Below are 116,261 nucleotides of genomic sequence, written 5' to 3'. Positions count from 1 at the left end.
ACACAAATCAGCACTCCGAAGTGCAGTCACTATAAGAGCTACATTAGCACTTCATTTTTTTAGAGTGTACTAGTGCTGATTTTCTAGTTTAAATTTAAACGAAAAAAATCAGCACTCGTAGTGCAGTCACTATACAAATTAGCACTTCATTTGTTTTACAGCGTACAATTTACTTCATTAAAATTGAATTTCTCTGTTTGCTCCACGATGCACGGCGGAGTCTACAACAAAGAAAAGCTATTGTATGATGCTCTTCATGAGAGTGAACAACCAAGATTTTTTTATAGAAAATTTGTGAATCCAAACAGGAGTTTCGTCCTGGACTTTGGACAAACAAACATATTTGCATTTTTTCGTCAGCTCCGAAACTTAGGACGAAACTGCTGTTCAGGTTCAAATATTTTCGACAAAGCAAGACAAAGCTGTATTTTGTCATTATTATCATTATGATAATCATTATCATTATGAATACTGCTATTATCATTATACATATCAGCAATTTGTATTGTTTTTAATTATTACAGTTTTGTTATTAGTTTTTTCATCATCATAATTATCATTTCGACTATAATCATTATTATATCATGAGGGGTTCACATTCTACAAGCTTTGCTTTTCAGTGGACCCCTCCATTCTTCTTGTGATATATAATTGCATTGATTTAATTATATTCAATGATATTGATTGTATTGATTTAAACTTGACATGTATGTTAATTTATATTTAAATCACTTTCGAATATGTATTTTTTTTTTCAATATTGAATTTTCATTGTTTATGCTATTCAAATTGAATCAATCTATCTTGTACTTATTTCTATTATTTTGAAGAATGAAAATAAATTGAATTGAATTATGACCATCATTATAATGATTATTGCTATTATCAGGATTGTGACAATGATTATGATTATAATCGTTGATATCATTTTCCCCCTCCTTGTTTTATCACACTCCCTATACTGATCAGTAACATATTCCATTTTCCAAATCATCTCCAAAAGTACATAATGAAAAAAGATGCAATATTGTTGGTGACACTGTTTACGAACAAAATGATTTATGGATACATTTAATTCGATTGGCTGGAAGTCTTGATTGAGATATGAAATCCAAGTTTCGCCTCCATCGGAGCTTGTGTTTTTATATACTCACACAATTTACAAGTCTGCAAAGTTCTTCGTAACCCTCAGGTAACGAAAGTACGTGGATCATGTAAATGAAAACCTAATGACATAATCACTCTAATATCCTCTGAGGTTTCTGGGTGAGAAACTACAACTGTAGGGGGTTTTTCTTGTAAGTCAGGTGGGTCTCAGTCCCATTGTGTTGGTTTATTTTGGCGATCTTATTAGGAAGGACTTCATTTTCATTTGACCAGAGGCATGGAAATCCATATTTTATCGCAAATCGAGTACGTGAGTGTGTGTGTGGGGGGGGGGGTCTGAAAAGTATGATGAACCAATGAGCCCGGACCTCCATCTATATCCTTTTAGAAGTTTGGCAACATCTTGTCTCTATATCAAGGTTGTCGTAATACAAAGTATATTATTGAAGCTCAAATCTCGAAATGGTTTTGAAATACAGGATTATGTACTTTTTTAAAATTTCATTTGTAAGACGAAAACGCCCATCCCCTAGTTTTTTGGAAGTAGATACTTTAAAAAAATCCATGAAATGTCCAAGAAAAACAAGAGCCCGCAACATAAAAGATTGCCTGTCGGCAATGTTAGGCCTTTATTGACACTCTATAATGCTAACTTTCAAATCTTTTTTTTTTCCTCAATCTCATTCTCTTTACATGTTTTCTTACATCATCGAGATAATAAAATAGATCAGGTAACAATAATAATTTTTATTTTGATAATCAGATTTCCATCATAATACGTTGGAGTATGCAATGTCGTTTATCTCAAGACAGACATATGGATTTTTTCTTAGAGATCAGACCAAGTTAATATGTTCATCTCTTCTTTCTCTCTATTTTTAGATCAATACTCTTTGTTAATTCACCATTCTCTCACCACACACTGAATCATATCCACAGCCAATAAAATTGGTATATCCAGACGTTATTGTCACGGATGTTTGGGGGAAGTTTCGGTTTAAGAGGGTGTCCTTGTGTTACCGTTATTCTCTCTATAAAAGAAAATATTAATAATATTAATATGACGATTCAAAAGAATATTGAATACTTGTTATATAGCTTTATTATTTATTCTCCACTTTCATAATAATAATGACAATATAATTTTACGCGCATGAGTTTCATTCCGCCGTGTAACATTATTTACTTTATTTACGCTTTCCAAGGATATAAGCTGTCCTGTTCATTCATTTCTGTGTTCAAGGAGCCACAACAAGTAGAAACAACTCGACGAGATCGAGATGGCAATGCACCTTGAAGTGGTAGCGATATCTTGAAGTAGTTTTCTGTGGTCGCGGCTTTTCCACGATGTTCTTGCGATGTTCAAACCTCCTAAGCCAGAATAACAGTGGATATGGAACAAATCTGTTTTCCTTGGACCCCAGAAATCTCCAAATAGTGGAGGGATCAGCTACACTCTAAAAAATGAAGTGCCAATTCAGGTCTTAAAGAGCGTGTCTAGTGACTGCACTTCGGAGTGCTGATTTTTCTCGTTCAAATTTGAACTAGACAAATCAGCACTCCGAAGTGCAGTCACTATACACGCTCTTTAAGAGCTGAATTAGCACTTCATTTTTTAGAGTGTAAAAAAAGATGTTTCTATTTTTTTTATTTCCAACAGAATGTAAAAATCAACCCTGCGACTCGTCACAGAAACATGTATAAATTCAGGTTCAAGTGCGAGTTCAAGTTCTTTTAATTTTCTTCAAAACTTCAAGGGGTAAAATTAACATAAACAAGAAAATGACTATAATAAATAGCCCTACATATATATGAAATATTATTGAAAAGTGGCCGAAAATGTATGGATCCTTGCATCTCCGCAACCATGAGGGGACTCGATAAGTCGCCAACAAGCGGTAACCAGGGGCCGATTGCACGAAAGGGTCTTTCCAAGGACCGTCTTTCGTGTCGCCCATCTTTTATGATGCGCTGTATGCGGGATATTCCTGAAATGTATGATAAACAAATAAAATTTGTTAGCTAGCATTTAAACTAATTTGTATGCAATTTCATGATATATCACATCATTTTATAAACAAAGATTTTGTTTTCTTTAACGGATGAATAAAATATGTTTGCAGGTAATTTATTTAAAATGCGTTTCACATGGCGCATCATAATAAAGGGGCGAAACGAAAGATGGTTCTTGCAAAGACCCTTTCGTGCAATCGGCCCCTGGTTATAGTTACCTCTGGTCTCCAGGTTAGTGGATCTCCATGACACAAACTCCGATAAACTAAGTAAGTTAAAAGAGTTGAAAGTCACTTTTCAGTGGGAATAGATGGGATTAATATTCTTCCTTGTTAACCTCAATGTGCTATTAATTTATTTACATTTCTGTCACAGGTGTATAGCTCCACCACTTCAACTAAAGTCTTCGTCAGTTCGTACCGCATCCGCATATTACTCGCTAGATCATCGGACGAATCTTCATCTCCACGTACGGGAAGAACGCCTGGCCTCCGTCGCGGTTCCACACAACCCCCGCGGTTCGCCTTTTCGGTCCAATCCCCACGAAGCGGTAGCGCATGTTTAGATTAGACGTGAAACAGTCGTTTCCGTGATACCACCAGCCACCGCCGTTTTGCCGTGCACAGTTCGTAGCAAGCATGCCGTCGTTATCACGGTCGTATGTCGAGAAGGGGATGTTGTTGTGCTCACTGAGGCCGTCACCTATTTATCAGGATTTAAAATGACATGTATTTTTATGGTATTTGAAAAAGATATTTGGTAAAATAAAATTTGAAAATAGTTTTTTAAAAATCGCCAATACAGAATGCAGCGAGAGGAAGAGCAACAAACGACTCGAGAAAAAAAAAAAAAAAAAAAATGCCTGTCAGATATTTTACTCGACAAAGTATTTTCTCACAACAGTCACCATAGGAACTAGGCTTCTCGGCCAATCAGAATATTCAGATCTGACAACATATCAGACGAAAAAGATATTGATGAAATGCCCCTCCCACCCCCCCCCCCCTCCCCGCATTCTGATTGATTGTTAGAAGATTGAACAGTATATTTATGGTCAAATAAATCATTCGTACGTATATAATAATATCAATCTGATATAAATTTTAAAAATGACATATGATATTGAATATTTGGACCCCTCCTTTACAGCCCTACCCAACCCTCTCTACTTACCTCCAAATCCATTTTCCGTTTTCTTCTCTCAGGTATTATGCGTTTTATTTCAGTAAACCAATTAATGACAATAATCAACATCGTGAAAAAAAAAGTTAATAGAAGATTGAAATAAGTTACCTCCGTTCGAATTCGGATCCATGTCGCTGATTTTCATCGTATAATTCCCGATCTCATCGCTGAGCGTGAAAGTCCAATATCTATACAAAAACCAAATATGGAGGTGGCTATAATCATAATTACTAAACAAAATATTGCATGTTTGAAGAAAATAAACAATGGACTAAGAAAACATCAAAGTATAGTTTTTTTTATTTGTAATGGTCCTTTGTTAAATGGGATTTTTTTTTTACTTTTAGAAGGAGGAGCGGTGGGGTTTGAGTGATAATGATGTCATGTCAGTAATAATGAAATACCGACATAGCACCACATCTGACCCGTTGCAATGAATCACCCATTTATTTTTTAATGACCCGCCCCCTTTTATACCGAAAATAATTTAAGCAATGTTCCGCTTTTATAGCGAATATTGAATTTATATAACTGTGCGATAACAAAACTAAATGTTGATGATAGCATCATGCTGAAAAGAAAAAAAAACAACTTCAGAACACACAACTCTTCCAAAATTACGGAGGGTGTGTCAGTCCCCGTATACATTTGTAATTCCGAAGCTTCGTTATTCCAAAGGTTCGGATATTCCGAAGGTTCGTTCATCCGAAAGCGAAATAAGGTTCATTGTTCCGAAGGTTCGACAATCCGAAAACGAAATGAGATTCGTTGTTCCGAAGTTTCGTTAATCCGAAAACGAAATAAGGTTCGTTGTTCCGAAGGTTCGTTAATCCGAAAACGAAATGAGGTTCGTTGTTCATTTGGTTTTCTGATGAACGAACCATCGGAATTACGCCACAAATGTTCGGATTAACGAACCCCTTTTCGTTTTCGGATTAATTAACATCGAGGTATAGGCAATTCACGTGTTTCGAAATAACGAACCTTCGGAATAAAGAACCTTCAGAATTGCGAACCTTCGGAATTACGAAGTGTAACCTCAGTCCCTAACCTCCCCACCAGTACATATCATATCCTCTGGGCTACTTACTTTGTGAATATTTCTGTCCACTGTGAGTCCCTCAGTTCGATCCTCATTTCGTGTCTCCGCTGCATTGAGATCCGGTATATCCAATCCAATCCCAAGAAGAACTCTCCCTGAAGATTGCCAAAGCCCTTGACGTAATCGACCCATGGTCGATTGAAGTTCTCTCGTCCACCCCACCTCCTCTGGACTACCTGCGTATTTAATTGTCAAACCATTATTATACCCCTTGAAAGACTGAATATTCTTATTTTATCATATTATGTACAATTGTGAAACGGAAATCAATAAATCAAATCAAATCAAATTTTGTTAATCATTAATTGAATATTTGAAACATTTTGTTAGGCTTGTGTATGAATTATTTTGAATATTTATATTTTTGTTATACCTGTATATACAATTTTTTAGAATTTAAATCTATGTTATTGCATGCGGAGAACGAATACTTATGGTCTTAAAGAGGCAAAGATATCTAAAATCTTTATTTTTTTATAATTCACTAGTGATTAAAAAGGCAGTGCCATAAGAGCAATGACGGATGTGCACCCCTTTTCTTTTAATGTGAATATGTCTTTCAACTGGGCGCTGTGGCGTGCGCCTGTAATCCAAGCTGTGGGGAAGTTACAAATTGATGCAGAGGTTCGAGCCCTGATCACGTCTTTCGGATGGTGACGTTAAAGGTCGGTACCAGACGTAAATAATCATACCTGATTGATACACGTCTGACAAAACTCAAATACACACACACATACACAAGTCTGCCCCCCCCCCTGAGAGTCACAGAAAATATTTTAGTGGGAATATGCCGTTCACATACAAGTGATGACGTTTCTTTCTTTTTTCTTTTTTACTTGTCAAATTTTCCTAGGGAAAATGTGCCCCCTTTTTGAAAAATCCTGGATCTGCCCCAGACCAATAGTCACTTCAATGAAGGAAAATGGAAAAGGTAAATATGACAGTTTCAATGTGTGTAACAATATATTTTTCTTTTATATCGAGTTATACACGATTTATACACGGTCAAAATGGAATTATGACAAAACAGACAAAGAAAATAAAGGAAAACAAATAAATACAAACAATTTTGATTTGTATTTTCTTACCGTCCATCCACCCCCCTCTTGCTGTTGTTCACAGAAGACATCTTTTCTCCCACACTTGTTGATATCAGATACGAATATGGTGTAGACCGCGTCTTGCCCGCCGCCGAATTCTCGAATATCAAAACAGGTCTTGGGAAGGGGCAAAGGAGCTTCAAATAGAGAATAGAAGAGAGGAGTAGTTGAAGCACATCAATTGATTTTAGTAGTGAGAATCTTTTTAAGCGAGAAAATTTATATCTATTTATTTATCAAAACATCATTTTAAGGTTACACTTTACATTCCATTTTTTTTTTTGGGAGGGGGGTAGTATCATAACGTTTAGTGTATTGGTAAACCTTGTATTCATTGAATTGCTATATAACCCCCCCCCCCTCCATCAATCAAATTACATACTGTATACGTACCGGAGCTCGGTTTATAAATTAAAGTTATTTCCACAATTCTAGCAACTCTTTTTTGTAGTCTTAACAAAATATTCCTATTATTTATATTATGCTTCTTGCTGGTACATCGAAAGAGTTAAGAAATATGCAATTCTTGGAAATATCAAAAAAGGGTGTCTAATTCTAATAACACAGATGCAAAATAATGCCTGAGCATCGCATCACTGACTCGTCACGAATATTATTTGTTTGATTGAATAAGATCACTTACTTGTGCCCGAGACACCTCCGAAGCCACTGGTTCCGCAGCACGGATCATCAACGGGCGACCCTACCAACTCATCGCCCAGTAGCCACACTCCTTCGCAACTTGTCCAAAACAGAACCAGAAAAACACAAACAACATTCCAAACAAACATTTTCCAAACAAACATTGCTACTTCATACGATGGGTGCGCAAGATAGAGTGGCGAGCAAGTGTATGGTGACGTGAAAATGTCTGATCAAAAGCAGAAACTTTCCCGGCGCACATGAACTTGTGGAAGAATGCACAGTTCATAATATTCGTACCATTAAGAGGGGGAAGGGGGTAATTAGAGTGCGCGTTAGTCTTTGCAATATTAAACATCCTCATATTCGATGCGTTACGTGGTCTATCTGATAGATTGTATAACCCAAGTCTCAGGGGCGGCGGAACGTATTTTCGTTTGGGGGGGGCGCACTGAGCCAAGAAAAGGCATTTATATTTCAAAATTGGCATTTTGGTGCAAACAGATATTTTCACCATGAGATTATCATCTGCGTGAAGTTGTTGTGTGTTCTGTAGTGATTAAGTTGAGCAAAGCCTTTTTGAAGTGATTTCTGATTGATTAGATATATATATATATATATATATATATATATATATATATAAGCTTTTTTTCCGCAAGCGAGTGTAGCGAGCCAGTGGTTTGGAAAATTTTTCAAATCTGTGAAATTCGCTTTTGTCAATTATGGCGCTAATTGCTGTTAATAGGACATCCTCGCGAGATGTTGCGAGCGCGAATCGTAAGCTCAAAGTTTTGGACATTTCATTTAATACGACATTAAAATTAAACATTCCAAGTAGTATTTGTTATCATGAACAGTTGTGTATCTAACTAAAGAATTGACGCGAGCGCACTAGCGTACCTATACGGGGGGTGGCAGGGGGCAGACTGCCCTCTGATGAGTCACAACCCATGCAAGGGACCTATCCCTGCCCCCCTTTTTTGTCAATTTTGCCCCCCTCCCCCTGTGGAAAATCCTAGGTGCGCTACTGCGCGAGGCGCGAGCTGAAATTTTGTGGTTTTCCAACCTGAAAACTGGACATTCTAAGCACCTTTTGTAACCAAGAACAAAAAAAAATGTACTTTGTTAAACAATGATTGATGCGAGCGCAAAACGCAAGCAAAAAAATGTGATTTTCTAACCTAAAATGTATTATGTTGTGCTTCAAAAAGGGTTTTTCATTTTGAAAAAGGCACATTCCATTTTGAAAGAGGGCGCTTTCCATTTGGGGGGGAGCCACCCTCCCGGTTCCGCCGCCCTTGACAAGTTTGACACAGAACCGATAAAATTCGAGGGTGGGGAACCTAAACCCTTAAATTGTCATGACCCACAGACAACAGCAACAACAACAAAAGAAGGAGTAGGGAATGAAAAAGTGTGACTATATTTTTTTTAATAATGCCCCATATACTCTTATATGTTCTGCTCCTCGATCATTTACGGGTATAAGTCGAAACACAAACTGGACATGGGGTAGGGAGTTCATATGTGTGTATATATATATATATATATATATATAGTGTGACAGAAATGGATGAAGAGAACAATGGTAGGCGTAGCTTAAATCAAAGTTGCCCAGAGCTATATACCCTTTGGAAAAATTGGTAATGCCGAAAAATGTCCCTGCCGGGAATCGAACCCGGGCCCCCAGCTTTGAACGCCGGTGCCTTAACCACTAGACCACAGAGACGGGTTAGTGGCTAGGGCGACCCCGATCCGATTGACCGTCAGATAAACAGATTTTCGACATTAAACCAATTACATAAGAAAGAAAGAATCGGCGTAAATTAAGAAAAGGATATAAAGTAGCATTATCAGAGGACTTGACGAAAAGGAATGCCAGTTTGCTTACACAAACAGCTCGCAATTAAAAAGTAGACTCGTCCTCGACAATGGAAAACAACTAATGGCAAAGAAATACATAAACTCATTACATCCCACACCGCTCTGTCAGTCTCGTAGTCACGGGACTTTAGAATTTTGTAGTCCCAACTTGCTGACACTAATAATCATTTACATGTAATATGATCTATCTATAATCTACGTCAATATTCTGCGTCTGAAGGTTATTTTTACTTTGAACAACTACATCCATGTATTGTTTGTATACATGTGTGCTTGGAGGTTTGATATTAAGGGTTTGTATTTACATTTATCTACATATATATCAATTAACATCAATATCCACATGTACTTCAATATCCACATCTATCAACGTCAATATTTTTTCATATGCTGCGTGACTTTTGAGGTATGATGTGTTTACATCTGTATATGAACAGCAATGTACATCAATATCTACATCTATCTATATCAATATTTTTGCATATATTAAAAGTCTGTTTGACCTAGATCCAGTACATCATTGTATTGTTTTTGTTTGTACTTACAGTTTATGCCTTTGAGGTATGATATTTATTGATAGTTTTGTATTTAAATTTATCTACGTATATATACATCAATTAACATTAATATCCACATGTACTTCAATATCTACATCTATCAATATTTTTTCATAGGTTGTGTGACCTTGATTGATCCACCACATTCTTGAAATTGTTTGTTTGTACTTATATGCCTTTGAGGTATGATATATCAACATCAATGTACATCAATATCTACATCTATCTATATCAATAGTTTTGCATATATTAAAAGTCTGTTTGACCTTGATCCAGTACATCCTTGTATTGTTTTTGTTTGTGCTTACAGTTTATGCCTTTGAGGTATGATATTTATTGATAGTATTGTATCAATAGTAATAGTAATGTTTATATTATGTATAGCACATAAAACAAATATTCTCTATGCGCTTGGGAAAACTAAGGAGAGGATTAAGAGAAGTGTTGGTGAGTTCTTTTTGATGAGGTAGGTACAATTTGAATAAGTATGTTTTAAGACCTGTTTTGACTTTGTTAACTGAATTGATTGTTTCGAGGAAATTTTGAAGTTTGTTCCATGAAACAGGGGCTGCATGAGCAAACGAACGTTCGCCATATGATTTTGTTGATATTTGAGGTACGACTCATAAAGTCACGCTTTGTGAACGTAAATTGCGTGTTGGCTTATACACATTAATCTACATTAATATCTACATCAATATCTACATGTATATCAACACCAATATCCATGCACATCAATATCTATATATGGACATTCTTGCATAATATTTTAAAAGGCGGTTTTACCTTCATCCAGACAGTACATCCTTTTATTTATCTACATCAACATCTACAATATCCACTTTTATCTATATCAAGATTTTTGCATCTAGTACATACTACTATTGGTTGTTTATGCTTTATGCATTAGATATATGATATTTATCGATAGTATTGTATTTACATTTATCTACATTAATATATACATCATAATACATGTATATACAACACCAATGGATATCCATGTACACCAATATCTACATAAATCTATATCAATCTTTTTTGTGTACATCTACTGGATGTTTGACCTTGATCAAGTACATCCTTGTATTGTTTGTTTGCGCTTGCGCTCTATAAATTTTGTATCTTTTATTAATGTTTTGCATGACATTTTGTCTGGCTACTAGTATGAGTGTGATTTTCCTAGGTGATATGGTAATTAAGTCCCGAGGACTTTAGGATCAAGAATGACCAAGAATATTTGCACAAATGGCGGGAAAGGCAATTATCAGCGGATACCGGGTAACGGAGACATTGAATTGAATTGAATTTATTTCCGTTAAAAAACCAATAACAATACATATAAAATGAAACATGTGAATTGATAAATGAAAAACGGGAGGATGGCCCTACTCAGCAGCATCAATCATGGTGCTGCTTGTCTACCCAGGACATTTAGAAACTGGGTGAAGCTGCCGTCTTAGTCTTATCCTTACCTTACTTTATAGGTCTATGTACTTGTTAAATTATTGATGATAATTTTGGAATATATTTTTGTTAATATTAGTGTACTCTACCTTTTGAACATTAGGAAAGAACAATTCCCAAACAAAAATCAAAAGTTGAACAAAAATTACAATGTCTGTACTACCTTATATACTATTACCTCATTTAGGCTATTTCATTGTTCAATTAATCTATTTCATTTCAAAATAGCGACAACTGCTGTCAGGCAAATCAGATATTGGTATATCATCCAATACATCCTCTTGTATCTCATCATTCAACTCGCAGAGGCCACCATCGGGGTGAAAGTTGAACGATATGCAGTCGTTGATGCCTGCGCACATCATCGCGCACTGAATCGAAGTCTTCACACGCGCGGTGGAAATCACGTGATTCCTCACACAGACGTTGACACCGAGTGCGAAGCGCTTTGAGTTCTTAATCTTTATCAATGGGTCCGTGATCGGTTCATCAGTGGTTATCGATTGAGTAGTGGTTATTGAGTTCATGAGAGATGTTGATGATGATGATGGTGGTGATGATGTTGATTTTGTTGATGATGATGATGAAAACTCTGTGATTGATTCTGCAGTGGTTGTGGACTGAGTGGTTGTTATTGAGTTTTCAGTCAGCGTCGTTGGCGATGCCGTGGTCAAATGATCAACGGTTGATGATGTAGTGATTATGGACGTGGTTGTTGCGGAATCTGGGTTTTATTGAAAATAAAAGAAAGAAATGAAAGAAATCCGTGCCTTACCCGAAACGCGAAAGATGGAATTTGGCAAAATGAACAAATTTACACGTATCTTTAAAAGAAACTGTAGAATATAAATATTCTTTCAATAATTTTTACGTTTTTTATCATGCCATTAAGAAAAAATACAATCGCTTTAATTTGGAAACCGCCTACAGATAATATCTATTGTTATTTTTTATAGTTTCAGTATAGACTCGTGAAATATGTCACATTTTATATCTTACCTTCAATTGGTATGTTCACCACTTCATTTTGGAAGGAAATCAACATGTCCATCTCGTTATGCGATCTCATTCATCTTTTGCAACAATAAAACAGTCCTAATTCTTCCGCCAGTAAATGGGTTAAAAAATATACGTGACATTTTCTTCACCACTTATATCGCGGGCAAAGGAGGTTCAGTGATTACCCTTCCTACATTCAATATTACTTTGTTAGAGGGAGAATTATATGCATGCACATTTTGCCAGTCAGCTGTGTGAAAATACAAATCTTGGAAATGGGTTGGGTGGAATGATTACCTTTGTACACTGTAAAGACTGTGGTGTTAAAACTGACACCATTTGGTGTTAAAAGAGGACCACACCCTGAGGTGTTAAAATTACACCCTAAAGATTGAACATAACACCAAAGAGTGTAAATGTAACAACCAAAGGTAATAATAACAATAACTTAAACTTATATAGCGCTTTTCATGAAATTATATCAAAGCGCTTTACAATGTAAAACATTCAAAATATACAAATTAGAAATCATTAAACTAAGAGAGAGAAAAAAAATCAAGGACACTGTAAATGGAGCGATGTTGAATATGCTTTCTTCATGAGGTACGTTTTTAAATTTGATCGAAATGAAGTGATATTTGAGATGCAACGAAGGGAAGTTTGAAGAGTGTTCCAACAAGGAGCTTAGAAGCTCCTTGGTTCCAAAGACGTGGGGCAGAGCTTGAAAAGGACCTATCACCAAAAATTTTAGTTTTTGCTTTTTTGAATGTTAAGAAATTTTGATTTGCAGAACGAAGGGACCTACTGGGAGTATATGCCTGGGCCAATTCGGAGAGATATTTTGGAGCATGTCCATGAATAGATTTGAATGTTAGGAGTAGAATTTTGAATTGTATAAAGAATTTAATGAGGAGCCAGTGCAATTGTTTAAGAGTAGGGGTTACATGGTCATGTTTTTTAGTGAGGGAAACTAGACGGGCTGCAGAGTTTTAAATTCTCTGAAGCTTAGAAATATCCTTTTCTGGAATTTCATGGAGCAGGCTATTGCAACTGTCAAGAAGTGAACTAATAAATGCATGAATGAGGATTTTAGTAGATGACTTTGAGAGATATTTTCGAATTTTACAAATTTTTCTTAGGGCGAAGGATGCTTTATACGACAGATGCTGTTGACATGGGGACGCAATGAAAAGATTTTATCAAACAAAACACCTAAGTTAGTAACCGTTTTAGAGGGATGTATATGAACATTTGCAATTTGAATTGGAGGAAGCTCAGGGGTACGTGTTGTAATAACACCTATAGGTGTAAAACTAACACCACCAATTTAACACCGGTGTAAAATAACTGGTGTGGTCCTCGATCTATGTACACCGGTTAACACCACAGTTTTTGCTGTGTATTCTTGTTGATTTAAGGTGTGTGTAGAATTGTGTTTTGGCTAGAAATAACTTGGTGGGTACCTCAAAGAGCTGTCCGTAGGTTATGAGCGACTTTATACGAACGGCAGGTGATCCTTTCTTGAAGTAATATTATGCGCACCCAATTTCATTAGTTTGGATTTTGCTCATAAGAAAGTCGCTCGTAAATCGTAACTTACGAACAGGTTTGTGAAACACCAACCTGGAACGAGCGTTTCCTAGGATAATTATTTTGTTTCTACCTCTATACCTGAAATAAACAAGATCATTCTAGGTGCATCTGGTAGCGGGGACGACGTGGATGTCTTAACTTGTGTAGCCATCGGTTCTGTAGCACTCGGTTTCAACCGGTATAGTAACCCCGTTGAAAAATCCGTGAAGTGAATCGCATCCTGTTCTCCTCGTAGGGCTATTCCATACGGATCAAATGAATTTAGATCTTTGACATGGGTCACGTGAATGCGGCGATCAGATCCATCAAGATACACCGATTCAATCCGCTGAAGAGCCCTGTCGCCCCAGTAAACACGCTCCTCTGTGAGTGAAAATGAACAATTGTAATCGACAAAGATTTTTTTTCGGAATACATCAAGCCAGTGATTGCGTTCATGAAATCAAACATACCCTTATATTACGGGAGCCAGCAGCTTCTGCCTAGCTGAGAAAGTTACAACATTTTTTCAGTGGTGGACCGTGATCCGGAGGATACAAAGCATTGGAGGGGCACTGTATTGTTTGTGAACAATGCTGTGCCCATCCAATGCTTTGTCTCCTCCGGGTCAAGGTCCGCCACTGATGCCCCTCAGTAAGGAAATGCGCTTCTGGCTTGTCGTAAGTGATGGGTGTGGCCAGGAGAGGCTTGAAAAGGACCCACAAAATTAGGCTATCCTATAGCTGAAAAAGAAACCTCATGAAATCGGTGGGATATTGTCTTGCTTGGCGTCATTGAAAAAAAAATAGTCCCAGACATTTTTGGTGGTGGGGACCAAGCCGCCAGACGAAACAAAAGAATTAATCATGTCATCCCGTCTCCCTTGCTCCTGAAAAAACCTTTATTTTCAATATCAATAGACTTTTAAAAAAAGTGATCGAGCACAAAAAAATAAATAAATCAGTGAACCAAATTTTGAAGGGGCCAGACTTTGGATTTGGTCAAGTTTTTCGAAAGGGCTATGGTTGAGCGAAGCGAGCGATTAAATTTTTGACCCTATTGTATTTCATTTATTTGTTTTTTTACGGCAACGACATCCTCCATTAATAAATATTTGGAAAAGTGGTGACCGAGGAGTAAATTTTCGAAGTGAAACCCACCATTTGAAGGACTTTATGAACTTTCAAATTAATGTAGACCTACAGCATTTTCCAATTTTTGAATGAAATACTCTCTCCTCTCAATCTCTCTCTCTGTTGTATTTTTCTTCCGCTAAGCTCGGACATCATCGGCACCGTCGGGAAGGCCCCATAAATTGCAGTGAAGGTGACAAGTACTAAATAGGTTTTGGCGAGAAGATGTCAGACTCAATGCGTAAGAAGTAAAGACTTATTTTCAACCAATACTTTAATGATCGAGTTCTTGACGGATTGGTGCCAGGGCTAGGTAGGTAGCAACCAGGTGTTCCACATCTTCAGGGGTGGACATGCATAAACGAAACCAGTAATTTGGTCAGATGGACTTGGCAAGAAATCTGGGCACGGATAGTGATGGTATTTGCAGACTTGAACTTGCAATGTATCTAGGGTACGAATCATTGGCCTTGGACTTAGGAAATCGAGTCCATAAGGACAAAGAAGTCATATTGGCAATTGCATCCTGCTGTCTGCTATCAGATGTCTGCCTCACTGCCGACAGAACCATTTACTTCCAAAGGTGGTAGCTTGGGGGTTTCCTGTGGGGAAGGTTGAGTTCCTGAAGAGCAACACACCACTGTTATGTGGAGTATGTATTGGCACAGATGCCATGTAGAAGCATCCTTCCGCTCGATCCTGTTCAAGTCCGTGCTTCAGATCTGTCCCAAGAGTTGAATCTTTCCCTGTGTGATCATGGGGTTTACTTGAAAGATGTCTGTTAGAAGATACCCCGCTTCATCGGCAGATGCTATTAGTGATCCTGAATCTGCTTAAATATGTGGATATGAGCTTTATCCAAGCATTTCAACATTGCTTTGGAGAAAGATATTCTGGAACAACAAAAATCATCCTTGGAACACAAAGGTTTTTGAGGCGACATGAGGTATAAACATGTACCCTTGCTCCTAGCGGAGAGGTTCCAACGATGGCATAGAATGCCCCGTATCCCTTGTTGATGGCATCAGCAGCATAGACGTACTGGAGATTTTAAGTCCTGACAATGCCAAGGTTCTTATGAGAGGAAACATGTGCAATTGGTTCACCGTTGATCTGCCATTATTTACCATTGCTTTGAAGATGTTGATTAAGCACAATGATGGCACTCTTTGTGGGGTTGATCTCGTACGTCATTCCTGTGTATATTCAAATGTTTACAATATCTGCTGAAGTTCCATGGGCTTGTTCCAAAGGAATGTGACTGATCGACAAAGGTTAGGACATAGATTAGGTTGGTAACATGCATGTTACTGATCTTACAGCCACTATAATGACCCCTTAGTTATTGATGTTCAGTGTATACATCATGATGGAAGGTACTCCTCTTTGCCTAACTCCTTGAAGAATTGGGGAAGGAGGGACATACTTCATGCTCCCAGAGCACCTTACTTGAGCAGCTGGTGTAGAAATTGGTAATGGTCTGTGACAGCACTGGGATGGACGAGTCGCTGCCATCTTGGACAGGAGACCATCTTGCCAAACCCTGCCGAATGCTTTCTGGGCATCCAGCAGAGGTATGTAAAGAGGTTGGTTGGTTGACTTGTACAATTCAATGACCAGGTCTATAGTGCTTTCTAGTGCTAGTATAGATACATTATCTGGACCACTAGCTTTTCCAGGCTTTAAAGTAAAAATGACTGAAGACAGCTCCAAGGTAAAGAGATCAGATGATCAAGCCCGTGAGGATGGTATTGCTCATGTGAGGGCAGGTTCTCAGGATGAGCCGGACTCAGAGCTTCCGCATATCCATAGTCAGATCCTCGAAATGTTTATTCCAGGCCAGGAATAGGAGAGAGCACCAAGATTGGGTTGGTGCACACAAGTGCGAGAATCTCGTTCTTTTACTAGTGAATACAACAGTTGATCGTTCTGCTCATGGGCTTCCTAACTTCTTGATAAGAGAGCATCCTGCAGGTTGCTCTTGCCTGCCTATGTTTGGCTCGGGACACCAATTAGTTTTCTCATTTCCAAGTAGTATGCACATCGCTAGATCGATCGGTCGATACGATCACTTGCATAATATTGAAGCAAAAAGCAAATAGGTTTTTTTATATCAGGGGACGGGGGAGACGAGATGATAATATCCATTCCTATCTGCATGATCAGTACAGTACCCCCTGCTGCCCAAGATATAGGTCATTTCAACTGTATTGAAATGACCAACGTAGAAAATTATCAAGCCCCCGGAAGAAGGCCACCTCCCCTCAAATTAATTCTAGTCTAAAACTACGCTTAGGGCTATGCATGCATTTTTTAGGGGTTTAGTTTCCTAATGGTGACGATCTTTCAGCCCTTTCTCTGTTTTTTGGTTTTGCTTTTGTCATTCTTAAGGACCCCGGTCCCTCCCTCCCCAAGCTAGATAAAAAAAATCCCTTGTGTTCTTCCTCTCCCACCCCTTCCCCCCTCAACCATCCCCTTCACTACCCCATCCCAACCCCACCCAACCATTAGCCCTTTTCTGCGTCTGTATGCAGTCGTTTCTATGCATCAGGTTTTCAGCACAAACATAATATCACGGTTCTGAAGTGCGAGATTAAACATATGGATTATTATATTGAAAATTCCCCCATCGATTTCATGAGGTTTCTTTTTGAGCTAGGCTAGCCTCATTTTGGGGGTCCTATTCAAGCCCCTCCTGACCACACCCTCCGCTTACGACAAGCCAGACGCGCATTTCCTTATACTTAGGGGCATGCATACTATATTGCTATGAAGGTGAAGATTGGTAACCTTCTCCTCTAGGCAGATGCCCCTGGCTCCCGTATACCCAGTTGTTGTGTGCCCGGATAGGTTATGTGTCCGGACGATCAATTTTAGAAAGTCATTTGGGATAATTTACAAGCGAAGTTTCATCAAATTTTAGTACAAATTGTCAGGGAACATTATAGACAACAAAATAGAAGATGATTACAACTATTGAATCTATATTTTTAGTGTAATCCAAAGAAAAAAAAGGAAGGCTTCAAAAATATAAAGTGTTCGGACACCCGACCCCCCCCCCCATTTTACTATTAAACAGGGGTCGTTTCGATGATGAAACTACTGACAAATTTTCTATTTAACATGTTTAATATTTACTATAGTCAGATACATATGCTTCTCAGCCACTCAAAACTTTTCATATCATGGCAACTTGCCAGACGATCACGTGTCCCATGTTCTGACCAATGCGGTGATGCGTTACTTTCCTCAATGTAACAGAGAATTTCAATGCGATATTCTAAAGTTACACTTATTTATTTCCGTTTTCTTTAGGCAGGGTGGTCTCTTTCGTGCATAAAAACTGCTTTTGGAGAGATCCCTGTAAATCTGAAATGGCAAAATTACTAATTGCATTCGCATTTGAATATCGAAATATGACGGTATTTTGACTAGAGCTTTGTCTGAAGGACTGTATTTATCCATAGTAAAATAAATGTATATTGTTAAATCTTTGTTAAGTTTGATTTCGGTTATCATCTGAACCGGGTTAAGCAAAATACGACATTAACTACTATTCGGTTTGAATAATTTGCTTCCAACCCATGCTTTTAAAAGGAATAGGTTCTTAAATAGAATTTGTCAAAATTGGTTATGGGTCGCTGAATACGTATCCGACGAAAAATTAGGCTCAAACTTACATTAAAATAGTGTTATGCTGATCAAACTTGATCAATGTTTTGTTCGGACGCATTTTCATCAGCAAACGTCATGGCCGTATAGTGGGTGTGGTTGGGTCTGCAGACAAGACTACACATTAATGGAAACGATCACTCATTGCTCATCATAAAGATTTCAACTCACCGTGCTATAGTTAAAACCCCCCCCCCCCCCCCCCACTCCGGGGTCAGAAGGACCGAATGCGTCTTCCCAAAATGTCCGGTAAAGGTAAAAAGTGGTGCATTTGTATTTTCACCCGGAGATTTCCTAAAAGGGGGTGTTTTTATCTCTCTCTTTGGACTCCTGAGAAATTTTAAAAGGGGCCTAAAATACCTTAAATAACATAGAAAATTGATCAAATCCCAGGATCAAATTCCTGAAATTCCTGAAAATTTTGAAAGCTCATTCAGGATTATTTCATTTTGAAAAGTAAAGTACGGACCTTTTGTTGGAATGAGAGCTCACTTGGGATGGGGGGGGGGGTACATTGAGCAGTGATCCGGATTTAGGGGGGTCTCCAATGCAGAAAAAGCCCTCGAAAGGGGGATTCAGAAATTTTGGCAGACCTTCGATAGGGTATGCTTTCAAAGGGAGTGAACGAGCATAGGCGTACCCTAAATAACACTGAGTGGGGGGAGGGGGTCGGGAGTTAAAACATCGACCTGTTGTAGGTCCATGGTTAAAACAAATGAATGTTTACCCTTGTAGTCGAGCGCTAAACTGATCATGTTGGCGATACCACTCACGATGACGACACGTCCTGTCCCGTTTAAATATGACCGTTCAATCGTTTTCATGCCGGTATCACACCAAATGACAACGCTATATGCATGAAGGAAAGCCAAAGAATGGATATCAATACATTTTAGTGCAATTGGTTCCATTTTCCGACCAGGTGGGTGTTTCATAGAGCTGTTCGTAAAGTTACGAACGACTTTACGCGCGACTGGACCCTGTCCTTGGAATGGGTCATAATTCAATCACATAGGGATATCACATAGCACAAGAAAGGATCACCAGTCGTGCTTAAAGTCATTCGTATCTTACGAACAGCTTTATGAAACACCCACCTGATCTGCGTGATCAAGCCCGATCGATTGGTTTGAACGGTGACACGACAATTGCTCCGGGCATAGGGTTAGGGTTTCTGTAGGGTTTTGTGTATAGGTTTAGGGTAACGGTTAGGGCAGGCTATTGTGGTAAGCACAGGGTTGAAGTTCTGTGGGGTTGTGGGTTGGTGTGTGGAATTTAGAACGGAGCAATTATGCCATTCGACCATTTCGACCCGCTCGGTATAGCTCGGCAAAGAAATCGGCTTCATTCGGCAATCTTCGGCATCAGTCGACCTTAATCGACATAGCTCTGGTTATCGTTTCTGATATTTTGAATACATGTACAAACTATGCGAGAAGAGAACCAGTGGCCATTACCCTGAGTAATCCTCAATCAAAGCAGATTGACCCTTATGACGTCATCATTGGGCCCATGGTTGCCCCATCTTGGCACCACCCCTGGAAAAGATTGACCTAAGTACATGTTTAATTCTTGCAGTATCTCAATAAACGGTGGAATCTAAATTTAAAATGACATGAATGGCGTCATGATATGGAAAGCGTTGTTCTTACATGGTCTTAATCATCTGATTTATGTAGATAATGTTAATGCAAGATGCGAAATTAAAGAAACTGTCATTCTTTTGCGGTAAAAGTGATGTTTGTACGTAGGACCCCGTTTTTCAAAGGACATTGCTTTGGATTAATTGATTACGCCACCACGAGATGAGATCAGGACTCCGTAACACAAAAATTAGCGACCAATCGCTAAATGAACTGACCAATCAATTCCAGTGTTACGCGCGCATATGGTTTAAAATACTGACCAGGGACCAATAAGTGCTCTTCTTTCATTATTTGCAATTCATCGTAAACATTTGTGTTACGGAGCCCAGATTGGTAAGAAAGCGGCCGTGAGAAATGAGTATCTGAATGTAAAAAATGGCCCATGTCAATTTTGGGTGAACTTGAGTTAAACATGGGAAATTGTTCCTCATATAATGACTCATCTTGTGTAATCTCAGAAATGCCTTCAATAAAGGGGGAAAATCTGTCATGAGCGTAAGAAAAGCCCAAGTCCAGGACTTGGGCTTTTCTCACATTAATATGATATCGCCCTCTCTCTCTAAAAAAAAAAGGATTGGTCAAAATGACCAATCTGTTGGTTAATATGTGTCCGACCGAAAAAAATTGGTCAAAAGCAACCAAATTATTAGTTCAAATCGACCAGAATTTTGGTTGATATTGACCAATTTTATCGGTCGGACACACATTAACCAACAGATTGGTCATTTTGACCAATCCGTTTTAAGTATAAGTCTACCATATGTATGCATGTAAAAACGACCCAAGTCCAACAGACAAAAGGCCCCGCCCACAAGTAACATGAATATTAGTGTTCATAAAAATGGACACTTAAATTTGTTTTATGATGATCTCTGATGTCCTTTGGCCAAATATACTTTAATTGCCCAAATTAAAAAAAAATATACAGTATATCCATGGGGGGTTCTCGAAATGACCTCGTATGGACTTGGACTTTTTTGTATTCATATACTCAAATATTAATAATATATGAATCAGAAAGGAGAATGGATGCACTTGATTTAATTACCCATTTTTGTTGGACACAACGACATCATTTGGTATCTCGAGACCGGTGCCAACCAACACCCCTCGGCTTGTACCATCGAAGTCGACGAATTCTATCTCCTGTTTCCCTCTATCACACCACAAGACTCGGTTGTTTACGGTATCGACAGCGATCCCTCGTGGAGCTGAAATTAAGTTATAAGGATAATGGTGATGATGATGATAATAATAATGATATAATGATAGTGAGAATGATAAATGTAATACACTGTAAACTTACTACTTAATATTCTGTATGTCAGCTGAAATAAAGTTATAATACACTCTTAAAAAGGATTGGTCAAAATGACCAATCTGTTGGTTAATATGTGTCCGACCGATAAAATTCGTCAATATCAACCAAAATTTTGGTCGATTTGAACCAATAATTTGGTTGCTTTTGACCAATTTTATCGGTCGAACACATATTAACCAACAGATTGGTCATTTGACCAATCCTTTTTTAGAGTGTAACAATGGTGATGATGATGTATACTAAGTAAGTATACTAAGTAAGTAAACAGGACCAGCTAGCTGGTAGAACAGTTCTCAGAACTTAAGTGGCTACCCTGGGAAAATATGACGCTATTAGAAAGTTCCCCTTCCAACAAACACCCCCCCCCACCATGTTTTCATGTGCATTCTATATCTCTTTCCATTTTTGAGTTCTCTCCCGAACCCGTCAGTCATGTCAGTGGACAGTAAAAGTCATTGGATGACGTCATATTTATTTTTGGTTTGAAACGGATCCGATGTGTATTGCACAATGTTGCAATGCATAACCGGCTGCATGTCGGCGCGTGCCAGGAAAATCAATATTTAAGATGAAATTCTGTTTCTTTGTTGTAAATGTGCATCGCTATGTTCAAAAGAAAATTATGCATTATTTTTTCATCATCAAATAGCAAAAAAATATATATATACATATAATTAATATGAACACCATGAATGTGTTAATGGCAAGAAACATGCTCCGATGTACATACTGTATAGCTTAAAGGACAAGTCCACCCCAACAAAAAGTTGATTTGAAAAAAGGAGAAAAATCCAACGCGCAAAACACTGAAAATTTCATCAAAATCGGATGTAAAATAAGAAAGTTATGACATTTTAAAGTTTCGCTTAATTTCACAAAACAGTTATATGCACATCCTGGTCGGTATGCAAATTGGCAGACTGATGACGTCACCCACTCACTATTTCTTTTGTATTTTATTATATGAAATATTCTAATTTTCTCCTCCTTGTCAAGTGAAATAAAGTTTTATTTCTCCCTGAACATGTGGAATTACCATTATTTTAACAGTTTATGGTGTAGTCAAGTTGGTCCTTAATGTCAATTCTGTAAAAATTGAAATATTGTATTATTCAAACAATAAAAAACAAAAGAAATAGTGAGTGGTGGACATCATCGACTCTCTCATTTGCATATCGCTGAGTTGTGCATTAAGTGTTTTGTGAAAAATAAGCGAAACTTAAAAATGTCAACTTTTTTATTTTGCATCTGATTTCGATGAAATTTGCAGCGTTATGTTTGTGTGATTTTTTTTCTATCGATTAAATCAACAATTTTCTGGGGTGGACTTGACCTTTAAGAATAAACCTTGGTTAAGCCTTTTAAATCATTTCGCACAAAACCATGCAGGTAAGACATTCAGCAAGTTATACAGGCTCCTAGGTAAAAGACCAGCCAATACCATGAATACGTAATACAAATCGAGTGAACTCACAAGTTATCCTATAGAAACAAACGGAGAAACTCAAATTAATTGATAACAAACTTAAGGTAAATGTTTAGAAACAATGTGTCATTATAATACTTTAAAAGTATTTTTTACTCTTTCTTTTTCTGATGTCAAAATATTTTTTAGAACGTGTTTTAAATGATTAATATATTTTGAATCTACATCTCAATAAAAATCTATTACTACCATTTTTTTCATCTGGAATCGAATCTTTTCACATTTTGACTCTTTATCGAATTTACATCTCACTAAAATGCATGAATCTTTTACTATCATTCCATTTCGAATCAAATCTATTCAATGTTTTACTCTTTATCATCGAGCTTTACAACTCACCAAATGGTTATTTTTTCATACACCTTTTGGCTTTCTACAATCAAGGGTTTAAATACCCTAATGGAAACCAGCCATGTAACTACGTGTAATAGGAATTTTTAAAATCATGTTTAAACGAATATCAGTCAATAAATATAAATGGATGTGTGCGTTTATTTCTCTTGCTATATATAAATTGGGGCATGGGCGGAAATCCCGGGGGGGGGGTCAGGGGGACGTGTCCCCCATTCTCAAAATAGTAGGGGTGACACAATATCAAATGTCCCCCTACTATTTGTGGTCTTTCATGATGGTAAGAAATACATCATTCAAAATCGAAATAAAACATGGATTCTAGGACGAGATATGACCTTACTTTTGGGATGATAACCTTTTTTTTTTTGCTTGTTAAAGTTTTTTTCGTCGAAATTACCTTAAATTTGTGGTGATAACCTTCTTTTTTTTTGCTTGTCAAATTTTTCAGCCTCTTGTCCCCCCTACCTTTTGGGAGATATGAGTCCGCCCCTGAATTGGGGTGAAACCATCGCATCATGGAAGTTTTTCCTGCCCTTCTTTTTGCGAAAATGTAATGGCAAGAGAGTAGCTTTCACCGTTAAACCAAAAGATGTGTTATAGTGTGTACTTTATCGTTCAGAATGATCAATATCCATAGACACAATCCATGATCACTATCTTGAAAGCAATTCAGTATTGATTTTACTCGCTATTGTGCAGAGAAACCAGCAAATATACAAGATGAGAAGATGACCTGAATAGCTTCATGCATTCTATGTATCACTCCTCAAAGTAGGGTATATGACATCATCCCCCCTGCACCCAAGGGGACTTTCCAGTTTTGCAAACTTGTAATTTCTGACAAAATGCAATCCTTGTTAGAGACCGAGTAAAATAATCACTAATAATGCCCGGTCATGTTAACTCTTCATGCATAGCAACCTTAAACACGAATTCAGTAAATTGTTGCTAAACATATTTTTTTTTCGGATACTTCTCAGGGTGATCACTATGCAAATATATTTTTTTCTTCCTTGGTTAGTTGATCTCATCGCAAACAAAGAAAACATGCGAAAAGACCGTCTTCTTATTGATCTTCATCAGTGTACTCCTCACCTATTGTTTGGCATGTCCCTCTTCATTGTTCTCGGGGGATTATTCTATTGTTTTTCCCGCGATATAATTGCTCCTCAAACGGACTCTCAGCGTGAATCATATGCTACTACTACTACTACAACTACTACTACACTCTAAAAAACGAAGTGCTAATTCAGCTCTTAAAGAGCGTGTATAGTGACTGCACTTCGGAGTGCTGATTTTTCTCATTCAAATTTGAACTAGACAAATCAGCACTCCGAAGTGCAGTCACTATACACGCTCTTTAAGAGCTGAATTAGCACTTCATTTTTAGAGTGTATATACTACTACTACTACTACTACTGCTGCTGCTGATATGCTACTACTGCTGCTACTGCTACACTAAAAATAACAATAATGATTGTAATACTAATAAAAGCAATAAATGATAATAATAATAATAATGATAATACACAAAGTTTGGAAAACGCCTTTTTTATACATTTATTTTCAAAGCCCATTAAAGAAATAAAAATAGGATTTGAGATAGTAAAAAAAAATCATTCATTGATGCGATAAACTTACCACTCGAACCTTCATTAATTAGTACGCTGTGTTCTGACCCATCCAACTTGGACCGGCTAACTTCCAATGCTATTCGATCAGTCCAGTATAAGAATCCGAATCGATAATCAAATGCCATGGCAAACGGATAAGAGGTAAAGGGTATCGGCGTTAGGGTAAACGTTGCATCGTGGTATCCGGTTGCACTCGGTTCCGCCTGGTAAATGCCATTGCTCGGCTTTGCGGTCATCAATAGTAATTCTTAAACGGGCGAAAGGAAAACATGTAAATTCTAATGAAATATAAATATTGTCAAAGTTTTTCTTTCTTTCTCCCTCTCTTGGCGGCGAGGGGCTCTATGGATTCATACAGGATTGACATGGGCCTCGTATCAAAAAGGTTAGTAATTAATTGCTAATATAAAAGAACAATTTTGATTGGTTCCTCGTTAGTCTGATCAGCAAAATGCGCACGCAACGATGTTCTTGATTGGCAGTTTCACATAGCGATTAATCGCTAATCTTTGTGTTACGGGGCCAAGGCGGGTGACTTTACGCACGACTCGTGATCCTTTCTTGTGCTATGTGATATCCCTAATTTATAATTGATTTCTAATAACATGTTCCATTCGTGCGTAAAGTCATGCGTAACTTTACATACAGCCTTATGAAACACCCACCAGAAGAGAGAGGGGCCACTTGGAAAAAAAATAGAAGCAAGAAAGAAAGTCAGCCCCTTGGATCCGCGCCAGGTAATGACACAGTCATATTTCTCCTATGGCGGCCGTACAGCGAGTCGACAACAGTCGTTTTATTCCTTTTTACTATATTCAAACCACCTGTATTTGGTACCCCAAAATATTAAAACGGCTGTTTTCGACTCGCCTTACGGTCGCCGACGGGGAAATGTGACGGCGCCACAAATGGCTCGTTACGATCATCTGCGTTCGCGGAGCGGGGATGGAGCGAGGGTGGCCGCACCCTTTCGAGAAAACCGGGGGAGCTTTTCTCGAAAGGGTGGGTGAGGGAGGGGAGTCCAACTAACGCACCTTTTCGAGACAACTTGGGGAGTTTTTCACGAAAGGCTATGTTTAATAGTTTTCTGAACCAGTCGTTTCTATAACATTATTCATCAAATAAATAAATAAGGTACACAGATGGGGAGGGCACTTGTGGCACTTCCCCAAGTTCCCCAACCAAAAAAAAAATCACGACCAAGAAAAGAAAATAAAGGGAAAGAGAGAAGGGAGAAATATATTTTTCTTAATGTTTATGCCATACACAATTAGATGTTTTAAAGATTTTTATTCATTTATTTTTTTTATTTTCCCGATACGCTATATCTAGTATCTTCATTATCTTTGCTTTGGCTCATTAGGCCACTTATTTGCAAATGCTAATTTATTCAGAATAGAATACGCTATTTCTCCTAAAATTCCATTGTTTTATATGGGTTTGTGGAATTGTTGGGATCTGGAATTACTAGAATTACTGCATTAAAACTGCAAGAACTCTTCTTTTTCTTCTAATTATCAGTGGCGTAATGAGCCCAAAATCTTGAGGGGGCCAGATATGTGGTATCGGGCAAAATGTGCTGAAAGGTGTAAGCGAGCAAAAAAAATCGCCGTTTTCATTTTAAAAAATAATCAAATTTTGTATCAGATTTTGACATAAAAACATGCAGAAAATGATTTCACATTCACCTTTCTCTCTCTTATTTTCCATTCTTTCCTTTTTAGTCGTAATTTTTTTATTCATTTATTTATTTTATTTATTATCATTAGTATTTTTTTTTTGGGGGGGGGGTTGGGGAAGCCCCCCCCCCCATCTGTGCACCTCTACCAATAGTACATTAATATTATATTGTTGTTATTATTTGATGAATAATCATAGAAACGACTGGTTCGGAAAACTATTAAACACAGCCTTTCGTGAAAAGCTCCCCCTGTTGTCCCAAAATTGTGCATTATTTGAGTTCCCTCCCTCACCCACCTTTTCGAGAAAACCGGCCGGCCCCGCTCCGCGACCCCGGGGGCCACTTCCATTGACGAGTGGATACCATGCGCGACCATGGGGTATCGAACAGCACCCTAAACCCGTAATTTCCATATTCTGAAAATGCAACCCTTAACAAGTATTGACGTGTGAAACCATACCCTTAACAAGTATTTTTTGTTTTGTAGTAATATTTATTGATCATTCAGTTCAATACAATTCATCGTAAAAATGCTCATGGTATTAACATAATCATATACAGTGGATAAATTCAGTAACAAAAATTAACCACTTATAACCAATATAAATTCACAAAATCATACAATAGTAATGTAGACAATTTATTACTCAACATTGAATAAACTGAATGAAATTTACAATAAAAAAAAGGGTTCGAGGGCACCCCCCCCCCTTCCATTGGAAACAAAAGGATACTATCGGCAAGTATTCCCTGAATTGCCCCCCTAAACAATTAAGTACAGCGAAATTTCAATTGTTATGTCACGGACGTCGGTCGTCGGTTTTACCTTTACCTACAATGGGATTAGTACACCCCCACCTCCCACACCTCGCGCAAATTGTACTCTAAAGTGTCGACTCTTAGGGCAAAAAGTACATCCTTTATAAAATATGTCAGTCTTCATTTTTTTATACATTCGCAAATTTGACCCTAAACACGTAGCTTTCCTAGCGAAAAAAGATACCGTTTTCATTGTGCTTTGACACCCTTATTACGTTACGTACGTAACGTGCCCTATCTTAAAAAGACATCCTTTTTACGTTTTTTTTTGGTCGCGCATGGTCATGATGGTATCCACTCGTCTAAGTAAGTAGGCCCCCCGGGCTCCGCGAACGCAGACGATCGTAACAAGCCATCAAACATAATATTATTCAGCACCTTCAAAGAACACGCACAACCAATTAGTGTAAAACATAACTGTAGAAAGGTAAAACCTCACCTCCAAGAGCAGGAGAAAAGATGATCAGGAAGATGAACTGTAATCCTTCTGCTACGAGATTCATCACTGGTTATTTTGGTATAGAGGTTCATTCATTAGACACCTATTCTAAGGTTACACGGTTCGATTCGCAATTTGACGGTACCGTACCGTTACTGCTACTTGCATGAAATAACTGATAGAAACAGTTTACATGCCGATTTCTGGGGGCATCTGAATTCCGGTGTTAAGACGTTTCCTGGAGGACAAAAATGAAATAGGTTTTAACTTTCATCGTTAGGCCTATTATCATCACCGTTGTCGTCATTACCATCAATGGCTAGTAACGAAGATAACAGAATCACAAGATATATACATGTACATGTCTGTTGTAAACATACAAGTTTAAATGAAAGAAAATTTACTAAGTTGCTCCGAATTTCTCATCGGACGAGAAAGATGTTTTTATCAGAATTGGAGGTAAATCTGCTTGTTTTACTCCTGCTATCCCGTGGATCCCAGGATGCCTTTAGTGAAAAACGGCCTTTTTCTCATGTCATCACATTATGACCTGAATTACCAACATTGATTCTCTCATGACCGAAGTCAGTCAGTTATTTATAAAATGCATAAATTTCTCCTTTTTTAATGGCCCATGATGGCCTAAATTTGTTTTCTTTTAAGGGATCGGATGTGAAATAATTTGCATAGGCCTACTGAAGGTAGGCCTCTTTAATTTTCTAAAGAAAATGACAATTATTATTATAATATTTTTTTTATTTATTATACAATATTTGATTACCTGCGAAGACGACTTTAATAAACTATAAACATATCAAACTGAATGTAAACAAATGAAGAGGAAATACATGCATCAATCAAACACTTCCAACTGAATCATACACATGGGAAATGCATTATTTGAATGTACCCTGGTGGACTCCTATATGTCGACTGCTATTGAACTGATTCTGAACTTTTTTCACACTTCCATATATTTTTCACGAGATTGCTCTGTTATTACAATGATGGATTTTATATGTTGTGATATGCTTTTTATAATGTTGTATCTTTCTTCATTTCCTCTCTTTTCTCAAGTTCTTCTTACCTGTCTTTCCTCAATTCTATAATACTTGGCTTGTTTCAAAACTATGTCTCTGTCAGTTATTAACTGTGATTCCTCTCCAGTGAATCTTGATAATCGTCGGGTAAAATGTTCAATTTGTAGCATTACAGAAAACATTTATTATTTGAAACAGGATCTGCTTAGCTTCATACATGATGTAACAAACATAACTTTATTATGTAATAAATGCTTAAGTGAAATTTTTCCTTTTAATAATATTAATGATGAACAATTCTATGATACTTGCCATATGTCTCTTAATGACCGTGGAAATACGTTTTCAGATTCATTCCTACATGAAATGATTAATAATGGCACACCAAAGTTATCATGGAATAATGATGAGCCTTTTGATCCTATTAATTTTTCAGAACAGTATTTTACTGTAAAAAAATTAATGAAAAGAACAGATCATTGGGTAAAACATATTCTATCATACATCTCAATTGCAGAAGTCTTAATAAAAATTTTGAAAATTTAGACATATTTTTAAATGAAATTGAACATCACTTTGATATTATAGGAATATCAGAGACTTGGCTAAATGATTCATCTCCTTTATCAATGCTTCAATTAGAAGATTATTTATTTGAACATAAACACCGAGTTGGCAAAAAAGGTGGTGGAATTGGAATGTATATCAATAAGTCTGTGCATTACAAAATTAATGATTTAGCTACACAATACAGTACTTTTGAATCGTTATTCATTGAAATTCCAGAAAAGGGTAAAAACAAATTGATTGGTGTCATTTATCGTCCTCCTGACAAATCCGTTGATGGTTTTTTAGAAGATTTCACAAATGTTTTTCAATACAATATTATGAATGCTACATCATGGGTGATTTCAACTTAGATAATTATGTTAAAAGTTTCACAAAATATTAAAATCGATGCTTTTTTCGATTTGATGCTTAGTTATTCTTTTCAGCCGCTTATTGGTGCACCAAGTCGTGTTACAGCTTCATCTGCCACTTTGTTGGATAATATTTTTGTTAACTCAGATTTATTAATAAATGCTGGTATTCTCATATCTGATATAAGCGACGATTTACCTGTTTTTGCAATTACTGGCTCTCTAACAATTGTGCCACATGAATCTATTTATACTATACGCTGTATCAACGATGATACAATTAATATGCTTTATAGTGAAGTTCAAAATCTGTCATTTTGTTTAACTGATGATGTAAATAGTTCGTACAATTCATTTCTCCCAAATCTTACCAATTTATATAATAAATGCTTTATGAAAAAAGAACGTTAACAGAAAAAGATATGTAATAAAAGAGTATGGATGACGCACGATTTAAAAAAGCTCTGCCAGAAAAAAATCAGAACTTTATAAAAAGTTTTTACAATATCCTATACAGTATCGTGAGAAAGCATATAAAAGATTCAGAAATTATGTAACCTTAAAGCTTAGACAAGCTAAGAGTAATTTTTATTTCAAGAAATTCAATGATTTCAAAGACAATACAAGAAAGACTTGGCAATGTATTAATACAATTTTGGGAAAAAACAATAGCTCATCTTCAAGTATTAATGCTATAAAACTGAATGGTAAAATTGTAACTAATAAAAAACAATTGCAAATGCCTTTAATGATTTTTTGCTACAATTGGTACTAAATTGTCTGATCAACACATTAATAATTCTAATACTAATTTTACTTCTTATCTAGATGACCCCAATTTGCAATCGTTATATCTCAAACCAATAAAACCAAGTGAAATAATTGATATAGTTTTAAAAATGAAAAGCAATACAAGTTCTGGTCATGATTCTATATAGGTATCAAAGTTGTCAAGAAAATAATTCGTTTACCAGTCATTTGTGAAAATCTTAGTCATATTTTTAACTGTAGTATATCTACTGGCAAATATCCTGACTTAATGAAAATAGTCAGAGTAATCCCAATTTACAAAAAAGGTGATACGAGTGAACTTAATAATTATAGACCAATCTCTGTACTCTCAATATTTGCTAAAATACTCGAAAGATGTATGTTCTTTATTTGATAAACTCCAAGTTCTTTTCTGTACTCAGTTTGGTTATAGATGTGGGCACTCCACATCTTCTGCAATATTGGAATTGATTCATAAAATTACGCAAGCAATAGAAAGGAAAGAATATGCATTAACAGTTTTTATTGATTTGTCAAAAGCTTTTGACATTATAGATCACTCAATTTTATTTCATAAATTGCAAAACTATGGGATCAGAGGTATTGTTTTAAACTGGTTTCTAAGTTATTTGAATGAACGACAACAGTATACAGTTATAGATGGTATGGAATCAAAATACAATACAGTAAGATGTGGAGTGCCCCAGGGCTCTATACTTGGTCCCCTTCTGTTTTTGATTTACATAAATGACTTGCCAAAATGTTCAACCTTATTAAATTACATATTATTTGCAGACGATACCAGTATTTTTCTTTCCAATCCTGACCCAACTCAACTTATCAATACCATGAACACCCAATTATTAAAATTACATCAATGGATGTGTGCCAATAAGCTGATTTTAAATGTAGATAAAACTAACTATGTAATATTTGGTACACGTAAAATTAGTAATAACATCCCAAATATTTATTATAATAGAGTGTCAAGTACTAAGTTCTTAGGTGTTATTTTTGATGATAAGTTGTCTTAGAATAATCATATAAGTCATCTATGTGGTACCATATCTAGAAATATCGGAATTCTTAGAAAATTGTCATTTTTGCCCAGAAATTTTCTCAAATTATTGTATCATTCTTTAATATCTTCTCATTCAAGTTATTGTTCCACAGTGTGGGGCTTCTCATCAAAATATAATCTTAATCGTATATTTCGTCTACAGAAAAGGGCACTAAGAGTTATAACTCATTCTCATCATTTACATCCTTCTTCCCCTCTATTTTCCAAAATGAATATTCTTTCAATCCATAGTATTATTTCTTTACAAACGGGTTCTTTCATGAATAACTGTTATCATGGTAGTATACCACCCTCACTTTTAAATTATTTTATATTGAATCGATCCATTCATTCCCATAATACACGAAATAGATGTAAATTTCATCCTCCTCTGTGTCGAACTGAGCTAGCCAAATCAACCATTTTTTATCAGGGCCCTATACTGTGGAACAATCTCTCTTAAACTTCAGACAGCAAAGACATGTAAACTTTTCAATTTTAATTACAAACGACACTTACTTTACACTGAGCAACCCTTTCTCTTGACAAATAATCATAGCCTCTCTGTTTCTTTCTTCCTTCTTTCCTATCCTGTATACGGATGTATTTTTATGATTATGTATGTATTATATTTTATGTATTATGTATTACCTACTAGTATGTGCGCTTATGAATGTTATATTGGGCCATCCAAACAAGCCTGATGAGCTTTCATTTGGTCCACAACTATTTTAAAATGTATTTGTATATTGCTTTGTATATATCTTAATTTTGTGGAAATAAATGAAATGAAATATGCAGGAAAGCTGCTCGCATATGGCTTCACAAATTAATTAAAATTCGAATAACTTTTAAACCCTTTGATGGATTTTCTGAAACCTTCGGCAATATTATTTATCATTTTTCTGCTATTTTTACAATTAACTTTTTGTCAGGGTGAAGTTCCCCTTAAGCACATACAATTAACTCACCCTGAATATTCCAATCGGTACGGGATCGGTATACATATTTTATAGTAATCGACACATGATTGAACTTTGTGATAGCTACCCCGTTTCCCGCATGACGAAACAAGTTGGAACATTGAACATGTACGGAATAATACTTTGATCTGTGATCTACACAGTACAGAATACATATGATAGGCTGCTGACACCTGGTTCTACTCTGTGTTACTAGGTAAGTGATGTCATGATTTATACTGAAACAGCGTTGAAAAGTATACATAGTATATGAAATGTTGTTACCATAGTTACTAAATGATAACTGTTTATTTCATGTGCTCATGTGCGTAGTAAATCGCACACAGCAGTACCCAGAAAGGAATAACAATCCATGTTTGTAATAATAAAGTGAAGCTATTTCTTTGGTGCAAGTAATTTTTGCACTCGCTTAAAAATAATGTATAGATAATATAGGGTATTTATATTGCGCACATAATTTTTTATCCACCTTGTTAGGTGCTCAAGGCGCTCCTATATTTTCCCGGCTAAGCTAGGCGTTCATAGCGCATACAGCTTTTAAGGAATTACTTCCTATACCGGTACCCATTTACCTCACCTGGGTTGAGTGCAGCACATTGTGGATCAGTTTCTTGCTGAAGGAAATTACGCCATGGCTGGGATTCGAACCGGCCACGACCCTCTTTTTCAAAGTCCGAAGACTAATCAACTGGACCACAACGCTCCACACATGTCGAAATGGGAATCAAAATAACACCAGAATGGTCTAGGATAAAAACCAGTCTTATTATGAATGATATGTTTTTAGATGTTTTTCAGTGATATGCAATACACTGCAATCACGTTTTACTCACATATTATGATATCATTTGCTCTTGCCACGCAACGTTTACCATTTCGTTTTTCACTGTTCGTTCGAAAAGTAATTTTATACTTTTAATGCATTGAGTTATGCTTTTGGCCGTTCTGCGTGCCATTGTTATGTTTTTCCACCAAATTCTCATTTAATGTCAGTGATGGGATCAAAGTTCAAGTATTACCCAAGAGTAGCAATAAGGGAAACGTTTTATTATTACATGAAAGGATGTTTGCGTATTTATAAACAACGGTATGGCCTGTTTTACCATGTTTACACACTGTAAAAAAATGAAGTGCTACACAGCAAAAACTGTGGTGTTAACCGGTGTACATAGAGGACCACACCAGTTATTTTACATCGGTGTTAAATTGGTGGTGTTAATTTTACACCTATAGGTGTTATTACAACATCTATGGTTGTTACATTTACACTCTTTGGTGTTATGTTCAATCTCTAGGATGTAATTTTAACACCTCAGTGTGTGGTCCTCTATTTACACCAATTGGTGTCAGTTTTAACACCACAGTTTTTACAGTGTACTTTAGCACCTAAAGTGCTTGTATAGTGACTGCACTACGAGTGCTGATTTTCTAGTTTAAATTTAAACTAAAATATCAGCACTCGTGTAGTGCAGTCACTATACAAGCACTTTAAGTGCTAAAATAGCACTTCATTTTTTACAGTGCACAGTAATTGTTGAAATGTCTTCTCGCAAAATGGAGAATTCGCGTATTTACCAAAGATTGTTTACCATTTCGTTTTTTTTTCTTTCTTAAAATAGCAATTTTTCTTTTGTCTGGTTCTCCTTAGCAAAACAATCATCCAGGGCTGAATAACAAAAACTTTTTGACCAACCCGTTCTCCCCAGCTACTAAGCCCCCCCCCCTTCCATTTCAGCCGTCAGTCTCGGAGACCCCTATTTCATAATATAAAATTCCAGTTCATAAGCACTCCAATTTATTTTATAGCAACTATTAAGGTACGGTTTCAGATTTTGGTCCCGCACACCCCTATACTTTGTCAAATCCAAGTGCTCCCCCACCCACCTACCCACATTATTGCAACCCGTGACTCCATAGGATATGTCACATTCAGTGTATCAGAGAGGGGAATTAAAGTCATTGGTTTCATTGTCGAGAATTTCAAACAATAACACCTGTTCTACACTATTCATTCGTTACCCGAAACCGTTCAAGTAATATCTTTCAGTCAGATCCCATACAGCCAGAAGCGTAATTATACCCCCCAAAAAAAAAAAATAGTAAAATAAAAAAATGAGGGCAGGCGCGGATCCAGGAGGGGGCGAGCCGGCCCCGCCCCCCCCCCTATTTTTTGACAACCTGCAGAAAAAAGTTTACTCTTTACCTTGATAGAAACTACGAAAAACAGAAAGAAAAGTAAGAAAGAGGTATTTTACCCATGATGTGTAATTAAAGCCTAGTAACGACCGGCCTGACCCCGAAAGGAAACAAAAAAGGTGAGGGGAAGAATTGGAAAAAAGACTTTATATAAAATTTTTCGCTCGCGCTTCGCGCTCGCATTGCCTGTGTAATGAATCCCATTCAAGAGGGTTAAATGACACTAATATATAACCAGTACATATACAATATATCCAATTCTGATATAAATTTGCACACAATTCTCTAGCACATCAAGCATTTATTATTTTGTTTGATTTACACAAATTGTTAATGTGTATCAAAATGTTCGGCTCGCGCTGCGCGCTCGCATTGTTTAATTTGTGAGATACCTCTTTGGAAATTCTTACCAAAGTTTGTCAAAATGCTCCTTTATCATGTCAGTATATCAAAAAATTAAGCTCATGCTTCGCGCTCGCATTTAATTGTTTGAGACGCACAGCTTGTTTATTTAAATAAAAACGCGCTTAGACTGTTCATTTTTTTCAGGTCGGAATATCAGAAATTTTGAGCTCGTGCTTCGCACTATCATTATTTATTTGGTGATACTTGTATCCTCTTCAATAATCACTTAAAACAGTCCTAATTGGTCACTTTTCACGTTACTATATGATAAAATTTCGGCTCGCGCTTCGCGCTCGCATTGTTTAGTTGGATACTTATCTTTGTTCATGATTATAAAGACTGCTCTGAATCTTCAGTTCTAAGGACATAAAATATCAAAGATTTTTAGCTCGCGCTTCGCGCTCGCATTATATATTAAGACCACATGAGATACCTAATATTGTTTATAGCAATAAAAACTAACATATGCTTAAAACTTCAGTCTTTAGTTAGGATTACCCCGTGAAAAACAAAAAAAAAGCCAGATTGTAGCGGCCAATCGAGAAAAATGTTGATCAAAATATTTTTCGGCCCCCCCTATTGGCGAAAGCTGGATCCGCCCCTGGAGGGTGTCAGACGTATGGGGCAATTTTTGATACAAATATAAAAAAATCTAATTAGATTTTAACATAATCAGTAATAGTACTCAGAAAATAGTACAGGTCTGTATAAGCTAGTTCGTAGTTCATTTCTGCGCATGATCAAAAGATTCTATGCATGATCAGAGGAAGGTTGTAGTAATACGATGGTTTAAAATCTAATGAGATATGCACCAACTTTGATGTCTTGATTATTCATATATTCTTTTGAATTGTGGTTTTCATTTACATCCACAACAACAACAATGCGTCCACGAACGACTGGTATTTCACAGTTTGCCAAGTACAGTGTGCAACATGCTATGATATGCATTCAAAGTAGAAATGCAACAAATACCTTCATAAAATTAGCGTTCATTGGTGTGCTATTCTAGTCACCTGGTCTATTCAATTTCTTAATCCTGCTATGTAAGACAAGCTTACGTAATATCTTGCTTTGAAATCTGCCTATCATAATGAAAGAAATGAAAGGTCATTTGACCAAAATTGTCCATGAAGTAACTACGAATTGCGTTATATTTCACCCCTTTCCTTCTTTGTGGTAAAATTTTTGGGGAGTCCACGGCCCCAAGCACCCAATCTGTACGCAAGTATACCACGGGAACTCAATCTTCTGATGCTCATGTTCAGAATGCTTCATACCAAGTATTCGTGTGTGTTTTTATTAATCTGGTCTTGATCATTTTTGTTGTTATAGGCCTATTCATTTTACAGCCGATGAAGTAAATGATGGAAGGGGAAGAAAAAGAATTCTACAACATCTTGGACTATGAGCAAGAAGCAGCGAAGATTCTTCCTCCAGAATTCACTGTGTACTATAACTTCGCCAGAGAGAGGGGCTGGTGCTACCAAGATTCCATGAAAGCATTTTCAAGGTAGGGACACTTCTTATTTAAGCGGACGAAAATCCAGTAGACGGTTGCTGTCGGTTGAATGACTATCGGTCGAATTAACCGTTTGATTATCGCGCTTTCGGCACGGTAATGTAAATACCCTAATAAGGCCAGTGAGCGGATTTTTTTTTTAAAATAGGTGAACCATTAATCCAATGACTGAATGTATGCTCAAAGAAGATTCATGAAGTTTTTCATGTTTGTGTACGACGGATGGACGCATGGAGATCATTGATCAATAATGTGGTCGGTTTTCACCCGACAACCCTATTTCAGTTCTGGTGCAGAGTGTATTCGAATCACTCCAATCCGTTGTTTGTCCATCAGATATAGAATTAGGGCGCGGAACTTGGAGGATGTATCGCAACGATCTTTGTCCACCACCATCCTAGGGGAACCCATCCCTCATCCTATTGGGGTTGCACCTACTGCCTGGCATGCCGCGGCACACCCACAAGCGGAAACGGAAACAGCAAAAGGTCAGAACAAATCGAGAGAGAGGAGAAGGGGTGTTCAAAAGCAAGGGGGGGTCTAATGGCCGGTCTACATTTCATTTACCATATTGATAGTCGTTTTTACATTGTGGCTGTCTTTTTACCATTTTGACACAATGAAAATCGAATGTACGTTCCAATCACAATCTTATCTTATTCACCGTTGATCTATATGCCCTATCACCAACATAAAACTTCCTGCCTAATCAATCAACCTGAATATTGTATATTGTCAGTAACTTCTTTCAGCCTCTCGGATTATATTTTTCGTTTCATGCCTAATTCTTCCAGGGTTTGGTCTGAACATGTTAGGAGAAAATCTTTACATTAATTATTGCAATTATTTCATAGGTGTGGCTGAGGCCGGCGCCCTTTTTATCCTCTCGATGAATTCTACTTCCTCCATTGCCGAAGTTGCCGAGGCAACATCGAATAGCTTAAAATGGATGCAAATCTATCTTTGTACCGATCGCCTCCTGACCCAACATGTGGTTCGTGAAGCAGAGAGGGCGGGCTTCAAGGCCCTAGTGATAACTGTGGACTCACCACGCTCGGGGAGGGACAAGAAATGCTATGACATCTTGGGAAGAAGTACCAAGGCAAACTCATCATCTTTCTGGTATATGCAACTCTTTATATTAAATCTGTATCGTAGGACCACAGGTTAGTTCAACGAATGTAGAGGGTGCCAATATCTAAAGAGTCGACACCCTCTACGTTCGTTGGATAACATTAAAGAAACTAGTGGACAATATTCGCGGAGGCAACAAAAGCCAACGGACCATTTCGTGAGGGTGGTCAGTTATTTAAAATAGGAAGTATTCGCACCTCCACGCAGAACGCTTTCAAAAACATAGAGAATGAATTGTCAAATGCCCTTCATGAGCAACCAAGTAGTCTTTGTCGAAAATTGGTGACTCAAAACAGCTGCAGTTTCGTCCTGGAATCTGGATCGTTTTCCGTCAGCTCCGAAACGTATAAGGACGAAACTGCTGTTCCGGTCCATCACTTTTCGAAAAAGACCTCTCAGCTGCTCATTGTTAATTGACGGGCATTTTCAATACATTTACTGTGCGAAACTCCCTATTGTCATTATCCAATGAATAGGCCCTCATAGAGTAGTAGAGACGTGTGCTTTTCAGCCAATCAAAACAAAGAAAAGTTGACCGATACCTTGTTGGGAGACTAAAATGTAGACGAATTAGCTTTTGTAAATTGTGTTCGAATTAGCCTAAAAATGCTTGTGTCCACTGAAGAAATCGTGTCGTATTCTAATCGTTCTGCCTTTTGTCTTACCTTTCACAGCATGAAAAACTTTGATGCCGATATACCGTCTGCCAGGGAAGCCAAAGAGTCGGGGGACATCAATTTCAATAATTACAGTTCACGTGTGCAATTCAATAATAAAGCCACGTGGGACGATGTAAGATGGGTGAAATCGATCACATCTCTGCCTATCGTTTGTAAAGGCATCCTTTCAGGTATAAGTCGCTTGTTAGATTTTAAATATTTTCCGTCAACCAAATGCAAACAAATATTCCAAAGTCAAAATTTTAACAGAAATTTCAATCAAACATAAAGATACAATAATAAACATGATTATTCAGTAATTAAATCAGTGACCGATTAACTTAAAACGTAGGTTAATTAGAACCAACTTGACTAATTTGAGAAAAAGAATCAAGTAACAAAACGGAGGAGGCTTGCCTAAAAAGCAGTGCTCATCTAGCGCCTGCACCGTGTTCCGACATTCGGCCACAATAAACACATCAGAGCATCCTTCCGGATCAGTATGAGTTCATATATATGATCATCATTATACTCCCCAAGGAATTGATGATTTTCGATATAACTTTTGCATGTCGTTCAGGGTAATTTTTCAGGTATGACTCCTGAGGAAATGGACAATGCATTTTTTATCTGTTATTACCGCAACTATTATTTCTTCATCATTGTAATTTTCATCATAATGCCTTCAGCTGAATCGGCACAGGAAGCTGCTAACGCTGGGGTTGATGGGATACTGGTGTCAGCTCATGGTGGAAGACAGATGGATGGTGCTCCTGCTCCGGTAAGAACCCCATCCCCATTCACCCTTGATAACCCCCCCCCCAAAAAAAAAATAGATTAATAGATGAACTATAAATATTATGATTAATCAGTTGATAAAAAGATGGGTATCCCCCAACAAATAAACACGACAAAAGCTGCTAATAGATTGCAAACAGTTGTAACAAGCATTGTAACTAGATTGTGTAACTAGATTTTTAACTAGATTTTTAATTGGTATGATAATACGTAGCTATATTTAGGATATCAGTCCCTAGATTCGGTCGTCATATTTTTTATTGGTTTATATCTTGATTCGTAACTATATGCTCTAAAACTATAGGTCTTTTCACACGTGATTCTTGAAACATCATTGTAATGATGATTGCTATTGTAATCATGACTGTGCTTAGCGCTCGTGATTCTAATCATGTTCTAGTTTAGTTTCAAGTGTGATAAATATTCGTCATTGGCCTTATTTTTCACTGGAATCATTCAAATTACTTGAGATGGCGGTATGCTTGTACTGCACCGCAAAAACTGTGGTGTTAACCGGTGTACCTAGAGGACCACACCAGTTATTTTACACCGGTGTTAAATTGGTGGTGTTAGTTTTACACCTATAGGTGTGTTGCATTTACACTCTTTGGTGTTATGTTCAATCTCTAGGGTGTAATTTTAACACCTCAGGGTGTGGTCCTCTATTAACACCAATTGGTGTCAGTTTTAACACCACAGTTTTTACAGTGTGGAAAGAACACATTGTCCCACAGTATATGCCACAGCGTGATCACCAATGTGAAATCCCCTTCACACTCACTGTTAATTTTGATAATTTCAACAGTGTGAATCACATATTCACATAGTCGACCGTGTGAACACACTGTGAACAATCAGATTGTCGAGATGTCCAAAGTGTAACAAAATATCTCCACACTGTTGAATGTGAGCATTTAAACAGTGTAAATTATAATTATATTCACATATCCAGTATGTGAACACACTGTGATCACACTTTCCAGCAGGAACTATATTTTGATCTGAATTTATGGCTGCACTTCCAACTGCATTTGTAACAAGCTAGTAACTTTATTTGTAATTATTCCCCCTTACTTTTCAGATCGATGCCTTGCCTGAGGTAGTCGAAGCAGTACGCGGTCGTGGCGTAGAGGTATATATGGACGGAGGAGTAAGGACTGGGACGGATGTCTTCAAAGCCCTTGGAATGGGGGCAAGAGCGGTATTTGTAGGGAGACCTATTCTGTGGGGACTAGCTTGCAAGGTACTATCGCTTTCTCGCACAAAAGCCGTTTGCGCGTAGTGTTCACTGCACGATAACGGCCCTTCCGTGGGAAGGTGACGCGCAGTGCGCGCTAACGGCCTTTGTGCGGGAAGGCAACATTATACAGATATTGACTGATGGGGTGTGTAATATAAACATTCTTTGGACCGCCGGATTTGTATTTTCCCGAGGGGTTATATTTTCCCGAGGGAAATATTAATCCTTTAGGTGGTCCAAAGAATGTTTTTGTTTACACATCCCATCAGTCAATATCTGTTATATTAGATAGCCTCTAATGATGAAGATAAAGTTAGGTCTTACGATGCGTGCAGCATCATTTTTATGATATTCACAGTGATTGATTGAACTGGTATGGATCTAACCTTAGATCTTGATCTATAGATATCTAAGTAACGTTAGTCTAACGCAGTGAATGACCCTTGAGTAATCAAATCAACTTTGTTTAGGCCTAGCCCTAGATCTAACTCTAAAAGTTCAAGCCCAGTCCAGGTCCAGGACCAAGGCCGGCCGATAATGCATGGTAACATCTAATCCACAAGAGGGCGCCATACACGTATAAAAATATATTCATGGACCGGTTGGTCAATATATTCATCGAAGGTGGACCGGCTGGGAAAATACATTGATTTTGATCATATCACGTGACGCGCTATGGACCAATCGCGCTTGGCTATCTGTCTTGGCTATCTAATATTAAATATTGTGATATCCCATAATTGAAAAGTTAATAGAAATTGGAACCCTCCGGTCTGAGTTTAATATATTTTTTTAGACAAGGCAAAGGTCAGGATAAAATATTTTCTTTTAGCATACTAATTTCAATATCCAAAGAAAAAAGAGTAATATTGGATTAATAATAATGAAAATAATAATAATAATGATAATAACACGACGTTGCTTGTATAGCGCGCATCACTGTACATGGGCCATAGAGTTATATAAACATGATAAACCTAAACGTAGTATACGTATTTAACTCTATGACATGGGCGTCCATATGCGCTTAATAGAAAATAGATTGGGTTGTTCCCCAAGGCTCCATACTTTTCTTTTCATCTCAAATCCTTTCAATCATAAAATACATAATATCATGAATGGGATCATTTCTTCTCAGTTAATTTTCCTTTTATGCTGATCTTTATTTGTGTGTGTTTGTATTTCCAGGGGGCAACGGGCGTTACTCACGTTTTGGAAATTCTGCGAAGTGAGTTAGAGTCAGTCTTTGACAATAGCGGTAAGTAGACCTACAATGGTTTTTGTTATTGTAATAATCATTATCATTATTTCAGTTTTGTACAATCATAATGATAATGAATGTGGAAAATGGGATGATAACAATGATTACAATAGAATAATATAATGATGATGATAATGATAATGATAATACTACTACTGATGATGATAATATCAATAACAATGATAATAACAACAACAATAATAATAATAATAGTAAATTATAGTAATAATGATAATAATGAAGCCGGGGTAATAATAGCAAGCACTTTGTATTCTCAGGCAAAAAGTGCTATATAAACCCAGCTATGATGATGATAATAATGATAATAACAATAATAGTAAATGATACGGTAATAATGATGATGATAATGAAGCCGGGGTAATAATATCAAGCGCTTTGTATCCTTATGCAAAAAGTGCTACATAAACCCAGCTATAATAATAATAATAATACTAATAATGATAATAATGATAATGGTAATAATGATAACAAAATAGCAATGATGATGAGGAGGAGGAAGAGGAGGATGATGGTCATGATGATGATAATGATGGTGACGGCAATAACATTGATAATAATTGTATTGCAATATTAATGATTATTGCAATATTAATGATAAATAAGCACAATATTACGTTCTTTTTGTTCATTACAGGTTGTACACGTCCTGATATGATCCCACCCGGTATGGTCGTTCATGAATCATACTACCATCATCCATTACAAAGCAAAATATGAAATAGATAGGCCTAAAGTAAACAAATACTTGCCATCTTCAGACTGTAGATCTTCTGACTGGAGTGTAACGTTATGGTTATGTTCCGCCCACCACAATCAGCAATCGCCTTTTTTCGAGTCAAACATATACAATTCTTCACATGCTCTTTGTTTTTCTTTCCATTTGCGCATCAGACGCTGGTGAGTGCAATCGTTAGCTTTATGCTGAAGTCAGCCAGTCACATTTCCCTACGTCGGCCATATATACGGCGAGTTGAAAAAGTGGCTTTATTCATTTTTATTCAAAATAAACACGGTTGTATTCGACTGGCCGTACGGCCGATGTATATAGGGGAAACGTGATGACTGCGTCATTGTGATTACGTTAGTATTCAGTGCTTTTGCAGAAATTTGATTTTTTTTTCATATTTCTATATATACATATTATAAATAATGAATACGATTCATACACAGATGAAAAAAATTGTTGGTTAACAGGAGCCCTCCCACGAAGTGTCAATCGCTCATTCGATATACTTTCAATTTAACTACAGATGATCAATATGGATGATCAATATACTGCATTAATTGTTCCGGACACAGTCTCATGTTATTCATTATTTATGTGAGAGAGACCTTGCCATTAGATAAAAAGCAAGATCTTAAATGGTCATAAGGAACAAGATATATATATATATATATATATATATATATATATATATATATATATATATATATACATAACGATATTACATTCCGCGTGTTGGACACAGAGTAGACAAAGAAGAGTGTGAGCTTTGCATGTATCCCTGACGAAGACGTGAGGTTTGCGTTGAAATTTGGAGAATACTTGGAAATAAACTTTGTTGGAACTGCAATGCATTAATTCTTTATATATATATATATATATATTATATACATTATGTTTCGATGCAACCTCGGTTCTTCGTCAGGCATACGAAACTTACAGTGACTTTAGAATAATAAATGCATTCATGACCGAGATTCATGATTATGGTGGTCATGGAAACGCGCAGGTTAAAAAGCATAACACTAATGACATAAATGATAAGCATATACTGTAAGCATAATTATATTCATCTTGGAATAATGTGTGCAAAGAACACCATTCAACACTATATCAAAGCTATTCTATTATCAGTTTCATTTCCATACCCTTGTATTAACTTTCATGAACTGTGTTTGAAAAAAAAAACAATGAATGAATCATTCATTGTATGAAAATAAGTGCATAATTTATCATTACTTTAAAACAGTCATCATGGTCATCTAGAGCTAAGTCCCCTTATACTGAAATGTACTGCGCACCATCAACAACTAAACACTCTTTCCAAATTTAATTTTTCTTCACATAACGTTTGCTTATAATTCTGTACTCACAATAGTGACGGATTCAGGTGCCCCCCCCCCCCCGCCTTCTTGAAAGCCATAAAAATAAATGTGGATTCATGCTGGTAACCAATATATGTATGCTATTATTTTGACATCTAATCTGCAACTAATAATACTAATAGGCATTTGTATAGCACCATATCTAGAAACGATCTATTCAGAGGCGCATTGTTATTATTACCCCGGCTTTAGCTCGAGCTGCCTTTCAGCGTTCGTGCATTCAAGGAATTAATCCTGCCCGGTACCCATTCATCTCACCTGGGTTGAGTGCAGCACAATGTGGATAAATTTCTTGCTGAAGGAAAACACGCCATGGCTAGGATTTGAACCCACGACCCTCTGTTTGAAAGGTGAGAGTCAGAACCACTCGACTACGACGCGCCCAACTGAATAAACATCGTATGATGTAATATTTACTAAAAATTTCAAATAATGGAAACTATTTCTATTACGATATACTCAGCGGAAGAAGGGATGCATAAAAGAAAACCACCTTCGATGCTTTTGACATAAATTTACATTTCTTTGGGTGAAAAGAGTATTTTTTTTTTCGTTTGGACAATCATAATGAATAATGGTGATGGTGATAATGACGATGAAAATGTTGATAGAATGTCGTTCAAACTTTATCACGTGTAGTTCAGAGATAATCACGACTATCACGTAAGCCACTTAATTGCTATTGCACATCTATAGAGATAATTTTACCAGGGACCCCTCCCCTTATGTGTAATGAACATATACAACCAGCTATGGGGAGGGGTTATTAGCCGTTGCCATACGAAGTACATCTTTTGCGTTGGACCATGATATCAATTATGCAAAATTAGTGAATAGTTCCATTTCCAGTGGCATCCTAAAAACGTCTTCAACTCTACACACACTGACATCCATCAAGTACGCATTCATGTTGTCACGACCCCGAGCAGTTCAGTCGATAATTTCAAACGTGCTTCTGCCAGTTCAGAGTTCCATTCTGCGCATGATCAGAAGATGGTCATTCGGACTAAAAGTGGCATGGTGGTTTAATATCTAATAAGATTCATGAGCACCAATTTTGATGTCTTAATGTTCATATGTTCATTTGAATTACGTTTTTTCATTTATCCATAAAAAACAACAATGCAACCACTACCGACTGGCCGGGCCGACTGGTATATAGTTCAAAGTTGGCTAAGTACATTGTTATAGCAAATGTTAATGCATTAAAGGTAAAAATGCACCAAACACTTTCATAGAGTGTTCATCGGTGTGATATTCTAGTCACCTGGGCTCCGTAACACAAAGAATAGCGATCAATCGCTAAATGAAATAACCAATCAATATCTACGATACATGAACAATTGGTTTAAAATACTGACCAGGGACCAATCAGTGCGGTTCTTTCATATTTGCAATCCATCGCAAACCTTTGTGTTACGGAGCCCTGGTCTATACAATTTCTGCATCCTGCTATGTAAGGCATGCTTACATAATATCTTGCTTTGAAATCTGTATATCATAATGTAAAAAAATGTAAGGTCATTTGACCAAAATTGCCCATGAGATAATACTGAATTAGTGGTATTCGTTTTTTACGCGTATCCTCTGCACCATGGACCTATGAAGAGATGGACGATTAACGCGAGCATTTCTTTGATCCAATGATAGTCACCGTCATCTGGTTATGTTCATCTTAAAGGGATACTCCGGGATGAAAATATTTATATCTAAATAAAAAGAGTGAAAATCACAAAGCAAAATGCTGGAAATTCCATCAAAATTTGATAAAAAATAACGAAGTTATCGAAATTTAAATTTTATCAATTTAAAAAAAAAACATATATGCACTTGATCATGAATATTCATTAGGTGGGCTGATGATGTCACATCCCCACTTTCCTTTTTCTTATGTTACATGAAATCATAAAATGTTTAATTTTTTTCATACACGTGTAAATGATGTGTCCGGCTGCATCATGTCCATTATAATAAGTTACAGCAATAATTAACTAATGCAGTTAATCATGCAGTTGTCGATCCAATTATTTTAGTTCTTGGTAAAAAAAAATGAAAAAAAAAAATAATTTCATATAATAAAATACAAAAGAAAAAGTGGGAATATGACATTAGTTTGCTCATTAGATATTCGTGAAAACATGCCAAGAACTTTTTCACCGGCATAATGCAAGTCCCCTTTCCTTTTGAGGCCTTCATCAATTTCAAGCTCTAAGCTTCAGATGAAGGTCTCCCACATTTCAAAATGTATTATTTTGATATATGTATATATATGATTTTTTCTGCTATTTTTGGCAACAATTTAAAAAAGGAAATTTATCAGGTATAAATATATCTAAATTAGATTATTAGATTATATATATGTATATGTTATTAATTATATCATTTGCTTATTATGTTATGCTAAGAAAAAAAATGATTACGCTTGTATATGCTTTTGTTATTGGAATGTGTAAATAAATAAATCAAATAAAAATTCTTTAAAACTCAATAACTTCGGTATTTGTTATCCGATTTTGATCAAAAAGTTTTAGCATTTTGCTTTGTGAATTTTACTCTATTTATTGAGATATGAATACCTTTAGCCTGGAGTATCCCTTTGATAAGAGTGTTGTGAAAATAACAATTACCATGACTACTAAGAGTAAGACGTATCTGAACACTTATAGACGGATCAGTTGTTGGCTGATACCCTGTTTCAGCATGTGCCTTTCAATCAACATGCTTCATATTTGGAGCAGCAAACTCTTTTTTTAAGAAGCAGACGATTTCCGTGATATATCATGTATATAGTATGATATTATTCGATCCAGACACTTCCGGATGCACGTAAGGACCTCATTAACATTGAGGGATGCACGATCTATACACATTCGGTGCCACGTATGTCTCGAATATTATGGAGTTACTTGGAAAAATAGAATTTTAAATGGTCAACGATCAATGATAAATTTGCCTATATTAAAATATGCAGACATTTTCCCAAATAAAACACGTGGAACTATGATTACAAATGATAAACAAGAACTGCCATTTTCCATGATTTACGTAATTTGTTATCAACTGCATATACAATCTGTGAAATCTGTGAGAACATAAGACCAAAGTAGACAAAAAAATTATTATTTAAGCGATGAATGTCCATCTCTCCATAGTTCCATGCTTCTACAAAGTTTTCATCACGTGACATGTAGATCACGTGTTATCCACCAGCTGTCCCAGCTAGTGTACCACCCGTGATGCCCCTCCCCCCTACAAACAAATGAATTTATTGTCAAATATACCTGGGTTTTCAGTTGTTGTTTGATATGAAAAAAAATGTTATACATAGAAAATAATAAACATGTTAAACTCATTAACAGATCAAGACGTACATGTAGTTTCTCTTATATTGCATTTTGGGTAATTTTTCTGATTCTATGCTTGAGTGAATACTGTGGATTGTGTCAGATTAACAGGGGGGGGCAGTGGAGGATCCAGGCCAGATCTGGCCCGTGCCCCCCTTTTTTTTAGAGCATATTTTTTTACAGAAATGATGTCGTGCATACGCAATTAAGAACTTATTATTTTTTTTGGGGGGGTTGTCAAATTTATCATGACATAAATCACTATTAATTGGGAGCGAAGATCTCTCTTTTTTTTGGGGGGGGGCTTGTTTATGTATTTTTTCTGTACGAAAAGGCCCCATCCCCCCCCCCCCGTTCGTAAAATCCTGGATCCGCCCCTGATGAGAGGCACAATAAAATCAACAATGACTGTATTGAATATTACCAATCAATGATTTGCTCTTTGCATAGAGGTATAATTTTGTTTGATTAGATGTCATTTTGTGTAGATTCTGTAAAAGGATTGTTTGCATTTGTTTTGTGCGTGATTGAGGAATGAGTGTAGTAATGTTTAACAACTCATTTCGGAAGTTAGAAAGAATTTTGCAAGACATTTTATTCAAACAAAGTCACACAAAATATATCTTTTCCCGTTCATTTCTTTCCCATTCTACCATTTTAGAACGCAGAGACTTATCTGGAGTTTGTGTAATATAAAGATGATATTATTATTACTATTATATATTTTGTGAATGTAGTAGTAATTTGAGACACATCAAATCAATATGCTACACTTCCAGTCAAGAAGAAAATGCCAAACTGGTTGTTTATAATTCCTGGGGAGCACAACTTTATCGTTCGACAACATAATTATCTGAGAGGCATCTTTCCTTGCTTTTGATTGGCTGAGAGGCACTGTTCCTATCGGATAAAATAGGACATGCCGGATAAAACGTCCGACTAGTCCTTTCATGAAACGGTTTTCAGATATGCCGTGATGTAACACATTCAAACAAATTATCAATTCTCTGATTTTTGTTTTTAAAGCCATAATCGGCAGAAGACTCACTAAAAAGCTGCTAATTTAGGCAAATCCGAATTAATTGTGCCCATTGTCTGTATTCCTTTTCATGTGTGTGCCCAGCAAGTTCGTGAAGTTAAGTAGGGGAAGGCGGGGTAAGTTGAGCATAGGTAGGGGCAAGTTGAGCCACCAGCCCCAGCCAATAATGAATGAGTTAGACATTATTGTGGTGTTATGTATTGATGACCCAGTACATAACCCCTAACACCACCACATTGTTTTCATCTTTAAAACAAAAGTACTTATTTAAAGGGGAAAATACAAATTTCAGCAAAAAAAGTAAAAAAAAGTGTGAAATAGATAAGTGCTTTTTACTCACACACGTCTTTAAATATAATAAAGAAATAAGAACAATATTGTTAGTCCAGGTATGGATCCTCATTCTTGTCATAGTCTTTTACATGAAGGATGCATAAGAAATGTGTGGATGTAAAAATATTGCATGAAGTTAGGACTGGGGTAAGTTGAGCCAGCCAACATGGGGCAAGTTGAGCCATGGTAATTCATATGGTAATGTATAATAAAAAAAAAAACAATCTTTAAAAAGCCATTGATATGCAGGCAGAAAGGAGCAAAACCATGTGACAGTTCTTTTGCTTTTAGAGGATGTTAATATTTAAAGAGAATTAGCAAGTGAAAAGACTTAAAATAAAAATGGCATACTGGTTCTTCCCGCATACATTTTGTACATAGTTTTTGTGGCTCAAATTACCCCCAGAAGGAGGCACAACTTACCCCACATATGGGGCAAGTTGAGCCATTTGACATCTTTTTTTCAAAGGTCACAATGAATATTTGTGTGGGGGTGGAAAGTTATATATAGGTGAAAAATATTTCCCAAGAATCAAATTTAAAGGCAAGGTACTTATTTCTGCATTATTATTGTTCATATCAATTCTAACATGCAAAATGCAAAAAGTGTCACAACTTACCTCGCCTTCCCCTACACACTAATAACTTCTTCGGTAAACCACGCAGAAGGCAAATTGAATTTTAAATCATGATTGTAAATTGACAGATACTTCTCACATAAATGAATGCAATATGTAAGCCAATTGCTTGGTAACATTCAAAGTGCTTCATTGTGCATGCTTTCAATTCATATTCAGTGGCGCAAAGCATTTTGGACAACCGCGGCAAGAACAAATTTAAGCATCAATAAAATATTTGTCTGATGGTGTCGTCTGAATGTATAGCTTTGAGTATCTTACGATACAAATAGGTCAATTTCATTTTTTGAATATTTAATTAGACGGACATTTACCCTAAAACGTGTGTTTTTACGAACCCTGTATACATTGGTGGTACTCGGGGTGGGGGCAGGGTCAACGAGCACCCAACCCTGGAGGAGAAAATGTAAGAATTCTGGAAAAAGTCATTAGACAAGTGTGTAAAAAAAAGGCCACCCCATGGAAGCTTAAAAGTGCCACCGAGATGTTGATATAATTATCTAGGAAAGTCGACATCATGATAGCAAAAGATCAGATGACGAGATCCCGGATCTCATCATGTCGACATCTTTTAGAAGAGATGATCAGATGACAAGATCCCGGATCTCGTCATGTCGACATCATTTAGAAGAGATGATCAGATGACAAGATCCCAGATCTCATCATGTCGACATCTTCTAGAAGAGATGATCAGATGACAAGATCCCGGATCTCGTCATGTCGTCATCTTTTGGAAGAGATGATCAGATGACAAGATCTTCTATCTCGTCATGTCTACATCCAGTGGAAGAGATGATCAGATGTCATGATCTCGTAACTCGTCATGTCGACATCCTTTATAAGAGATGATCAGATGACAAGATCTTTGATCCATGATCATGTTATCTGATCATCACTTCTAAAAGATGTAGACATGACGAGAGCTGGGATCTTGTCATCTGATCATGATGTCGACATGACGAGATCTGGGATCTTGTAATCTGATCATCTCTTCTAAAAGATGTCGACATGAGATCCGGGATCTTGTCATCTGATCATCTATTCTAAAAGATGTCGACATGATGAGATCCGGGATCTCGTCATCTGATCTTTTGCTATCATGATGTCGACTTCCGAAGATAACTATCTCAACATCTTGGTGGCACTTTTATGCTTCCATACACCCCTCCTGCCTGTCGCTATTCGAGTGATAACCCTTTTTTCTACCACAGTATGTTTTTAAAGTATACCCTCTTATTCAATCCTGCATGGGTCCATTGCCGATATATTAAAACGTATATAAAAAGGTGCTGACATTTCGCTCCTTTCACCCACCCACCCCCTTCACCACTCCCTCCACCCCCCCCCCCCCACCATCGCGATAACACGTTCTGCAGCTCTATTTACAAACAATAATTTGAGTAGTTTGACACGCGCAAGCTTTACATGGTATAACCAATACTTCTCTCACGTTTTACCGCATTTATCATTATTTCATCATTCAATCAATACTTCATCATTTCAGACAAATATGGACTATATTGAATTACACATGAACCTATGAAAACCGATGGCATGCTGTTCACATGCAATGAACATGATCAACGAGGAAATGCAACCGATTCAAAGTGAAATAAATTGTTCTACTTTCATTGTTGTTGTTGCTGCTGCTTTGTTCTGTTTTGTTTTGTTTTTGCATTTTGGTTTAGTTTCTGCATATTTAATGTACCAACTTCATGTATTATGAACTGGACAATAAATACTGAATTGAAAACGTTGGTCAGCAACACAACAAGCCCCCTCGAAACGAGACAAAAGCAAAAGGAAAATAGCGGGAAAATATTGGTTGACTGCAATATTGTAAACGTATATAAAACACCTATGTGGAATACCAGGACTATTATTTAGTTTGATACGAATTATTGTCCTGGGGAAGAGTCCCAACATGCAAAAATGTCCAAATTTCGCTCCTTCTCTCTCTATTTGTTGATATCTCTATGTCTGCATGCGCCTCTCTCTTTATATGTATTTCTATCCAACTTTTACTTGGAATATGTACCGTAAAAAAGAAGTATCGATTTTTTTTGTAAGTACTTGCGATTCACATTTAAAAACGGGGGTTGCGCAAACTTTAACTTTCGAGTACGCGCTTTACAAAATGGGATATGAAATAATTTTCTATTCTACCATTATCTTCAATCATTAATAAAGAAAAAAAACTAACTCTGATCTTACCTCATAAAGAGAAAATGAATAAGAGCGGTGAAGTGGGATTTTCCTTCTTTACTTGCTGAAAATCGTCATTTATACGCGCTTTGGCCAGCAGAACATCACCCCAAGAACTTTGATTTATTATAGAAGATTGAAGAACTTCGGCATTCCGCTCTCGCGATTGATAATCAGAATGATGAACTTTGATGTTGTATCATGAATGTTTGATATTCATTTCAATTACGTATCCCTTTCGGCGCAGTAGGCGATGCGTGAGAGCAGGAACGGACTTATCCCCCCCCCCCACACACACAGGCTGCACGGACCTATTAGCATTGGGAAAGCAAGAGATATTCATTCGAGCCAACCCATTGCTATTTTTTTTATTTTGATATGGCTGATTGGCAAAGTGTAATGCATATGATTGTCCATCTAACACTGATTCTATTTTTGGTAATTACTGAACTTCCTTTTCCCAAATTGAGAAGAAATATCACCAATTTTGGACTATATTTTGACTGGCGGAAGGATTAGGGCTATTTTGCTGTTTGAGGTGATGAATCTGCTCCCCCCGACGATGTAGTCTTCAAACACGCCAATTTATTTTTAAAATGAGCCGGTCGAGGGACCCTTTTCTAGTCAGATATGGATTATACACTGGTAGTAAACATTCGACCCCCGAATTTCATCCTTATTTTTTGTGAATTTTTTAAAATGCCAATTTAACACACGAGTCTATATGGGAAATGAATTAGGCCTGTGATACCCACACACCACCACCACCGATAGATGGCGGAGTTGAAAGAATTCCTCGCGTGAACCACTGATCTGTTAGTGTAGAGATCAGTGGCGTTACGTGAACAAAGAATGCACATCAAGATTATAAGGTGGATATTTTAAACCCATCTCGCTCCAGCACCCCCCCCCCCGGAAGAAATAATATACAATGAACTTTGTAAACTCTTACAAAAAACTAGTCAAATTGACTAGACCAGTAGTCAACTACACAGTAAAAACTGTGGTGTTAACCGGTGTACATAGAGGACCACACCAGTTATTTTACACTGGTGTTAAATTGGTGTTAGTTTTACACCTATAGGTTTTATTATAACACATATGGTTGTTACATTTACACTCTTTGGTGTTATGTTCAATCTCTAGGGTATTATTCAAACACCTCAGGGTGTGGTCCTCTATTAACACCAATTGGTGTCAGTTTTAACACCACAGTTTTTACAGTGTAGGAGCAACTTATATGGCAATCACTGATATTCACATGTCTGACATATATTCTAGTCAGAAATAACTCTGTTCTAGTAAAATATGACTAGAAAATAGTCAAATATGACTAGAATAACAGTTGCTCCCAGCTGACCCTATATTAACCAGTCATTTTTGACTGATTTGTTTTTTTTATTTTAGTAGTAGTTGTAGTAGTAGTAGTAGTAGTAGTAGTAGTAGTAGTAATAGTAGTATAGTAGTAGTAGTAGTAGTAGTAGTAGTAGTAGTAGTAGTAGTAGTAGTAGTAGTAGTAGTAGTAGTAGTAGTAGTAGTAGTAGTAGTAGTAGTAGAAGAATATTAGTAAAGTGGTAGTAGTTGTAGTAGTAGTAGTAGTAGTAGTAGTAGTAGTAGTAGAAGAAGAAGAATATAAGTGGTAGTAGTTGTAGTAGTAGTAGCAGTTGTTGTTGTAGTAGCAGTAGTAGTAGTAGTAGTAGAAGTAGTAGTAGTAGTAGTAGTAGTAGTAGTAGTAGTAGTAGTAGTAGTAGTAGCAGTAGTAGTAGTAGTAGTAGTAGTAGTAGTAGTAGTAGTAGTAGTAGTAGTAGTAGTAGTAGTAGTAGTAGTAGATAGTAGTAGTAGTAGTAGTAGCAGTAGTAGTAGTAGTAGTAGTAGTAGTAGTAGTAGTAGTAGTAGTAGTAGTAGTAGTAGTAGTAGTAGTAGTAGTAGTAGTAGTAGTAGTAGAAGTAGTAGTACGTAGTAGTAGAAGAAGAATATTAGTAAAGTGGTAGTAGTTGTAGTAGTAGTAGCAGTTGTTGTTGTTGTAGTAGCAGTAGTAGTAGTAGTAGTAGTAGTAGTAGTAGTAGTAGTAGTAGTAGTAGTAGTAGTAGTAGTAGTAGTAGCAGTAGTAGCAGTAGTAGCAGTAGTAGCAGTAGTAGCAGTAGTAGCAGTAGTAGCAGTAGTAGCAGTAGTAGCAGTAGTAGTAGTAGTAGTAGTAGTAGTAGTAGTAGTAGTAGTAGTAGTAGTAGTAGTAGTAGTAGTAGTAGTAGTAGTAGTAGTAGATGTAGTAGTAGTTGTTGTATAGGAGGAGGAGTAAGAGTAGCAGGACTATCGACACTGATGTTTCGATTCACTGGCCGACGATCGACGCTTCGCGACGCCTTGATTGTGATTTGACTTGAAGTTTCAATGTTATTTTCTGCGCTGGATTCATTCTGCGCCGCTGTGCAAAAACTCTATGCTTCTTACGAGGTGTAGTTTTCTGAAACTCTCACGGGATCTATCATCAACTATTAAATTTAATTTGTTTACTTTTAAATCCATTAAATGTAATGAAATATCATCGATTATTGATAACCGTTCTCGGTAATGGATTGATAAATTGTGGTGCAAATTATTGAAAGCATGGCAGCTAGCTCAAACAGCGCAGCATGATAAATCGGCGATGGGAAAGACGGTTCTTGCAAGTTACAGAGTCAATTAATTCATTAGGTTGTTAGAAATAGAGGGCAGTCTTCATATTTTATTCATAGAGGCGTTTGAACATGCATTGCTGACAGATTAATTAGGTACCCGGGGTACCCTACTTATTCCAACAACCATTCCTTCCCAGCATCCTGGCGTCAAATTCCGGAAGGTATGCACAAAACACTCTTGCTATTGGACAATCGAGCCAATTTATGAAACACAAGGACATGGGGTTTCATCGATCAGTTTCCAATATTACCCTCTTTCCTGAAGCACATAATTGACAAACGCAAGGAATTCCAGCATTTTGCATTAGTTCAATCAAATGAAGAAAAACCAATTTGAGAAGCGAAATTTGATTTGTTGGTTCAATATTATCCATGCATGTCCGGACTTTTGTGTATACCTTCTGATTAATTTTTTTTCATGATGATGATGATGTCAGCGATGATAATCAAGAAACTACCAGAGGCGGGGAAGGCGTGATAATAATACACCTGTCCAATCGGTGGACTGTACTTTATCAGAAGAAAACGAAGAAGGCGTAAGTGATTCGAACTTTTTGTTTAGTTACAGCGTCACGAAATGTTTCTTTCTTTAAAACTTCTGCTTTCTCTAAGTCACTACACATCATTGTGTATAATTTTATCATTTAGGCCTATTTTGATTGTATTATTTATGAAAAATAATCGCAATATGCGAATGAATGAACAAAATAATAAATGAATATGCAACCTAGCTCAGTCAGATAAAAAAGTCGGTTCTCTGGTCGAGTGTCAACAAGCATTCCCGTTTTCTTAACAGGTAAAATAACTACCAACAAACCTAATTTTTTAAACGTGAAACCCACCGGTCTTCCAGTCTAGACTACAGAGACAGAAAATGTTAAAATGTCAAATTTCAACAACTTAACATCACGATGGTAGAATCAACAAAGAAAGCATGTTTAATTTACATACCAATTCTGTTGAAGTTTTTTTCGGGATGTTTCGCCTTTTGGAAAAACGGGTTCTCGACTCTCCTTGATATGGGGTGCGTTTATTCGACACTTTTTTACCCTAGAATCATGATTAGAATCATGATTCAAATCACGATTCTGCAGAATCACGATTGCGTTTAGTCGAAATTGAATATAATCATGATTAGAATCACAAACATGAAACACGAAAAAAGGGGCGTTTGGAAAGACGTTTCTGTAGAATCACGAACGAAAAAGGTCGTATAAACGATATCGTGATTTGAATCATGATTCTATGACGTCATTGTGTCGTGCTTCTTCCCGGGTTCGACTCAAAGGCGCGCGCTGTGTTTCGTGCAGGTTAATTTTCGTGAAGCAGTATTGCCAGCATTTAGGAATTATCATTCTGTGTATTGTACCCCCGGGGTTGTACTGTAGCGTCATTTGTATATTTCATTGTTTTCATCAATCATTTCTTCAAGTTCCAAAGGCACAAATTGGACTGATCGACGATGAATTAACTCAGGGCTCTGCTTGTGCTTTGGGCTCAGCCTGAAGCACAAGCATCCCTTACCGGGATTCACAGAAATAAGACGATCCCTTTCAGCGGCGCTTGCGAGGGAGGGATTTCGACGGAGATGTGGCACCGCCTGTCGAGACAAAATTAACAGAATTCATGCCCAGTACAGGACCATCATAGACAAGAAAAATCGATAGGGAGGTGGGAGGGAGGATAATGACCCCTTCTGGTTCCCGATCAAAAACAATATGAGGTACAATACACGGAATTCTTGGAGTAAAAGATTTATTTTTCGGAAGCCGAGTAAGCGTTGCACTTGCACAAACGTTTGCTCGTTAGCTCCGGCGGCAGCAAAAATCTAGCAGCCGACGTGAAGTTAGAAACACGTGCGAAAATGTTGACCTATACTTCCTGGGTCAAACTGCGCACTGTGATGGGCACTGGATCGGCCCGAATTAAGGGAGAAACAGCGTTAGAAAGATGGTCGTATAAACGCTGATTCTGTCGGATCGTGATTCATGCTGCTGTTTTGAATCATGATTCAAATTGTGATTCAAATCATGATTCTGGGTCGAGGTCGCATAAACGCAGCCATGGTCGACGTTGGAGCGAGAATGTGTGGACATTCGCCTCCTCGTCCTAGTACATCTGACAAGTAAAACAGAATTTGATATAGAAAACTTTCATCGGTTGGGGATAGTAATTAAAGAATGTCTAAACCCCAATCTTACCATATTCATGGCGAATTCGTATTTGAACTTTGAATCAGATCATACCCTCAACGCAAAGACAGGAGTTGCAGAAGAAAGGTCATGGATTGTTTACGTGATCATCTGCATAGATTATGCCAGTTGTTACGTTGATAAAACGGGTAGAACTTTGAATGAAAAACTGAGTGAACGTAAAAGAGCCCTTGATTGAACATTCATCCCATTCAGCTGTAGAAGAACACGCCCTCAAGACATGTCACTTTTCATTGGATGGGATAATGCCCAAATAATGACTTTGTAATTAACTTCTGGAAAGGAAAGGTGAAATAATCACTGTGGATAAAAGGATTAATCCATGCTTAATAGACCTAAATAGAGACTCTGAATATATATTGTCACTAATCTTTGGTCCAGTGATTAAAGACACAATTGCCGTTTCTATGCAGATTATCGACCGCTAATACCTTGGTCACATTTGTTCTACGGCGGACGTACGGCGAGTCGAAAACAGCCCTTTTAACATTTTTTGTACCAGCTGAATAAAACGACTTTTTTCGACTCGCCGTATACGGCCGCCGTAGAGCAAGTGTGACCAAGGTAAGGCCCGTTCCCACTGCAATTACGGATTTAGAAAAGATGTAAAACGGAATAGAATCTTGTTATCCGTTGGAAGACGTTATGTATCCGTTGTTTATTCTTTGCATACGTGTTTCATACGCTCTATATCCATAGAGCATTAGTCCACTGTGATTTCATTGTTCGCCCATTTTGTTCATTGTCTGGAGCGGAGGAAAACGGATGAAGCCATCCCAAAATTGTCCGCTGTATCCGTTATGAATTCGTTTTGTGTCCAAATTTCATGAGAATTTGTTGGAAACTGATGAAGTACTAGTGTCAAAAACCGCAAGATTTTTAACCAATTTTAACCATATAATTCGTTGTCACCGCGGCAAAACGTTTTCCGACACACGCAAAGAATGTGTTTTACACAGTCATCTTTACCGCAAGACCAGCATGACCAATGTGTGTGCCAAATTTCATAAGATTGGCTAAATTGAGGAAGTTCGAATCGCATGATTTCACCTAATATTTGACAGTATAAACCGTTACCATGGCAACACAATTTCCAACACATGCGGAAATATGTCTTTGCACTTCTTTACCCAAGATCAATGTGTGTGCCAAGTTTCATGAGAATCGGTTAATATTGAGGAAGTATAGCTCGAAGCGCATGATTTGTAACAGACCGACCGTATGCTGATTTTTAGATCCCCTTCATACCTCTTTTTTGCGGGAGATTATGCTCCCTACAAATTTTTTGACTTATTACGTCCCAGTTTGTTATTCAAAGTTGCACATTTTTTTGACAGTGACATCATGGACATAGGAAGCTTTTATGGTCAGACAAAAGATTGGACGGGTGAACCAATAATCACAATAAAGCCTATACCTATATACTTGTATCCCCTTGTATCTTGGTTGAGCCATGTAATAGGTCCATGGTTGAGCAGAACGATCCAGCTTTAGGCCTGCTATTCTGGCCAATTGCGTGTTGTACTTCAAATATCGTCGGCCTTATGCCAAAAGGGCCTTAACCCGATTTTAGGGGTTCTGAATATTTTATAATAAATTTAACACATTTCATGTAAAACTTAATAACTTAACACGTTTATCGAAATTGGCTTCAAAAGCCAAAAAACGACCACAAACTTTTGATTATTAGAGAGGCCAAAACCTTTAAACGCCATTATCTCGGAATGGCCAAAAGCAGTTAAGGCCCTTTTGGCATAAGGCCGACGATATGCACGATTTAATGTTTCACTTGTATGATTTTTTTTATTTGCTTTGTTTATTAATTCACCAGGGATGGGCTCGTGACAAAGTACCTCTCAATGTGGCAAGAGTGTTTCGTCTTCTCCTAACTGCTTCAAAATGTTGAGGGTGCTTAATAACCCGAGTCATTGGTCTTAGGATGCGTCTCCATACCAATCCAACCACCCGGTTCAATCCCTTGTAATAAGATGATCCTTTTCCTGTGGGAGGGACGCCGAACAAATGCAGCATTTCGTCACCCACCCGAACTAACAACAAGACAGATTTCCACGCCAATTTAACAATGAACAGCACCACCGACAGGCCTACGTCTGATTCCAACGATGGAGCCATCATATCTCAAAATATACCAGGAGCTGCTATCCTCGTCGTCATTAGCATCGTCGGCATCGTTGGGAACATCTTCGTGATCGTCGCCGTCCAGCTAACCCGTCGTCTTCAGACGTCAACAAACAGCTTTGTCGTTGCCCTCAGTTGCATTGATTTTCTGACCGCGCTGACGCTACCTTTCCAGGCCGGTGCGCTTCTTGGGCTTACGCACACATCTCCGTCTTTCGCCGTCGTCTGCGAAGTAATTGGCGCGCTTTCGTTTATATTCAACGGTTGGAGCATTATCACATTGATCACGATCGCGTTCAACCGGTATATCCTGATTACTCAAAAATCACATACGTATCGCCGGATATTCCGCAAGAGAAGCATCGCCATCATGCTCATATGTATCTTCTCGTATCCTCTATGCTCCGTTATGGTTTTTGCATTAACTGGTTGGGCCGTGTTTGGGGAAAAATACAATGCGTGCGCTGTAGCAGATGGTAGAGCATTCAACCTCTTATCCGGTGTTTCCATGCTTACGCTGATGGCCGCCATCTTGTATTTTTACCTGAAGATCTACCTCCATGTGCGGAACCACGTCCGGAATGTCCATGTCAATCTGGAAAATCAAAATCGACAATTCGTTTCTGCACAACAACCAGAGCAATGTCACAAAACAGAGCCAAATAAAAAAGAGTCGAATAAAAAGGAAATGCTTTACCGAAATAGCACTGAAGCAAAAATCACAAAGAATATGCTATTTGTCGTCTTGTGTTTTTTCATCTGCATGACGCCAATAACAATTCATTTATTTGCGACTGAACTTGATGCGACAATGGTCGCTTACTTTGTCGTCATTCTGTCAGTGAACTGTTCCCTGAACCCGATCATCTATGCCTGGAAACACCCAGTGTTTCACCAGGTATTCAGATGTATTCTAAGCCGTCGTCTTCAAGACGTGGAAGAGCCTTCGCGCTGGCTTCGCGACCACTTATCAAATCTATCATAATGAGGGACATAAAGCCTCTATATATGCCCTAGATCTAGATTCTAGACCTTAACTTTATCCGAAATCGCCTCGATTTTGCAGCCGGGTCGAATAGTTGTCTCTTTATTCTTTGTGATTCTTGATACCTTATTCTGACAACCACATCTCTCTTGAGACTATGAATACGTAGGTTAAACACTTGAAGCGAAAACGTCCTGATCAGGTATAAGTGTTGCCACTCCCAATAGCTGTGAGACCAAAGTTACTTGCTCCTAAGTCAACTGCTCATATTACAGGAAACATGGGATATCTTTACGCATCTCGACAAATGGATGCAAGTATATCACTTCCGTCCTTCACTAAATTTGAGCATGGTTGTTTAGCTTGCTCCGGCCTTCCTACGTATCTAAATGACACCCAACATTCATAAGGAGCCACTTCTTGGATGCCAAGGTTCTCAACAAACGTCTGCCAATTAACATGTTCAAAAAGACTCAGACATTAAAACTTCATTCACTGTTGTATGATGACGTCATCGTGGTTTTGTAAAAGAGTTTGTTTTGAAGTTGCAGATTATGTTAGTACAATTCTCTTATACATTTTGAATATCAATCGCCAGATGCGGCCCGTGAGATGTTCTGATCAGGCAAAGACATAACGGCATGCTCCTCCCATCTCTTGTTTGATTAGAGAACGTTTTTGCACCTATGATTTCAGAAGCCTGGTCGTTTGTTGGCCAAGAAGACAACGGTGGGGCACTTCATGAGGCTTGTTCTTAATACCAATCAGATACATGGATTTCAGTAGTTAAAATAGCTACCCCTAACGTTTACTGACAAAAATGTGTCATGGAACCTTTGACAATTCTCCAGACTTGAGAGTCTTACAATTATCTATTGACGCTCAGGGGGGCGTTTCATGAAAGGACTCGTCGGACGTTTTATCCGACAGTTACCATAGGAACAGTGCCTCTCAGCCAATCAAAATCATGGAAAGATGTCAGATCTGACAACTTGTCGGATGAAAATATTGATGAAATGCTCCCCTGATGCACATGTAGTTCTTGAAAGTGGTGTGATCAGATGATGAAGATGGCAATTGTAGAAAGAAATTCGCAAAGAGTAAATAAATATATAAATAGTCGAGATTTAGAAAACCTCAATTATTTGCTCATTTCTTTCAATATAGGACAGTAATACGAATACCAAACTAATTATTGAGTGGTTTACTTGCTATTTATAAAGGATATCTAGTTTTATTTAGCCGTGTCATGAGCGTTGTGTTATGAGTAATAGTGAGTTAAAAGTTCTGTAAACATAAATGTGATTGAAATCTAAAAAAAAGAAACGTGCACTGCAAAATCTCCGGTGTTGATTTAACACCAGCCCGGAATATTATGTCCACACCAGAGAAGTATTGAAACAACACCAGGTTGGAATCAAACCGACGCTGTTTTAATACTAATTGGTGTTTTAAAAACACCTTTTTGGTGTTATAAAAACGAAACTGATGTTGTTTAACACTTCTCTGGTATGGACATATAGAATCCGGGCTGGTGTTAAATCAACACCGGAGTTTTTGCAGTGTGGGTATATTTATTCATTATTTGGTTCCGTTCTCCATATAGGTGGAGCAACCGTACCCACAACGCTCACACACCCTGAACAATTACTCTTTGCGATTAAAATGGTGTGCTTGGATAGAAGATTTAGGAACTTGTGAACTAGTGAATGTCAAAAATCCATAACTTCATCTGCATAAGTCAATTATTTTTCAGTCCATTTTGGAGCCATTGCCTCGTTTCTATTTCATATATTTTTTTTATTCCCGACATCTACGTGTAGAGGTAAGCTATATAGATACCTTTTTGTTCGCCAACATCTGAACAGTTCTTTTGTAAGTTTCAAAAATGGGGGAAAGATCCTAGATAAGCATGCTCCTTTTTGTGGAACAGCCTTCCTGAAGACATCAAACTTGTATTTCTGTTGTCTATTTTAAACATCTGGGCCCTGTTGTACAAAGAGTTACGATTGATTCGATCAATCGTACCTCTATGGAAATCCATTAGTGTCATAATTTTTTCTACAAAAAAATTTGCACAATGTCCTTTTTATGCAAAGAGAAGCGTAGTGAATTTTCAAGAAAACAATGAATGCATGAATATACATCACAGCTAGAAAATATTTTGAACAAACATGCATAAATAGATGTTGACGATGCTGCTGGCCGTCCATAGTTGTGATTGATCGGATCAATCGTAACTCTTTGTACAACAGGGCCCTGCTCAATAGCTTTCCAACCAGTTAACTCTCTGTGAGCCTTTGGCACAATATGGGCAAATGGCGGTTTTTAGGGTACATTTTGCCCTATATTATACAATTCTTCATTATTATATTTGCAAGTGGATGAGACGCGACTAATGGCATATTTGTCTAAGCTTTTCATTTTCAGCAAACGAATTGGTATAGGCCTACAACCGTGACAACAAAAGCAAATTAACGTTGTCTTGGTGACGGAGATCGACCCATTTTAATTCGAGTGTACGGCTGAATAATTCTAGCGATATATTAATTTCATTTTTTATTGGAAACATAGAAAAATTACTTTCATGTAATTAACCTTGAATGTGTTTAATTACGCAAATTGTTGGGAAGAGAAAGTGGAGGTTTCTGTTTCTTCTTGAAAGTGAGGCAATTAGGGTCAATAACGACCATCCTCTCCCCCATTCTCTCTCTCCCTCTCTCTCTCTCTCTTTCTCTCCCTCTCTCTCTCTCTCTCTCCCTCTCTGAGCCACACAAAGCAAGTTGAATACGAATTAAAGGAACTCTGAGTTACTGACATCATCAAGTGTAATTCGAAGAAAGACAATTAAGGTATGAAAATATTTCAGAGAAAAAAATCAGAATCATTGTTATTTTGAGAAAATGAGCATCGAGGGTACTTAAAGGGATGGTCCAGGCTGGAAATATTTATATCTCAATGAATAGAGTAAAATTTACAGAGCAAAATGCTTAAAATTGTATCAAAATATCGGAAAACAAATAAAGTTATTGAATTTCCAAGATTTCCGGTGAAATAGTTCTAGGCATGTCTTTATGAATATTCATGATGTCATATCCCCACTTGTTCTTTAGTATTTTATTATATTAAATGAAGTTTATTCAAAATTTTGCTATCAAGAAAAAAAAATGGGTTGACAACTGATTAAGTGCATTAGTTATTTATTGCCGCAACTTATTTCATCATAATGGAGACATATCTTTTACACATGTATGAAAAATATAACATTTGCGATTTCATTTAATAACATAAGAAAAGGGAAAGTGGGAATGTGATATCATCAGCCCTTCTTATGAATATTCATGGGATGTGCATATATTTTTTCACAAAATATTGATAAAGTTTAAAATTCAATAACTTCGTTATCTGTTATCCGATTTTGATGAAATGGTTAGCATTTCGCTCTGTGAATTTTACTCTATTTATCTAGATATAAATATATTCAGCCCGAACCAGCCCGGAAAGTCCACCCCAACTAAAAGTCGATTAGAATAAGACAAAAACCAAACATGCATAACCATGATAACGCCGAGGATTTCATGACCAAAATGAATCTTTGAAAAAGTTATGACATTTTGAAATGAAATTTATTTTGCACAGAACATTTATATGCACAACGGGGCAATAAGCAACACTTGGTGAACAGTAATTATATACCGACTCAAAGATGCTTTTGTATTTTATTGTTTGAATTAAACCTTTTTTATTGTATTTATTTCATGAAATTGTCTGGGTTAAACTACTTTGATATTTCCATTTTAATCCAAATTATTATTAGGGTGGATTTGCCCATCAATGATCAAAGCAGGTCACATGCACATTTCAATCTGAATTTGTATTATTTGCCATTGCTGGTAAAAAAGAAATGAGGCCTTACAACATCAGAAAAACATCAAAACACATTGTAAATTAATTGCAAAACAAATAATCACAAATATAGGCACTGATCTGAGACACAAACACGTATATGCACACATAACCCCAATACCAACCTTATATATACATAATCTTACTAACAGATATTTCCTTTCAGTATATTACTCTGTCTTACATACTTTGTTTCCCATTTTTTCCCTTCCACAGGGTTCTTTATTTTCAAAAAGCATAGTTACACTGTATAAACATTTACAATTTTTTTCAGACAAACGGTAAATAAACATGGTATATACATAATTCATAATACATATAGACATAGTAAAACTAACTTATTATACAATCAAGTTGTCACAGCCAAAGAATATTGATATGTTGAAAGTAACGAATATTGAAAACGAAATTATTGTTAAAAATAGTAACATAAAGTACAAAAAAGATGTATTATATTTTCCTAACTGGATAGAAAAACAATATTTTGAAAGTTAAACAAATCCTAACTGGTGGTGAATGGAAGAAGATTGATTCAATATGCACTATTTAAAAAAAAAGATAATTACTTTCTACCTTTGAATTGGTGAAAAAAAATGCGTTCCCGAAGTTCTAGCTTAACAAGTGCACGAAATGTAAATAGCATGTCATCGAAATCCAGCACTATTGACATATCAACAGGTGACTGTAATCAATGAAATGAAATCAAAACATTTTTATCATTTTGATGATCGAAAAGGAGAAAAGAGACATCCCTTGTATTCATTTTTGAAACGATTTCTTTAGCTTGCCTCTTGAATTTAATTGGAAACGATTATCAGAGTTTAAACTTGATTTTATAAATGACATCAGGACTAAACAATTTGATTTTAAATCATATCATAGAATACCAAGTAAAGACAATCTTTGCAAAATTAATGGAAAATGAAAAATGATATTTTATGTAATATTTGTAAAGTTCCAGAAACCAGTATTCATATTCTTTTTACCTGTCAAGTGGTAACAGTAATTTGGATTTTTTTTATTAATAAATTCTTTGTTCGATGTAAAGATTGTTTAGAACAAAAAAATATCGTGATAGGTCATGAAATAGTGCTTTAGTGCCTATTAACATGGCGGCTCAGCTACAGCCGCGTGGTAATAATATGATACCAAGTATCAAAGCGCAGTTGAGTATATGCACATAGTAACTGCGCTATATGGACATATTATTATTGTTATGATTCTAATGATCATCTCATCATGACATTGAATTTTCTATTGAATTCTCAAAACCATTGTCATTATGCTTTCTATTTTACATTTTCTTTGTCCATGAGGCCTATTATGTTTGCGTTTTGCAATCGATGACAATAAGGCAAATAAATAATCTTATTTGCCTTATATGAAAATACCATGATCTCAGGATTGGGTACAAAATATCGTTTATATCAACTTGATTAGGAAAATTAATCAAATCGAGAAATGATATTGTATCCATGCAAGTGTGATGATCAAGGACAAATACAGTGATTGAAAACATTTTTTAATGAGATCAAGTCATACTCTAAACAGCCGGAGTGCTTCGATTGAGAATTACACGTGCATTGTGCTGTATATATACAATAATCTTATGCATGTTGCTCCGTTGTAAATTTTCGAAGAGAACATTGTTATAAAAGATGAAACATACCGCAATGTATTAATGTGAACATGCTCGTTTGGTACGGGGTAATCTACTTGTGAATTACTTAGAAGATGTATTTGGCCGGGAGTATATAAAGGATAAAGGAATAACTTATTAACCTCTTTGTACATTTCTAAAGGAATGGAAAGGAGTTATTAATTATTTGTGAAAAAATTAAACATATTTTTTAAAGAGAAAATGCTGGCCTTTGAGCTCTGGCGGATCCAGGGATGGGGGCACATCTGGCTCGTGCCCCCCTTGAGAATCAGAGGAAATGACCTTGGATTTTAGGTGATACCCATTTTTTTTGCTCGTTAAATTTTTATCGGGAAAATGTGCCCCACCCTTTTTGGAAAATCCTGGATCCGCCCCTGCCTTTGAGATTTTTTTTTTTCGTTTAAGGAAATGGGGAAATCTAATCGAAGGAAATCCATAGGGGGCGCTTATAGAGGTAAGAAAAAAAGGAGGTATTTGGGGCATTTTTACAAGCAAAGGCCGCATTATTACCAAATTTGTTTCTCCTGTGCGTGAAGGGTGTGGAATAGAATAGGGTGTACTTCTATTTGGCGAGTAGAAGGCAGTGGCAAATTTAAGGGGGGTTAGGGGATTTAAGCCCCAAACTCTTTGGGCTGCCACTGAGTAAAGAAAAATAATAAACTACATTTTGGAGCCAACGCCAATACCTTAATTGCTTTAAAAAAATCTTTGTATACCGAAATGATCTTCTTCAAATTTCTCGGTCAAACCCCTCCTAGGAAAAAGCTAGATCCGCCCCTGGAAGGTTTGCAAAATAATGGTGGGTTGCTGGCGGGTTGGGGCTGGTTGGTGCATGCATGGTCACACGGCCCTCTTTACCGCTTGCCTTTTCCCCCTTTTTTGTCGTCCTATTGTGTTCCCGGGGGGCGTTTCATCAATATTTTCGTACGACAAGTTGTCAGATCTGACAACTTTCCTGGATTCTGATTGGTTGAGAAGCACTGTTACCATAGTAACTGTCGGATAAAACAGGACTTGTCGGATAAAACGTCTGACAAGTCCTTTCATGAAACGCTCCCCTGATTTAATTATTTCAACTTCTCCAGGGGCTGCGGAGCCGAAAGTTGAAAGTGGGGGGGGGGGGGGTGACACAGGGGAAAATGGCACCTTTTCTTTACTATCTACATGGCCGCATGCAGAAATTTTTCGCTGGGGAGGGCACAACGCGTAAACTTTTTGGGAAAATTACTCAAAGGTGAGATGGCAAAGCGACCGAGCTTATCATTGAGGCGCTAAATTGCATTTTTTTAAGCGAAATCGATGGATTTTGTGCACTTTTAGTGAAAATCTGCAGTAAAGAAATGTTAGTTTTCAAAATTTCGGGGACGGTGGCAACTGCCCCCCCCCTCCCCGCTGCGTACGGTCATGATCTTAAAAATTAATAAGAAATTACTTATCTACCCCACTCACATGACTCATGAAACTATTATCCACTTGCAGAAGGAAGCAGAACAGCGCTAAATTATAAATAATCCGGGCGCTAATCGGGCACGAAGAGAATTTTTTTTTTCAGGGGGGGTATTCTGAAAAGTCTCGTAAGTTTCCACTTAAATATCCTTTTAAGTTACCCATTTAATGGAGCGCTAATGTACCTCCAAATTCGTATTCTGAAAACTCTATTAGCGCTCAATTAAGTCCCTTTAGGCCACTCCCCTACTGAGCCGAATTAGCCAATCAAATGCGCTCTTACAACGTAAAATTTTCTCCTAGCGCGCAGTGTCACTTCACTTTGCTGCCTTGCAGCGCAGCGCCCGGCTGCTGCAGGTGCACTGCACCACGATCTTGATAAAAAGATTTTTTGCTGAAATGCTAAAGCATTTGCATCTGAGATTAGAGGTTTGTTATGTTGTTGAAATTAATTGTTGTCTTTTCCCTTTCTCTCTCATTTAATGTACCTTTGTGCTTTTCTCTTTTTTTCGAACGCGTTCTGATTTTCAAAACTCTCTATTTGAATCCATTTGTAGCTTTTTTTCTTTTTCTTGTTTTTTTACAATAATTTTTATTTGCCTCTGTCTCGGGGCCATGGTAGAGGGGGTTCTTCTTTAACTTAATTCCTACTTATTTTAAAAACTACATACTTTTCATTTATATGAGAAATATTCTCCAACAAAATTTGAATAAACATATTTTAAATATAAAAAAAGCATAATTAAAAAAAGCCGAAATTTTATTGATATTTGATGTTGAAACGTTATGACATTTATAGGTTTTTAAAGGTGGGGAAAACGATGGCAGCACTCACTATTTTTTCTTTTGTATTTTATTCTATATATTCGTTTAAATACTAAAGGGTTCTATGCTTATTTTTCATTGTCAGAAACAAGGTTTAATTCAACCATGCACATTGCTGCATCTATCGTAATTTGGCAATTTCATTATTGTCAAAAAAAAGTGTGCAAAACAAAATAGTTTACGATGCTAATAATTAAAGAAAATATAGAAAAAATAATAGTCATATTTTCCCTATAAGTACACAAATATTTCTGTCTCCTTTTTCCCCCTTTTCTAATTTATTTATTACCAAATATAGTCCCATTTAAGACAATCAACTGAGGTGACGTGGCCGAGTGGTCAAGGTGGAGCCTGACTGGGCACATGAAAGTATGGGGTTCAATCAAAGACCCTATTCCTTATTTTACTTGTTTCTATACATCACCTTTTCCCCTTTATTCTTTTCCCTTTTTAGCTATCTCCTTTATTCTCTTCCTTCCTCCTTCCTTCCTCCTAGTATTAAACCGATTTGATGATATTTATACGAAATGAAAGCCACATTTATCAAGATATGATGAGACTTAATGGACCTCTTATCACCATTATCTCCCCCCACTGGAAAGTCCGCTAATTGAGCGCTATGAGACTTTTCAGAATACCAAAAGTCTCGTAACTACTCAAGTCTTCGCGCGGTCAAAACGCGTACTATTGCAAGTGCGCGCGACGCAACCCTGCCAAATAAGGAAAGGGCACTTAAGTGACTTTTCAGAATACCAAAATGCTAATTGAGCGCTAATTGACCGCTAATTGAGCTTTCAGAATACCGCCCCACAACAAAAAAGAACAAGCACATATGAGAAGAGGCACTCGTTTATAGGTCCTTCTCAGGTGAATTGGGTTAAAAGGGGCATGCACTGATTCAAGAAGTCAAGGGGGCACTTGCTCAAACACGAAACGGGTCTTTTTCAGGTGAAAGGAGCGGAGAACACGTTCCCGAGGGGCAAAAAGGGGGCACTGATACAAGAAAAGGCACCTATAAGATGGCAAAAGGGCACTTGCTAACAGCATAAAACAGATCCTTCTCAGGTGAAAGGGGTATATAGGTCATGTTCATGAGGGAACATTTTTCTTGCGTATAAAAGGGCACCTTTTCAGTGCTTCAAAAGGGATCGCCGCCCCTGAACTTCTTTTCTTCACGTTCGTTAGGGGGAATTTGGGGGTAATGTTTGGCACTGATACGAGATTGTTAACACATAAAACGGGCCCTTCTGAGGTGATCGAAAGGGCACAGAACACGTCCGTGAGGGGGCATTTTTCTTGCTTAAAAAAGGGCTCCTTTTCAGTGCTTCAAAAAGGATCGCCGCTCCTGTACTTCACTCTTGTAACTATGAATACCATACAGGAGAAATACGTTTATTCGCATGGTATACATGGTATAGTGTTTTATAAACTGCACTCTAGCAAACAACCCTATAACAAGAGAATGATAGAGGGTTCTTGGTGCGAAAATGTGGCTGAACAAGTTGACAAGCAAGAAAGAGTCATCAGTCAAAACTGAAAACTGTTGTCCATTTCTCCTCGAATGATTTTACAACCAAAAAAAGAAAGAAAGGAGGGAAAAGGGTCATCAGCAAAAAAATGGCCATGTCGGAAAATGGCACATTTTTTCCTTCTCTGTTTTACTTGTTTTTTAACATTTAGGGTGTTCGATCGAACGCCTCTGGCTACGGGACTGAACAAAATCTGAAATATATATAAAATTATGTGATCTGCTTATTATTAATATCATTATGTTATGAATTAATCCTGTGAGTGTGAGGGAATGACAATGAACGTTTGAAAAAAAATATGTGTTAACAATGTTATTATCATGTTTGGAAAATCGATCATATTCGTCTTTGTTCTTTATAGTTGTAAATTAATCTGCTTCTAAAACGGAAATTTCAGTTTGAATTCTTTTTTCCATGGGTATATTCATGTTATAAAAAAGTTTATGAGAGAAAAAAAATGAACAAGACAAAACAAAATAGAAAATCACCCACACACGATAGATTGCTTGTCTTCATGCTTGCTTGCTTGATTGATTGATTGATTAATTAATATTGATGGATGGAGGGATGTATGGATTGATTGATTAGTGGATTGATTGATTGATTGACTGATTGACTGATTGATTGATTGATTGATTAGTGGATTGATTGATTGATTGATTGATTAATTGATTGATTGACTGATTGACTGATTGACTGATTGATTGATTGATTGATTGATTGATTGATTGATGGATGGATGGATGGATGGATTGATTGATTGATCGACTGATTGATTGATTGATGGATAGATGGATGGATGGATGGATGGATGGATGCAGAGGCCGCGGAACGGTTTCCAAAGTGGGGGGGGGCTGACCATGCAAAAAATCACAATCATATGGTCATTTTTACGTTTTTGTACATGGTTTTGGAAAAAAAAGTAGGGGCTGAAGCCCCCCCCCCCCCGCTTTCGCGGCCCCTGGGCTAACAAGCTGGAGGGAGGGAGGGAGGGAGGGAAGATTGGATGGATGGATGGATTGATTAGTGGATGGATTAATTATTGATTGATTGGAGGCTTTATATACGGCTTTATGGACAGGATCGAGGCAGCATTTTTTTAAATATGCATGATCTATCTAGTTAACTATTCCTAGGCGAAAACAAACAAACGAACAATCTAAGTTTGCAAATAATATTAATCAAGGTAGCACTATATTTGAAAGCAATTATAAGTGCCTATATATTACGAAAAAGGCATTGTGCACCCGTCTGAAATTACTGAAAATTTGCTCGCTCGATCACTTCGTTCCCTGACACATACGTTAATAGTTACGGTCATCAAACCTATACTAAAACAGCCATTGATTGACATATAGGCCCTATGTCTTGATAGGCCTTTTTGTATGTCAACTTCGCCGAAATCGAGATATTATTGTATCATACGTGTGTAATTTTTAGGTATAGGCCTACCCTTTCAGACTGTCTTCCCCCGAAAAAAAATCAGATCAAAAGGGAAATATTATTTGATCGACTATGACCTCCTGATCACCAATCTCCGTTAGTTAATCTTACTACATTTTTTTTCAACTAAAAAAAGATGAATAAAATAATACTGAACCGGTATCCAAATCGGTTGCCATCTATGCGCACTTGCGATCGATGTGGTGCTGTATAAGTGTTTTCCTCAAGCAATATTGCAATTATTGGAGAAAAAATAAGACGATAGTACTCGAGAGAGGAAATCTTTTTAGGCTGAAGAAGGGCCTACACGGCAGAATGATTGAAAATTAAAGGCAGAAATTTACAGTATATTATCTTCTAGCTTCCTTATCGAGCATCTCGTTGCTTTCTACAGTACTCAATTCTTTGAATTTTCTTTTCTTCTCGCTTTTTTGTTTTTCTCATTCCCTTCCCTCCTCTTTCGGGGGTAGGGGGGGGGGGGTTCGATCTTCGAAAGAAGCAATAACAAAGATAAAGCTTATCAGGCGCGGATCCATTTTGGTTGCTGTCTATTAAAAAGTTTCCTCTAGCAGCCTACTGGCACGAAGGCAATAAATGAAGGCACACTTTCGCAAAATGGTTCCCTTTCCTGTGTCCAATTAGCCCCCCCCCCCCCAACCCCATGAATGTTTGCATTTTTCCATGCATAATCCCGGCCGGCATAGCGCATCCATAAATTTATATTCAGAAATGTTCCCATTTTTTTGGAAGGGATGTATACCGCATCGGATTACTCGCCCTTTCGAAATTATAGTCAGCTTACTTTATTTGAAATACAATATAAAAGTCGCCTTACGGGCTGCTGAATTTACCGACCATATTATTATTTCAGCCAAACTATGTGCAAGCGAAGCAGTGTCACGTCAGAATATACGGAAAACAAGGAGACGTCTGATACATTCAATGGTTGTACCAACTCGTTTCTTCTCTGTACAAGATTCCACTAAAGTTGGTGAGTTTATGATTATGTACTCTATTTTAGAAAGTAATTTTGCTATCCAATTCGAGAATTTGGCCTGTTATTTTATAGAGTTTACTGTTGTCTGAGCTGATTGAAATCGAGTGACCAGAGACAAGACTCGAGTGGAAGAGCCCGAGAAGCTCCGCCGCGCCCCCCGCTAGCTGTTCTGGCGCGCCGCTTACTTCCCCTACGCTGAGCTGTGGCCTGAGTGAATTCTCTTGCTTTCTTTTCATTTGTTCTAAGTCATGTTAGTTGAAGGTTCAAGCTGTAAAAATAAATTCAACTGCAAAATACTCCACTTGGTCCTTTCTCATAATCATATTTTTTTTCTTTTAATTGGGGCGGGAATTAGCCTTGAAATTGATATTATAAGATGGCTAAATAATTTGCAGCTTGCTGATTGGTCAAAGCGTACCACGTGATCATTCGCGAAAAGTGTCTATCCCTGCACGCCCGTGCAAATTTCGCGCACCCAAATTGTCTAACCCACGGTAAGTGCAATTTCAAAATTTTTTATATTTGATTTAGATCTATTTCATTATTTCTTTCTCATATAAGGTGCTTAAAATTGCGTTCGAAATTACTTAGCCATCTTATAAATGGAATAACGCATTTACCCGTCGTTTTTCAGCGATATGCAGTGCACTCGAGGTTTCTTCTTCGCATGCACACTCCACACTCGCCTTCGGCTCGTGTGGAGTGCGCATGCTCAGAAGAAACCTCTCGTGCACTGCATACTCGCTAAACAACTCCGCAGAATGCGTTATTCCTATAGTGATTGACACCGACACTGACACTCAGTCAATGACTCACTGACTGAGGTCCATGATGATGATGTTTTTTATTAATATTTTGACATAGGGATTAGGGCCTATAGATGAACTTCTTCACTTCAGGCCAAGTAAAAAAAAAGAAAGTAATTGATCGTTCTCGTGCGCATCTATTTTGGCCGCCGCCGCATGAAATTTTTTGGGGGTAAAAAAAAGATAAAAAAGTTGTTTCTTGTCCGCGCCCGCTTCCCTTTTCATGATTGCCTCATCAATTTTCTTGATATTTGCTATTTTTATGGCCGCTGAAAAGCGAAAAAAATTCACAAGATTGGCGAGCGATTTGCTTCATAAAGCGACTTCATAAAGCAATTGCAAAGTCTGATATTGCTGTAACTGCGAGAAAGAAAAAATTCTGATTTGGTTTTTTATTGGTAATTTTGAAGATACGATCATAAATTAGCGAGAAAATAAAGTTTGCAAACTCGGAAGAGATCACAGATTTCTTCATGTTTAGTGCTTTTTCAGGGACCCTGCTTCCTGAATCTGGACTAATCCGTCGCGTGCTTTGGAAATATGGCGCAGATAAATAAATTCTAATGACATTTATTTGTATTTCAGAAGGGGTTTTTTGGTGAATGATAGCGCCTGTACTTCAATGTGTGTTGCGGTGATTGACTGTGCTTGTGACTGTGTTGGGTGATGTGCATGTGTGCTGCAGTGATGTGATTGACTGCTGGCACGACATGTGAATTTGTGAAATGAATCGAATTTTCTGGTGAGTTTTCTAATGTTAGCTATCCAGCAGGCAATGCATTAGACAGGTATAACCATCGTTTCTGGGGATTTATTCAAAAATTTCTGACATTTTACTATCATCCCCATTCACCGACGGTAGAGTGTTAGTGTGAGCTCACATGTGTTATCACGCCCTCCCTTTTGTCGATTGACTGTCCAGATTTCGATGTGCTTTTTTTACATCAAATTTACACTCTAAGGATTTATCAACTACAAGATATCAATTTATAATATCTAATCAATGAAAAAATGTCAAAGATACATTTATATATTAAAAGGTATGAAAATGGTACTTTACCAATGTTGTCTTGCAACTTGGACGCAAGAATCACTTCCAAAATAGCAGCCAAAATTACAAACGAACGGAGAGTGCATTGACAATTTACGAATGTGATATCAATATTGCTTTCGATATTGATTATAATGCAATCTGCTCCACATGCGAGCTAAACCGCTACGATCACAGGTAGCAGACAACATTCGATATATATCGAGACATTAACGATAATGACGTCATTCAAGATGGCAACTTGCGAGAAAAACCGTTAGCTCAGGTGAAAATGTCTTAGATGAAAGGTTTCTGGATCATCCAGAGGATTTTTATCTATAACTCCGGTCCAAGGTACGCAATTACTTATATTTCCCTGATAATGGAAACCATGAAACTGTAAATTTCGCTAATAAAAACAGTTTTAAATCGCGACCTATAAAACGTTAGTTCACTTTACGTTGGCTGTACGTACGGGCCTCCAAGCTCTTCAGTCTATGTACTGGTGAGTGAGCCAACGTAGTTCAGTGGAACAACCAAAATACAGAGACTGAAGCTTTTGGTCTAGCAATGCATTGAATATTCAAAATATAATTTCAATTTTCAAGTGAGTTATTCATTATCAAGAAATTGAAAATCATTAATGGGATTCCAGTAAGTGCCAATTCTGTTCAAATTTGATAAACTTCATTCTTCCTTGAGCTATTCAATTTGATGGACATTTGTAACATGTAAGCAGGCACGTAGCCAGGGGGGGGCGGTGGGGGCGGTCGCCCCCCCAAAACGTCCCAAAAAAGAAAAAAAAGAAGGGAAAAAAGAAAGGAGAAAAGAAAAAGGGAAGGGAGGAAAGGGGAGAAAGGTAGCTTTGTTTTTTTTTTCTTTTTATTCCTTTTTTTTCTTAAAAGAGAAACTCCATCACTCTTGCTCTAAATTTATATATGAATTTTTCTTCCGCGCTGCGCGCGGTTAAATGACAATATATTGCAATTCTCCATTGTTTTCCCCACCCTTTCTCTAACCCTGTTTTTCCACCTCAGGTATATATGTTTCTTACCGGTTAAAGTTCAAATGTATCCATTAGGGCATGGAATTAGAGTAAGGCTACGCCAAAGTATATGAAGTTATCTTTTTTTTAAATTGATCGCGCAACTTCTGGTCGGGTCGGCTCCGGGCGGGTAAAATATTATTTTATATCAATTTCCACCTCCATAAAGTCAACTTCTCCTGCTTTTCAGCTCATTACCAAACAACCATAATTCTGGGGCAAACAGGTTCCTAAAATTCGCGTCGTATTAAATAAAGAAGTACAATATATTTTTTTTATCAAATTCTATTAAACTTCATGTCATTTCCCTTCACATTCATCTCCTGCCCTGTTTTGCGCCCTCAGTTTGAAATGTTGAATGACACTTAAGTTTCTTTATTATTCAAAATGAAGCACTTCAGGATAAGTCAAAGAAATTAGGAATCCTCTTTTTTAAAATTTAATTTCAAGAAATCACAGAAGTTTCAACTTTCTGCGCACTATTTCCTCATAAAGAAGTTCAATAATCTTAGAAAATCATTTTAATTAGAGCCGATGGTGGTATTAGACGTATCTGCATTATTTTGATGAAACGTCCGCCCTCAGTGAAATTTCACAGTTTCATTGCTCTGCGCGGGGCTGAATATCTTTCTCCCGGCATATATACACTTCTCCTCTGTTTTGCGAGTTAAAGATATGCACAGCTGTCGCTAAATTGTTTGTAATCAAATCTGATCTTTCCAAAGGAAGTATTCAATATATCTTTGAGAAGACCCTTTAGTCGGGACCCTTTTCATGGCAAAAAAAATTATAAAACGCTTTAGCTTCCGCGCTTCGTGCGAGGGTATTATTATTTTAATTTCCTCCAATGTATTCCTTTTTTGTGCGTTCACAATCACTTTTTGAAAACAAATTAAGGTTCATGAAAACAATGTTCAAAATCACAATGAGTCAACTGAATTGGAGCTGAAATAGGCACTAGAGACAAGAGAGACTGCTCCTTTTCATTTAAATTTATGAAACACCAAAAGCTTCGCACTTCGCGCGGGAGGGGGAAACTCCCCCTCCCTGCACCCACCCCTAGGGAGCGCGCTTCGCGCGCTCTTTAAGTGTTTGCACGCTTCGCGTGCATTTACCGCCCCCTCCAAAATGAAATCCTGGCTACGCGGTTGCATGTAAGTTAGTAAATAGATCTAAAAACAGTTTTGAAATAATAAACATTAACTTAAGCGAACAATTATCAATTAATTCAATAATCATTTAACATTAATATATTAATAAAGAAATGAATAGCGATTGAATAAACAGTATTAAACATAATATAAACGAATACAAGCAGCTGGAAACTGCAATGCAAATCCATGCCCAGAGCTGAAAAACAGATTGGCTCCATGGTAATAAAAATGACCCCCCCCCCATGCATTCTTTACCCTTACATATATTGTAGAATTTTTAAATCTTTCACTTGACATGAACATTTTGTTTTATAATAATACAGTACCGGTTTACATCAGTAATACATCAATCAATTTTTATAGCATTATACATTTTCCATAGATTTCCAATTAATTGTATATACCGGTATATATATATATATATATATATATATATATGTATATATAAATACTGAGCTTGCATTGATCACATAATTCGAGCCTGACATGGCCTGACGATCATTTGATTAAAAAATAGTAAATAGTAAGGACCTCTGTCGTCACTGATGTCAAAAAATGGGCAAAGAAAATGTCTCCTTGTTTTAAAAAAAATAGTAAGGACCTCCCTCATCACTGCTGAGTGCTCTAAAAAAAACCCAGACGATCAACTACTATCTTGTGCCTTGAACCGCCTGCCATATATGAATAACAGACTCACCCAAACAAAGATGGATTTCCCTAGGAAAGGTACCTTTTAAGATAAAAATCACGTAAATGGTGGTGATTTTATTTATTTTTTACACCTTCATACGCCTAATGCGTATGAAGGTTTCCAAAATTGGTTAATGAAAAGGCGAAAATTTGAAGGTCTTTTACCAGACCAATCTCGTGTAGATCCCTCGATCTGTTCGTCAACAAAGCAAATACAATAGGTCTGATCCTTGAACCACTTCGTTATGACGTAGCTCCGATTAGTGATGTTACAAAATGTTACAACAATTTATAGATAAAAATTATTGTTTAACAAATACAAAAATTTAATATGTGATTATAAACAATTATAATCATAATACAAAGATTCCTCCACACAAGAAACCTAGGAAAGTTCATTTACCTGTGCCGAAACCAATCAATTGCGCTTGTCAATGTAAATTATCAGCGTGGAGCGTTGTGGCCCAGTGGATTAGTCTCCGGACTTTGAAACAGAGGGTTGTGGGTTCGAATCCCAAACATGGCGTAATTTCCTTCAGCAAGTAATTGATCCACAATGTGCTGCACTCAACCCAGGTGAGGTAAATGGGTACCTGGCAGGAATTTATTCCTTGAAACGCAGCGCGCGTAACAGCTGCACTGCTAAAGCCAGGGTAATTATGCTGCATATAATGTAGAGCTCTTATACCCTTTTTACACAGGATTTTCTTAACCCCGGACTATCGCTAACCCCGTACTATCCTTAACCCCATACTATTTTTTTTCCTTTTTACACATGCCAAATTGTTATTGCTAACCCCGGATAAGGAATGCTTGCTTTTCACACACGAAACTCGCTAACTCCGGACTAGTGGTTTTTGTCGATCATTCGTAGTACAAGTACTTCACTCGTACACTTTTTACACACGCTAAAATGTCCTTAACCCCGTACTATAGGTGGGGCTAAATTGCTATTTAGCCCCACCTATAGTACGGGGTTAAGCTTAGCCCACTTTCGTTTTACACTAGCGATCTTAACCCCGTACTATCGCTCTTAGCACCGCAATTGCTGGGATAACCCTGCTTTTTTGCAGGGCCAAATAATCCTGTACTAAAGGTGGGGTTAGCCCACTTTGCAAAAATGCTGTGTAAAAAGAAAGTGGGCTAAGCTTAATCCCGTACTATAGGTGGGGCTAAATGGCAATTTAGCCCCACCTATAGTACGGGGTTAAGGAAATTTTAGCCTGTGTAGAAAGGGTCTTAGAGACTTCTGACAAAGTAAGTATTAAGCGCCATATAATCAGTGAGAAAATAGTGAGAAATAGACAATGAACTAGGGGGAATTGAGGTCACTGAATCTATTTTTAGCATTCTCATTCCCTGAAATTGCCATCTATGTCCCGCAGGGGTAAGTAAAAAAAAAACTACCCCCCATAATAGGCATAAACAAGGCCAAGGACAGTCTCAATTTATCAGACATGGTTTGTCTTTGTTTAGACGTTTATGTTTTCTGGGACAATCCCAATTTTTTAACCAACACCTCAAGTCTCAGGGGCTGATCCAGCTTTTAGCAAGGGGGGGGGCCCAAAAAAATGTTTTACCCATATTTTCCCGATCGGCTGCTCAAAGTTGATTTTTATTCGTTTCTTTGAAGGGGTAGTCCTAAGAGTCACTTCTTAGCTTTATTCTCACAAAACATAAAATAATCTCATATAAGCCCTAATTGGATAGTACGAGCGCGAAGCACGAGCTAAAGTCCTCAAAATTGAACATGTTTTTAAGATTTAGACCTAGAATCTGGGCATTCTAAATACATGATTATTTCTTTTTATTATGAAAATCAACATGCAAGCCTGAGCTGAAAAAAAATTGATGGCGATCTGAAGAGGGTCAATTTAAACACTATTTCAAGCATCGTAGGCAAATTGTGAAGTAGATATGATTCGTACCATGCACCGGGGGAAATTGTAAGGGGATTTTGTCATCATATAAAAATGACTACTTTCCTATTCCTCTTCCTAACCGCGAGGTGAAACTTGTCAATATTGATATTCCGTTCTGAAAAAAAGGGACATTTTCATTATTAGGAATTCATAAAGCTGTTACCTAGTTTATCAATCTAATATTAATGAGAGCTCAAAATCTGTTGATATCAAGGCCTGAAAACTGCACATTTAAGCATTTTTATAATATTGTTTTACGGCCTATTTTTGGCATAATTATGATAATCCTCCTATGTTATGAGCTAATCGGCCTTTGGTGGAGTGCAGGAGAATGTCATGATGCGTGCGCAGTTGCGGTAGTGTGGTTTGCTTACATGACTTGTGAACCAACAGAATGCTGTGCCACTGCGGGTAGGCCTGTGGGGATCAGGCCGGCCATAACAAGGCCGTAATCAAACATGGGTTTAAATACCTCTTTCATGCTTTTCTTTCTGTTTTCTAGCATTTCTCTTAAGTTAAAAGGACATTGTTTTTTGCCAGAAAAATAGGGGGGGGGGGTGTGGCCGGCTCGGCTCCCCCTTGGATCCGAACCTGAGTCTCTACTGCATTAGACCGATAAATAGGTATATTTCTGTCAGGGGTATGCTTTGCTGAGACTTCGTCTGGCTCCGCCGCATCCCTTCCATCAATAGACCTAAGACGGCCATTGGGCTCGTAATGATGAAGCAAAAACGCTGCTTAACTACATCGTCTATGGAGAAAGGGTGCATTTTTGTACCCTCCTCGCTTACTCCTAAATTTTGCTTTTTGACGGGGGAAGAAGGAAAAAATAATAAAGATAAATTTATATCGATTATTTCTATCTAGAAATAATCAATTCCGAGGCATGTTGTTTCATAACTAATTTATTTCACAAAAAATAATAATAGACTTATTTGTGTGACATTCTTTTTTAATTAACCAAAGGTCAGAACCATCAGATACTTATCATGGATTGAACAACTTCATATATTCTTAATAATATTTCATGTTGGCAAGATAAGATTTGACCACATGATTTATTGAATTAATCATAAAATATTATTTGAAAAGTGGAAACATTTTGATAAAATAGTTTAAGTGCAATGTCTTTCATCCTATTGCTGCCACCAGGCAGGGAGCATTTTATGAAAAGTTTTGTTAGGGATTTCCACTGACAAAGCTCTCATCCAATCAGATGCAAGAATTTCCAGTAGCTTATAACAGTAGTCAAAAAAAAATAAATCTCTTTCTTTCTTTTATGAATTGGTTCCCAGGTGGCTAGCTTAGCCCACGGGGGATAGTTAGCCCAGTGGGCCAAAGTTAGCACAGGCTATAAAGTTAGCCACCCTTCAAGAAATCGGGCCATAATCTCAAAATGCTGGATGAATGATAAATGCTGAGTCTTCAAGAGGTATGCAGTTTGACAATAAATCCATTTCTTATTCCAGGGGCGGCCCCATGATATTTTCTTTGATTGGGGGAGGGGCAATACAACGGATGATGTTTTAGCTCCATGTTCGTATCAAGCAACACACTCGTGATCTAATATTCACTCTTTTTTTTCTTCATATTTTGATATTCTGTATATATTTTCAAAAGAATTTATCCTCCACTTTGTCTTTGTATGTTATCTCTTTAGATGGGGAGTATAGTTTCCCACCCTGCTCTCCTGTAGCACTGTCCCTGATCTGTTATTCTCTATTAAAAAAGGTGCCACTTGCACACAATGTAGGTGTCATTAATGGATGAACACCCCTCCATCAGTAGTGGACCAGTCCAAACTTTTGACACCTTTTCCCTGAGTGCAGTTTGTGTGTCTTCTGTGTATAGTGCATTAACCAGTGCTGTGTGTACGCTGAGTACGTGTCAAGTGTTATTTGAGCATCACACCTGCACTTTATGTTATGCTAAAACTGATATACCCACTGTATGTGTGTGTGTGTACTTGAAAGCGCAGACAATGATCATACACTGAAAAGTGTATGACTAGCGCTTACACACAAACCCTGTCCAAGCAGACATTTTGTATGGCTGTATAGCTGTGTACTGTACATGGTGCATACAATAGTCGGTGTACTGGGCATTAGGTGTTATGTACAGCATATAGCACTGCACTGTCTGCTATCTGAATGCTGCATATTGACTGAACTGGAAAGGGCATCATATTCTATTCTAACTTTCATTTAAGCAAGAAAAACCCACAGAATGGCAGAAGTTGAAGCAGTTGTGGTAAGTAACAAACAAAGTTTATTTTGCAGTAATTTTTATTGACCAAATTTGTGAATTTAAGCCTCTTAAGTTAGATTTCAATCAAATACTGTGATCCGAACTTGAGACGAGTTTGACTTTGAGTTTACTTTTAGAAATTGTATTCTAGAAATTTAGGAGTAGGCCTACATGTATAAGGCATTTACATCACCATCATTGGTCACTACCTAATCCAAGTTCTACATTTGTATGTACCGGTAGGCCTACAAATGTGTCAGAAAAGGTAGGCGAAGTCAAATTTTGCAAGCATTTTTTAGATCAATTACAATAGGCCCTACAGAAGAATGGTCTGTAATTTTCTAACCAGTGTTTGAGATGATATTTTTAATATGTGAAAATCCAAAGTGAAAGAGGATGCAAGTGTCCAGAGACTGCAGGCATCCAATTGATTTACATGTAACTTGTTGGGTTTAAATTGAAGAGAGATTCAAATTAGCTTTTAGGCACCATGCATTGAAACATTTTTCTAAAAGTTCTATTCATGTACCATGTTGTAGCCCCTATTCTTATTTTATTCAACATAGAATAAGTTTTAGATATAATTGATGGATTAGAGATATATAATGCATCTACCAGCATTACATGTATCTACATTGTAAATAAAACAGGAGTAATAACAATAAGCTCCTCTAAAACTTATAATTCCTTAATAAAACAATAAATTTGAAACATACTCATGTTTTGAATCTATTAAAGGGCCTATTAAAATTTTTTATGAATTTGCATTTCTTTTTTAACACAATTTATAATCAATGCAAATTAGTGCAAGTTTGAAATAATATAGGCAAAGTGAAATTGGATATAATATTCAATTTGTTGTTTTTTTTGGGGGGAGGGGTTATTGAAAAAATACTCATGGGAATTAAGCACTTCTCTCTATCTCATTTTTTAATGAAATTTTTGAAATCTCTGGGAATTCCCTTTCAGAAAAAAAAGAAGATTCTTTTGTAATAATTGTAAATTAATTTATGAATGACCTTTTTGACAGAAATGCATGTATGTGTGCATAGGCCTACTTTGTGCTAGAAGTACAGATTATTTAAATCTGAGTGTCTGAGAAGAGTTAAGTATGAAGTTGATTTTTAGAGAAAATGATATACAGATTATAAAGAAGATTCCAAATGCAAAATTGCTTATAATATTTCTTTGTCCCCTGCCAGAAACTTATTTTATTTGTGTTTAGTGGTTTGGAAAGTGGTTAGTGTCGATCGTTATCTCTCTGATCCTTGAATTAATGCACCATAGACAGACCCTTTGAAATCTGTTATGTCTTTTATTCTTTTGTTAAAGATGGCAACTGCGAACGAGATCATGGATAACTTACCACATGAGGATGCAGTGCCAAATAAAGAGCCAAATGATATCCAGGAAGGTCGAGCTGGGGAGACAGAGATGCCCTCAGATGAAATGGCTGAAGAACAAGATGGAGAGTACCCTTCTGTCTATTTTGCAGAGCAGGATTCCATGAACTCTAGGCAACGCTCAACCTGGCCTGAGAAACGAATCATGGGCCTTCTGGACATCTATATCAATGAGCATCCCGTCTACCTTAAAGCAAAGATGGAACGCCAGATCACTGAGTTCCATGATTACATCGGTCAGATCGTCAACACCGAAGGTGTCCTGGTGGCAGGGCTCCTCAAGAACCTCAGTCGCGAGTATCGCAAATTAGTGATGCGGGCCCGGAACAGTGGTGCTTCGGAGACTCCGAGGTTGCGAGGTTCCTCTGAGCTATTTGAGAAGTTTGAACAGTACTACCAGGTTTACAACAAGTTAAGTCCACAGGACTCTGGCTTGAGGAAGATGTCCAAGCTCTCGAAGCTGAAGCTGCAAAAGACCAATCCCTTTTCCTCCCAGCCAATGCCAAAGATCAAGAAACTTAAGAAGAGCCCAAAGCCAAAGCCTGAAGGGAATTCATTCGATTCCCTGATGAACCCTTTGGAAGTCAAGATACCCCCAGTTCCGGTCATGTCTGACAAGTACTGTCAGGAATATATCCAGGTCATGAGAGAGCAGAACAAGGCGTTGATTGACATTGGCAAGGAACTCCGGCTGATGCGGATGGGCTACTTTACAGAGCATGAACTAGCATTGGACTGAAGTCATGTGATCAGCTGAGAGGCTTGCATTGAACTTATTACAACTCATGAGTTAAGCAGTGATCAAAACTAATTTATTGTCTCAGTTTGAGACCTATAGGTTTAGGCTTGCAGCAACTAGTGGCCAGTCCTGGAACTGGACCATTGATGTTGGGCCTACATTCCCTACAAGGGTTCCTTCTATTAAAGTTTTTATTGATTCAATTCAAACTTGACTGAGATCATGCACAATCTATTGTGTGAACATTTATAATCCACTGTACAGACACATTGTAGGGGTGGAGTTCAGATTATTTTGTATGATCACTACTCTTTGTATGATGGATCCATTATTGTTCCTTTATCCATTGTGGGTTGAGCCATCCAATGGCGGGTCAAAAGCTGGTTATCAGGATTTTAGCTTGGATCTTTTGGCAAAAATGCCAACTATAAAAGAAATAGATTTTCTTTTTTCTATGAGTATGCATATTTCTTAATTGATTTTACAACAGATACTGCTTCTTTTTTAAAAAAGGCATCCACTGTTTTTTTATATGATCTGACCCCAAATGTTCAGTTTAAAAAAATGAAAATGCATAGTATGGTATGTTGAAACCAGTAAGTCCAGATGAACAGATTTATCTCTGTTCGTAATTTGTATATGTACAGTGTATGTTTGTTATTGTTGCCCTCTGATGTAATACATTGTGTCTCGCAAAAATATCACTTTGATTCATTTGGATGAAGACACATGAATCTACATGTAACTCTAGTTTTTAAAGAGGGTCTGGCTCATCCAGTCCTGTACTAATAATATTATGAATGTACCAGTACTCGACTGAAATTGGCTTGCTTACCACAAACCTAACAGAATTTTTTAATGTTTCAGTTTCGTGCCTACATGTAATTCTGTAGAGATATATGTAGGTCTTTTTCAGAGACGTACATGTACTCTGACCAGTGCCTTTTTTCTGGAACTATTGGCTCCCAGAAGTGGCTAAACATTCAATAAATCAGAACTACATTGTACAATACCGTACTTTGTTAAAAGACATAAAGTGTACATGTACATCTTTTCACCAGACTAATGGACCCAGTACATGTTTGTTTTCTCATTTTCCTCCTTTTCTTTTAACTTAACAGAGACATTCAATATTGTTCTATGTGTAGTAAAAAAAATGGAATTGGAAGGCCAATGTTCGAAGAAACTGGTTTAAAAAGTGGAAGGTAAAGCACAACCAAAGTCAATTGGAATTCCATGGTTCAAAGGTCAAGTCCACCTCAGAAAAATATTGATTTGAATCAATAGAGAAAAATCAGACAAGCACAATGCTGAAAATTTCATCAAAATTGGATGTAAGATAAGAAAGTTATGACATTTCAAAGTTTCGCTTATTTTTAACAAAATAGTTATATGAACGAGTCAGTTACATCCAAATGAGAGAGTCGATGATGTCACTCACTATTTCTTTTGTTTTCTATTGTTTGAATTATACAATATTTCAATTTTTACAGATTTGACAATTAGGACCTCCTTGCCTGAACCACAAAATGTTAAAATAATGGAATTCCACGTGTTCAGGGAGGAATGACACTTCATTTCACTTGACAATGACGAGAAAATCGAAATATTTCATATAATAAAATACAAAAGAAATAGTGAGTGATGTCATCAGTTCCCTCATTTGCATCCCGAACGAGATGTGCACATAACTGTTTTGTGAAATGAAGCGAAACATTTAAATGTCAAAATTTATTTTACATCCGATTTTGATGAAATTTAAGCATTATGCTTGTTGGATTTTTCTCTTTTTATTGAAATCAAGTTTTTGGTACATGTAGGGTGGACTTGTCCTTTAAGGATATGAAAAGAAATATACATGAGTTTGGCATAGAGCATAACAATTTCATATTTTTCTATATAAAGTTTTGATTTTGTGACGTTAAATGCGAGATGCTTGCCTGCCCCATCTTCTGGTTCATGATGATTTTATTTGTGATTTTTAATCATTCATTTCATAGGCTACTCCATCATTGTAAATTATTTTATGATAACAATGTATGATGTAATATTCAACTGCAAGAAAAAAAAGAGAAAAGTATTTATAAGTAGAATCTGATTTTTGTTTCCTAAAAGGGATGGAGTAATTTTATTGGAAGAGAGGGAAACTCCCTGATCAATTGATTTTGAGATGTTAAATATCTTTTCCTCTTGTAGTATAATCAACAATTCAATATTGAATATCTATAAAGTTAAAAATGAAATGGAATTCCTTTAATTAGAAAAAAATGAAGAAATTATTGCATCCAGCCCTAAGAATTTGCAATGGCACAGGTGCAGTATGGTGGTACACAATTGTATGGTTTACCAAACTGATGAATATTGTGCACTGTTTATGTCCCATGATGGACATTGTAGAGTGATATATGTAAACAGGGCCAGAGCATCTTTTCTTCACTCCATAATAAATCACCTGTGCTTTCTGTGTCTAAACTTGGTATTCTAGGTCTTTAAATGCTGCTTTCAATTTTCATACACTAAAAAATGACTCCAAACCGATCAAAGCTTCACATGGATTCATCTACATGCACATCCCTACTGGAAAGAATACAGTGTGTGCCACAGTTTGTTCACAGTGTGGAATACAATGTGAAATCACCTTCACACTATTAAATTTGAGCATTTCAAATCACATTCACATAGTCAATCATGTGAACATGCTGTGAACAGTCACACTGTGGAGGTGTCCACAGTGTGAAAATAACTGTGGAGCGTCGTGGCCCAGTGGATTAGTCTAAGGTCTTTGAAACAGAGGGTCGTGGGTTCAGATCCCAGCCATGGCGTAGTTTCCTTCAGCAAGGAATTCATCCACTGTGTGCTGCTCTCGACCCAGGTGAGGTAAATGGGTACCGGCAGGAAGTGATTCCTCAAAAAAGCTGTGTGCACCTGAATCAGTAAACTAGCTTAGCCGGGGCAGTTATGATAATAGCAGGGCCCACTGGGAGAACAGTGGCTACCCTGGGTAAATATACCGTTATGATTATAATCTTCACACTCATGAATTTGAGCATTTTAACAGTGTGAATAATATTTACACATTGTCCACTATGTGAGCACACTGTATTCTTTCCAGCAGTGATCATTTGTCAGTTTGGAGTCAGTGAGGGTGAGATGACTGTAGTTAAAGAGAAATGCCAGTAGTTGCAGTAAACACTGATTTCATGAGAAAGTCTGTAAAACCAGGCTTAATTGTCAGTACATCATCGAGGATCTAGATCTGGTACAGTTACATAAACTGAACTTTGTGAAATCTTGAAATCTATGCTGAAAAATGTTCACACTGAAGATCACCAACACAGATAAGCGCACGTGGGAGAGTGTATTATTATTGCTTTGAATGTCGGCCCGACGCTTGACCCGAATCCTGTGCTTACATGTACATGTATTTGCTAATTTCTCAGCAATTACACAATTTCTTCCAGAATACTCTGGCACATATTTAAATGCAAACAGACACTTTGGTGGTCATTTCATTGGATTCTGTACAAACTCATTTTGATATTATTACCACAACTGGCATTTAGAACAGTGTAATCCTCTACAGATGAAAACCAATGGCAACAATAGCTACATACAGAATTTCTTCTACATTTTGATGCGACATATTCTCCTTTTTTCGCATCAATTTTGGTAAAGGTACGTGTGACTTAACATGCAAAACAATGCATGAATAAAGGTTTAATTGTTTATTTTGTCAAGTTTCAGTTTTAATCAAAGTGGAATATAAATCTTCCCCTATGTGCAAGTACGTGTAGGAGAAAAATAAAAGTTTGTTTATTGAAAATTCACCGGCAACTTTAACTGTATGTGTTTCCTTTGTAAAGTGTGGTATGCTGTGCTGAAATTGAGCAAGAGAGGGTGGATTGAGAGAAAGATTAGATTGAGGGATGAGAGAAAATGGAGAGATCGAGGACTGGGCAATCTTTAATTGGAAAACAACAGGGCAGGACTGGAGAGAAAAAAGTAATGTAAGGAAACATTAAAAACAAAATTCTCACTTCGAGGGAGCTTAGAGAAAGAGAGAGAGGGGGGCGAGGGGAGATGACATACATGTACGTCTCATCTCTAACCGATGTGTTGGCTCAGTTGGAAGAACGTACATGTACGTCTCACAACCAGGAGGTCAGGGGTTCAAACCCCGGCCGCGTCAGACTAAAAGACGTTAAAAGAGGGAGTTGCTGCTACCCTGTTTGGCGTTCAACAATTAAAGGGATAGAGCCTCGTCGATTTGGCGCTGCGCAGCAGCTGCCGGGCCTACCATTAATTGGGCAAAGCAAATTTATGGAGTATTTCATGTCTATTTCGAACAATAAATTATGGATTTATCATTCATATGTATTTCCAAAAATTCCAATATTTATCTTTGAAGGTAAATCCAAGATCCTTGCCTTTGCATGTAAATATTGCTCTCAGACAGTGTTTACTCGTATTGAATGAAATAAGCAAACTGATGTGTATTTTACTAGAATGTGCATTGCTAGAAAACATTGAGAGAAGTGGATTTCATTTGAGGGCAGTTCTTTGGTGATGGCTGATGTTTTAAACCTTCAAAATGTGAAGTGCATGTTATAATGATGTCCATCAACATTGATATAGCGCCATCTAGAAGTACATATATCTAGAAACAATTTATTCTCAAGTGAACTATAGTTATGAGCTCGCCTTTTGCTGAAGTTGCCACTTCCAGCTCTCATTGGAAGAAAGTTATCCTAAGGGATACCCATTTACATCACCTGGATCGAGTCATACCCCTTTCATAAACCCATCCCCCATTTATCCGCCTAAGAGTAATGCGGATAATTTAATAATAATTGCGTTCACAAACTCCGAAAATAATACACACTTTTTTTACGAGCGCCCGACCTGAAAAAGGTGGATAATTGTCATGGCAACTAGACACGCCCCTCCGATGGGGTTGCGTTGGAAAAGGGTGACCTTGTGACCGCACCATGGCAATTATCCACATTACTTTGGAAATGCGTTCATAAAGTCAAAATCTGGTCCCGATGCTGCTATTATGCAGATAATAGCAGCATCGAAATAATGCGGATAACTCTGGTCCTCCTCCTATTTTACGACCAAATTATGCGGCTATTATCCGCATAATTGGGTTTATGAAAGGGGTATCATACACACTGGAGAAATTAAGGAAAACCTGATTTGGTTGGGATTTGAACACACAGCCCTATATTTGAAATGCATGCATCGGAACCAACAGACCACGGCATACCCATAATAAAAAGATTGTGTATGCCAAGCCATGAATATGTAGTCTTGTCCACATGGTTCACAATATACCTTCATTAGAATTTTTGTATAATTCATTATCATTCGTCGGCGAACAGATGTTTTTGTACTTCAAAGTATTCTCTGGCTGTTATTTTCAGAATTTGGGTACCGGTATTTTTATGACCAGCAATGACAATACACATAGAGAATTTGAAGCATACTTTTTGTTTGCTACATGGTAGATTGAAGTGTGTAATAAGCAAAAAATAAAGCCACCACAAGAATGTTAGCATATACATATATGTAGATGTAAATACCACTGTGTTTCTAATATCTTATTATTATGGTTTGATAATTTGTAATTAATTGTATTGCCTTTATGAATATTGAGAACTCCATTTGTCTTGTAATTTCAGTGAACCTCAAGACCGCCAGCACACAAGGTCTTCTGATACCCTGAGCAAGAATACATCAGATACAGACTCTGGCCTGGTGTGGCAGCAGACAACCTCATCACTGACGTTTGCTCTTTATAACCTTTCACCTTTGACCCTGTGAGTGACCCCCCACCCACACCATGAAGCTTGAGAAGTCGCCCAGCTCAGCGAGCTTAACGAATGGTGATGCCGCAGACAAGCCCAGTACGTACCATTCTTGGTTGCACAGTAGAGGGGTGTTGTTCTCTTACGTCGTCGGTGTGTATGGCATGCACCTGTTCCTCCTCAGTCTGCCTTTCTTAAGTGTGAGCACAGTGTGGACATTGACAACTGTGGTACACAGTGTGGTAAGTTTATTTATGGCATGTACAGTATCTGTTCAGATTGAACATTTTAAAGGACTGAATCGTTTGCAGTGTGGTAAGTTGACATTGTTAAAGGCAACATACTTAGAGTTTAGTAGAAGTACATTTTGGATATTGACTACTGTGGTAGGTTCAGGTTAAGTATTCAGAGATGAAAATAAGCACAGTGTGGCCATTTACAACTGTGGTCCACATTTTGGGAGATTAAAATGTTGGTAGGTGAAGCATATAAACACGGTGTGGCCAATCACAACTGGTCCATGGTGTGATATAAGTTGAAATTTGGAATTATTGCTTGAGATATGTGTAGCATTAACATTTTGCGAATATTGGCAGCCGAATCAACTGTGGCAGTTTGAGATTGCATGAGGCAGATGAAATATCTTGTTTGCTCGAAAGAAAAATTACTGCCCCCACCCAAAAAAAAAAAAATTAAAGTTAATAGTATTTAAATTTGTATTTTCATTCTGCAATAATTCAAAATAAAAATGACTTGACATTAAACTTAATTGTTTTTTGTAAGCAGAATGAATACTATTTTACAGGTTGGAGGAAAAATCATTAATCAATTTAATCTTAAAGCCCTCCACCTGCCAAGTTTTTATTTTGGCACAAGTTTGTAGAAAAACTAGTAAGATCTACAGGAGTGCATTGGGATATTTGTGTGTTATGGCGCAGTCACATTTCCCCTACGGGGGCTGTACGGCGAGTCACAAAAAGTAGTTTAACATTTTTTTGTACCAGCTACATATAGGTGGTTTGAATGAAATTGTATAAAACGGCTGTTTTCGACTCCACGTACGGCCGCCTTAGGGGAAATGTGACTAAAGCATTAGGGAAAGACCATTGAACAGTCCCAATTTAAAGGTTTGGGGTTGAACTAACTGAGAAATATAGTGTGCAATACTTCTGATGTTGGTTGACTTTGTGATTTTTTTTCTGTATCTTCCCTGCAGGTGACATACTTCTTTTTTCACCATGTGAAAGGGTCCATCTGGGCAGACAGTCAAGGCAGTGAGAGATACCAAACACAATGGGAACAGATAGACAATGGAGAGCAGTTCACATCAACACGAAAACTCCTCACCTTAGTTCCTGTAGTCTTGTAAGCAATGATAATATAATCATTCAGCTTAGGCCTGAGTCATCACATTTATTTTTGGAAAATGTTTTAAGTTATGGTCCAGGCTGAAGATAATTAAATTTCAATAAATAGAGTAAAATTCACAGAGCAAAATGCTGAAAATTTGATCAAAATTCAGAGCAAAAATTACAAAGTTATTGAATTTTAAAGATTTACATAATTCCGGTGAAACGGTTTTAGGTATGTCTTCATGAATATTCATTAGGTAAGCTGATGATGTCATATCCCCACTTGTTCTTTTGTATTTTATTATATGAATTCAGGTTTATTAAAAATAATTTCTACCAAGAACTCTAACAATTGGATTGACAACTGATTAAATGCATTAGTTATTTATTGCTGCAACTTATTTCATCATAATGGAGACACATCATTTACACATGTATAAAAAAATGAAACAATTATGATTTCATGTAATAACATAAGAAAAGGGAATGTGACGTCATCAGCCCACCTAATGAATATTCATGACGATGTGTATAACTTTTCACAAAATATTGCTAAATTTTAAAATTCCGTAACATTGTTATTTGTTATCCGATTTTGATTAAATTTTAAGCACTTGGCTCTGTCAATTTTCACTCTATTTATTTAGATACAAATATTCTCAGCCCGTAGTATCCCTTTTATAGCTATCAATAAAAAGGCGGTTAGGGTCGAACAGGAGGGGTTTTAAAAAATCCCCAAAAGTTGCTGAAATTTCACATTTTGCAACTATATTTCCATAAAAGAATATTCACTTTCTTGACTCTGGAAGATCGTTTTCAGTTGAGTGCAGTACAGTATATGTGAAATTCTTGCTGAAGGAAATTATTGCCATGTGGGTGTTTCATAAAGCTGTTCGTAAGATACAAATGACTTTACGCACGACTGGTGACTCCTTGTGCTAAATGATACATCTCTATGTCATTCAATTAGGACATAAGAACATGTTCCAGTCGTTTGTAAAGTTGTGCGTAACTTTACGAGCAGCTTTATGAAACATCCACCTGGAGTAGGATATGAACCCTCAACCCACTTTACTCAGAGATGGGAGTCAAAACCACCGCACCATGATGCCTCCACATGAAAGAAGGGAGAAGAGTAAAAAGGGGAGGTGTGGCCGTGCAACTCTATCATATCTCTATAATTTTATTGAGAAAAACTATGATGTCACTTTATGGTCGTCTCCCCCCCCCCCCCCTTCCCCATCAAAGCACCCTGGCACTGCCCCTGATAAGCATAGATTTCTCATAACTAAGGGGGCATTGCAAGAAAACATTTGCAATCAATGGCAAGGTTCAGATGCAAGTGTAACTAAAGGGCAATTCCATAAAATGATCAACCTGTTTTTACCTCCAACCCCAATTTTTCTCAAGTTTATCTTCACTTCATAAACTGACCAAGTCATGATCCTTTGAGAACATGGAAGCGCCGCAGTGTAGCGGTTCTGATTCTCGGCTTGTAATCAGAGAGTCGTGTGTTCGAATCCCACCATAGCCTAACGTCCTGTGACAAGGCGTCAATTCACACTTTGCCACTCTCATCCATCTGCTGATTTGGTACCGGTAGGAAACAATTGTCATTGTGGTTAGTTTAGCAAGTGTGCGCCTAACAGGCTGGTTGAAATGCTATGACTCCAGTGACCGGGTAATATTAATTATGAAGTGCTTTGAGCAGTTGTAGATTGATAAAGTGCTATATAAATGACAGTTATTGTTATTAACATAACAGACTGTCAAAAGAACAAGACATCAGAGACAGAAAATTTCATGAAGATCCCACATACAGGGGGTTGGATGTACATATTTTATGGATTTGCCCTAAAGGGAATCAATTTTCAATAGAATGAATGACTTTCAATCGATCTTTGGATCTAAAATTAACTTTGCAATCAGTTGCAAGTTTCTTGCAACAGAGACTTTATGCCATTTGTCTTATGTTGATTCTTGATTTATTGTAATCCTCAACATAAAGGTTAATATAGCTCCATCTATTGTTTATTCCACAGATTCTTCCTGGCGAGTTTTTACACAAAGTACGGCTACTACCATTTCCTGGTGAACTGTGCCGCCCTCCTCCTCGGAGTCGTCCCCAAGCTCCCCATGTTTCATGGTTTCAGACTCTTTGGCATCAACAAGTACTGACACCCTTCATCCATCCTACTTGTGTATGGGCTATGGTATCTTCGAGAGAGCAAAGTGCTAATGAAAATACTTAACAGTGGTGAACTCGGGCCATGAAAGGCTGTTTGAATGATAAATGGCGGAAAAATCAAGAGGAGCAGATCAGTGAAAGTTGAGAAAAATACCGGCCTGTGATTTTGATATTTTTTACGATGAGGCCACTTTCCATTGGGCAAATTTGTATATTATATCAAAAATGGGTAAAAGGAAAAAAGGGTACAATAAATCTCCAAGGCAGATAAGATTGCATCAAGGTCAACAGGGCATCCATAACCATGGACTTTATTGATCTTGGATTAATTTAAGCCTTTACAATATGAAAAAAAAATGAAAATCCATATTTCATTCTTTGAAATGGTATCTGCATATAGAAATACCCCTTAAAATTATTTTTGCCCAATCTATTGTGGGCCCGGCAGCCACTATGCAGCACCAAATCGACATAGATCTATCCCTTATTTTGTTGAATGCCAAACAGGGTAGCAGGAGCAACTCCCATCTTTTAATGTATTTTAGTCTGATGCGGTCCGGGCTTGAACTCCCTACCTCCCGGTATGTGAGACGAACACTCTACCAACTGAGCCAATACACCAGTTGAACAATTATTAAGGATTTGGGTGATAAATCAAAATGAAGAGCTGTTGCTATCACCAGGCCAGCCACTGGAATTTGAACTTCAGATAAAAGGTTCAAATCCTGTAATAGCACAAACATCATTTGCAAGGAATAGCTACATGGGAGGGGGGGGGGGGGTGGATAGGGTTGGGGTGAAATTGCCTAAGTATTTCCCCCCCAAACCCTGGAACAGAACTCTGCATATGGTCCAGTATATGGAGCAAATTTGTGCTGGTGAGTTTAAAAAGAAATAAAAAAGGTGCCCTTAATATTTCTGTTTTCCTCTGATCCTTTGGCAATTCATCAACATTTTCCACTCTACCTCTGTGTTGAATGGATACGTAGTGATGGATGGAAACACTGTTACTTATTAATAAACCTCTCAAATATTTCACAAAAAGTTTCTGGTTTCCAAAGATAGACAACTTTGTAATTTGTCAAAATTGCTCAATGCATATACATGAACATACTCAACTTTCACTGAAGGTTTCTTTGATTCTTCTGCTCTGATAAAAATCAACTTATTTTGACTGAAATTGCCTTTCGAGTGGCATTCCAACTGAGGAGGGCGCTTTTGATGTTGGCAGAAATATGGAGGAGGATCATGAACCTATTTTTAAATGCCAGTAAAGACTATCTTTCCACAGCCTTTTACTAAATAACTGTTATTTGTCTGCTTCAGGTGATGATAGATCTCAGACATTGCTGGTTATATGTAGTGTGAATGGACCGCCTGTGAAACTCGCCCGACAGTATTTTAATGGATCTGAATTGAAGCTTCATTTAGACTGGACACAAAAGCTGATGAAATTCAACCATTGATGACGGAGTTGTCGCTCGTGGATACACCAAACCTTTGAAATAAATTTGTACAGTGTGAAATGTAAAAAAAAGAAAAACAAACAAAACCTGTGTCAGAGAAACTTAAGCATACAGCGCGTCCCAAAAAAAATGTCCCTCTGACATAGGACTGAATTAATTCTAAAATGTGGTAGGATTCTCAAATAAATGTTCATGAGTAGAAAGCTCATTTCATGTTCTAACTTTTATGAAAATTTCATTGGTCACGCTTCAGCGGTTTTGAATACACACTCTGTTACGTAACAGTGGTGCATTTTAGCTCATTCCAAGTTTGCAGCATTGATGCATTTCTTCATTGTCTATGGCATGTTAACCCCCATTCTTACATCCAGGATCTGAGCAGGGATAATTCCCTAATCATATCTAGGCTCATCAAATCATAAACTTGAGCATGTTCAGAAGGACAAGAAACATAAAAAATTAAGTTTGTTTGATGATTGATAAGGGGAATCAGTGCACCAACTTGAAAGAAAATGTGAATGATGGATGAGTACAATAAGCTGAAAAAGGGGAATCAACAAGTTAATCACCCTTTGCAAAAAGGAACTATACCAAAGAAAATTTTGACTTTTTTCTTTTAAAAAGTTACACTGCATTATTGAACTTGACCTTAGTAGCTAATTAACTAAAAAAAAGTAATGAAAACAAAAATGCAGTATTGTTGGAATTATGCATGAAACAGACATGACCCGTTGTCTCAATCATTGTGCATCTCCCGTTTATCAAACATGAAATGAACTGTCAATACTGTTTTTGCCCTTCTGAACATGCTCAAGGTTGTGATTTGATGAGCCTGGTTAGATCATGGAAATTTCCCTGGTCAGATCAGGGAATTCCTTGGTCAGAACAAGGAGATAGAGGTGATATCTCCTTGGTCAGAATGGTCAAGGGGGGTTGATATGCAAGAAAGTGCAGAACACAAAGCAGTGTTGCATGCATATAAACTTGGAATGGGTTGAAAAGCACCACTGTTACATAATAGGCTGTGTATTCAAAACCACTGAAGCAAGACCAATGAAATTTTTATAGAAGTTAGGACATGAGATGGGCTTCCTATATCCATACATTTCATTGAGAATAATTTTTATTTTTGGAAGTTATAAAGCCGCATATCAGAGGGACATTTTTTTTGGGACGCGCTGTATATCCAATATTAGTTGCAGGGTGATTAGAAACCACCTATTACTATTAGTCCATTAATGATTGCATATAATGCTGTGGTTTCAGGGGATTCATATATATTTTTTTATCATAAAGATTAATTATTGTGTGCTAGATTACTCTAGATTGATATTAGTTTGTTCTAAATTCTATCACAGTTGGCTTGATTTAATTATCATTGTACCTTGCTCTAAGATACTTGTATATATGAAGTATAATTAAATTCATAGAATTGGCATGGTGGGTTAGTGGTAAAGCATCCCCTTCATGAGTGAGTGGTTGTGAGTTTCAATCCCTGATAGGGTCTTACCATAGGTTTTTAAATCTGGGACCTTTTAGCTCTCTGCTCAGCATTCAAACATATTTGAGAAAGGTATGTTTCAGGACGCATAGTAGAGCAGTGTCATGTATCTTTGGTAACGTCAGTGGCGGACCGTGACCCAGAGGAGACAAAGCATTGGAGGGGCACAGCATTGTTCACAAACAATACAGTGCCCCTCCAATGCTTTGTCTCCTCCGGGTCACGGTCCGCCACTGGGTACCGTGAATGGGCTTATTTAAAAGAATGCTTCTATTTTATTTTTCAACCAATATTGATCCCGCACAGAATTTGATATTTTCTTGCAAAAGCTTTCTCTGCTAGTTTATACGTAATTTATATAAATGTCACAAAAACAACTTCATATCCTTTATTTTCTTATTTTATTCATTTTTGCTTTATCAGAACAAGCTCTGTGAGTACTTACACCAACCTACTTTAACATTTTGTCTCAAAATTATTTATGATAATTATTTACTTTCTTTCAAAATTCACAACATCTTAATTTGTCAACCAGTAAAGATTTTTATTTTTGTCATGTGTTTCATATTGTACAGCTCTATGAGATACATCTGAATTTGACACAGAATTGATGATATTGTATGCTAAAAGTGAATCCAAACAGAAAGTTGTAGTAATAAAAAAGTGAAAACCAGTGAAGCAAAGAGAAGAGTGAAAAAAAAGTGAAGTTATGAATTAAATAGAATATTCAAATCGCTATATTCTTTGGGAATTTGAATTGGCCAAGTAATATCAATTATGATGTACGGTAGGGACAACTACTCCATTTGCACCAATGACCGAAACTCCCTTTTTGAGAAGTTTTTCCCATGTTATTTTTCCTTTATGAAGAGGATAATATGCTGTATGTGTCAGATTTTATTTTAGTATCAAGGGAAAGGGTGCTTAGGATAATACTAATAATAATCCACTTTTATATAGCGCTTATACATCGGAACGACATATCTAAGCACTTTACAGATATATTATTACCCCGGTCATCAGATTCAATCGGCCATTCCCGCACACAATGTGTGCACATCCTTCACTCCCTGGGGAGTATTCCGGTGAGGCGCACACAGTACTGGACAAGCTACAATGACTTTTACATCCTACCTGGTTCCCATTTAGCCCCTGGGTGGAGAGTTGCAAAGTGTGGATTAACGCCTTGCGAAAGGACCCCAGACCGCAGTGGGATTTGAACACACGACCCTGTTTGCAAGGCGAGAGTCAGAACCACCACATCAAAGCTCCTGCACATAACTAACAATTCATGACAATTATGATAAGTAGGAGAGTTGTCCTTATTACCTATCACAATTCAGTATTTAAGATTCAAGATTATTTTATTCTAATCTTTATTTCTCTTTATCATATTGCTAATTTTGATATAGAAATCTTTCTTTTTTTCAAACAATCATATTTCATTTCCTTACACAGGTTGATTTGTTTTTTTTTAATTTCACCATACTTTTAATTCCTTATTTTTCTCCTTCCATATATTTTTTTTATGAAAGGACTCCCTTTCTTGAGGCAACATATTTTTTTAGAGATAAGGTATATGAATACCTCGTGGCAAATTTGGGTTTTGCTATTATAATAATGTACAGTATTTCACTTCTGGATAAATAATTATGTCATTGGTAATTTACTGTTATTTCAATGAATGCTTCTGTGTTTAAAGTTTTTTTCAATTCTGTGAATATTTTGTTCTCTGTTGTAACCACTACCAGGGTTTATCGTTAGATGCACACAAGTACACAAACATTTTTATCACTTCCTAAATAAGTCAATTGCTGATACATGCAAAAGCCAATTTGAAATTGTATATTTTTTGTTCTGATTTTATTACTTTAGGTTTTCTTTGTACATGAAGATGGGAAAGAGATTTCCGTTTCATCTATACCTCTTTCACACTGGTTTTTCCAGGGATGATCTTCCAGGTGAAAGCCAGATACAAGTCCTGTCCCACTTGTCAGTGGGAACATGGGGTCTTGGTTGTGCTTATTGTGCATGGAAGTTTGTGTACCTGCATGTATCCAGAATTCATTCAAGTTTTCTTTTCATTATTTGGAGATGGGGTTTAATATATATGCCAATTTTAAAGGAGTATTGCTGCTTGGCTGTTAGAGCCTGGTATCCCATAATTTGGAAGGCAGCTCAGAGAAAATCATATATTCAGGAAATATTGCAATGGTTGCATCCTCATAGGCCCAAATTCCCAAAGGTGGTTTTTGAAAACTGTTGGCTGAACCCATGGTTTATGCAGATTTCCTGTATAAATTACGCTTGATTTACTGCATATATTGAAAAATTCCAATACTGTTGCGTGCTTTTGTCAAAATGCGCCGTGTTGACACCTGTTGCCTTTTTTGAGCAATGAGCACGCTATTTCATTTAGTGAATTGGTTAATAAAAAAAAACAGTGGACTCGTGAATAAAATAGCATGGATAATCACAGCAACAGGCATCAATTTTGCACACTGTTTTCAATATATGCAGTAAATAAAGTGTAATTTATACGGGAAAGCTGCATAAACCATGGGTTCAACTGATGGTTTTCAAAACTACCAGAGATGCCAAGTTCAAAAAAATGTTATGCGTGAGATTTTCACGACTCGACGTCTCTGTGCGCGTGCAGCCAGTACTTACACTCGTATGTAGCATGCACGCGATTCATCGTATCACGTACTAGCTGTGCGTTGACTGCACTCTCGATTCGTCTCGCATGCCGGGCTAGATGCGAAGGCGGTCGGCCAGTCGTATGATCTGGCGAATAATGCTACTTTTTCTCTTTTTTTTCTGTCGGGTCCCGATGCGTGAGAAAAATGGGTGCCATGCGTGAGATCGTGAGACGGACCCTGAATGCGTGAGTCTCACGCACAATGCGTGAGACTTGGTAGCTCTGAACTACCTTTGTGAATTCAGCCCATAATGTATAAAAACAGTCTCCTAATTCATTTAGGTAACTCTATCTAGACCAAAGAAGGTTGCCACTTATCTTGTAAGTGTAAAATCAAGCTTGCCTTGAGCTGTCCTAACAATTTTTTTTCATTCTTAGATATGTGGTTTTAAAGCGAAGTTCAAGTTCTGGTGTAGAAATCTACTTTTTATAGGAAATGGTTGGAAGCAACCCTAAAGTGTTTATCGTATGCCAGAATGCTTATTTACAACAACAAAATTTAAGCAAAATAATTCAGACTTGCTTGAAATCATATTCAATTCATGTGCTTTTCTTGGTGTAACTAGCACAGGAAGCATCTTGTGGGATCACACTATAAATTGACAGGCATTTTTCAGTCATTGATCTTGATTCAGACTTGCTTGAAATTATATTCAATTCATGTGCTTTTCCTGATGTAACTAGCACAGGAAACATGTGGGATCACACTATAAACTGACAGGCATTTTTCTGTCTGATCTCCAATTGCTTGTTACTCAGTTTTAACACATTTTCCTGAAAAATCGTTTGGCAGGCCTATCATTTTTTAAATTTTTCTGTAAGTTTTGTTGAATTCCTGGAACCTTTCTATTTTCTGTCATTACCGGAGTTTATCTTAAACTGCCTATCAACAATTTGTATTTACTTGTATTTTATTATGATTACTACTTTCCCTAGCCATGAAATCAATTCATTATTTGGGTATAAAAAATATTTATCATTTATGTTTTGCCTCGTTTATTTTGATGTATATAATGTAAAATGAATTTTTTTTCTTTGAAATGCACTATTCTTCCACATAAAAATGTAAATGTCTTTATACTTATAGATGCAAATATGCTATTGTATTCTTTGTTTTATGAATTTAATAAAAGAGGCATTGGTAATGATTTGTAAATAATTATTTTTTTTGCATTTTGAGTCTTGTAGTTGTTGTGTTTATTCTGAACATTGTTGTGTAAATTATCTAAACAATTGTGGAGTTTGCTATAGTCTCATGCTTGTTAGAGGCTATCGAACTTAATTTTTATGAAAATTATTTGCATTAAAGCAGAAAGAGATAATCATTATGAAAAAAAATCAAGAGGCTATGTTGTCACTATAGTATCGATGGCAAAAAAGTGAATTGTATGACAAAGGGGGGAAAACTTTTCGCATTTGATTATTTTGATGCAATTGGAAAAGGAATAGAAAGCTGATATAAAGAATTATATTTACCACTATCTTCAAAACTTCAACATGCTGAACAAAATCAAGTAACATTTACTAGGAAAACTGAAAAAAAGAAAAAACGATGTGGAAGATATTCCAAGTAATTCAGCAGGAATGATTTAATAAATGTAAAAAAAAAATCACTACATATATTGTACATCTTTTTCTTTAATAAATTTGTTTGAACTATCAACCTCCTCCAAAAGGTGCTACTAAATACCCTGTACCCTTACGAAGTGCTTTTGAAGCTCGATTGATTGATATGATCAAAAGGTTAAGTCAGGGGTGGATCCAGAATTTTTCAAAATGGGGGGGGGCACAATTTCCCGAGGAAAAATTTGACAAGCAAAAAAAAAAGGGTTTCAACCAAAAATTAAGGGGGCTTTATCCATGAAAAAATTTGACAAGCAAAAAAGAAATGTCTTCACTTTCGGAAAGGATGGGGGTACACACTTCCGTTTTAACAGCATTTTTTTATTTTTTGCAGGGGCACTGGATCCGCCAGTGGATTAAGTAACCATATATCAAAATTTATTGGAACCACAAAATTCCATAAATGCTTTATTTAGGACTATGCTTATAAACTCAATGGTGTTTAGAGAGGGGCCTGGGGGCCCATGCTGCCCTTCATTAAGTTCCATCACCAAGGTGGAAGTATCAAAAAGGAAGGAGAAAGGGTGATATTCTAATTATGTTGTCAAAATCTGTAAAAAATGAATTTTTCCTGCATAAAAGCTAGGTAAAAAAAAATCCTTTTTTTCAATTTGATTTTTGATATATGATTTAAGTTTATTGTTGGCCCCTCAATTCTTTTTGGCTCATTTTAATTGCCACTGCATACACTTGGATACCGGTATATATAATATTGAGGGTCAATATGCTCAAACTATCATGACTATTGTGGCAAGATTATAAGCAAGTAGTGGGACTAAATTGCAATACATGCATGGGTCAAATTAAAATAATCATCAATTTAATTCTTGAATAATAGGGGGATAGGCCTAACTATTATATCTCTGCCCAACCCTATATGCCAGCTTATGTGAAGGTCAGCATATCGCCAGTTATATTCAGTATGGAAACAGAAGGGGACACAACTAGATACCCACTCCCCGAATGCCAGGCCCCCGCCCCCTTTTTTGGTGTGCATGTATATTTATCCATGCGCATGCATACATGCTGCAAGCTCAAGCGATCTCGATCATCGCATCAAAGCTGAGATCGAGACGGGAAGCTGGGTCAGAACAGCAAAGCTAGGAGATATCGACATCGCTGGGGGAGTTCGGGACTTCTTCTTTTACCAGAAAATCCACATGTAAGTATTAAGTAGATTTTCATCGAAATGTAGGTTGAAATTATCAATTTGCGATATAAAAAAATAATAATTCAACTGTTGTAAAGTAAACAAATGAGTTCATGCAGATGTGAATGAAGGTGTGACGTGAGCGGCAGGGGTGAGCGGAGAGCCCGTGCCTGCTGGCCACAGTAGCTCGCCGACTACCGGTAGGCGACTGTCGAAGGCGGCGGGGCTCGATCAGACAGCAAATTTGGTGTTGTATGATTGATCATTCAAGTCATTGAGGCTTTTGAGTTTGGTTTGTGAAGATGTTCTTTATCATTTTCAAACTGTGTTTACTAGCAAGCCACCCAATTATTTTTTTTGACTGACGGTACGGTACCGTCATTTTTTTTAATTTCGCTACAATTTATTCTGACACTGACAGTGGGGAGTTGGGTGATTTTTTGAAATCTTGAAGGAGTCCCAACAAATTTGATATCATTGGAAAGCTTGTGAAATCAGAAAAATAAGGGTTCTTCAGTCAACTCATTGTCTGATATATTGACGGAGATATTCCAATTAACAGTGGAAAATATGCAGATTTTGTTCTGTCAAAAAAAAATATTAGGCCTAAGGCTTGTTTGAGTGGGGGAGACATTTGGTGATTTCAAGTACGGTGTTGAAATCTGGTGTTGGTATTGGGACAACACCAACACCAGCTACAACACCCTACTTGAAATCATGCTGGTGTTGGGATTGACCTCGGAAAAAATGACATATTTCCGGCAGTTTGTGTTGAGCTCTGGTGTTGAATGTCGTCTGCTGAATCGAGTATCACAGCTGGTGTTGACGATCTACGTACAATTTCCCTATTCACCAACACCAACCCCCAGGGATTGGGGAAATCGTGATTTCAAGTTCGGTGTTGGTGTTGAACTGTAGTTCACGAACAGGAGGCGAACACGATGAAACGCCCAGGGCTGTAAAATTATCTATTACAGTTAAGATGAGCGCAAATCATTAGAGTTTTACACATTTTAATGAAAAATAATATTTATGCTTTCTGATTATTGCAGTGATTTTAACCTGTGCATTCAGTACGATAAGAATTTACTGCAATTTCTTCCCGATTTCACTTTCTTCGTCGAGAATTTCTCGCGTAAAGTTGAGATGATCAGCAGCGCAGAGGCGTGACGTCATAGGATATCGATAACACGATCGGTGTCGCTCCTCTGAACTCAGCTCGGTGTTGGGGCTCGGTTCAGCAGCCTTTTCACGCTCTCACACCAACATCGAAATCACCCAGTGACTTTTTGAAATCTTGAAGGAATCCCAACAAATTTGGTACCACTGGAAAGCATGTGAAATAAGAAAAAGAATGGTGCATCATGAGATATTTCTGTTTAAATGGGAGAATGTGCAGATTTTTTGACAGCAAAAACTTGTAGATTTTCATAACATACACAGCATGCAATGAATGGGACTGTGTAATACTTTTTTAAAAAGTGCAATGTGCTGCTATGCTTGGCAAGGCATGCCCTTAAATTTTACATCATTTTATCCATAAAACTTTAAAGTTTCTTATGGTGTAGCTTTCTATAGGGTTTTTCCTCACCTTTAATAATGGCTTCATACAAGTTTGTTTTATACATAGGTGCACAGACAGATACAAATTCTTAAAGTGGCAATTCACTGAAATTAACTGTCGGTGACATACCTGTAACGTCAGAAGACTGAGCCAAATCAAATGTAAAATTTGTTGGTCTACTGTTAGTGGTTTCGAATTAAGTTCTTATTTTAACATACTCTAAAGACAAAATAAAGTTAGTTATACAACATGTACAGTGTATGATGGCTATGGAACCGGGAGGGGGTGTTGAAGGTTTTTTTTCTAAAACTGTATAAAAATGTAAAAATGACCTTCAGATTGTGATTATTTTGCATGGTCAGCCCCCCCCCCCCCCACTTTCAAACCTGTTCTACATTCCCCTGCTAGACTCCCAAGAGTGGTATCACTCCTTTTTTCAAATGGGGTTATCTATTTTTAGTGCATGAATCACCCACATCTGTGAAGAAGTGCCAACAACATGCTTGGCAATATGCAGCAGGGAGGCAGGGACAGTTCCCCCCCCCCAAAAAAAAAAAAAAATATATATACATTTTTTCACTGAAAATTATGACAGAATTTGCCATAGGTATGCTTGAAATCCTTCAATTACACCCTAGAAAATGCAAAAGTACCCCCATGACTACCTAGGTTGCTTTCCAATTTCTTTTCAATAAAATTAGCATCTTTCAAGACCCCCCCCCTGGAAAAAATGATGCACAAGACCATGCATATAAATACATGTAGTAACTGTGAGAGTTTTCCAAAATTAACCTACAATATTGAAAGAAATCAAATTTAGGAACTCTATGAATCTGATTTAGAAACTTTGCACTTGGCCTGTCTGGCCAACATTAGATTGTACCGTACAAATGAGTACCTTAACAAAGAAATACCTTTGCAATCATAGACAACCAATTGTTATTAAAGGAAACAGAACAAATCCAACTTTAAAGTGAGTCAAACAAATCCAACTTGAACATGAGTCATGTGAAAACTCAATTCATGCAAATAACTAGTGAGAAAGAATTAGGATGAGGATGGGTCAATGACCTGGTTGGTTATAATGATCTAACAAAAGGTACTAGATGTGAGGATGGAATGAATGACCAAATGAAAAGGAATGAGATTTCTATAGAAGTAGATCTAGGCCTATAAAGTAGGGCAGTGACTGATGGAATGAGTACACCGTAGAAATGGGCCCATTTAGAAAGTGTACAGAAGGTGCCTATCAAACTACCAGTACCTGAATAATACTGAATATAACAAGAACAGAAGTTAAAGTAAAAGAAACTGTGTGTACAAAGAACATTCCTTCATAGGTTATGAAACAAATTAGTGTTGTGTTTTGACTTTTCAATGTGCAGAGAGCAGAAGTTTGTAATTAAATTTCCTACCCACTACCATGTTTTTTTTTTGTTATAAAATGATTCATCAGAATTGATTTACCAGTTTGATTAAAAATATTGTTTCTGGTTTTTAGATTCAGGCTTGCATTGTACAAGATTCATTATAGTTTTTGTATTTTTTGTATTAAAACCAACTAGACTGTTGCTAATATGTCTCATTCTTGGAGCACAAAAGGGTTCCAAACTATTCATTACCTCAGACATTCTTAACCATTCATAAAGCTTCTTACACTGAGTCTTTGAGTATACACAACACCACAAAAGCTGTCTGGTTTCAAAGAAAATCTTGACAAAAGGGACTCCTTAACAAAGTTTGTCTACCTGTTTGGTTTTGTTCCTGGAGGTCACATGACTTTATTCACAACAAAGAGGTATTTTGACCTAAAGCCTAGATCAGTACCAGTTATTGAAATGTCATGGTACATGTGAATGTTTCCTGGGCATTGGTGGATTGAAACATCCCAGTGAAACACGGCATTGTTGTTTAGTTCACAAAGTCCCTCACCAAGCTAGCTTCCTTAAGCAGCACAGTGTTGGATAGACCAGGGAACTCCCACTTCCCTGGGCCTGGTAGGCAGGCCATTGATGGATCTACTCTGCATTTAAAGTGGGATCCATTACATTAGAACAATAGTGGACTCTTCTCAAGTTCTTTCTTGCCTGATGAACACGGATTGGCACATCAGTGAGTTCAGGGTGGGTTGATTTTGATGCCTTCCCACATTATGATGGTCTTCGCAATCAGCTGGTGAAAAAAAGCCAACCTGTATAAAAAATGGCAGCCACAGGTCTACAGTGACCACTACACAAGCACTAATTTTCATGGAGGAAGATTATATGTGTTAGAACCTGTCTGGATAGCAGCCACCTGTCTATATTGACCACCAGGACGGATTCCTTCAGAGGCACATTAAATAACCTTTCTAGAGCAGCTACCTGTTCTTAAAGGCCATAATTGTGTTTCCCATAAATGGTCACTTAGCTGGGGTCATTGTACAAGTCATTTCAGCTGGAGATAATCTGCTTCAGGAATACATTGGAATTGCATGTAATGCCTGTCTGAATGTTGTGGACTCTGATTCAGGATCTTGGTGATTTTTTTTTATTTACCATGTCTAGAAGATTGGAATTTGTTGAGAAGCCCTTCATCTCCTTCCATCATGACCAGGTATATTCATTACATCTAAATATCTTGATTACTTTATTCTTACCTTTCACTTTTTCTTCTTTAAGCGCATAGGGACATGCTATGCTATGTGTGATGCGCTATACAAGAATTGAGCATTATTAGGTGGTCTGTCATTTATGACAGATCACCTCTTAATTTCGTCAATTTCTTCTTATTTATTTTTAACGATTTTTTTGTCGCCAAGTTATTTCAAAATGGACTTGATCAATTTCATTGAATTTCATGTCATTTATGGGATCTGTCATGGACACGTCAGAATAAGCTTTTCAAGGTCATCAGGTCATGATGACGTCATCTAGGCGCCATTTTGTAAAATCACATTATCAATCATATCTCCATTATCAATTATCAAAAATCAATTAAATTAACATCATATCGACTTCAGGTCAAGGGTCATCAGGTTATGTCATCAAAGGTCACCTGAAGGTCACGACGCGCGCGTATGCGCGCGTCAAAATTTAAAAATGCTCAAAATCACTTTTTTACCAAACGAGAGTACGTTTCAGGTCATTCTAACAAATCTAAGCATTTCAAAAATTTGTACGCGCGCGCGTTTCCGCGCGTAATGCCTTAACGCAGTGCAAAAACACCGTTTTTTTTACATCATTGCATAGATAATATAATTTTGAACAATTTGATACCCAATTTAGCTCTCTATGACCAATGATAACGAAATTAACACCCATTAAAGTTTGCAGCACGTGTGCGCGCGAGCTCTCACTATAGGCCGTATATGGGCAAAAACAAGCCTATTGAAAATTCACTATAGCTCTTTATATAGTCCATTGACCCCCAATTTTTATTATATCGTGACGTCATCAAAATAGCGCCTAAACTAAAAATTTCATTTTTTCAAAAATGACGTCATCAAATTTATGCAAATTTGGTTGTAACTTCTCGAATATAGATCGTTTTTCGCCCAGATTTCGATATGTTGTAGATTAGAATGTACTCTTTCTCCTCAGTTCAGATGAATATTCGTTTTGAGAAACGCATCATTGCGTAAAACAGCGATGAAAAGAGGCATGTCATTTTTCCTCATTTTGCGTGTAATCTCTATGGGACATGACTTTTTCCCAAAACTAGATTCGACATTCCTCTATTTCGTGAGCCATATCTCCATTTTTTCTTGTCAGCTTTCCTTGAGCTTTTAACATGTTGTAGCTGAGATTCTGGGCTATCGGAAGTGTGCCCTTCATTTTTTGATCAAATGCCGGGATCATGCCCGTATTTCACTTGTAAAATTGGACTTGTAATTCTCAAAATTGCTTACGTGTAATCTCTATGGGGAATATCGTGGCTCAATGGATAACGCATTTGACTTGCTTTCTCGAGGGCGGAGGTTCGATTCCTGGGGTAGAAAAGATGATTTTTTTTCATTTTTTTTTCTTTTTGCCACCTCTTACATGATCCTTTATGATAATTAAAAGGTATGAAAGTTAAAATTTAGCAAGATAAAACAGATTATAATTACTTTTTTCATATCACATGTATTTTGCGTGTAATCTCTATGGGACATGACCTTTTCTCAAAACTAGATTCGACATTCCTCTATTTCGTGAGCTATATCTCCATTGTTTCTTGTCAGTTTTCCCTGAGCTTTTAGTATGTTGTAGCCGAGATTCTAAGCTTTCGAAAATATGCCCTCCATTTTTTGATCAGATGCCGGGATCATGCCCGTATTTCGCTTGCAAAATTGGAATTGTAATTCTCAAATTTGCTTACGTGTAATCTCTATGGGGAATATGCTAGCTCAATGGATAACGCATTTGACGTGTTCGTCCGTATTGCTGACGTGTAGGTCCGTGTTGCTGACGTGGTGGTCCGTGTAGCTGACGTGTAGGTCCGTGTTGCTGACGTATTGGTCCGTGTTGACGACGTGCTCTGCCGGCATGATCCGTGTAGATCCGTGTGAAGCTGCCGTGTTGATGCCGTGTTCACAGTTATCTGGGGCAAAACTATCCCGGACCTCCCCGATCATGCCGGCATTGCCGTGTTGATCCGTGAGGTATAATCATCTATCTTGTATCTGTTTGAAGATGTATGTCTGACGATTGTCATCACCACATCAATAATCACATTTAGTAATGGTCAAAACTTATTCTTAGGATGTCTACGATCAAGATTATCAATGATATCTAAATGATTTATTTCATACATCAGCAGACACTGAATTACAAATCATGACAGACCACCTAATTCGTCCGCATGACGAATTAAATTCTAGTTATTATTAATATTATTATTATTGTATGGATTTACATTATGGTTTATGAATAAGTGCTGCATAATGTGGAAAATCCATTGCTCTTGCAGATAGTGACACAATATTTGCTCCGGAGACAATTGCTCCGGGCTTTATTTTATTTAAGCTGTCGGGTTAAGGTTGCAATGGAGTTTTATGTTAGATTAAAGGAGAATGAAACCATTGGAACAAGATGGCTTGTGTGAAAACAGAAAAATCAAAGAAACAGATCGACCAAAGTTTGAGAAAAATCAGACAAATAATGAGAAAGTTATGAGCATCTGAATATTGCAATCACTAATGCTATGGAGATAGTAAATTGAAAATGCGACAAAGATTTGTGATGTCACTTGTGAACAACTCTCCCCATTACTTTAGTATATATTTCACTTGAATTGCCTCTTTTATCACATCTATTCATAGATCATGTGTTCTTTCTACATGAGGGCATGTAATACATATTTTTTAAGAATACATCATGGATAAAGAGTTTGTATCATCATAAGAAAAAGCAAAAAGAGACATTTTGAGGGTATTTTATAGTCCACCAAAGAGAAAGTTGTTCATCAGTGACATCACACATCCTTGTCGCATTGCCAATAGGAGGATCTCCATAGCATTAGTGATTGCAATATTCAAATGCTCATAACTTTCTCATTATTTGTCCGATTTTTCTCAAACTTTCTTTATTCTTTTTCTTTGATTTTTCTGTTTCTACACAAGCCTATTTGTTCCAAAGGTTTCATTCCCTTTAAGGATGGGTATATTGTTAAGCCCATGGTTGTAGTTGGCCATTCCATTAATGTATGGAATTTGCAGCGAGCAATTGTCGCCAGAGCAAATGTAGTTTAGTCTGCCTTGTGCATTGTACAAAGATCTGTTTGAACTTTATCTTATCCGGCATTATCGTTCAAGCTTTCTTGGTTGGTCTTACCACACATGAAGATATTTGAGTTTGGTTGATTGTTCTACATGTAATATGACTCATTCATGCATGCACTAACCATTAAAGAGAAATTCCACCATAATGTGAGCAGAAAAAATAAATATTTATATCATGAGGGAGAAGCTTCCAACATAAATTCACAGATGGAGTGTTTTAGTTAATCACATGTACACTGCATTTTAGTAACCGTTCTTACTTGATTTTTTCCATAATAATGTACACTTTAATTCTGATCTGTTTTGTTAATTACAATTAACCAACTAGATGTCAGGGTCCAGTCACAGGGTGAGCTTCCCCTTTAAGAGTAGTAAAAATTGGTTACTCATTTGTGGTTGTATCCATGCTCATACACAACATGTGATGAATATTTGCGTACTATTTTCTTCACTGAGGTATTAGCCTTAATATAGATTGACTCATGTAGTTAATACCAAAGCTCTACAGACTGTACATGTAGCTACATGTATAACCAGTGACTTGATCAAGCCTACATCTTACATGTAGTAGGCCTGCATGTTTATCATTCATGTTAAATAGACCAGTTCGTAGTTACTTCATGGACAATTTCAGTCAAATGACCTTTCATTTCTTTTATTAAGATACCGGTAGGCAGATTTCAAAACATGATATTACGTAAGCTTGCCTTACATAGCAGGATGAAGAAATTGAATAGACCTGGGGAGCGTTTCATGAAAGGACTTGTCGGACGTTTTATCCGACAAGTCCCATTTTATCCGACAGTTACTATAGTAACAGTGACTCTCAGCCAATCATAATCAAGGAAAGTTGTCAGATCTGACAACTTGTCGGACAAAAATGTTGATGAAACGCCCCCCCCCCCCCCCCGCCCCGTGACTAGAATAGCACACCCACACCAATGAACACTTTATGAAGGTATTTGTTGCATTCCTACTTTGAATGCATATCATAGCATGTTGCACAATGTACTTGGCAAATAGTGAAATACCAGTTGTTCGTGGACGCATTGTTGTTTTTTGGATGTACATAAACGAATACCACTATTCAAAAGAATATATGAATAATCAAGACATCAAAGTTGGTGCTTATCTCATTAGATTTTAAACCACCATGTCACTTTAGTACAAATGACCTTCCTTTGATCATGCGCAGAATCTTTTGATCATGCGCAGAAAGGAATTATGAACTGGCTTATTGCAGTCATTCTTACCATCAAATACATGTAGACTTGCAAAGTTATGGAATTCCCCAAGGAAGGGGGGGCTTCATTACAAGAAACATGTTTTCAATTGCAAATCTTTGGAGACTGTTTGGCTGTTTCTTGCAGTAGAATTTATAAATTGATTTGCTGTAATTTTACAATTGATTTATCATCAGTTACAGATTTACAATTGAAGTTTTTGCAATTGATCAGAAATTGGTTTCATGCAGCACATACCCCATAGACTTAGTACATTCATGATTAGTGTAAAGATTACAATCTTTATGACTGTTTACTCTCTTCATTTGCTGAACAGGAACCAGCAAGCCCAACTAGTAGTGTAGATTTGACTTCTCAACCAATGTTCGTAATGTAGAGTATCTTAATTCTATTCTGAAGCTCTTGTTGGAATTCGGTGAATTTTATTCTGAATTAACATGTATGAGATTTTGTTTTCAACCTCACTTTATTACTATGTGAAAGGATCAGCACTCTGAACCATACATTCCTGTATATCAAATCTGCCAAATAAAGTACAATACTCAGCTGGTGAACTGTAGATGAAGAAAGAAAAGTGATCTTTCTTACAAATGTCAGGTAAATTTAATCTATATTTTCAGTTATAAAACTTGGGTCCCGCAGGACTTCTAATGGTTTGATACATATGTCTGCATAAGTCAACAAAATTCTTTTATTGCTTTTTATCCCCAAAAGGATGATGGTTGTTCCACTGGAAAAGCCATGAGCAACAGTGAGTCTGAGAAGCAACCACTCCTGAACAATGTAACAGACAACAAGCCTTCCACCATGAGGAACCGCTCCAAGGATCTCAGTGCCCTGGAGGCAACTATGGCAGACCCTGCCTCCCCGGACACCAGTACGCCACTCCCTGACGATGTCAACAGCAACGGTCATTTCACCTATGAGGAACTCTCCAGTGGATTCACGTGCCCGACCTGTAATGGTTTAGGAAAGATCCCAAGAGGTAAAGTTTTGTTTCCAGTTTGGTTGATTCATGTCAGAATTTTTTTTCAAATTTTTTTCTAAGATGTCCTACCAATCAGAATATGTTAAAACATCAGGAACTGGATATCTCAAACTTGTTTAAACTGCATTCTGAACCTACAGTATTGGTTTTCATATTCCTGATAATTAAATAGTTTTTTGTTTTATATAATCATAAGTTCCAAACCTCTTTAATAATATTGTACTCTTGAAGTAGGATTTAAGTAGGATTTATTTATAGCATGTTACTGTATTCATTTTCTTTTCCAAAGTAATTGATGTGTACTGAATCATGTACCAGTTATTGGATGCCACCATAAAGCAGCTCTTGGGCTTTTTAACATGTATTGCACATGTATTATTTTTATGCAGGTAGAGAAGATGATCTGGTAGCGTTGATTCCATACAATGATGAAAGATTGAAACCAAGAAGAACGTAAATATGAAGTTATTGTTATGCTTTATTTTTATTTGTTTGTGTTCAAGTAGAGATGATACTCTGCAAACAGACCAATCTTCAAAGCTGAATTCATTGACCTATGATTCAATCCAATCTATTTGATGAAATGATGATGATGGTGGTGGTGGTGGTGATGATGATGATGATGATGATGATGATGATGATGATGATGATGATGATGATGATGATGATGGTGGTGGTGGTGGTGGTGGTGGTGATGATGATGATGGTGGTGGTGGTGGTGATGATGATGATGGTGGTGGTGATGATGATGATGGTGGTGGTGGTGGTGATGATGATGATGATGGTGGTGGTGGTGGTGGTGATGATGATGATGATGATGATGATAATGATGATGATGATGGTGGTGGTGGTGGTGGTTGTAGTGGTGGTGATGATGATGATGGTGGTGGTGGTGGTGGTGATGATGATGATGATGATGGTGGTGGTGGTGGTGGTGGTGGTGGTGATGATGATGATGATGATAATGATGACGATGATGGGTGGTGGTGGTGGTGGATAATGATGATTACCAGGGTATTAATTGTGATATTTGTAAATGTATCAGTTTCAGAAAGTGATGTAAGTTTTCTTTCATGCGTTTGAATCACCTCTTAATATAAATGGAAAAGAACAAGGAAAACAGTTCATATACCTTATTTTGATAATTTTCCCACAAGACTATCTGAGGGTTTACAAGATTTAAAAAAAAAGAATTATAGCTTGGACAAATCAAGATATTTATGTATACATACAGAGGAAATTCACTCTAGCATGCAGTGGAATTTAAAAATAATTTGTGGGATGTTTGAGTGAATTTCCTTTTGGCCTTGACCCGAAACGATAATAGCACACAAATCAGAGAATAGCATAAAAATCACACTGCACCGGTAGTACAGACTATTCACCGTGTGATCAAATTACCTGTGAAAGTCACTTTAAAATGATTCTACAACAACAGCACAAATCTATCTTTGTACAAAGAAATCTCTGTTCAGAACTTCAGATTTTATAGACCAATGAATATCCTAGCTGAGAATGCATACACAGGGTTACCACAGTCATAGAAAATCATAAAAAAATTTGTGGTCATGGAAAGTCAGGGAATTTGGAAAATTTGTGAAAAGTCTTGGAATTGCATGTACTGCTTGGCTATAATAATAATAATAGGCATTTATATAGCGCCATCTATCTAGAAATATTCTATTCCGAGGCGCGTTGTTATTATTATTACCCCGGCTTTAGCTCGAGCTGCCTCTCAGCGCTCATGCATTCAAGGAATTAATCCTGCCGGGTACCCATTCACCTCACCTGGGTCTAGTGCAGCACAATGTGGATAAATTTCTTGCTGAAGGAAATTACGCCATGGCTATGGCAGCTTTCCAGTTTGTTGTGTCTCACAACTGTCATACCGTGATCATAGTCTGCTATTATAATTGGTGTTCATGATTTCCGTTTATTCCAGTTTTGTGACATCCCGAATTCTACATAACTCCCGGGACGTCACAGGAAGTCATGAAAAACCGCAATTTAGTCATGGAAAATTCATTTCTGTGGGAACCCTGCATACACTGCTCTGAGAATTCATGTTCATTTCTCTTTCTATTCAGTTTATTGATAAATGAATGATACCGACAGAAACATACTGTAAATTATCATAGATGAAATAGCAAAATTATTTAATCAAAGAATACTAAAGCGAGTACAAGACTTTTAGACTTGAACATAATTGTAAGTTTATAATACCCACAAAATGAAGTATATCTTTTTTGTAAACAAAATGTTGATAAATTCATAATAGAACATCCTTCTTTTCCCACACGAGGAAATTACTAAAATGTCATGTCTCTATAAATATAATTTGTGTTTACTCTTGTTTTTAATCTTACAGGTGGTGCTATGTTATCCTATCAATATTAGTTTGTGCAATAATAGCTGGAGTTCTGTGCGGTTTCCTGATTCCAAAAGAAGTTATCTTGTCAGTAGATGAGGTGGAAACAGTGGATATTCATATAAATGAGTCAATATCAAATATGAGGCTTCTAATTCAGGTGACTATTTTTTTTTAATTCATCATATGGTGTACATACATACTTGTATACCGTAAGTAACGGTGTATTAACCGCACCCCCAACTTTGGACTAAAAAAAAAAAAAAAAAAAAAAAAAATCTTCTCACATTTACATGCATATTTGAGGTACGGAGAAACAAAATCTAAGCTTTTAAGATTTTAAAGTATCCAAAGAGATTACCGGTATGCAGAAATATGCTGTTCTTGATCAATTCATCTACAAATGTTAGAAAGAAAGAACGGTCCCGCCAATATTGGCAACTTACACACTCGCTCACCTCACAGTCACAGTCTACACACACAGCACTGCCATTACATTGCAAACTACGATACAGTACAAGTCATGCCAGTACATCTTATCAAATTATGATCTGTCTTTCCCAGCGTAGGAGGAAGAAACATTCACATTTCTTGCATCACAATCTCAAAATCACTTTCAGAAATTTGATGTCTTAGCATGAATTTTGGATACGGGATTATAGGAAGGTTTAAGAAACAAAGAAATTGACATTTTTTCCAATTGTTTTTAGGCTTCGTGCCGTCTCTCTCGTGCGTGGTTGACATGGTATCTTATGAAAAGCAAACAGGAAAGAAAAAAACAAGCTGGCGCGAAACGGGACTTTGAATAGCGCCAGCTTAAGTCGCACTGTAACCACATTACAACGCAATCTCTAAGGTAAGCAATGAATTCCAATGACCGGAATTAGAAATGAATATTCATTATGAATGACGTATTCTGTAGCGCGCGTAATTTAATAGCGTTGTGCAGCTAACTAACAATAGCGTTGTATGTTAGAGACGTACAAACTACAGTATTAGGTTACCAGTACTTTAGCCTTATCGATGCCACGTGATGGCTGCACAAGTCCATTTAGGATTGCCAAAATTTGATGTAAAGGTTGGACCAAATTTCGGCTATGTTTTTACGAAAGAAGCGGCGGAGGAAATGATAAGGCATCATGAGGTGTCAACATTTTCCTCGTTTACAATCCAGCAGACGAGATGCACGCCCGTATGGCAAGCCGTATTGATATTGTGATATCACGAATTTGAATTACTAATATCACTCATATTACTGATATCACTAATTCGATTTAGTGATATCACTAATTCGATTTAGTGATATCACAAATTCTATTTCTTGATATCAAAAAAGGGATTTGTGTGAAAAACATAAGGGAATTAGTGATATCACTAATTCAATTTGGTGATATCACTAAATCGAATTAGTGATATCACTAAATCGAATTAGTGATATCAGTAATTCGAATTAGTGATATCAGTAATTCGAATTCGTGATATCACAAAATCACAATATATATCAATACGGCTTGCCATTCGCCAGCTGCCAAAGAAGGGCCAGGAACAGGAGATAAAGGTATGATACATGGTACAATATAGGCCTACCAGGGTGACCAGATTTCACAAAATGAAATACGGGACATTTATCAAACGAAGATAAGAAGCGAAGAAGGAATAAAGGAGAAAGAAAAGAGATGATTGAGAAGGAAAGAAAATAAAGGAAAAAAGAAAAAAATAACAGAAAGTTAGAATAAAAGAAGGATGAAAAAATATTAAAAGAGATAAAATATAAGGTTTCCGTCATTCTTTGAAATTATTATAGAAAGAAAGAAAGAAAAAAAAAAGAAAGGAAGGGAAGGTGAATAAATGTCTGAAAGACAAAATAAAGGAGAGAATTAAAGGGGGGAAAGGTAAGAAAAAGGAGGAAAGAAATAATGAAGGAAATAAACATGTTTCCTTCATTCTTTGAAAGAAAGAAGAAAACTGGAGGAAGGAAGGGAAATAAACAAAAGAAAGAAAGAATAAGGGAAAAAATAAAGAAAGGAAGAAAGAGCGGAAGGGAGGAGAGAACGCAAAAAAGAGAAAATAATGGGAGGAGAGAAAGAACAAAAAAAAACAGGAGACGAAGAGAGAAGGAAGCCAAGGTAATTATAAGGAAAGAAAGAAGGAAATAAAAAAGGATATTTGATAAAGAAGGAAAGTAAGAGAAAGAAGGAAAGAAAGAAAAATGAACAGAGAGAGAGAAAAGAAAAAGTCTAGGAAAGAAAGAGGAAATAAAGATAGATGGAACAAATAGGGCAAGCAGAAGAAAAGGGTACTAGTATATATAAAAGAAAGAAAAAGGGAAAAGTTTATACCGCCTCGCCCTTCACTGTATGATACCGGGTGTAGCTTATGATATGTGTAGTGTTTAAGGATCATTCTTTTTTCTATTATAGATGATGCTAGATGTCTCTTTGTATCAACTGCATGAAGGCAAAATTTCAACTGATATAGCTATTTGAAAAAACAAAGTGGAAATTCTTGCAAATCGTGCAAGTTTTTGCGAGCCACTGTGAGCGGCTTTACAGAGTAAAAGAGTTAAACCCTATTGTAAATTAATCATCAACACAAACTTGTAAGTTATGTGTTGCTATAACATCTGTTTTGGCCAAATCTTTACCATTTACTGACATATTTTCTGGACAAATCAAGTTATTAATTTGATATTGTTAACATTACCAGTGACAATGTTGTGGGTTTACAGGTGGTCCAAGGATATACTGGCAAGATGTTGCAACCAGTAAATTTACAGTGCCTGCTGCAGCAATCCCTTTTGAAGTCTGGTAACCAACATAAGTTCTCTACACCGTTCTCCAAACGATCGAGTTCTCTTTGGCACCACATAACACGTCTCTCTAGCTCTACGTACAACGCTATCAAATTACGCGCGCTACAGAATACTACGTCATTCATAATGAATATTCATTTCTAACTCCGGTCATTGGAATTCATTGCTTACCAATCTCTAAGCTCACTCAACTCTCGCTCAGCGGTGACAAAATATTACCGAGTATGCTTGGCGTCTCTTTTAAATTAGTCAGGGAACTTCACTACTTTGAATCGAGAATAAAGTCAAAATTAGTGTCATGAAAGTGAGTGCGTTTGTTATGGACACCATTTAAGTAATATTGCAATAATCGCTTCCCATTACCCGCGGCTCATACCCCTCTAAACGACATTGCCTGGGCGGCTACGCCCGGCCACTCGATGTGTTGTTAACTGGCAGACATCGTACATGTACGGGAGGGGTTACGGCGGGCTGGCTCAGACCCGTCACCGTGTATAAACCGCACCCCCGACTTTTGCTTCTACCCCGCCGAGAAAAAGGTGCGGTTAATACACCGTTACTTACGGTACATACATGTACTATACAAGAAAAAAGGAGTAGTAGTAGTGGTGGTGGTGGTGGTGGTGGTACATGTAGTGGTAGAAGTAGTAGAAGTAATATTTTCTTCATCTTTTCCATCTTCTTATTCTTCTCCTGCTCTTTGTTATTCTTATTTTCTTCTTCTCCTCTTCTGTCTCATAATTTCCATTCTCTTTCTCCTACTTCTATTTCTACCATTTTACTGTTGCGATCTTAGTATGATATTAATACACTGTCCCATATATGCCTTTTTGTGCCAATTATCATCAGAACTATCAGTTTTCAGCTAAGATTTCATATTTTTACAAATCTGAGTTGATTTCAATGTACCAATTCTATGATAATATTATGGTAATTTACCATGATTTTAAAAGCTTTCTCATAAAATAATTGTTTGCCGCATTTACTTTCTTTTATCTTTAGCTAATAAATGTTCCTACACCAATGAACAGGGACAATCAGTTTAGTAGCTATCCATATAATCATGATTAAATATTAACATAATGATATATTTCTATAATTCCTTTGATTTTTATCAACAGATGGAATTCTCATTGGAAAATAAGAACTTTGTCCCTGTGTATTCACAGAACATATCAGTGTCTGCTTATTGGAGTGATGTGATAAAAGGCTCCAATGTAACGACCGTGCCCTTTACCTTGGCTGGTAGGAACAAAAATTCACAGGTAAGATTTTATTATTATCGCCAAGATCAGTGTTTTGATAATAGTAATAATGATAAACTGATGCTTATAGGTTATAATAATGATAAACAATTACTGCTCTGATAGGCTTTGCTCTCCAAATTTACATTACAACAATAAAGC

At 37.1% G+C, this 116,261-nt stretch overlaps 7 protein-coding genes across 8 annotated transcripts in view; 5 read left to right on the top strand and 2 right to left on the bottom strand.

Moving 5' to 3' along the window:
- Positions 1-3,480: 3,480 nt before the first annotated feature.
- Positions 3,481-7,562, bottom strand: LOC121426369 (ficolin-1-like). The gene is made up of 5 exons (XM_041622651.1): positions 7,151-7,562; positions 6,496-6,644; positions 5,396-5,583; positions 4,414-4,493; positions 3,481-3,822 (listed from the first exon to the last, which is right to left on the bottom strand). The coding sequence occupies exons 1-5, from the start codon at positions 7,311-7,313 to the stop codon at positions 3,560-3,562; spliced, it is 843 nt and encodes a 280-aa protein (XP_041478585.1). The 5' UTR covers positions 7,314-7,562; the 3' UTR covers positions 3,481-3,559.
- A 1,354-nt stretch (positions 7,563-8,916) lies between these two features.
- LOC121426929 (low-density lipoprotein receptor-related protein 1B-like) lies at positions 8,917-28,045 on the bottom strand. Of its 2 annotated transcripts, XM_041623340.1 has the most exons (6): positions 27,814-28,045; positions 24,882-25,121; positions 21,128-21,290; positions 19,161-19,282; positions 13,728-14,012; positions 8,917-11,781 (listed from the first exon to the last, which is right to left on the bottom strand). In XM_041623340.1, exons 1-6 carry the CDS (start codon positions 27,875-27,877, stop codon positions 11,267-11,269), a joined length of 1,389 nt encoding a protein of 462 aa, XP_041479274.1. In that variant the 5' UTR covers positions 27,878-28,045; the 3' UTR covers positions 8,917-11,266. The 2 variants fall into 2 exon arrangements, with proteins under 2 accessions (XP_041479274.1, XP_041479275.1); XM_041623341.1 differs by lacking the exon at positions 24,882-25,121.
- Positions 28,046-36,521: 8,476 nt separating this feature from the next.
- On the top strand, positions 36,522-42,682 carry LOC121426753 (peroxisomal (S)-2-hydroxy-acid oxidase GLO3-like). Its single transcript, XM_041623138.1, has 8 exons — positions 36,522-36,701; positions 37,047-37,198; positions 37,565-37,832; positions 38,519-38,694; positions 39,193-39,284; positions 40,383-40,544; positions 41,730-41,799; positions 42,458-42,682. Exons 1-8 carry the CDS (start codon positions 36,553-36,555, stop codon positions 42,538-42,540), a joined length of 1,152 nt encoding a protein of 383 aa, XP_041479072.1. The 5' UTR covers positions 36,522-36,552; the 3' UTR covers positions 42,541-42,682.
- An 11,415-nt stretch (positions 42,683-54,097) lies between these two features.
- Positions 54,098-60,459, top strand: LOC121426708 (alpha-1B adrenergic receptor-like). The gene is made up of 2 exons (XM_041623081.1): positions 54,098-54,702; positions 58,211-60,459. Exon 2 carries the CDS (start codon positions 58,463-58,465, stop codon positions 59,501-59,503), a length of 1,041 nt encoding a protein of 346 aa, XP_041479015.1. The 5' UTR covers positions 54,098-54,702; positions 58,211-58,462; the 3' UTR covers positions 59,504-60,459.
- Positions 60,460-71,180: 10,721 nt separating this feature from the next.
- Positions 71,181-92,469, top strand: LOC121426147 (ORM1-like protein 3). Its single transcript, XM_041622324.1, has 4 exons — positions 71,181-71,303; positions 88,030-88,397; positions 89,372-89,520; positions 91,550-92,469. Exons 2-4 carry the CDS (start codon positions 88,191-88,193, stop codon positions 91,683-91,685), a joined length of 492 nt encoding a protein of 163 aa, XP_041478258.1. The 5' UTR covers positions 71,181-71,303; positions 88,030-88,190; the 3' UTR covers positions 91,686-92,469.
- LOC121426145 lies at positions 79,851-83,240 on the top strand. The gene is made up of 2 exons (XM_041622323.1): positions 79,851-80,206; positions 81,536-83,240. The coding sequence occupies exons 1-2, from the start codon at positions 80,183-80,185 to the stop codon at positions 82,343-82,345; spliced, it is 834 nt and encodes a 277-aa protein (XP_041478257.1). The 5' UTR covers positions 79,851-80,182; the 3' UTR covers positions 82,346-83,240.
- An 11,047-nt stretch (positions 92,470-103,516) lies between the features above and the next one.
- LOC121426247 (transmembrane protein 106B-like) overlaps positions 103,517-116,261 on the top strand; it is a 20,491-nt gene continuing 7,746 nt past the window's right edge. Inside the window, exons 1-5 of the mRNA XM_041622471.1 lie at positions 103,517-104,295; positions 109,402-109,672; positions 110,065-110,128; positions 112,044-112,203; positions 115,977-116,120. Of these exons, the coding sequence (XP_041478405.1) occupies positions 104,191-104,295; positions 109,402-109,672; positions 110,065-110,128; positions 112,044-112,203; positions 115,977-116,120 (744 nt within the window). The 5' untranslated portion in view covers positions 103,517-104,190. The remainder of the gene's footprint in view (positions 104,296-109,401; positions 109,673-110,064; positions 110,129-112,043; positions 112,204-115,976; positions 116,121-116,261) is intronic.

This window comes from Lytechinus variegatus, chromosome 13, assembly GCF_018143015.1.
Source record: "Lytechinus variegatus isolate NC3 chromosome 13, Lvar_3.0, whole genome shotgun sequence".
In the NCBI taxonomy this organism is placed as follows: Eukaryota; Metazoa; Echinodermata; class Echinoidea; order Temnopleuroida; family Toxopneustidae; genus Lytechinus; species Lytechinus variegatus.
The sequence above is the reverse complement of the archived record's forward strand: the minus strand, read 5'-3'. Positions and strand labels throughout refer to the sequence as shown.

Excerpts from the sequence above, each read along its gene's own strand:
- LOC121426147 (XM_041622324.1), top strand. The coding sequence starts at position 88,191 with ATGAAGCTTGAGAAGTCGCCCAGCTCAGCGAGCTTAACGAATGGTGAT. Across the intron at positions 88,398-89,371 it reads CAACTGTGGTACACAGTGTG|GTGACATACTTCTTTTTTCA; the intron begins GTAAGTTTATTT and ends TCTTCCCTGCAG. Across the intron at positions 89,521-91,549 it reads ACCTTAGTTCCTGTAGTCTT|ATTCTTCCTGGCGAGTTTTT; the intron begins GTAAGCAATGAT and ends TTTATTCCACAG.
- LOC121426708 (XM_041623081.1), top strand. The coding sequence starts at position 58,463 with ATGAACAGCACCACCGACAGGCCTACGTCTGATTCCAACGATGGAGCC.
- LOC121426145 (XM_041622323.1), top strand. The coding sequence starts at position 80,183 with ATGGCAGAAGTTGAAGCAGTTGTG. Across the intron at positions 80,207-81,535 it reads CAGAAGTTGAAGCAGTTGTG|ATGGCAACTGCGAACGAGAT; the intron begins GTAAGTAACAAA and ends CTTTTGTTAAAG.
- LOC121426753 (XM_041623138.1), top strand. The coding sequence starts at position 36,553 with ATGATGGAAGGGGAAGAAAAAGAATTCTACAACATCTTGGACTATGAG. Across the intron at positions 36,702-37,046 it reads TCCATGAAAGCATTTTCAAG|ATATAGAATTAGGGCGCGGA; the intron begins GTAGGGACACTT and ends TTTGTCCATCAG. Across the intron at positions 39,285-40,382 it reads TGGATGGTGCTCCTGCTCCG|ATCGATGCCTTGCCTGAGGT; the intron begins GTAAGAACCCCA and ends CTTACTTTTCAG.
- LOC121426369 (XM_041622651.1), bottom strand. The coding sequence starts at position 7,313 with ATGTTTGTTTGGAAAATGTTTGTTTGGAATGTTGTTTGTGTTTTTCTG. Across the intron at positions 6,645-7,150 it reads CGGAGGTGTCTCGGGCACAA|CTCCTTTGCCCCTTCCCAAG; the intron begins GTAAGTGATCTT and ends CTCTATTTGAAG. Across the intron at positions 3,823-4,413 it reads GGATCCGAATTCGAACGGAG|GTGACGGCCTCAGTGAGCAC; the intron begins GTAACTTATTTC and ends CCTGATAAATAG.
- LOC121426929 (XM_041623340.1), bottom strand. The coding sequence starts at position 27,877 with ATGAATCTCGTAGCAGAAGGATTACAGTTCATCTTCCTGATCATCTTT. Across the intron at positions 14,013-19,160 it reads TTTAGCGCTCGACTACAAGG|AGGAGCGTGTTTACTGGGGC; the intron begins GTAAACATTCAT and ends TTTCACTCACAG. Across the intron at positions 11,782-13,727 it reads AATGATCTTGTTTATTTCAG|ATTCCGCAACAACCACGTCC; the intron begins GTATAGAGGTAG and ends AATAAAACCCAG.